Raw genomic sequence first — 132322 nt, 5'->3', positions numbered from 1 at the left:
CATTTTTTCTTTCATGCTTCAGAGGGTCTATACTGCTTGCAGTTCTAACACCAGGCAGATTTGGCAATTCTGTTTCACAAATCTTCACAATTCTCTTTTCGGCTTATTGCCCAAACCCTCAAACTTTGGAGTGTGCTGGGAAGTGTGGGTGATTAACATCTGGGGTGTCATGGTCATCAAAGTTTCAATAAAGAACATTAGCTCTTATTCTGGAAGGAAAGAAAAGCTTTAGGAGAAGCTCATTATATTGTCAGGTACAAAACAATCCTAAGAGCCTCTTGAAATCTTTCTGCCCATACTGCCTGGAGACAGGTACAAGTCTTCAAACACCACCTTTTGGTACTTGGGGTTGGTGCTTATGTTTTTGGTGGGTTTCTTTCTGGTTGTTAATGTTGTTGATGTAAGGAGCTCTATAAAAGATGTTCCACGCGGACTTGAAGACTTGGAAAGATCTCTTCAGTGATTTCTTTTATCTGGAACAAAAGCAGGCAAAACTCAGTTTTCTGTATGACTGAATGCAGCTCCTTAATTCGTGTACATGTTTTAATTTTCTTAAAAACAGGTCTCATGTGATGTTTGTGAGCTCTGGGCTTTATTACAACCATTCTTCCCCTGAATAATCCATTGTGAGGAGGTGCACAGGAGCCAGGGGGCTGGTTCAGCTGGTTTTTGAGGGTCATTTTCACAACATATCCGTAAGAAGGAATCTCCTAGTCTTAGATAAGGAACCTTAGGGAGAGTGACCTGGAGTGCAGTCCAGGGGCAAAGAGGAAGCTTGAGTTGGGCTCATCCAAAGATCTGTCACTAGCAGGAGGTGTCTCTGTCCTGAGGAGCCACCCTGGGAAGCTCAAGGGGAGATCTCTGCCCTGCAGCCCAGCAGGAAGGGCTCCCTCAGGCTCCCATATTTATGGAATGAGGTGTTTGGCCCACAGTCAAATACCATTTGAAAGGTATTCAGGGGACTCCTGTGCACTGCTCCTCCTCTGGAGGTGTCCTGGAGGAGTTTCTGGCCCAGCTGTGGGTCAGGCCTTTGCTTCCTTTGGGGCCAAACACCTCATTTTCTTTAGCAGTCAAGTGAATCTCTCACATTTCCCCCCAAAAATCACTCTTCTCATTTTGTCCATATCAGATTGATAGAATAGCAGTTAAAACTTCCAATGAAAGCCAAAGTGGAAAGAGTTAACATTATAGATATTTTTCTCCTGTTAGTCTGCCTACAGAAGTTCAAATCTTCAGACTACTATAGACCACACTTGTTAATTCAAGAAGTACTATCCATTTTGAAGAAGGGGACAGTGTGTTCTTGTCACAGACAGAAGCAGCTGTAATGGTGTATTATAGGAACAGGTCATGGATGCACTGTCTAAAACTAACTCTCTATTTATTAAGTGCCTGAGCAGCTACACTTTCAGCTTCTCAGCTGGTCAGCTTGTTTTCATTTTATTCCTTCTCCTGGCGTTTCAGCTGGTGAGAAAAAGAAAGAGGTGTGTGAAGATTTTTGTCCTTGATGTGCAAGAACTAGTGAGGACTATCTCAGATTTTCTGTCTTTGTCCGTGGGCATAAGACTAATTTGAGAGCAACACTTTGGGGAGTGGAGAAAGGTGTCTTGAGAGACAATATGCTCTCTTGTCATGGAAAAATGTGTAAGATGTTCAGAGCAGTTTAGGACGAGTCTTCAGATTGTTACAGGATTCTTTGTAAGTTAAATATTCAGTCTCTTGTATTTTTGAGCTTTGCTGTCACAGGGATGCCTTTGCAAGTTTTGTGCAGTGTTCTTTTATGTGATATCTGCAATAAAGGCAATGTAACCTTGTAAACTTTCGAACCATTTCCCCTGTTTTTTCCTCTATTTGCTGTCTACCAGTACCATTTAGAAAAATGCTCCAGTATCCACTTACTTTTTCTAAGAAAATTTTTGTTATTTGGCAGTAGTAGTGGGAGCATGAATCCACTCTTAATTGTATCACATAGAATTCTTTCCAATGGTCACTTGGATATATTATGGGATGATTCAGGCAGCATTTTTTTAACAAGTGGGGATACTTTCCAGGGAAAGTTCAAAACAAGTGTACCAAACTTTTGCTGAAATGGAAGTACAGCCAAACCTCCCAGCCAAGCAAAGCAGCCCTGCTAAGAGTGCTTGGAGAATGAGAGCATTTGCAGTGCTGAAGGCACTGCAGGCATTTTCTCAGTAGAATTAAAGCACTGAATGCAATACTAAAGTTTAAAGCTTGGAAAGAAGGTGTGTGGCCATCAGGTGAAGATTCTGCTAACCACTTCTAGTTGTTCTGAATCCTCTAATCTGCTTCTTCAAGTGCTGTTAGTGGTAGCAATTTCTCTGTTAAGACAGCTTTGGCAGCACAATCTCTGAAGTGAAGAGGCTCCAGAGAAGCCTTTCTGCACCTGCTTTGAACCATGCAGAGTGTACTGTTTGTAAGCACAGCAGGTTTGCAAAAGCATTTTCTGTGCACTGGACTTGTGGTTTATATAAAAGGGTTTTTCAGTGTTTTAGGACTATATAATTTTGCCAGTATATCAGAAAAAGTCATGAAGTATTTTGGGGCTCATCAGATTCTCATAAAGTGTTGTGTTTTTTAATTTATGCTGGTTTTGGTAAATACAACTAACAAATGATTTGAAATAGTCTACAGAGGAAAAACATACCATAACCATTAATGAATCCAACTTAAAGCTGTGTAGAATTTCAGGTGGAAAATTCTTCTTTAAGGTAATTCCTGCTGTGTTGAAAAATATTCTTTTAACCTCCTGTATTTTATGGCTCCACCTTGTAAAAGCTGCAAGTCAGTTTTGTAGAAACACGTGTTTTGTGTTTAGGCCCTCTCATGCTAGAGTTTGACAGAATATTATATTTTCATGCTACACAACACAGTGTGATAATTGCTACCATCTGCAGAGGAAGCTGTGGGCTAAATCTGAATAGTTACCTATGGCTGTGTAGCAAAACAACCAAAATTGCTCTTTGGTTGTGAGCTCAGAACTCATGACCCAGAATGTATGGTAAATGCTGTGATCTGTAAAAAAATTCTCTTTAAAGCTGTATGTAAGTATGCTTAGTCAGGTCATTTCTGATAAGCTCTGAAATGTAAACAAAGCTGAATGTATCATAACCTGTAAGAATTGCCTGTAATTATGCTTATCAGGCAGTCATACAATGAAATATTTACTTGTCCATTGCAAAATTGCTCACAGTTACTGGTGTGTGTACACAAGTACAACACAATGTATTTTCTAGAAACCTACTTGTAATGAGATAAACTCAAATGGAAGAGGCAACACTGAAATTTATTCACCTGAGGACACCTATTTGCTGAAGATTATGTCTAAGACAGCAGTATAATGGAAATGGTGCAAAATCCTCTTCAGTCTTTGGTGGAATCCAGTCAATTTTAATACTTGAAATGTTCAGAATTATTAGCAATTCTGAATTAAGCTTTTGTAAATAGCCTCCAACCAGCACTGCACAGGGCAGTACTCCACAGTAAGAGCTAAGCTAACTCTGAAGGAAATACCCTGGCAGCAGAATGGTTGTGTCACTTCAGTCTCTGCCTGTGATAATTCCCTCTGTTTCCCAGTAAATGTTCTCAGATGGAAGTTCCTCTGCTGTGCTTGGGACTGAAACCACTGGCTGGTGAGTGCAATCAAGAGGAAATCTCCTGGTCTATATTTTCTTAATGGATTTGTAATGGACTTGGATTGTATTTCTAGGCTCAGGAGAGGCCAGTAGATCTTCCATAAAATGAAATAAATAATTGATCCGAGGCTTGAGTGGTAAGCAGTAAAAATCAGGTTAGAGTGTTTTAGATTATAACAGTTTTTTAAAAAAATGAATAACCAAACCCATCATTGTGGCTTTGCTTCACATAAACATTTATGTATTAACCTTCACTCTGCTTGCCAGGCTCTGTGCATACCTGTAATAAATCCCAGTCTAATTCTGTAACACATAAATGACAATCCCCCATGTGTATGAGCATGAATTTTAAGTTAGTATCTAAATAGATGAATTAGGTGGCTTTGTGTCACTTAGCTTTGCAAGGACACTTACCAGCATTCAAATTACATCAGAAGGAGAATATTAAAACAAATTCTAGGATTAGCTCACAATCAGTCTGCATCTCATCTCTACTGAACAGTAAAATACTGTGGTGAATCACTCTAGAATAGTCAGTTTTTCTGTTTGGTGCTTTTTTTTCCCTTAGTGGCTGATCTGGCTGGGGGAATGCTGCAGCTCTTCCTCATTGCTGCAGTTCCTCTACCTCATAGCTTATGCACTGATTTCCAGCTTTCCCACCTGAAGGAACTGTATTATTGTGTTTCATTGCACTGATATTAAACCTATCCTGACATCAGTTACAAAATCTACCTGCAGATCACAAATACATTGCATACACTAAATGTTGTGCTCATCTATGCCATTATTACATCCAACCTACTCCTTACAGGAGGACCTCTGCCCCCACAGAAAGTGGGTTGAGAATGCAGTGTTACAGCATCCAGTCATTCATGTTGAAGAACCTGATAAAATGACTCTTTTCTCAAGAGTCTTTCTGACTTGATCTATTTGTTTAGAAAATTACTTCTTTTTTTGAGTTATGAGTTATGGTGTTTCTAGTCCTTTTGTGGTATCTTCAGCTCTTTCACTGTGGAGACAAGAAACACAAATTCAGACAGCACAATCTGAGAGGCTTCTTCCCAGACATGGAATGTGCCAAATGGCTGGTTGACGTGGGCTGCAGCTACAATGCCTGCAAAGGAACTGAGTATTCTGCCAGAGTGCCCCCTCCATCCTGTATTCCCAGAACAATCTGAATGTTGTGTCATAGCCATGTGCCATTTCGAGATCTGCACAGACTTGCACATTTTCTGCTCTGCAAATCAAGGCATACACAGCTCTGAAACAAGGGTGCTTGGGGGAGGGGAATGTACCCCTTCCTTTACCTGGACAAACACAAGTGCCTTCCACACTTTCTCCCTGAATAGGGCAAAATACTCAAAGTACATTTTTATGTCTGTACATTCTATTACTGTATGTGCAGCTTTTCTGAAAACTGTGCTTCCAGATAATTTATATTTAGAAAACCATATTTAAAGTCCAATCTAGTAATAAAAATGTGCATTTTTTCTCCTATTTCTTGTCTTGGTTCCCTTTTCTGTTATGTTATGACTTGAGATTATGGAGTCACTGGAATAGAGAGTCTTTTAGGAAATGTGTCTGAATAAGGTTTGTTTTAGTATCAGACTTCCCCTGAATGGTAATACTTTATGAATAGGATTTATTTTGCTTAACTCTAGACATGTAGGTCTAAACCTGTCTCCTCCTGTTAGTGGTAGAAGAAAAGCAGTTGCTTCTAGGACTGACTCCCCTTGTTCTCAGTCTGTGTCTGCTCACCGAGTTCCCAATCTGTCTGTAAGGGGTGTCAGGGAGAAGCTCATTAAAGGTTCCTCTTTACTCAATCCAGAGTATGTGATTTTAATCCTGATTTTGGGTGAGTGGATAGTTGGCAATTACTTGGTTACTGATGAAAACTATAACTCTTCTAACAGAAGAAGATCCATTTCTAGATTATTGGTTGATTTTAAAGATGAAAATGGCAGATTGATTTAAGTTGTTTTAATATAGCTGCTTTTTATGTCACTCTAATACATGGTTTTACTGTTTAATTGTCTGTCTTACCTCTCAGTGTCTTTAAAATTGCAATGGGTTTTCCTATCAGGACCTAAAAGAATATGTCCAGTGGTTTTGAGATGAGTTAGCATATAGTGCCTATAATAATCTACCTAAGACAGCCAGCAGTTTTCTTGTGGGTGTTCTGAGATCATGCTGCTGTTCTCCATTTATAAATTATCTCAGTGCAGTTAGTCCATGTATTTTTCAGCTGTGTTTGCAGCTATGACTGTGTTCAGTTTTCTGAAAGTCAAAGATACTGGAAGTAAATCCATTATTTGACATTTCTTCTTTATGACATATTAAAAAGTGCTATTATACAGTGCTATTTCTTTCAGCTTTATAAATAGTCTTACAGTGTATATTTATGGTGTGTATAGTTATATATCAAATTAATGTGTTAAAAGTGCTCAAATAGGCAAAATTATATTTAATCCTCTGTGTATCACAGTGGTAAATATGAATGACACAAAGCTGAGGGGCGAAAAATTTGGAATACTGCTTGTATTCAATGCTTCCTGATTGGGAATTACCAAGAGCTACAGAGAGTGGATTCTAACAAAGAGCTGATTAAAGCTCTGTGCAGTAGTAGGTGGTATGATGTGGAGAGAAGTTTTGGAAGCAGAGATCTATTTTTATATCCAGCTATTTAATTTCTCCCAGTCTGTTATACCTGGGCCACAGAGACATCCACTCTTGCTCCTTGGACAAACTTCTTAAAAGTGGATGGCATAAGAGAGTTCCCATAGTATGCAAACTCCAATTTTTCTCTGTGTTGTTGGAATACCTTTACCAAAAAAAGTTCTTTGTTGTTTTGTATCTCAACATGGAGATAACATAAGTTTGATGATTTGTTTGATACTGAATGTTTAATATTTAATTTCTGGCTGTGTTTCAGGGTAGTTGAGGGGTGTCATCTTCCTTTTCTTCCTTACAGAACTTCAGGATCCTCTACAAAAAGCAGGGACTGTTTGCACAGGAACTTTTCAAGTTCAGGAACACTTCATGGGATTATTTTCAGGGACTTTTCAAGGACAGCTTTCTGGATTTCTACAGTTCTTCCCATTGTTTTTGGATTTCAATGGTGGTACAAAGATGTGATAGATCTTTTAAGACATTTACTATTTGTCATATGTTTTGATCAGCTGCTTTTACTCCCATAATTTAGGTTATGAATGGGTGGTTGTAGCTATGGTGTCTGAATTGTTCTTTCTTTGCTTCTTAAGTCATCTCTGTCTATGGTGCAGCTTTGATTTTTTTCTCATGTGTGTTGGAGGAATTCTGAGCAGTTTTCTGGGAAGAAGTCTAGCTGCCAGTGCCCTGATGATGCATCTCTAAGGCATCTTCCTCCAATTCATTGAATGTTCATTCAAAGGCAATGAGACATTCTGCTGATGCCATAGAATAGTACTCTTTGTGCTGCAGCACTTGCAGATATTTATGGGTTTTATTTTGAACTTCAAACACCAACTTGGCCTACCTAGTAAGAAATGCTTTTTCACTGGGTCTTAGTTTATGATTTATAATAAGGTTGGATATTCTAAATTAACAGCTGGCATACTTTCCTCTGCATAAGTTTGCTTATTCTTGCAGCTCTGTAATAAATAGGAACTTCCTGAAATCAGAAGTAATTTTACAGGTATTTGTGGCTGATTCCTTGAGGAGCATTATATACTGGTGCCACCGAAAAGCACAGTACAAGCTTTAAGGGGTTGGGGTATTAATCCATCTTTCCCACACCTCCTCTGGTACAAAATCATGAGAATTATAGCATTGTATTTTTATTTTCATCTTCTTCCAATAATTTTTTTCCCTTGAAAAGCAAGTCTGTATCCAATATGCCATAATCTGTGTGGAATGTATGTGCAGAAACGGAGTAGGAGGCATTCTGGTGTGTGTCTCTCATAGAAGGCTGAATTAATTCTGTGGGGTGAGGTTGAACACACAACTTAGTGTGGTCTGAATCACTAAATCTGCTATTGTGGCTGACCTACAACTGCTGCAAAGACATTTCAAACCTACGTGTTCCAGTTTTTCTGAACATGAATATGCCAGGACCTAATATGAATTTCAAAATCAAGCCTCTTTTTGCATGTGGTGTTTAAATATTTCAAAGCTAATTTTTTGCTGTAGAAACAAAGTTGGTTTCAGTGCCAATATTAAAGTGCAACTGTGGCTTGGTTGGAGCAGCTCTGCAGCTGCTGATGGTTTGAGCAATAGGAGCAGGGGTGAGGAGGAAGGGCATTTACAGCTCTGACTGGGGCTTCCTTCCTGCGTGCATCCATGCTGAACACACAGCTGCAGCAGTGTCAGCTGTGGCAATGGAAAGCACAAGAAATTTACTGAAAAGCTTTAACTGTTTATCATTTTGACAGTGCAAAGAATGATCTTCCCCTTCTACTTTGTAGGTTGGGAATGTATAGTAGCTTGGGAACCGTAAAATGAATATATCAAACCTCTGGTATATTTCCTGAGAAGGAGGGAGATCCAATAAAATCTGTCACTTCTCATGGCAGGTTTGGAAAGCTTTAAAAGAATTTTTTTTTGCTTTAACTAGTTCAGGAAAAGAGATTACCTTCTTTCTGATAGCATTCATAAAGGCTATACTCTGTGTAATCTTTCCATGGCATGATCAGAGGCAGTTTGGTTAACTGTCTCATAAGAACATTGTCCTCAGCAACTTGGTCCTTCTTCCAGCATTATCTACCCAAGTGAAAATAATGTTCCAATCTCCAGTGTGCTTTATCACTGGGACAGCTGCCAAAATAGACAAGATTTTAGTAATAACAACTTCTACAAAGAAAAACAGCAGTGGGAGCATTAGTTAAGTGTGATACCATCTGAATACATTGTCAGCTTGAGAATAATTAAGGAATATTTTTTTATTATACACATTGTGAGTAATTTGGATATAAAAATATCTCTTGTGGTAAAGCTATGTTTTATTTCCTGAAAATTTGTTTCAGCTCTGCAAAGCTGGAATTCTAAAATGCACAAACATGGTGTTGCCTCTGCAGTTTGCATATTGAGAGCTTCTTTCTGGTTCCAGTATTACTTGGACAGATTTACCTGACCTTTATATGCCCTGTCAGTTATGATGCACAGTCGTGCTTTAGAGACACAGACTCTGAAATGCCAGGAAATAACTGAAGTGCTGCCTGCTGGCATTATACCTAACTGAGAAAATGATGGATCTAGGGGATAACACTTTTCTCATATGGGTTTAAATTTCTACTGAGCAAGTTTTTCTGGTTTTTGGTAAGAAAATAGTGGTAAGATTTCTGGAATTTACCAACAGCATTCCCAAGCCTCCATTCTGCTTTGCTGATCACCATTGGTTTTTATCACAGAGAAGGAGCACAGGCATTGAGCATGAAGGGCATTGAGCATGAGGGGCATTGAGCTGGTAACAAGTGCTGTATGGATAAACCAAAATCTCAGCTGTGTAACACAGTGACAGGAAATCCAGGAGTCACAGGATTATCAGGCAGTAGCAGAGGATAACATGGAGACATTTGAATGAACTGCTGTTCATGTGGGATGGGGGAACACTCAGTAGAAAGCAGGGACAGGAATGTCCACAGCCCACTCACTCAGCTGCTCCTGCCACTGGAATACCTAAAAGGACTTTCAGTGGGAACCCCTTTGCCACAAAACTGCAGTTAACTGATTCCTAGCTTTCAAAAATAGGGCAATTTCTCACCAGAGGTGTAACTGTGTGTCCTAGCAAGCCACGTGCAGGTCTTCACACCCTGCCATAAACCTCTGGTATAGGCTGGGGCCTGGGAAAGAGCTCTGCCACTGCCATCCCAGCAGGTTCTAGACTGCAGACTCAGATAGGATGTCTGCAGTGATCAAATGGCCCTTTTTTCTAATGAACAATGTTCAGTTGCTTTTTAATTGTAATGCAGAGAAAACCTTACAAGATTAGGCAGATGGGAAAGCAAGAGTGCTAAGAGTGCTGTATTGCTTTTGTTATTCTCCAAATTGTAGCTCATAATTATTATGCTCTTTTTTTACCCAATCATTACACTTTGAAATGTACAATAAAAATGAAGAATTGATGTTTGTTTTGCTGTATGGTCTCTGGGGTGCAGTTCTATTTGTTCTTGGACAGAAAGTTTTATTTTGCTGGTGTGATGGATTCTTACTCATTTTTTTATGTCTATGAATTATAAACTAAGCCTGCTTAAGATATCCTGTCTTCTGGGAATTTCTATGGAAGGTCTTATTTCTTTCTCTTCTTTCTCCTTTACAAGAGTAATACTGTAAGCAAAACTCAAATATCCACTTCTATGCTAAACTGGGACATCAGCTGCAGAGTCTCCTTTTTTTTGGCTGGGATAAAGTTATTTGTTTTCCTAGCAGCTGGTGCAGTGCTGCATTTTGGAGTTATGAGAATAATGCTGACACCTTGGCTGGTGCTGAGCAGCGCTCACCTGCACTCAGGGACTTGGCAGATTCTCGTGCTCTGGCAGTGAGCAGGTGCACAAGGAGCTGAGAGGGAGCACAGCCAGGACAGCTGACCCCAACTGAACAAGGGATTTTCCACACCCAGGAATGTCCTGCCCAGTGTGGATATATCAGGGGAGGCAATTATTCTTGTAACCCTCACTGACATCAGAAAGGCTATTCACATATATGGAGGACTTTGTGATACCTCCAGAAAAGTTTGCCAAGGTCCAAAGCCTCAAATGATTTTTCAGCAAGTTTTTGCATATTTGGTTTTGCAATTATTCCTTAGAATATATTAGAGTAGGTTTGGAGTGGATATAAGGGAGAAATATTTTACAGTAAGTGTGAAACACTGACACAGATTGTCAAGACAGGTGATAGGTGCTCCATCCCTGGTCACATTCAAGGCCAGGTTGGATGGGGCTCTCAGAAACCTGGTCTGTTTGAAAGAGGGGTTGGGTTAGGTCACTTTTATAGGTGCTTTTCCACCCAAACTATTCTTTGTTTCTGTGCTGATAAGCCTTATGCCTTTGGGTGTAGGGTGATTTTCTTCTGTCTCATCTGCTGTCATGGGATGAGATGGAATGATTGTTCCCTCTTCTTTCATCTTGTTCTACCTCTACCTGTCGTGGCAGGTTCATAAGGAAAGAGTCTCTGATGCAATGCCTGAGGACACCAGCACTTTTTGCAGTAATTTTTTATTTTGGGAAGATGAGAAATTTAATATGATGAAGTTGTTTTCCTGTCTCTGTTTCTCTACTGTGCTTAGGCAGCTGTAGCAGAAGTGAGTGTATTAAATTCAGATTTGGTTTGAGCTAAGAGTTCATCAGTCAATGTACTGTGGGATTAGCATGAATTACAGGTCAATGGAATAGTTAGAATGGAGAGAAAATGTACGTGATCAGTTTCAGCAGAGAATTGTCACTTTGACAAAGGATCAAAGCCCTGTCTTGTAGCAAACTTGGCATTCAAAATCTGGGATTTTCTTGAGGTTGATTTGAAGTGGTATCAGTGTAAGAAAGTGCATGGCTTTGATTTGAAAAGCCAGCTTTGAAAACAACATTTTTGGAAAGTATTTTGAGTTCAAGAGCTTCCACATTCTTCATGAAGTCTTGGTATTCGGTCAGGTTCTGCTATATACTGTTATTAATTTTCTTAAACTGCCTATGAGTTAACCAATAACAAAATTTGTTATATTAAAACTATGCCATGTCACAGAAGGTTTAGCAGTAGTAATTTGGGGAAGGTCTGTACTCGAAAGTCTAAAGCGACAGGTCAGTTTTAATAAGTGAATGACATATGATATTTGTAAGAGAGCAAAGTGATGGTATGACCGCAGGACCCGCGCCAGGGATCTGTGCGATGGCAGGATCTATCTAAGGAGGGATTTTTGTTATGCAGCTTGACGCCCGGAAAAAGCCGTGTACAATGTCACTGGTTTGAGAGCACGCCTGATCACGGGCCGTGCCAGGCTCCTGCCCCTCTGGCAGTGCCCGAGATGAGCTGGCCCAGCCGGGGTGCGTGCCCTGCCCTGCCCTGCCCTGCCCTGCCCCGGCCGTGTCGCAGCCGATAAAGGGCGGGCGGCGGAGCGCGGCGGGGCGATGGAGGCTGCGGGCGGGCGGGCGCTGCTGGCCGCCGTGGGGCTGCTGTCGGCGCTGAGCGCCGCGGGCACGCTGTTCCTGCTGTGCCAGTGGCGGGAGCTGGGCGCGGCGCTGCGGGAGCTGGAGCCGCCGGGGAACGGCTCCGAGCGGGGCCCGCTGCCCGCGCCCGCCGCCCGCACCAAGCGCAGCCGCCGCGGGGAGCGCGGCCGCGGCCCCGTGCGCGCCGACAGCGAGGAGATGCTGATGATGCTCACCTACTCCATGGTGCCGGTACGGGCCCCCCGGGCCCTGCGCTCGGGCCGGGGGGGCGGGAGAGCCGGGGCTGGGCCCGGCCGAGCCGCGTTCGCTGCTGCCGCGGCGGCTTCGCCCCGAGAGAACGCGAGCAGCGATCTCTGCCCGCTCCGTGCGCGCTGGGTGCCAGCCCGCTTCACAAACCAGAGTTACGCGAAGGGAGGGAAGTTGGGGGTTTAGTGAAACGCCAAAATTTCGTCGCAATAAGAAGCCTTCCCGTTTCCAACGTTTGCGGTTTTTCAAACTAACACCACTAACAGAACCCCCGTGTGTCTTGTGCTGTTCAGCATCTCAGCATGAAGCACTGGGCATCACCTGACACCTCTCTGAAACTGATAATGCTCCTCCAGTAAGTGTTACATTTGAGGTGGTATTTGATGGATCAGGAGAACTGTATGTTCTTTCTTTGGCAGAACAGCACGGTTTTTTGCACTTCAGTGAAAAGATGATCTTGCTCAGTAGGAACTAATGTCATGTAGTTGAAAAATTACACAGGTTGTATAGTTGAAAAAATTTTTAATAGTTTGGAAAGCTTTTGAGTTTTGAGCTAGAAGAAATGCAAGAAAAATATTACTGTTGAGGGAACCTTAGTGGAAACTGCCCCAGCAGGATTGCAGGTCTAGGTGCACAAAAGTTTAACTCATGTATTAATATTGCTGGTTTAAAAAAATATTTACAGAAAATACCTCTTCAGTCATATTCTGATGGCACTTTTGTTAATAAACTATTGCAGTCCTCATTTTATAGTGATAACATCTCCATTAATATTAGGACTAAGGAATGTCAAGTACAGGTGTTGAAAGCATGGAGTTTTGATAACGACATTACTTGGGGTTTAGAAATTTTTTTTTTAGTTAGGCCCTTTAAGTTGTTATGCTTTGAGTTTAAAATTTGTAGTACAAGACTTCTGCAAAAAGTAAAAATCTGTAAAATCCCATGGTTTTGTACTCAAAACTGTCTTTTAAATAACTTTTTTTAGGAAGTCATCCCTGAATTTGGCAGCTGCAGTTTGTTTTGCTCTATCTGATATGAATTGCTTCTTTGAGTCCAAAAGATCCACAAATAAAATTACTGGGGAAAGGATTCTGATCCTGACAGGGCTTGAAGGCAGTCAATGCCATTTACTGCTAGGTGCTCAGACTGGGATCATTAGCTGCAGGTGCATGTCTGGATAATTTTGACAGTGGCCTTTAAGTGTGCTACTCTGCTGTCAGTAGGAACCGTATGGATTGCATGAATTTTATTGTCCTCTCCAAATAGCACTGAGCATGTTGTGTGTATCTGAACAGCACGTGGCCAGACTTGCTGCACTTGTACCTCTAAATGTCCCCTTGTACCTCTAAATGTCCCCTTGTACCTCTAAATGTCCACTTGTACCTCTAAATGTCCCCTTGTACCTCTAAATGTCCACTTGGCCTGGGCAGGTTCTCTCTGGCAGGGGAGGCATTTCTGCAGGGCCCCTCAGGGATCAGTGTCCTGCTGCTCTGCACATCCCATATGCAACATAAGTATATTTTTTGTTCAGGGCCTCTTATTTAAGTATATGTATATTTATTTTGTAAGACAGTAAAAATAGGGAATTGGCAAATCTGCTGCTGCAGAAAGGCTGATGGGAGGGTAACAGGCCAGCAAGATTCAAAGTGTGAGTTCAGACAATGCAAGAGATGATGGCTACCAATTTTCTGAGTAATAATTAATAGTTTAGGTTTTCTCTTTTTTTATTTTTTTAAATTTTTACACCATTTCTCCATGAGAAAACTGAGATTTTAGCATTTAAATAAGATATTTTTATCTGTAGCTTTTCTTAGTGATGATGCTGGCTGTGAACAGTCTGCTCATCTTTCATAGCTAGGCTGGAGGTTCTATCACAGGCTATTTGCACTTCTTGAGGGTCCTGTTTTTTAATTGTCACCTGAGCTGCACTGACTGATAAAGCAGTGCTGCTGAGATAATTGGAGGGCCCCAAAGCAAGCTGTAACCACTTCAACAACCTCAACAGAGCTATTTAAATTAAAATGCAGTTAGAATTGGAGTGCACGTAAACAATGTGTATTTTACAAATTACAGGGCAGGAGCCGAGTGTTTTTGAGGAGTGTGAGGGGAAAGAAAACAAGCGTATTCTGATATTCAAAAGCAGTTAGCACTTCTCAGCTAATTTAAGTTGAGTCTAAAATTTTACATGTACCGTTCCAGTACAGTCTGGAATCATTCTTGGTATGTATCAGACAGGACAGGAACTCATTGTCAAATATAGTCTGGTTTTGCAGCAAATGGATATTTTCCATCAAACTAATTGTCCTCTGTTTGAGTCTGTTACATTTGGCAATTGAAACCAATGATGCATTAATTTTAAAAATAATGATTGACAGTGGCAAATAACCTTGCTAGGATTAAACTTCAATCTGCCTTTCAGATTGCCTTGCACTTGTTCCTTCTGTCTTTTGGGACTAGAACATGCCATTAATTGTAAATAGAGTAATTGTGCAAAGATCAATAAATGTGCAGCTCTGGGTAAATGGTTCATAAATTATCACACATTGCACAGCCCTGAAACAGTGACCCTTATTTTCTGGCTATAAACATTAAACTTTCCCATAGAGAGTTGAGGAACTTCCAGAGCTCATGGTCATAATATTTTTATTTCTGCTGTTTGTTTTGATGAGTTGCAAAATGTTCTAGTGTTGACTCTCCTTATGCAGGACATGTAATGTGAATGTTTGCCCAGCCAAGGACTGTGTATTTTGTAAAGATGACTCCTGTATTGGTAAATTTTAGTCTACTCTAGATTAAAAGCATCTTTATGAATATGTCTTCCAGCTTGGTTTAATAGTCTTGTCTGTTTGCTTGAATTATTTTGAGTGGATGAAGGTCCATTTCACATTTGCACATCTTGGTTATTCAAAGATAAGAAATTGCTTACTTGGAACACAGGTCATCTTTCTCCTTGGATATGCTACATTAGAAAAGTTTCCATCACTTAATACAAGTATAAAATAAAATTGAATGTGGTTTTTATTGGCTGATATTGGATTTTAATACCTTCTACTGATAGAGTCCATGCATGGACAACCACATGTGTTCCAGCAATGTATGAAATTTAATGGGTAAGTGATGTATGGAGTTGTCTGCCCAATATTTTGTTCATATTTTCAGTAAGGATTAAACTGAGGTTTATTGAGCAGAGTTCTATGAGAGAAACACTGCCCAAAGAGATGGATGGTGTCACAGTGTTAAAGCATTCTGAATAGCTTATTCTAATAAGCATAGAGGGCCCAGCTGTATCTTTGGTTTAGGAATTATTTCTGTAGGTCAAGTGAACAGATACTTTTATGAAATACATTGTTTTCAACTTTAATTTCTTTGCAATATTAGGTCCGAGTGATGGTGGATTTGTGTAACAGCACAAAAGGGATATGCTTAACAGGTATGTTTGTTGCCTTGAGCATTACACATGTTATCTCCAGGAACATAAAATCAGTGTTTTCAAAGAAGCTGATGTCAATAACTGTGTCAAAAAACTGCTATTTAGCAGAATTTTAAAAAATATTTGGGAACAAAGGGTACATCTGTACCCTCTTAATAGAAATGCTCAGTTGATGCTACTTGGGGCCACTTCTCTTTCATGTAATTTTCATAAGCAAATCTTTTAGACTTGTGTGTTTAAAATGCCAGTCGAGGTTTAGTCATAATATTTTTGTGTATGTCACACTTCAGGCCTAACACAGGAGGAACATGCAGGGGGTAGAAACTTGCTGCCATTGTTACAGCTGCAGTGGGGCAGTGGCACTTAGTGAACTCGTGTTCCTCAGCTGCAGGATGTCTCACACATCACCAGTGAGGACCTGGAGCTGCTGATGGCTGTCACCAGAAGGTGTGAAAAGTTTTGTGGGCTTTGGTGAAGAGTGTCTGGTAGCAGCGAATTTAAGAGCTATGGTCCAGCTTTGAGGTCTGCCACAGAATGAGTTATGTTCCTTTTGGAAATGAGAAGATTAGAAAGGAGCTGGTTTTTATGAGTTAAAGAAAATGCTTCACTTGCTGTCTGGTTTGAATTTGCAAATGGCAATAAGGTCCATTTGACTCAACTGATTAAACATAAATGAGAATTACCATTCTACACACAGATGTTAAATATTTCTTAAGTTGTACATCAGTTCTGATTGCAACAGTGGCTGAACCACAGACAATCTAAGTTTTGTTTTTTTGAGCTTCAGACTTGTGAACTCATGTTACTTGGTGCCTTTTGCACCTTTTTCTCTCTTAGCACCATTAAAGGAGTGGCTTTCTCTGCTGTAGACCTCAATGACATTTATTGCTTTTCAAGCACCTTTCTTATGTAGCTTACACTTGTACAAGGAGCCTCAGCTTTAGGGATGAGGGAGTAATTCAGTGTAATAATGGATGTAACATAGCGTGGAAGAAATGGCCATTTACTGAGAAACTGGCAGAGAGATGTTAGCTGATATTACTGCCTGTACTGATTAAAAGAGATGATTCCTATTATGGTATTGTAAAATGGTTTTCACTTTACTCATAATGCTTTGTAATTAATGCTGAAAATTGTCATCTTTAGGGAAATCTAGTAATTACTGTTATTTTCTGTTATAAAAAGTTTGGTTGAAATAAGAGTACTTTGGCTGGATAAAAATGTTCATAGAGTTAATTTGGTTCTTTAATTGCAACTGTCACCTTTGTATTCTCCAAGTAGTTCTCCATTTAAAAAATTTTTTTAATGTGGTTTGGGGATCACAGATGATAAATCACAAACATGTCCTGGTTAATCTTCCTTTGTTCTTGCCTGCTATGCTTGCTTCTCTTTAGGGCCCTACATCTGAGCTATGTGAGAGAATGAGACAGATTTTTCTGTATTACAAGTTGCTGAATGACTGAAGCAAGTCCAATCTCTAAATGTACCAACCAGTTTCTTTGGGAAGCTCGATCCAGACTGGAGAGCTATCACATGTGAAAAGCCTGACTGTTGATAGGAATGGCAAGATTTTTTTTGTCATATTTAAATAGTCTGAGTCCTGAACTGCAATGAAATACCAATGCAATGAAGAACACAGAGAAGTGTGGCATGTATTTTTAATCTGTATTTCCGACAGGATTTTTAATTGTGTTATTCATCAGTACTCTAAAGCCAATATTCTTCCACTAGAACAGGTTTCTGGAGAACACTTACATAAAGGAAATTTGACTGTATCTTGCATCCATAGCTTTGTGAAGGCACCAAAGCCTGTGACAGTGAGGCTGCATTGCAGAGGTTGTTGTCAAACTTTTATCAATTGCAATTTGAAAAAAGAAAAACCTGTATATGTAAATGTGTTACTTTTCTGGTAAGTCTCAGTTACTCCTAATGCTCAGCTAGTTATTTATAATACAATGCAGTTAGATATTCATTTTGAAATTTGAAGAATTTTCTTTTGCTGTTCTGATCTAGTGCTGATCAGTTCAGTTTGGAAGTATTTTGTTTTCTTGCTAGGTTAAATTAACAATTTCTTCTTTCTTGTTTTTTGTTGTTGTTGTTGTTGTTGTTGTTGTTGTTGTTGTTGTTGTTGTTGTTGTTTTTCCTCTCTTGCTATAGGCCCCCCAGGACCCCCAGGTAAGACACTTGGACAATTGCAGTAACATTTGGGGGTAATCAAAACAGTTACTGGTACAAAATACTGAAATATAGAAAGGTACCTTTCACAAAATTGTCTTCCTTTGCTAATTAGATTAAGGGAGGGTTGGACGACTGCCTGCCTTTCTAATGCTTGTATTTAAGTCATGCCCCTTCTGAGAGAGGGGAGGTTTTAGACATTTTAATTTTCTAGTGGAGGCAGTAGAACATTTGATCAAAACCAAATTACGATGTTTAAGAATATTAACCTCCAAGGAAATGGATATTATAATTTAACAGTAAAACCAGCTTTTTAAAAAACACTGGTTACTGATTACACCCTTCCACCTCCCCCATGACTTTTCTTCCTTTCTTGTTTAATTGTGCCTCAGTTCTCACTCAGGTGGTTGCAAGGCTGTGTTATGGTTACTTGTTTTCTTTCTGCGCTGCTTAACCTGTGGGTCTGCTTGGAGTAATTCTCTGTATCAGAAAAGTATGAGTTATATTTTTCTGGGGTTTAAATACATATATCTAAATATGCTGCATGTAAATATAGTAGATTTCAGGGTAACTTGCATTCAACAGTGAAAATTCAGTTGTGCTGTTTGCTTTGATCAGGGCCTCCTGGGCTTGATGGACTGCCTGGCTACAATGGATCAGATGGAATTCCAGGAACTCCAGGACAAAAGGGAGAACCAGGAATAAATGGAAAAAGAGGAAAAATAGGTACAGTTTCCCTCCATATTAGGTTGCAATGCATCTTTTAAATCCAAAGAAGTTACAGCTATCCAGCTAAATTCAGGTGAAAAATATAAATAGAGTGAATATGGTTTGTAGTAAAAATATGTATTAATGGTGCTTAATACTGGAACAGTGCTCTTGATACTGAAATGGTTTTTATTTCTAGGTTTGCCAGGACCAAAAGGTGATCAAGGACAGAAAGGAGAACCAGGAGAAATGGGTTTGCCTGGCAAGGATGGTATGCCAGGAGGAAAAGGTGCAAGAGGAGCCAAGGGAGAAAAGGGGGATGCAAACAATGATGTGATATTAGAAGGTAAGGAAAAGTGTTCTTGGGAGTTCTCTTGCAACAGTGTACTTGACAGAAAAATATATGCTCTGCTCTGCTTCTGAAGTATGAATGTGATCTGCAAAGGCAGGACCAACCTGTATAAATATGGTTTATGTATATAGTCTGAGTATTGCTATGCCCAGGAGATTGTTTGCAATGAGAGTCTTCACAAAAACCTTTCTGCTTGGCCTTTGGGTTGAGGTGTATGTGAATTCCACCCTTTCCAGAATGCTTTCATACACTTGACTTCCTCCTGCTCTTTATTTCAGTGTAGTTTTATATTTCTATTAGAAAATGAGGGCAGATTTCCACTCATGAGTACTTGAAGTAGCCAAATATAAGCTGTGTAAAATTACAGCAGTGTAGCATCTGAAATTGTGACTCTCTAATGGCCCTGTAATCCAGACAGATAAAATGTATTGATGTCCTAGTCCTTGTGAAGCTCTGTCTGGTTCATCTTCTAGCAAACAGCATTTCAGAGAGTTTATTGCACCATATTCTGTACTCAGGAACCTCTTAAAGAGAGTGGATATCCTGTGTACAGTTCTCTGCATGTTTCTGCTGCCAGGGGAAGGGCTGTGTCCTGACACTGTCCTTTGTACACAGGTGCAAAAGGTGAGCCTGGACCACCTGGGCCCCCTGGACCTCCTGGACCCCCAGGGCCTCCAGGTAAACGTAAAGGTAAAGCCAAAGTGGAGCTTCAGGAGAACATCTACAGCAGCAAAAACACAGGTTAGTGCTTTCCAGTGTTCTTTTCCAGATTATGAGCATGTTCAAGATTAAACCATTGCTTCAAGGCTCACAGAACAGAAAGCATGAGTTTAGTTTTTCTGGCATCACTAAAACTGCAGAAGCTTAAAGCTGAATATGTGCTCAGATGCTTTGCTGAAATTTGATTTGAAGAACGCAGCAGCTTACCTTCATGTTAGTCTTTTAATTGTGTTTTGCTAATGCTCAGGCAAAGGATTTACAAATGGTGTTTTTTATTAGATGGGATAAATTTGGAAAGTAAGAGAAATGCAGTTGAAATGTTTGGCTTTTCAATAATGAATTTTTAATTTTAGATGTAAATGTAAACCCCTGATTCCAGACATTGAAGTGTCAGAACAGAGCCCAGAGAGCCTCCTTACAATGGACAGGAGAGAGCTGGAGCAGAAATTTCATCTTATTTGAAATTCAGAAATGCATAAGAATGCATTTTCTGTTGTATGAGATAATTGGGCCATTTGCTCAGGTGGCCTCTTTTCAAGTGTTGAAACAAACTGAAATGCTTTGAGGATAAGCTCTCTGATGGATTCTAAATCACAGTGTGAAAATGGGAGTTACACTCAAATAACTCTGCAAAGATGACATCTTCCTCAATGAGCTTTTATGTTTTATGACTCAGCAAACCATGAGATCTTATTACCAAAATTCAATGAATAATCCAGATTTTGTAATTAAATATTCATCTCTCTTTCAAGGAAACAGAATACATATGCTGAATTACAACTGTAATTAACTTATTGCATAAGAATACAAAGCTTGACTTTTCAAATTAAATTTTTGAATCTGGTAAAACTTAATTTCTTCAAGAGTGAGAATAATTAGTTGGAAGTGCAGGTATATTTTTTCTCTCTGGTACTGTTAGTGAATTCTGAAAGAAACAAAATATCTCTGCTCCATCCTTCCCCAACAGACCAAATGAATAGTTTTAATGACTTTTAAACTCCATTAACTCTCAACCAGAATATTTTATGATAGGAATCAGCAGGATATTAATCTTGGTTTTTGATGGAAAGAAAATAGTGAAAGATTCCCATAAGAATCTCTGATTGAAAACTGTCTCTTTAATTTTAGTTGCTTTCTAATCTATGCAGCTGGAAGTATTGCAAATATTCTCAAAGGCAAATAGTGCCCTCAGCTCTGCTACAAACACTGACCTGGCCCTTGGCTATCCTATAGTTTTAGATAAACTGCTGTACAGGCACCTGCTCCTTCAGCCAACTGCATCTATTAGACTCAGCCTTAGAAAAATCAACTTGTACGTTGCAATTTATAATTTCTGTTGAGTGATTTTGTTTTATGAAATATTCTGGAAATATTTTAGGATGAGAAGCTGGAAGGGGATCTCGAGGGATTGGTAAACTCTAGCTGTAGGCATTCAGCTTACCATGGTTGGGTGGACTGTTTGTGCCTTACTTGGAGATACACTGTGCAAACTTTCAATGTCATCTCACCAAATGCCCTAGATAATGGATGGGAGAAATACATGTTGTTCTTGCTCCATCTTGGAGTAGTTTTCTTCTGCATGAACAAAAGGAGGATATGACCTAAAGGAGAAAACAATGATGCAGTATTATCTGTTCTTTCTTTCCTGAATGTCATAGTACTCTTTCAGCATTACTTTATATTTTTTTCCCATTTTTAACTATCTTTGTCATTTAACCTTCATCACAGACATATATTAGAAATATATTAGAGGGCAACAATGAAAATGAAAGTCTAAAAAATTTGCAGTGTGTCAAGCAGTGTGAAATGCTGGAGATAAAAGTTTAGAACAGAATTAGAAAACAAGGCTACAATGAAACCTCAGCAAAAAGCTGAGAACTTTTCTCCATGGTTATTCATTCTAAGCAAACTGAAATGTGTCACATTGTTTTAAGGGCAGAACAGATACTTGGCTTTATAGAAAAGGGTCCATAAATAATTTAATTCAGGCATTGTTTTAACAGTGAATGACAAGAGAAATTCCAGCCAGTTACTCCTTATATGGTTGTGGGGTTGGGACAAATATTTCCAGCTGTTTGATTCTAATGTGAACCATCTCTATGTGTATAATATAAAGTGTCATTACCCTTAGTATTTCATCCTGCTTCTTTAGTGCATGGATGTCAACCTCATGCATTATGTACTCAGTGCATGTGTTAGTGCTTTATTGCTGTCTTGGGCATTAACAACATGAGCAAAACATTCTGTGTTACCTGCAGGATGCAGCCTCTCTGCTGTTCTCTGGGGATTTGTGCAGGAAGGTTTTGACTTTAACAACTACTCCTTCCCAAGAAAATGCTTTTGGTCTTACTATTAAATCAGCCATTTCCAGCTACCTCAGCTCATAAAAAAGGCAACACTCTTTCTAAGTGGCTACTCAGAAATTCACAGCTCAGGAACTAAATCTATTGATTTAATTAGTTACTCCTCAAAGTTGACTGTCAGCCTGAACACTTCATTTCCTTAGCAGAAGTGAGAGCAAGTATTGTTTTATCACTTTTTTTGACCACACCAACCTAAACATTTGTTTTTCCAGATGAAGCAAAATCCCAGTTGTCATTCCTTTATTTTAGTGGAGTCACTGATGTGTGCCAATCTGTCATGTCAAACAGGGTAAAACGTGCCATTCTTCTCTTTCTCCCTCCACCCTAGGTGAGACAGGTGCTGTACCAAATGATGATACCCTCGCTGGAAAGACTGAAGACAGAATCCCAGGTCCTTCAAAAAAAGCTGGTAACCTGCTATGAAGTGTGACTCAAGTGCACGTTTCTCTCTTAGTGTCACAGATCATGGACATGTGCTTTTTTCCCACTAGAATGTGTCATAACGTCTGTAGGAAGTCCTGTTCACTTTGTCAATGTACAGCAAACGTTTGGAACTTGGATGAGGGAACCTGCAAACATAAGTGATGAAAGGATTTGGCTCACCATGCATTTTTCAGGTATTTTTAGTAGTAGTCACTGACCAAAAGTCTGTGGTGATCTTGACACTGCTTCCTTAATCCCTTCAGCCCAAACTCCTGCGAATGATGAGCTTTTACCGACATCTTTTTCAGAACATTTTCCATATTACCTGTGTAACACTTGACTATACATATGATTGTAGGCATTTGTAGTATCTTTAGACATTTTCAGAGTCAACAGAAGATTTTGAAAATAGCTTGATGTTTGGATTTTTTTTTTTACCAGATCCAAGTTTAAATGTCTATTGTTTGTGGCTTTTTATCCTTTTCTTTCCAGAGTTTCCATTTCCTGTGGCTTTACTTCCCTAAATTGCAGCTCAGAGTTTTGCCTTTTCATTTAGCTGGCCATGCAAATGAGACAAATGTATGAGCTACATTTAGAGCAGGAAAATGTCCAGGACCTAAGTGGGAAAAGGAAATATTTCTGTATACACATCAACTGTGTTCAGAATGAGGGCCCATTAGGTCTTTGGGAAGCAGGCTCTTGATCATCTTTTCTATAGATATTTTTTGTGTGTCTCTGGATTTTTTTTTCACATTCCAGCAAGTTGAATCTTTTGAAAACACACATACAATTGTTTGTCAGATGATAGTCCTTTTTTTCAGCATGTTATCCCCTTTGTTTAGGAAACTATATAAAAGAATATGAAAATTCCAATGCCTTGCTGAATGACAGCTACAGGATCATCAACATCACAGGATTCTTCTATGGATGTGGTCATGCAGTACAAAACAATCATCTCTACTATCAGAAGGGAGGAACCAATGTCATTCTGAAGTAAGTCAAAGATAGTTGGCCTAAGACAAGTGAAGTTGTGAAAGGAGGAGCGATGGGTTAGAGTGCCAAAGCTGAACCTCCAAAAAACAGACAATTCTCCTTGTAGCATTTTGTGTTTATTTTGGTCCTACCTAAATAGGAAGAATGGAGGAATGTTTCAGAGCTCTCTCCAGAGCAGAACAACTCATTCTTTCCAATCTGTAAATAGAATATGGGCCAACAGCTTTCCACTTTGTGTGTGCAGATGTTGTGGGAAAACTGGGAGAGTAGCTCAGGACCACTACTCTGCTGTGACAACTCTTTAAGCATTGTGCAGCCAGCCCTGTGTCTCAGGTTCACCCCTGCAGTGACCATGCCATAGAGCAATGGGTCCCCAGGGTGAACAAGATGCCATGTGCAGAGAGAACAACAGATTCTCCTCTTGGCTACCCTGGGATCCAGCAGGTTCTATCCAACATTACATTGCTGTGGGTGTTCTTCAGCTTGGATTCTTTGCTGTGTTCATAATCACAGCAAGAAATGAGGACTAAGGAATTTGGGTACCAGAAGAAAGGATTTAGAAGAATAAGCTGTGCATCTACCTGCATCTGAGTCAGAAGTGGTTCAGCTGCAGTGTAGGAGGTGTAGGTGGGTGGTTTTGTGACCATGGCCCACTCATGAAACTTGGCTTTGCAGAGCCCTTGCTGTGCTCTGCTCTGCCTGGCGGCAGCAGGGAATGCACCAAGGCACCTGCTGAGGACAGGGTGACCTGGAGAACTGCACATTCCACTGGGGAGGAGTGGCTCCAGAGTTTGATTTCCTCATAATAAGAAGTTTCTACTACTTTCCTGATACATTTCCCTGAACTGGAACTGGGAATTACATCTCTTGTTTCAGTTTCTACTGAGGACAGAGACAAACAATACAAATCAACCCCAAAATCTCACCTTGTGGGAAGAGCCAAAGACAGTCCAAGGGCAAGTGAAAGATTGCTTGTGCTTTCATGTTCTTACACGACTCTGATGTCTGAGCCAAGAACATTTACTATACTTTGATGTCTGTTCCCAAGCAGGTGTGAGTGCTGCCTTCCTATATTCATGTGGATGCCAAGGAATGTGAGCAAGCTGCAAGGATTCTATAATATTTATTCTGCCAAGCATGAGCTCCCTTTTTTGCAGCCTCCTTTAAACATCTTTCAGCTATTTCTCTGGTGGTCTGTAAAAGACCATCATTGTCTAAGCAATACACTGTGATAGGGCAGAGATTCCTCCCCTTTGCTTGCATACCATTAATCAGGAAATGCTTTCACATACAGATGAACACAAACTATCTGTGGAATCTTCAAATCCTCTCAAGGAGCTGCTGAGAAATGGCCTTTCTGTTCTGTTCTTCACTCTGAGATTACTTACCTTCAGCACAGACAGAATGATGCACTATGAATTTTGTGACAGTGAAGTCCTTGAATCTGGGCTCCATAAAAACTTCTGGGAGTTGTTGTATTAATGGAAATGTATTTTAATGGAAAGCATAGGTGAGGATCTGGTTATTCCATTTTGTAAATGTTGAAAAAAACATTCAAAAGGAATTTCTCATCATATTTAAAAGCTGGTAAAACTAGGTTTGTCTGACCTTTGGCAGATTTTCTCATGATGGTCAGACCCCCAACATCATGATAGTTTCATTCTTTTTACTTTGTTTCATAACATGCTTTACTATCTTTGTTATTTTTTATTGACTTTGTTGATATTAGTGATCAGAAATTTGTTTGTATAGCTTGAGTTCTGGTGTTTGATGAAACTATGACACTATATCATATAATTTACCCCAAGATGTCAGAAGATTAAAGAATTTCAGAACCATTTGGAATTCCAGCCTGGATTGTCCCTGACTGGGGGAGCCCAAGAGAACCTGGGAATGAAACCTCACTTTTTTTCTCCCTTCAGGATTTTCACACATAACAGGAAAAGATAGGGTGGGGTGTGCTGCAGAATTTGTGTATTTCTAATGAATTTTGAGATGCTTTCTATCTTGTTGGCTTTTTATAGAAAAGAATCCTGAAAAAAATCTACATTTCTGAGAGACTAGTCCTGTTAAGGACTGTCCTTCTAGCCCTTGCATGAGGTTATTTACACATGTGAAGCAATTAACAAGATTAACAGGGTTGACACATGTATTTCTCAAATCTCCTCCAGCCTTTAACTGTTTTGTTTTATTGCACATATGTGCTGCTGGAATATAGAGTTGCTGCAGATGTGAGTTCTACAAAAGCTGAGGGAAATTATCTAAGTTGGTTATTCCTGACTTTTCTTAGGATGATTTTTCCAATATATGCTATCAATGCTTCTTAAACATAAGAATTATTCTTCCAGTATTGTGTATTCCTGGATCTGAACTGTGATTAAGCCAGTCTTTTCAGAAAATATATTTGCAAGTATAGCAGATTTCTTTATTAACTAGCATTTTTTCTTCCTCTGTTTGAAGCATGGAGCTATACAGTGAGAGAAAAGTCATACACTGAAATGTGCTTCTTTGCAGAGGGCATTATTTAAAAAGATAAAGCCACGCTCTCCCTGCTTTTGCTGAAGCCCAGTGTTATTGGGTAATTAAATACTGACAGTGTCTTGGGAGGAGCTGATTACCCTCCTAAACCAGCAGAGGAACATGACTTAAGTGCTCACTGTTCCTGCCTTCAGATTATCAACCTATTAAGGAATTTCAAGGAATAAAAACAATTTTATACATCAGGCATAGAAGTATTCAGGCTGTCCCATTGAGGGCAGCGTAAGGTCACAATTTTGGCTCTGCAAAAGTAGAATTTTTATTCCTTTGATGTCTACTTGAGTAAATCACCACATTATCTGAACTGTTTTCATCAGAGGAGTTCTAAGTCTAGGTGAAGCTGCCCAGTATTCCTGCTGCTTTGCTCAATCACATTTTCTCTCTTTAGCTCCCACCTACTCCAAAGCAAACTTCTGTATAGATTCCATTTCCCAATTTTGGGCCTTCCCCTGCTATCCAATTCTTTTTCATACCCATTCCTTTAGTTGCTTCTTTCATCCTAGCGATAATACAACTCATAGACTAAATAAAGTGAAACTTACCAAAACAATTCCATGCTCTTGTGCACCTTTCAGATTGGTTATTACTTTCTAATTTTCTCCTGGGGTTTTGGAAGGTTCTTTGAGAGTTTAATCTTAAAAGACATCAGAATGGCCCTTGAACAAGTACTTTCAACAACACCTCTATCAGTGATTCACCACCCTGTGTGTATGGAGGTGAGCTCTGATCCCCTGTAATGAATCCTTGCTGTATCTCATTTCAGATTTGGGCTCGATAAAGCCTCGCTGGGCACGCTGCCCATCAAAAATGCCTTACACCATGGCCGGAACTACCTCTTCTCTAACTCCAAGACGTATTTCAACATAGCAGTGGATGAGAAGGGTCTTTGGATTATATATGCCTCAAGCACTGATGAAAACATAATGGTAGCGCACGTTGACGAAGAAACATTCTCAGTCCTTCGGCACATCAATACCACCTACCCAAAGTCCAAGGCTGGTAACGCGTTCATAGCGTGTGGCATTCTCTATGTTACTGACACTAAGGACATGGTAGTAAGTTTTGCTTTTGATTTACTGAAAGAGAAGCAGATTGATGCAAGGTTTGAGTTACGGTCTACACAGTCTGTTCTTGCTATGCTTTCGTACAGCCTGCGAGACAAGAATTTGTACACGTGGGAGAATGGGAGTTTAATGGTATACCCAGTCCATTTTGGGAGATGAATGTATTTTCACATGCCACCTTTAACTAAAGGATCTATTTAAAGCTCTGTGATATATACATGGGGGTCTCTTCACTTGGTATCATTTTCTGCTTCCTGATGATGGTTTGTGAGTGTGTATAAAAGGGAGATCAGGTGCCTTTGTGAAAACACACTTCAATTACATAGGCCATCCTCATCTTTTTAAAAAAATGTTGTTCACTATTATAGCTGGCACACAGCATAGACATACTTTTGTTTTCCCCGTTATTCAGCTGATAATTGCGTCTAATGTACATTGATTATTCCATGGTCGTGCTCAGCAGAGACTATTTGTAACTCTTATTTACATTCCTCTTCACTACAATAATTTCCTAGTCAGTGATGATGTTCTAATTTAAACATCTAAATAATGAACTTTCATGTACAAATACCTTTGTCACTTTCATTTAATTTCCATGGACTCTCTGTGACCATCTTTTCTGGACAAAGATTTAAAGCTGTTAAAAATAATGGGAATGGAAATACTTGTTTAAATAGGAAAAAAAAAGCAAAAAGTTTAAATTTGTCAAGTCAAATCAAGTGTTAATAATCAAAAGCAAAATCCAGCTAAAGTACAAGGAAAATGGGAATAATGACATTAAATACTGAACAAACATGAGTTATTCCTAAAATGGAGAGTTGGATGAAAAGTAGCAAGGTTTAAAATTAAAGATATAACCTTTATGATTAAAATTTCATTTTTAACAGTATTTGAGTTTCTTGTGTTGCTGCAGACCCTTCTTTGGCTTTCACTGCCATGCAAACTATACCAGTATAACTTGCTTATAACTATTTAATTACAGTAAGGCATATTTCTAAAATAAAATGTCTCCACATTCATCCATACAAATGAAATTATAAAATGAAGGGTATACTTTTTTTGCTGCTGTTTTTAGAATCATCATACTGCTTAGTGACTTAATCTGTTGTTAACCATAAGTCAGAGACTCTCAATTCACATTCAAATTTTTGAGAGTTAGAGGTGAGAAATAATAGGAACTTTTTGATTTTAATTTTGTTCTGGTATTTCAGATTTCTAAATTTAACATTGGAACAAAAATCCCTACTGTTCTTTTATGTATATAGATTCAAAATCATGCTCTTGGAAAATCTCTACCTGAATTTCTAAGCTGCCTGTGCATATTGCTAAAGTTCATGGAGTGCACCCAAATATTTAGAAGCAGAGTGTTATTTAAATCCTGAACTGCACTGAGCTGTTTAATACCTGTGTGATCCTGGCCCTGTCAAAGGGATTAATGAGTTTGGGAAAGTCTGTGCCTGCAGAACCTTGTCTAGCAAATGTGCTGGAAGAATTCCTCTGCTGCAGCTAAGCTCCAGTGCGTGACACAGGGATGGCTGGGCTCTTCTCAGGATACTTGCTGTTATCACTAAGGCCTTGCATGCTAAGGGAGAGAGATGCAGAAGGGAAAAACAAAATCATACTTAATACTTTGAACTAGTGTATGCATCAAAACTCACAGACTAACAGTTCTATCTATACCTGTATAAAGTGTGACACTTCACACTCCAGAGTTACAGTTCAGTGGGATGCTTGTGACTTTTTTGTGGGGGTGTGGGGGTTTTGGTTGGTAGTTTTTTTCATATTTGTTTGATTGTGATGTTGTTTCAAAAATTGAATTGTAGTACTAATAAAGCAAACATTTTCAGCTAAAATACCCACAAAGTCAGCAAAATACTCGGGCAAACACAGTTCAAGTCAGATGTGATATTTTCTAGATAATGTACCCATCTCAAAGCATGGTAAACTTCTGCACAACATTGTTGAAACACTTGAATCAACCTCTTGGAGAGGGAAGGCCAGGAAATTCTACCTCTTTTCTCTTCTTGCAGCTGTGGAACTTAATTCTGTTAACCTTGTACTTCTCAAGAACAGCTGAAAATAAAATGTAAACAGCTAATCTTTTTTCAGTACAGTCTGAGGTCAAGTTAAAGCTAACTCAGGAAGTATTCAGTCAATGTACTGGAGATTTAGATAAATCTGTTTAAATATAAGGAAGAGTTCTAGAATGGGCTGTTCCATGAAATAAAAGTAATTTATTTAACTTACAAAGGGAAAACTAAACAGTGACATTTACCCTTCCTTCTTTTCATACTTTTCCTACTTCACAGGCTGCAATTTAAAATCACCTTTGGAGAAAGGTGCTTTTTATTCCAGTATATCTTACAATACAACACAGACTTCAAAATTTCATTGGAGGAATAAGACAATTTGTTAACATTTAAATACACAGACATCCATTCCAGTCCTTGGAGAACTTGTTTTTTGTTTACAACAGAAAAATACATCTGACAACAGTAGCTAGTTATATTACAAGCAAACAATATTGAACTCTGCATAGTTTATACAATATACTCTGGTAATAATTTAATTACCAGTTTTATCCACTATTTACTAGCTGGCCACATAAAGCCTGACATTCATCTGAAATGTGGCATTATATGTTCCATTGTATTCTCTTAACAGCTTCATTTAATGAAGTATTTTCTGGACAAATGATTTTTGAAACTAAAAGCTGACTAGAATGCTGGATGTCTTCACTACAAACATTTAGTGCTTACAATACATTCCTAAAGTAAAGGCAGGTGTTCAATAGAAAACATAGCTCAGAAAGAAAGGAAAATACTGTGCAAATTAAACCCCATCGCATTTAAAAATATGTCGATGTGCAAGTTACAGTATCAACTGTGCAATAATACTAACTGGGAAAAAAAATCTCAGCATAAAATGGTACATCTCTCACAGTACGTCCTTGATTGCACATGTTCCACGGCATTTGCATCCATTACACTTTCTGCAGAAATCAAATACACCGAGTACCCTTAATTAAAACTAAACTATTTTACAATGAGAAGTTGTATACATGCTTCATTTAGTGGGAAAAACTGGAATAAAAGTAATCAGAATCACGTCAGAAATGCTTACTGACTTGTAGAGCCACAGTGCTTGTGAAGTGACTGACAACTGTCAGGATCTTTACAACACAAAATGCAGCTTGTGGGTTACTGAGCAATAACCCCCCCATGACCAACAATACTGGGTTGAATTCCTTGCTTTTACAATCCAGTACGTGCATTTCCACCCCAGTGATCCTTATGGGCATATTCAAAATATACCTACTGGAAAAGTGTTGGTTTTCTCCCCACACTACTTAATGCTGCAGTAACTGCTTTGATGGGAAAGTGATATGCACTTTCCACAGCGCATATCACTGTCTTGTTAGCTACTTATAGGGACATTATAGAAACCATGATTAGCTCACAGAATGCTACAGAATGTCAAAAATGCCTGAAGGTACATTGAAAGCATTGGGAAGAACCCTCATTTTCAGCGTGCCATCTGCTCCACAGGAGAAGATACGATTGCCTTGCACAGTCTCAATCTGGGTGACACCAGCACCAATATTTCTGAAAAGGGATTGCTTAGCATGTTCGTTTTTAAATGAATGAATTAAATTGTAGCCAGTCAGTCTCCACACCTGTATCAAAAGAGTGACAAAAGGAGATGAATATTAAAGGATTTGTATTGTCCCCCCTAATGTTTCAGATTCCTGGCTGTTCTAAACTCTCTTCAGCAAAGATAAAGGATTTTTTTGTTCCCTCATTGCAACAATTACTACAAGTCCAAGAGTCTTGAGAGGCTCCTGATGCAGTGTAAGACTGCCGTACTGTGGACCAGCTGTGTATTGGGCAGGGTGAAGCTACCTTGTGTTACCTGATCAGAGTCCTCCTCCCAGCTTCCCCCCGTGAAAGCTGCAGAAATGGATAGCATTTTCATCCAAGATGACTACTGTCAGCTTTCCAGCAGCTGGGAATGCTTTCCTGCTAAGGAATGCTGCAGAGACTAAGCTGCACAATTAATAAGCACGCAGAGAGGTGGGAAGCACGGCTGCCTGTTGTGTCCTAAGTAGCAGGAGCCTCATCAAGACCAGGCCATGAAAGCCCCTGTTAAGCAATCCTCCAGCTAAAAGAAAAGAAACTGTATTCACCTTCTCTTCACCATGTCATATTTCCTTCCTTTAGTATTCAGGTAAAATGCCCCTTTTTAAACTGGGACTGTATTTCTGGGGGTGTTTTGTTTTGTTTCATTTGTTTGTTTTCATGCTGGTGTTTGTTTCTTGCTACTCTTGACCTCTCAGTAACTGTCTGAGGCTACAGCATCATGAGAAAAAAATAGAACCTGGTGATACAGAAACTTCACACAATGTTGAAGTTGCTGAGCACCCTCTCTGTGTTACAACGAAATGTCCAACAGCAGAGCCAGAACAATTTTTAGTGAGAGAAAAAGCAAAGGTAAGATTTCAGAACCGTGCACTTTGTTTTATCCACTTAAAATCAGCCTCACAACCTTAAAAAGACTATTCTTTAGTGGAGGACAAATCCTACTTGCTTTAGAAGTCTACCAGTATATTTCAGTTTACATTATAAATGTAAAGCAAGCAGGCTGTACATCAAGCGTAGGTTTGGGGTTCTGGGGTTTGTTTTTGTTTTGTTACTGCATTTATCTGGCTATTTACATATGACAGTACACTACTTCAGCCAAACACCCTCCTCCAGAACCCAGCTCCTCCATCTGTCCTTACCTTCATGTTGCCTTCGGCCGAGCCCGTAACAAAATAGTCCTCGGAAGGATCCAGTGCAAGGGCCTTAACAGCTGACTCGTGTGCTTGGAAGGTGAAAAGGATTTGCCTCTGTCTGATGTCAAAGATGCAGATATATCCCTTCCTACCTCCAGAAATGAGCAGTTGATGCTTGGGTGCATACTGAAGTACTGTGGCACCATGGTCATGACAAGTGAAGGCTGAAGAAGAAGGATGTCAGAATTTAATAGATTTGAAACTGTAAGTAGCTCTCAATCTTAAAATGCATTTTTTCTATAAATTGCTACCTGAATATTTTCTAACTTTGCAGACACATTCCTTCATATAGGTAATGTCTTATCAGCTGACAGCTTATTGCTTTCATAAGAGATACTTAGATCTAATGCACAAGAAAGCATGACATTCAGTCTAAGTTACTTTAGAATACAAGGTCATACCTGAATGACCTGAATGAAAGTTTAAAATTTGAGAAAATATAAAATTCACCATATGAAGTTCAGGTAAATTCCTGATTTAAAAGAAGTATAGCTGATCTTGAGCAATCTGGTCTAGTGAAGTGTCCTTGCCCAGGGCAAGGGGAATGGGAAGAGATGATTTTTAAGGACCCTTCCAACCCAAACCATTCTGTGATGTTCTTCCTTCATACTTTTCCATATAGAGCAGATTAACATCATGCTAGAGAGCACAGAGAACCAGTTTGGTGCATGTATTAGTGTGCAACACAAACTTGAACCTGTTCCCCAGTGTAAGGTTTTCCCCTTGCACCAAATGCACACTCAAGCAGTGTTTCCTTAGTCAGAAAGAAGCAGAGGAAGAAGAGAAGAGTAAGTACTTTTCACCACAGTACTTACCATGTATAAGATTGTTTCCAGATGAAACCAAGGTGTCCCAGAGGCACACATTTCTGAGGGAGAAAAAACCAATATCATTATGGCCTACTGCTAAGTCATTCATGGGGTGAGGTGACTCCAAAAGTGTTCACATTTTATTTCAGTCCAGAAGGCAGAACTGAACACTCTGTAGTCACTGGAGAGCATTTGCAAAGAAGAGTTTTAATTATTTTCTTTGCTCTTTTATGCTTCTTAGTGGAACTATACCTTCTACCCTTAAAATGTGTACTGATCAAAGGTTGTGTCAAATAATTATAGATTTTATTCTTTTCAGAGAAAAAGAATTAACCTGCTTTGCTGAACAGATTTCTAACTCCAGCAACAGCATCATGTTAAAGTAGCTGCTTTTGGAATAAAACTTGAAAAAAACTGGTTAACTATTGACCACTCCTCACACAAACTAAACTTGGAAACAAGCAACTGAAGAAATGATAGTCAAAGAAATTATCTGGCAAGTTCAAGCTGTAACAAAACTTAGAACAATGAGCTTTAAAATGTTTGTCACACATTAATGCCCAAGAGCTTAGCAAGTTAAGGGAGATGAATAAGTAGTTTTGAAATTCTTCATTGTTTCTTTAAACACACCTGTTATCATTGGATTGTCCCGATGTAGCAACTAGACTTGAAGAGGTTATAAATGCAAAGTCACTTGTGGTTTTACTGTGGCACTGCCAACTCTATTAAAAACAAAACAAACAGAAAAGTGCAATCTTACGAGTTGTTATTTGCATCAAAAGTAGCTACTGTCAGTCTGATCTCAGTGATAGTAAAACACAAAGAGTCTTTGAAACAAAGCTTAAAAGCTGTCAGTTTGAAACTGAGAATGGAACAATGGATTAAAATCCAGTATAAAATGGAAAGATGGTACAATAAGTGCCAAAGAACAAATCTGCCATATTGTGTAAAACAACAGCCTGAGTTTTAAATTAAGCATGGTCTTCATGTTAAGAAGCAGTAAAATGTATTGAAGAGTGTATTTTTACTAAGTTTTGGGGTTATAAAGTCATGGCTCTAATTTTTAATTTAAACAAGGCTAATGTTGAAGGAGTAATTACACTGTAGTTTATGGTTATTGTGCAATTGGTTTTCCAAAGATGTATCACTGAAACTTTGCAGTTGTTTTGAAGAAGTGTGCCAATTAAAAAGCACCAAAATCAAACATGTCTCATGAAAGTCATACACTCTGGGCCTATCTCAAGTTTCAAAGACTTTGCTTTCCTCTACAATAATAATAACAATAAAAAAATTATGATTACTTACCAGGTAGGGCTTAGGATTTGAGGTGGTTTGGTTTACTTGCCAGATACTTAGAAAACCTTCACCATCAGCAACACCACACTGCAAGGAACAAACTGCATGTATTAGCATTACATGGTGGCTACTGGATGCTTCATGATTGTCAAGTCAAAAAAAAAAACAGTTTAGAAGCCAAGTGAGTTCATTTAGAAGCCAAGTGAGTTCAGTGCTGATGTTTAATGATTATTTAATGATTGATGCTCTCCTGCACACTCAGTTCTTTTCTGGAAATTGAGAGTGGAAGCTTATCTTTCAAATCCTAATGTTAGATGCTAAAGCTAACAAAGGCATGAGTACTCCATGACTGTACTTGAAAATACTTAAAAAAGTAAGATGCATGACAGCATGACATAAAAGCATGATAAGAACAATTGTGGAAAGACTGTAGTCATGAATGGTAAAATGACTGAGCTATATTAACCAAAATAAATAACATATCAATATTTTGTATACTCTATGCAGTGTGATCTGTAAGTATTTTACAAAATAATTTTAGAAATATTTAGAATTTTTTTTTATATTTTCTCTTTAGTTGAGTTTCACAAGTACTGCCTGAATGAACTTCATGTGAAGCATAGCAACAATATGTACATCTTAATTTCTGACTTAACATCAATTCCCACATAAAGGTAAGATTGCAATATCTCAAAGCACAATCAAACCACATTTTTAGAATAAGTTTAAATTACATTCTATGCCATGTGAAAATAGCTATGTTGAGATACTTTATATTTCCAGCTATTTCCCCTTTGCTGTTTTCTAGCTATGTACAGTCATGTCCAAACACCTTTAATTCACTTTTTATAGCATATAGCTTTTAACTACAATGAAGTTAAATATTTTGTCAGTAAAAATGCAGACAAGACCTGTTAAAATAATAGAATGGACTACATGAAAAACTGAAGAGGTTGGTATTCCTCCCAATGTTTGTCTTTCTTTATTTCTCCACTCTTTTTTGTGCATCTCATATCCCTCATAGAGTCACTTCTGGCCAAAGCATATATTTTTGTACTCTTTCTGCTCTCCATTCTACTGGAGTACACTTACAGCCTTCAACTCATGAGCTGAATTATCCCTCTCTTCCAGGTTCTTCTAGGTAATGCATTCTGTGAAAACTTTATCTTGGCCAGAATGCAATGTGGGAGGCACTTGAAGACCTGTGCCTATACTGATTGACATCTGGACTTGACAGTCTTGGAAGTCTTTTCCAGCCAGATTCTATTATTGATACAAGTGTGCATCTATAAAATAAGGAATCTCTGTAGTTTTAAAAAAGTCACCATACAGAAACACATTTCTGAAGAGGGAGAACAAATAGTGTGAATATGTGGCAAATAGGATATGGGATAGCAGTATGGAGCTGAGAGAAAAGAAAGGAGAATAAGGGTCAGGGTTTATTTCAAAGCTCCCACATGCAGCCAAAATGCATGACACACTGTTCTAGGGCAACCTAACAGTTCTGCATGGCAGCAGTTAAAACTACTTTAGAGGTCACAGCACAACTAAACATTTCCTTGTGAATGAAAACTCCAACCCCCACCAAAACCCTACATGTTGTACTTACCTTATTTCCCTGGGCATTGAAATACATCCTTGTCACCCTGGCATTCCCAGCCTGCTGGAAGCACACCAGCTGCTGTGGCCTTGTCCACTCAAACATTCGGACACTTCCATCTTGTGCTCCTGTAAGATCTAAGATTAAAAGATGATCATTAATACTACAGTATTTTGTAGAAAATTATTAATTCCATACTAGTGATTCACTTACAATACTGATGGACTGGATGTGAAGCCATTCTCTTGACGTTATTCAGATTTCTTTTAATCAGCTTTATATGAAACAAAGGAAAATTAAAATAATTTTGAAAAAGACATAAACACACTATTCAATTTTGTTTATACTATTATGTGGTGGGTGTCCCCTAGTTAAAAAAACATCTATTATACTAACATTATTTGAATGGTCCTATATTAATGTTCCCATAAGAAAGAAAACCACCCAGATTGTGCCATTATTTTCTATAACACAACAATTCTGTGCCACAGTATATGAGAAAATGCTTAGTTTGGCCTTCTTTTTGGCCTGGCCTTGGTTGCTGTTGTCCTCTAATGTCAATACTGGATTGACAGTATGATGACTTATGCACACAGATGATAAACAGCCCACCCTCCTGAGCTGCACACACAGAAGTACTCACCACACCAGCTCCGGTGCTGGTTTGCCCAGTGCCCAGCCAGGGCATGGATGGAGATGGCTGGATCTGACTCACTCCAAATGATGGTGCAGTTGAAGAAGCCAGTGTTGTGGTAGAACCACGGAAGTCAACGTCATCAGAACTGTAAAAGAACAGTTCTGCTTTAGACAAATGCTTCTTTGCTCCTAATGACCTTTGCTTATTTGTCAAGAGCCTAATGGCAGTGGGTAGAGGAAGCAACAATAATGAGACTATAAATTGATAATTCCTGCACTTAGGCGGTACAAATTCCTTCCACGTGCCCCAAATCTACCCATGTTTAATCTCAAAAGATGATCCCACTATAAGAACATAAGCTCCCTTGAGAAGAATATTGCTGGGCTGCTCCTGACCTGTGTGTGCAGTGTGCAGGGAGCTGGTACAGAGGAGTGCTCACTGCAGCTGATGCATTCACAGTCCTCAACACAGGAAGGGAGGGGACAGGAACAACCAGCATCAGCTGCCACAGCTGCCCTCCACACTGCACTGATGCAAGGGAGCTGCAGGGTGTCCAAGGTAGCACTTCCTTTATTTTCTTATGCACCACATGGGATTTTACTTCACTGTGCAGTGCAGGCTTGCCTAAAGACAGTAATCATTCTCTTGCCTTCCCATACTTGCAAAACAACCTGAAACCTACTGAAGAACAGTAATTAATGTTGTTTGTATGCTCTGTTTGTGCTTACACAGGTAATATAGATGCAGCCTCACAGAAAATCAATACTCTTATTAATATAACCACAAAGAAACAATCCTACCTTTTAGACTCTCTGTCATATTCTTCCCCAATCCATATAAATGACTGAGCAGCCAGTAGAGCTGAAATATCAAGTTCTTGAACATCATGTGTAGATGCCAAAACAATTTCATTGCTGTTTGCCTATGCAGCACAAACACAAAATTTATACTAACTATAATTAAGATATTTTATTACATTTCTAGTAGTATTTGAGACTTACCTTGTTAACAGCAAATGCCATTATCATATCTGATTCTTTGTGAATGATTTTTGCTTTTCCTCCAGGGTATCCAAGATCTGCTTCAACCTACAAAACATTTATAAAAAACTTCAATTAGCGTGAAAATCCATTTTGTAGTGGTACATTCAAGAGTGCAAAAATCTATAAAAATAAAATTCATGCAAGAAAAGTTCAGTGGCCTTAGCATTGTTTCAGTAGCTAAACTTTAGACTTCTCATACTCTTTGGTGTTCTAGAAGCCAAAAGTGATATTTGAGTGTGAGAAACACGAAGTTGTGTGTGCAACACTATTTACAAGGTGTTCACTCATCCCAATTATCAGGACATCTGAAGTTAGTTCATGGATTAAAAGCCTGTCACACAGACTACACAGAACATACAGCTTCTGTTAGTCACATTAGGGAAAAAAAAGCCAGTTCCACAGAACTTTTAAGAATGTGCTAGAGGTTTGGGAGAAGGGATACTACCTTGTTTTTGTGATCTTCTGCTACGCAGTTTTGTTTGACCTGCTCCACACGATCTTCTACAGACTACATAACATCACACAGTCACAAACACAAAACACATGCACAAACAAATATAAAAAAAGAATGAAACATTCCAAACTAGATTTTAAAGGCCACTCTGTCAGTAAATGATGACAAATGTATTTTTAATTATTTATAAAAGGCACAGAAACTAAGACAGGAATCTAAACAAACTCACTTAAAATGTAATGCCTCCTAGATGAACACAAAATGTATGATATACTAAATAAATGGAGGAGTAATACACACACAAACTCCATACTTACAGGAATTCTAAAAGATTTTAAATAATATACTTATTTCCCATGGTATTTATGTGTTGGCTTAAATTTTCAGTTAGAACATAGCAGTTGTAACTGGCACAATTTGTAAAGCCCCATATTATATATCACTATATAATATTACTTTTATATGTATATATTACTCATGCATATATACATATACACAAATGAATAGCACATTTAAATTTGTTTTTCAGTATGACACACACACAAAAAAAAAGAATATTCAAATTTCTTTGCTTATTACTGTTACTGCAAATGTTCTGTTTATTAGGATAGTCATAAAAGTGACATATGTCATGCTTAAAAATATTTGGTTCAGTTGATATCCCAATCAACAACGTGACAGTTACATTGATTTTGAAAAAAATCCAAACATTGTTAAATGAGAGAAACTGAAATGTCAATGAAAAATGGGAAGGCAAATTAAATACTGAAGAGACCAAGGAACAGTTATACTTGAGCTTTGTTTTTTTAAAAAAAATACATCTTTTGTTTACCTCACTCTGCTTTCTTTTCTTTGTGAATATATATCTTATGAAAGTCTCTTGAAGAAGTTCTTGCTTCACAAGAAAATGCCAGAGCCTTTTTGCTGGAAGAGCTGAGTAATCCTTTGATCTGGATAAAGCAGAAGAAGGAAAGAAAGTATCCTGAGCTGGAGGGGACCCATGAGGATCATTGAAGTCTAACTCAAGTCTAATAATTCTACTGTGTTCCTGAGAGTGTTGACCAAACACCTCTGGAACTTTGTTGGTGGTGCTGTGCCCCCTTCCCCAGGGAGTCTGTGCCCCCTTCCCCAGGGAGTCTGTTCTCCACCTTCTGGGTGAAGAACCTTTTTCTAATTACACACCTAAAGCCCCCTGACCCAGCTTCAGGCCATTCCCTTGTGTCCTGTCACTGTCACCAGAGAACAGAGATCAGAGCCTGCCCCTCCTCTTCCCCTTCCAAGGGAGCTGAACCTGCAGTGAGGTGTCCCCTCAGTCTCCCCCAGGCTGAACACACCAAGTGTCTTCAGCTGCTCCTCACACGGCTTCACCTCCAGACCCTTCACCATCGTCACTGCCCTCCTTTGGATGCTCTCTAATAGTTTAATATCCTCATTATATTGTGGTACCCAAACCTGCCTCAGCAAGCGAGGCGAGGTTGTCCCAGCCCAGAGCAGAGCGGGACAATCCCCTCCCTGCCCAGCTGAGCCTGATGCTCCTGATGCTCCCCAGGACACACTTGGCCCTCCTGGCTGCCAGGGCACTGCTGAGCCATTTTACACTGTTGACTCAGTTGTAGTTTAATATATTGAGAAAAGCAAGCTATTTTTGAGTCAAAAACACAATTCACTATCTGCATTTACAGACACCTCCAGGCATGACATTGTCTACACACAGGAGAATTAGCCTTAAAAAGACCTTAGTACAACTGTCTTTCTCCTCCTCCAGACATCTGCATGTATTATATAACTCTTCTGTTGCTGGGATAGGGTGAGAGACAACTGCTACTGAAGGAATAGTAAAACAGGTTGAATTAGGTGTTCCCAGCAGCAGCCACTGCCTTCAATTCCTACAACTTCTGCTCTTTCATCATTTTCCTTTCTTGTTGCAGCTATGAAAGGTGCAGCAGAGTAAGTAAAGGCTGCTGCAGCTGCATAAGAATGAGCAGAGGGATGTGGGAAAATGGTTTCTGTAGAATATTGCCTACTAGACCCAAGAGCTAGACAACCTTCGTTTGGCTGTTGAACAAAAAGAGGAAATGCTCTTTAGAATTTCTGTGATCAAAGAACGTGTTTTTGCTAGGAAAAAACACTTACTTGAATGGTGTGTTTTCAGGTTCAATCATTGCTTTATTGCGGAGAATAGCTGGTCCTGCCCCCACACCAAGGTCACTGGGGTAAGTATTGATGTAGTTTGGAGGTGGACCTTCAAACTGGTCCATTCTATCTTGAAGAATCTGTTCCCAGTGTTCTAAATTTTTTATTACAGCAATGCCCAATGGAGATGTTACAGGCAGATCTAAACAGAAATATTAATAAAGTATGGCTCAGAGAAAAAAATAAACTTACAATGAGTATAAATCCCCACAATAACATAACAATTAAAAAAAACTTGAAAGGAAATGTACATGTTGGCAATTGTAATAAATAATGTATTTAATTATTTGAATTTTAAAGTTAGAATTAAAACATGAAATCTGACAGAAAGCCACATATACAGAAAAATTAAATGTAAAGCAGAATTTAGCATACCAGTGAATTCCAGACCCGCGATGGGAAAGAAGTTCTTAATGTTGTGCAGAACTAATTTTACCATTGTCAGATGAAGAAGAGCCCAGCTATATAAAAAGAATAGATTTAGTCATGTTAAAAACAACATTAACATTCTCTACAGAGTATTTTTCTTCTTCAAGCAAATGCACAGGTTATAAAAACAGAAAGGTTCTATTTAACCTGTACCTCATTCAAAAACTACATGCTTGCAGTCTAAATCATTATTTTATAGCTGGCATTGTCATACCTTATGTTGACTGTTAAAAATGAAAATGGGTGTTTCTCAGTTGTTTTCCCCTCCCCAAAAACTGCAAACCACACAACTTTAACTTCCTAATCCCTTTTTTTTCTGGCAAGTAAAAGGGGAACTGTTATTGTGACAAGAATTTGTAATTTCTGTAATCCCACTGCCACAGACAAGTCTGCCCACAGTACTAAAATTGTTTAACTTATGTTGGATGGTGCAGAAGATCCGTGTCTGTTTTTATTTAATTTGGAAACAAAGGTAAGCATATGACATATTCTAAAATAGTGACATTTTCTGCTGACCTGTAAGAATTGGCATCTGTGTGCTCCTGGATCTGCACATCGGAGAGGAAAGCGTCGTCCTCCTCCTCATCACTGTGAATGCTTTCATCAGAATCGTATATAACACCACTGTCTGATAAAGGGAGAAAGGGCTGCAATGCAAAGCAAAAGTCTCTATAAAAACAATACTCTCTTCTCTTCTCTTCTCTGACTTCACTTATGATTCTCATAGAGTTTAAATGGCAGCAATTTAACCTGTAAGTCAATGGCCCTAAAAATATAAGTAATTAGCGAGGGGGAAAAGTGTTAATCACTATTATTGACAAGAGGCATGTTTTGAAAATGAAGTCATAGACTTGTAGGCTCTTTATCTTTTAATATGAGCATAATATTCTGCATCCAACTACTAAGAGTGCTCAAAATTTTCACTTTATTTTTGTCCTTTAAAACCTAATGGAATTTTCAATTACCTTTGCCATAAAATAATCCCACATGCTGAGCTCTGGAGGAATAAACTTTTCTTTATAAGAAGGTCTTTCTGCAGGTACAGGTGGTGGTACATTGCTGTCTTTTACTGGTCTTCCTGGCACCAGCATTCTCATGTTAAACCTACGGCGGTGTTTATCCATTTCTTCTGATGGAAGAGGAGGTGCTAAATTCAGGTAATTAAAAAAGCTGATATTACTATTGCATCTTTAAAATGTACGTATTTTATAACTGAAACAACTAACACCACTGTTATCGGTACTAATTTCTACTGATTTAAAGTCAAAGCCAGCCTAAATAAAGTAAGTGTAATAATAAAAAGTTTCATTTTGATAAATTCAATAACTGTGGCATTTAGGCATTGGATATATTATGAAAAGTACATTTGGCTTTACATTTACATTGTGGATTAAGTTCTTAGGAGAAGTAGCTTTTAAAAAGTTTTTAAGCTGAAAAATTTCTCAAGAAAGAAACTCAGAAACTTTGTTGAGAAATAAAGTAATATGTAAAATATTACTAAACAGTATGCTGCACAATTAGCAGTTACTCAAATATAAACAAAGGAATTCTTAGGGTAGTGATGAAAATTTGAACAGAAAGATAGGCTTTTTGACAACTGAAGTCTACTTAAAAGTGTTATGATTTAAAATGCCTTAATAGTAACCAAAATATTAATGTAGAATTTTTTTTTCAAGGTGTTATTGGCCAGGCAACATTGAAGGTCACACTTACTTTATTACAAGGGAGCTAGGTACTTAAAAACTATTCTGTTTGTCTAAAAAGCCACTACCAACACTCATCTACACTGCAAGTCTTTACAAACCTTCGTTAACATCCTCTGAAACATCAGAAACTGTAGCAGCTTGAAGGTTAAAGGAAAACAGAATACATCTCAAATAAAAACAACTTACAGAAGTTATTAATACTATCACTTTATGAAAATAACTGCCCTAAATGCGTTTAACTTATTCCATAGGACAAATACCTTTTGTGCATACTTGTAATGATGCAATGCCTTATTACTGTTTGGTTTTAAATTCTGGAGAGGGAATGTCTAATTTTTGCGTAAGTTTGAAGCCTATTGGTGATTTTAAAGTCTGTGTGATGTGATTTTCAGTACTGCTGAATTTTATCACAAATGGTTGTATCTGTCTTTGTCTTCAGAGTCTGAATTCAATCTCCAGTTTTGCTTTTCATGCAGCATATTAACACTTGCTCATCAGTCTTTGTAAAAAACCTGAGTTTAGTTGGAGTTTACATATGCATGAGCTGTTTTTCTGCCAGATGAAGTTGGTATTTCTTCTTTGTGGTCTCGTGCTAGGTGAAATCCTACCTTGCAATAGAAACTGATTTCAGAAATACTGTTCCTTAGTTACTGCAGCCATTAAATAACAATACTCATCCATACAAAAACCCATAGGTATTAACACTGATTTATATCAGCTGGGTTTTTTTTCCCCTAAAAATAATGTCTGAAAGTCCTGAAAAATGTTATAAGTAAGCACCTAATATTACTGTTATTACAATAGTAACTGTACAGTTCTTATGGCAAATTTGAAACGTGCTGGATGCCATACAAAGGACAACTGCAAAGCTATTATTTGTTTCAGCCTTTTTAGTTAATGTAACTGTTTTCTTGAGAGTAGTTTCTTAAATTCTGCTTTGGTCTTTAAAAGGAAAGAAGGCTCTCCTCCTAGGTCAGTGAGAGGTATAAAGTGCACCCCGTTTAGACAGCAGTGTACCTGGGATGTTTTCGGACTGCCTGCGGGGTTTGACGAGCAGCTTGACGCCCCCTCCAAAGACAGCAGCCCACATGCGGCTGTTGAGCGGGTGCGCCGCCAGCCGGAACAGCTCGTTACACGAGTTGGTGGCCAGGGCATGGATCAGCAGGCTCAGGTACACGGCCACAACAGCTTCACACAGCAGGATGTTCAACTTTGGCTGGTCTTCATCCTGAGCTGAGCTTAAGAGGTTGATAAGTGAACTAACACCTGCAAAGAGGAAAAATTCTGGGATTAAATGAGTAGGACAAATGGACAAAAAGAAGGCGTTTTACTCTACACGTTATGGTAAACACTAGTAGGCACATGACGCTTTTATTCAGATGAAGCATACTATTAACAGTTTTCTTAAAATCATAAGATCAAAATTTCAAAAAGCCTTCTTGGGTGTGGGACTTTTGCACTGCACTTCTCTGCAAATACTATGGGAAGTTTAGTGTGCCTATGAAATTCCTGCACCATTTCAACAGTTTATGCATCAGAATCAGCTGCTTTGATGGCTATACCAGTACAGCACACATGTAGGACAGTACTGTGGAGGCAACAGAGGCAGCCTTGCTAGGGGGTTATGCAGACTGGAGGAAATAATTTTGGGGCGGCAAATCGTCTTTAAGTTTATCCTAAAGATCATGGTTTCTTCAAGCAAGATGTTTGCCATATAAAAAGTTTATTTTTATTTGATTTGATACGTGAAAAAGTGACAGGCTGTTACTATTTTGAGAACTAAGATAGAAACATTTGTCATTGATTTCCCACTATTTCATCCCTCATACAGGACAGTGAAATAATTCTGGTACATGGAGCTCATCCAGAGGAGGTAAAAGTAACCTTATGTTAGTCTCACCAGGCCACTGAGCAGGAGATGAGTTTGGAGTTGCGTGCTCTTCAATGCTTTCTGTCCTCAGTCTGCGTCGATCACTCAAAAGCAGGCCTTGATAAACCATCCCAGTGAACTGATTTGCTTCTGTTTGACTGCTACATACAAATAAATTTTTTTTCTGATGAGAAAGTGAGTGTCTCAAGTGAGAGTGACATCATATTTTCCTCCTGTTTATTGAAAACCCTGAATGGTTGGTGTTATTTTATCTGTGTGAAATTGATTTGGCATATCAAAGTTAGCAACATTTAATGTGTACAAGTATCTTTACCCATGCACAAACATTTAATCCCTTTTAAAGTCACATGCAGGAAGAATTTTCATTCAGGATGCACAAAGTACACTGCAAATGTAGGACTGTATGAAAACTTCCCTCTTTACCTGTAGCTGTGGCTGTCACATAGTGCTTGATAAATGGATGCAGAAAGTGAAGCTGCTAAAGAATGAAGTGTGTACACCTAAAATAAAGAGAACCAATAAGCTACATGTTTTATATAAAAGTATAGAGTAAATGATATAAGAATATGAGTAAAATACATTTCTTTCTAGCAGCTATTGAAAATGTGTTCTGCGGGACTGTTCTAGTTTTAAACCAAGTGCAAGAAATAGTAACTGAATGTTACTTTAAGTTTACAGTGCAGTGCTTAGAAAATCACAACTGTTTGTTTAAGACAATTTGATGGCAGTCAACACCTTCTAATATTATGTCAATACAATTAACTTGATTCTAATACAGAACAGCCACAGTAAATGAGCATACTGAAGCAGTGTTTAAGCATGTCCTGTTATGACAATGAATTTGATGGAATGGTTCCTGGAAGCTGTACTATATAACACTGCAGTTCAATGTAGGCATAGCTACTCAATATACATAAAATACAAAGTTTGTGTAGTCATGATATAATACTTTTATCTGAAATCTCTTTTTTTTTTACCTCAGTTATGTGCTTATAAATTCCATTAGTCTCCAGGAGTAAGAAAATAACTGGTTCTGCCTCACAATGCAACAAAAACAGTCCAGTTCTTAAAAAGAGGAAATGCAAGGATTTATTGGAAAGTTCAATGAAATCTGCAGTGTGAAGAAAATGGTACTGTCCCACTGTTAAAAAAGTAAACTTTCCTAAACTCACCCTGTGCACATTCCTGTTTTTCCTACTAAAATCTTTCCATTTCATCAAACATTAGGCCTTAGATTAAAGCTATGAATTACCTTGACATCTTCAATATTAGGATGTGGTGGTGATTTCATCTGCACAATAGTGTAAAGTATATCATGGATGTGGTTGTTTAAGTACAGCACAGGATTAGCTATCACAGTTTTTGTGGATGCTATGCTTGCAGAAAGCAGTGGTAATGTTGTGGGTAGTGGAAGTGGAGACTGAAGTTGCTTTACAGTAGTTTCCTGTTTAAAAGAAAAGATTGTATTTAAAATCATTGCTTTGAAAAAAAAATTAAAATAGAGATGATTTTGCATCTTCAATATATTTCCCAGGTTATTTATCCTCTTCCACTGCTGTCTACTCAGTATAGACAAGATTTTACTGTCAAAAGCAAGTTATTATTGACTATAATAACAAGGTGTTATTAGGAAGTGTGAAGACTGTCTGCTAAGAAACACTAACTAAAAATGTATTTGCAGTAGCAAAAGTTGATACAATAGTCACTGGTCTAAGTTTAGTAACAAAGTCAAATTTGTACTTATCTGAGTTTCTCAAGGGGAAACAAACAGAACTTAAAAAAATTCTTGAATGTGAATTCTAAGCCAAGTACCACCAAAACAGCTGTCTGTTGCCCCTGAAATAGGAGAAATCTAGGACTAGAGCCTGTTGAAAGACTTCCCAGTATCAGATTATCTGCTGCAGCTCAGTGTAGTAATTAACATTTGCTGTAAAATACCTCTTTTTTTATGAAATGTAGAAAATGCCATAACAGAGTAAAGAGAGTAGTACCCTGTCTGACTTTGTACTATTTGCTGAGCCTTGAAGCCAAGACCCCTTGTAGCTCCTTTGCATGATTTGCAGAGGTCTGGGAATGAGATTTTTTTATTTTATGTGAATTTAATTTATTCTATAGGTACTTAGAAACTGTGACCAAAATTATGTCATAGTAACACATACAATGCTGCATCTACAATATAAAACAGCAACATTTATATTCCATAATCATAAGTAGCCTGATCTTCAGTGTCACATAGCAGATTCTTCAGAACCAAATAATCCGCATCAGGAAAAGCGGTACACTTAAACAGCAAGTTCTTTCTCCAAGAACATTAATGTTATCATGACCATTAGACTTTCAGAACATTAGCAGCATCTATTTAGGCACACATTCATGCACTTGACATAACTGACAGTCTAGAACTGTTCACATTCATCAAAAGAAATCAGTCAAATTTACTTTACCTGCTGTGACTCCTGCAGCAAGAACTTCAGCTCCATCCTTACAGAAGCTAAACCTCCACCCTGTGCCCCATGAAGACTACAATAACTGAGAAAAACTCTGAGAAGAGCTTGGTTCTTCTGCAGCCACCACTTCCGTCTCTCAGCGTGCTCTCGCTTTGCCTGCAACCTCCGTCTTTCGATCTGGTGCCGTTCGTACGAGCCAATGTCTGGCTTATCCATAATATCTTCGGGGTCAAGCAGATCCCCGTTTACTTTGGTATATGTTTTACAATAGTCTTTGTCCCCTGCATCGTGGTTGCATATTTCATGCATAGCAGCAATCTCTTTTTCCAGCCAGTTGTACAGCTGAAATCTGAGCTTTCCTCCATCCACTTCATAACCTGTAGCCAAAGTCCTCAGTTCAGTCATAAGGATTTTCAAACAGGCTCTGAACTTCAATTGCTCAGCAATAACATCAACCTCAGTGTCTCCTGCCTCAGCAACCTCCCCATGTGGTGTTTGAGCCACGCTGGTGTCTGACGTCCTCTCATCTTCACTCTTAGAATCGGACTTTTTCATCATTATCCCAACATCCTTGTCTTCTTCATCTGACCCATTTTTGTCTTCACCCCAATCAAGAGTAAGGGGCTCATCATCAAATTTTACTGCTGGTTGACTCCAGTCAAATTGTGCTGCAGATTCAACAGTGCTCTCCAAAGCAAAGGAAGCTGAAATGGGTTTTGACCAGTCTATATCACCACTTCCAGCACCATCCTGTAGGGCTTTGGAATCTGAAACATCAGCCTGGATTGAAGGACTGGATGAATCTTTTTCTCCAGCTACAGTAGACTTTTTTCTTATTTTTGGAATTTTGGAAAGGACTTCAAGAGCTAGTACAGGGCAGCCCACTTTAAAATGAGCATTCGCAGTAGTGAAGAATAATTTTCTTTCTATAAGATTAATCTTATCAACAAAGCTTTTCTCAGTTTTTAGACCTAAGGTGGCCAGAGTTCCTTCTGGTGAGCTGAAGTATCTCCGGATGAGCAAAGGGTGTGTCCGAAGATAGTTGTAAAAACTGAACACCACAGGATTGCAGGATTTGACAATAACTGAGGAATTAAACAGATATGAATGACATCTACTGAAAATGCCTTTTAGATGGTATTATTCTGTTTTGCAGTTAGTTCCTGCATTATAGATCTATCAAAACACACAAACAAAGACAATTTTGGGTCTAGTTACCAAAATAATATGAAATAATTTCTTATTCCCCACAAAAAGAATAAAGGTATGAGCTGGATGAGCAGAAAGATAGAAATTCTATAATTTGCCTCACAGTTACATTGCACTCAGCTAAGCTAACAGGCAGCTGAGATGATCATCCAGGCAGAGATTTCCCCAAGGAAACTCCTATAGGGAATTATATCTTACAGAGATGGGATAGAAAATCCTGCTACAATATTGCTAATTCCTAGAAGCAAGAATAAGAATTTAAGTCCACTGGAAAAAAGACCAACCATTCATTACTAGAGAAGTATTGTATGGAAGTGTCAAAGACAGCTCTCTTGAGCTTAGCTAACAGGAACTAAGTTTGGTGTTAGAGGGTTGAAAACAACCCTTGGAAAGAAAACAGATATTTATATTGCTTTAAAGCATTTCTCCCACTCTTCTTTTTGGTAATAAGTTTTCCCTATCAGATTAATAATTTTTCCCTTACCTGGGTTTTCATCATCATCTTTGGGTGTTTGTTCCAACAGTGTATCCAGTGCCCGTGTGTAATCTTTCATTATCCAGTATGCAATACTTCTCAGAAATGGATCAGAATGCAACTTAGTACAGCTGAACCCAGTTCCATCCTTCTGGCAACCCAAAATCTTTTCATAGAGAATGGAGGTGTATGTGACAGAGGTCTCAAACTCGGATTCATACAAACGAGCAATGACCATGGCCAACTGGATGTCTTCCATCTTCTCAAGGCACACCTATGATAAGCAGTGGGGAAAAGGCTGTTTTTTGAGGGAAAGAGAGCTCTATAAAATAAAGTGAATAGCAATATATGTTTACTGAACAGATATTTTTTTTCTCCTCATCTGCTCTTTGTAGTATAAATTAACCTACAGGTCAAAAATGTGGTAAGTGATATATATCCATTATATATATGTAAGTAACATTTTCCTCACTTTGGAAAGAGGTGTACTTTTCTCTGTTTTTTATGCATAGCAGTACGTAGCATTAAAAAATTAATATGGCAGAAGATAAAGATGACTATTTTTATTCTATCTAGTAGAATAATTACATCTCCAACTTTCATGTCATTACGTAATTGGTAAGATATTTTTCACACCATCTTGTGCAGAATTAAATACATAATGCAGAAAATAGATTCTCAAGTGAAGACAAACATATTGTAAATAATAGGCAGGTATTTAAAAGGTTTTCTAACTCCCATCCTCTCCTGAGAGATACTGCTTAGCTTATGATCCTTCTCACAGCTCCCACCTCCCTTGTGGCAAGCAGCACCATAACTCCACTGAAAAGGGATCCCAGAACTGCTTCAGAAGAGAAGTCTTGAATTCTTTTTTTTTTACTTCATGTTGTACCAATAGGTCATGCAGAATAGCTGGAGGCTGAACAGAGTGCTACAGCTTAATTGTGTAGTTCGAACAAAGTTTTGCCATAAGGGTCACAGCTGGTACTCCCAAGAGTGCTTCTGCTGAGGAATGGTGTATCTGAACAATTATTCTGGCCTTTAAATCAGCTTCCCAGCTGTTTTTCACAGTACTGTAGAGGTAAATGGTATGTCTGCAGGGCACAAGGGGGGGATCCTATGTGGACATACCATCCCATTTGTGCTGCCACAATCTGTGAAAACTTTGCCAGAGAACAGCTTGTAAGGATGCAGTAACATAGGTCAAATTAGAAACTGAAACTTAATTTCTCAAAAGTGGATACCTCTATAGCATCTTTTAGTGAACCTGCTAGCAAGAAAAATGCAGCTGACTGCTCAAAACGTTGTTTTCCCAACAAAGCAAAAGCATTTTTTAAAGCAGCTTTACGCCATCGGTCTTCATTGAAGTTGTGGCTGAAAAAGGCAGTCATCTTTTCATCATGCTGGGACCTGTATAAAGAAATGCAATGTATAGAGCTATTTATTATGTACCTTAGCATACTATCACTTGAACAACATTACTTGAAATTAAACTCTACTCTTGAACGAGTTCTGCTTTGCATTCCTGGCTCAATTTAGACTTAATCAAATTTCAAGTTAGCAGAACTCACCTAAACAGACCCCACACCACTGCCTTTTTCTTCATAGCAAGGTAAAAAAGTGCAGCATCTAAGGCATCATTGTTCCTCTGGAATGAAGCTTTTGCAACCTGTAGTGAACAAAGCCTACAATTATTGATGAAAATATAAAAGCTGCTTTTAGCTGAATAACCTGTGCTCTGTGTCACAGAGGATGGCCAGGTAGACAGCTCTACAAAGCAGCAAAGTAATTTCTGTGAGAATGTTTTATTCCTATGTAACAGAGCTCTACACTGTAAATGCTTTTAAGAGTCAGAAAAACAGCACTATTGCAGATAGCAACCCCTCTCAAGCACAGTGGGACATTAGGAATGTATAAATAAAAATATTTTATTTGAAATTGTTACAGTAACTCATACTATTAGGTGAAATTCCTCTGGCAATCCATTACTTAAAAATACTTAAGCTAATAACAGTAATTCTTGAATGAACCCCGGGTTTTATACAGGGCTCTCATGTAATTTGATTTGATTTAGAGTACTAGGATAATTGTTTTGCTCCTGGATTCTTTGATTAAACTGTAACATTTAAAAATGTATTTTTATGTTAGATGACTTGGAAATTTACTACAGTAGGCACATCTAACAGCATGGAGCTAGAATCTGTAACCAGTAAAATGTACCTTCTCGATGCACCTTCGAAGAGTGTTGATATTCCTGACCCACCAACCAATGCCCATGGCTCTCAGTTCAGACCACTGTGGGTCTCCCTTCTGGATAGCAGGAATCATATTGATCAACTCCTCCTCAGCCTCAGAATGGAAAGCCCATGCAAAATGGCAAGTTGACAGGCCTAAACAACAACATAAACCAATACAATTCAGAAGACTAAGAGTATCTAATAAGCAAATGGAATATGTCAGGGATGCAAAGTGGGGTCTCCCGTCCAAGAGCTGGGTACATCTGAGAGACACCAACTTCCTCAAAGGGAAGTAGAACTGTTAAAGGAACAGCAAAAATATATTTTTGCTTGTTAGAGATGTCCTCTCCTCTGTACTTCTTTCATAATTTTCCAGTACATCATTCATAAATATACAAGAATTATATGTTGAGGGACTGAAGGAAAAATATTCTATTATCACAGAAGCAGAGACCCATTTTAGGCCAGAAACCTTTCTCTCTGCTCTTTAGGTGGTAACTTTTTTCCTTTTCACTATTTCACAACAGCATTTACTCAGATTGAGAAAAAAACCCAACCTGCTGTGATGAAAATAATAAAATATTCTTTAAGATAAACCCATGCTCATGTAAGGAAATGTCTTAATTCTTCCAGCAGAAAAAATGAATTACATATACAATCTGTGTTTTATCTGGTTAGGGAATTTATTCATGCCTTGAACTGGATAGGCCAGAATCTTCTACTCTAGAGCTGTATTTTTTGCTATTTACAGTGCATGTAGGGAAGCCTACACTGAACCTTTCCAAGATAATGGCCTTAATGAAATAGAAAATTAATGCAGATAATAGAAATATGACATTATGAATGAAAGGTAAGCAGATGGTGTGAGTGAAGCCATCCCTCCTGGTGAGGGTTACCTTGGTGGAGCAGCTGCACACGGTACAGGGGAGGCAGGGATGTCAGCAGGCAGGTGTGCAAGCGCATGGCCAGCAGGTACCGGAGGCCACATTCATCTAAGGTATCTCTTCCTGTGCCATATAAAACACACTTTGAACATGCAGCTGACTACAGTAGACATAAATACAAGTTATCATAACAGTGTGTGAGGAATGTATGTTTCTAAGGCTGCTGAGAACCTGAACAACAAGTTATTTGTTATGTATGAACTACAAGTCGATATTTACATCTGTTTTTCTTTCCTACTGTATCTAACCTGAATAACTGATGGTAACTTTCAGCTTTGTTATCCCAGAATACCCAAGGACTAAGTTTACATTTGCTGAGAAGAACAAGAATGTCAATTCAATAATATGTCAGTTACTAACCTGAGTAATTCTTATCTCTGTTCTCATCCAGTTCAGTGCTTGTTGTGGCCACAGTGTCTGCCAAAGCTACAAGGAACATCTGCTCCAGTCGAGTGAGGCCTGGCAGACTTGAGTGCATCAGGTGGCTTGAAAGGACACTGGCATGTTCTCGGCCAAAGTAAGTTGGCCCATACTGTGACAGATTAATAACTTTGGATTTACTCTCCCTCTTTTCAGGCTCAAAATCTATAAAGTCTTCAGTTGTAACAGGCTGAATCTGGAACAGATCCGAGTACTGATCCTCTGTTTTTCTCTTTGCATGGTCTTCAGAGCCCTGAGGTATTTTAGAAGTTTCTTCAGCGACATAAGTGGCATCCTGATCTGCAGCAAGCAGTGCATACAGTGGCAGTGGGGGAATGGAGTCTATCTCTGTGTAGTCTCGGGTACCATCCTTCCCAGCAGTAATGGTATCCTTGGCAGTACTGCCACTCACACTGATGGTGCGAGAAAGATGGCGTTTAGGACCAGTCCCTTCTCCAGCTTCTGTGTCTTTGACTATTGCGACTTCTCCTGCAATGCATTTAACTAAATGTGACAGAATGGCTTTGGCTCGGCGAACTTTGCCCAGGTCCATCAGTTCTAACAACTGGGTTGGATGATACTGGGGTAGAGTAGGTGAAAGAACATGAGCAGCTTCAAAGAGGCCCCCATCCTGAATTACAGTTGGAGTGCCAAAAACATCATCCACAACACCTGCCCCATCAATTACACTGGTCTTCTTCACTACTGCGCTTGTTTTGAATGGATCTGGTGTTGTTGAGTCTTCAGAAGTAAAAACATCACTTTCTCCATTACCAAACTTGACTGCGTGTTTCCACTGGGCATAAACGTGCATTTCACAGTCCATTCCCACCACCAGTATTCCATCTCTCACCCAGGACAGAGACACAGGCAGGGAAGGAGTGCCATCCACGGACGAAACCAAATCAATGGACCTCAGCAACACCCACTTTGACTTCACACCTTGTTTTATGCTCCCTCCTAGTGGCAGGGTGATGACAGCTACTCCCTCTTTGCTGCTGGTTTGATCTGTTACAATCCCTGAAAGCCTTCCATACATGAAGATGTTGGCACCCACTCCAACTGTCAGTATATGTGAACCGTCTTCTTTTGAAACCCAGTCCAAATGCACCAAATGCTTGATACTGGGTACCAGGTATTTGTCTTTATTCAAAAAAGCGTCTGACTTACTGTAAACAAATAAATTACTATCCACACTGACCCTTGAGTCAAGGACACTTCCAACCTTAACTAAATCATCCAGATGAATTGTCTGTTCCAAAACCCACTCTGATCCTCCGGTAGACTCACATTCAAGTATACAAACATGCATGGAAAATTCTTTGGAAACAAACCCATTATGCTGTATGGGTTGTTTGTATGCTACTGCAAGACGTCCTGTGTAAGAACAGCTAACAGCAACCGGCCTCCCTACAATGCTCACTGTACTGCTGTTGTCTTCCCCTTCATCATTCATTAATGGCCATTTTCTCCAGTGGTACGTCTCCTTCTCTTCAGTTTTGCTGCTCAGGTCTGTCTCTACAGTGCACCTCCAGAACCGCACTCTGTTGTCTGAACAAGACGTTACTATCAAATAAGGTGCGAGGCAGACAGGGTATATTGATGAGGAACTCAAGTGACCTGAAGTCAGAACAAACATATTTCCTTTTAGTAATAGACAGTAGAATGCTTTAGTAATAGTAATAGAATTATATGATTAAGGCAGACATAACACTATCTACTGACTGCTAGAGAACTTTATAATCTGGTGTTATTTTTTAATTTGGATTTGGATAAGAGCAAATAATATCAGAGCTGGTAACAGTCTTGCAGCTTGAACATCACCTATCATCTGCATTTCTGGTCACTATTCAAAGAAGGTAAACTGGAACTGAACTAATTCAGAGAAGGGCTCTTAGAACAATGAGAGGAATATAAAACCTTAATCAAATGAGAGTAAGAAGTTAAGATTAGGCTCATATAACCCACCAAAAGGAAACCTAAGAGGGAAAGGGAAAAAAATAACAACAGGAGAGACAGAAGACAAGAAGAAGAAGAAGATGTAAGTGCATCAGGTAAAAAACCCACTGTATACCAAACACAGGAATGCTGACAAATGAGCAAGTGGGTATAAATTGTTCATTAATAGATTAAGACTAAAAGTTACATTGCCAAATATTAGAGCAGTAAGTTTAGAAACAGCTTTCCTGTGGGGACTTGATACATTTCCAGAAGAGTAACATGACATGGGCGTGATGATTTGAAAGCACTTTTCAGTCCTGTGTTTCCCATATCAGTAAATCAGAATCTTATAGGCTGGGGAGATGAAAGTCCATAAACTAGGAGATAAATCAGTGGACCAACTGTATAGAAAAAACTGTTACAGTTACCTGCTGAAGGAGTTGCTCTTACTACTTCCACACCAACAGGAAGATCCAGTGGTTGGCTATACACAAGTCTGGAGCTCAAAATGAGTTTACTAGCAGTCTGAAGATTAGCAATTGATGAAGATCGTGGTATAGGACCTATGCCAGGTGATACATCTGGAGAAGAATCCACAGTCTTCTGCTCAGGTACACTAAGCTTATTATCTGCTGAAGATGCTTCAGTTGGTTTTGCTATATTAAAAAAATGCCAGCAGGGTCAAAAATTTGTTTGTAAGGACAAGGCATGAATATCTCATAATTAAATTTATTTGTTTATACATGAGCTCAAGTTGCACACTAAATAATTATATGATGTGTGCAGGCTGTGTCAGTTTTATTGCATGCTGTGACTATTCACTTAAGACATCTGTAATATTCTGAATACTGGTAGTTTGAAATAAACCACTGCTTAAGTACATTACTCACCCCATCAACACATTTTTATATTGTTAGTAGTATAGAATGCAACCATTGTTTGTAAGGAGTTTTACTGCTTCTATTACATTGATATATTATTCTGAAGATCCTTGGTTTATAGGCTTCTGCTTGGCAAAGGTGACACAATTTGTTTTATAATAAACCACCAAAGTTTGTTTTATTCTAAGTAATATGATAGAACTGCCTCTCTAAGAAAATTACAATCACTCACCTAAACAGGCTTGCACAGATTTGAGATGAAGGTGCCACATTTGAAGAACAGAGCAGCCACTACTATCTTTTTCAATTACTACCAGGTAGAACTTCTCTGAGAAAGGTGGTGGACGATACCCTGTAATTTACATATTATATATAATATATATTCATATAGGGTCATAACATTTATTTATATTCAACATAAATATTTTTTCCATAGCAAAAGATTCTCTAAAAATTGACAATAAAAACCCCATTTTCATCTTTGAAATAAACAGATTCTAAAACAAAATATCGAAACAGTACCACTAGTAGCATGCACTGACATTTTGATTGCTCACGACAACAGAATAATTACAAAACAGATACTGACTTACAGACAATCTGAGTATTAATGGCAAATCTAATTTATTAGATATTTGCCTTCCCATTTAGTCTGAACTATTTTGCCAGATTATAGACTCTTCTACCTGCTTGCTTTCTTCCTTTTTCTTTTGAAGTTTCAAGTCTACTATCAAACTCCTTAGGGACTTTCCATTGTACTAACTTGAAAGCCAGATATATTGACATCATCACTTGCAACTACCTATTGATGCAGAAAATTTGCTTCTGTTCACATTTTTATATATAACATATGCACTTTGAAAAATGTACTTTATCATAAAAGTTGTTTCACTCTGAGCAATTAGAATGTCTTTGTTTAACACCATTTAGCAACAATTCATATGAGCAATACATAACAGCCATTTCACTGAATTTTACAGATTCTCATTTAAAAGTAAATCACCACATGCCAGCTAGATTTTAGTATTCCTGAAGAAGATATTTTGCTACCAATTTAATTCATATTAGTTATAGTTTAAGCTTTACCTTGTGATGGCTGGAAAAATATCTCAGTTTCCTTCCCTTCCACATCTTCCTTATGTGGTTTGTATCCCAAAATGAAGTCTTCTTGGAAGACATGAAGCAATTGTGTGTTTGAGCCACACTGAAACATTGAGAAATTGTTATGTTTCCAAAACAGTACAGTAAAATTTGGTATTAATGCAATTATTATTATGCAATCTGTCTACCAATGAGGAACAGTTGCTTTTATAAAGTTTAAAATTTTCATCAGAAAACCCAAATATTTTCATCTTATGAACAGCATGTTCTAGAACTCATAATTTGTATATAGAAATAATTTCACCGAGGTCTGCCAGGATAGACAAATTCTGTAATAGCACTTTTTCTGCAATTATTGACAGATTAATTAGCATTTGATTAATTTTTATTTCTTTGGTGTTGAATAAGTAACAGCAGCAAAAAGTCTCAGACTTTTATCCCACTTCAGTGGGAAGACATGTCTACAGTGAATTGCTTGGGAAATCTGAAAAAGGGAATAAATTGCAAATTTTCCTTCTCTCAGATATCTTCACATTTATCTTTTCAGACAGCAACATATTTATTTGCAGTAACTCTACCTCACTACAGAGAAGGCTGCTCATGGTGAAATCCTTCCCTGCTGATAAGGAAAATTACATCCCCAAAATACAGTGATGACAAAGTTATGCTGCAAACCACCTTTTTGTCCAGAGAAACAAGATGGTATTCCCTGTACTCATTTATTAAAATTCTAGGAAAATGTTTTGTAAATCTGAACTTAAATTTGGAGATTCTGTGCTATTGATACATGAAAGACATACAAATTTATTGACAATAGAGAATATGTCAAAACCCCATGGTTTTCAAATTAAAATTGGTAAAACTCACTGTTTTCACAGGCTGCTAACAGCAAACAGCACTGCAGCATATATCATCCAAATGACTAAGAAGGTGGTTTAATTATCCTACATGCTCATTGGTTGAGAGCTATAGGTATGTTAATAAATTTATTTTACAATATCAACACAAAAAGCTTGAAGCCATACTTGGCTATCATTCTTACATTTTGGACAGTTAGATCTAATTTTTAGGTTTGGGCTTTTAAAAGTTATTTTTGTTTGTTTGGGTTTGAGGGGATTGTAATTATTTCCTTTAAATTATGATACCTTGGAAACATTCTATAGTAAAGCTTTTTTTCTTCAATAATTATGCTTAGAAAATATTGTTTTAGTCTAAAAATGAGCTTTGAGCTCTTAGCAGCTAACAGAAAGCTGGCTTAGTAAAATATTTAAGGTATCTCAATATTCACAAAAATTCAAGGCAGTCATTGTCACCATAGAGAAATGTCATCTCTTTTATGTCTTTTCAAAAGATTAGGGTAATTAACAAACAAAGTTATTAAACACCCTTATATGATACCCTTAAAGAGTCAACCATTTATTTACTTTGTTAGTTATGACATCAAGCTCAATGATACATCCTGGTCGAGCAGTAGATTGTTGGCTTACAATATTAAACACCTCCCCAATAAGTTTCTGAAACAGAGAAAAATGGGTAGAATTAGTATATTTTTCCTTTGGACAGAAGAAAATCGCAGTTGCTTATGACAAACTGATGCTTCAATTTTTCTTGTTGGCACAAACCATAACAGAGCTCTTGCAGTTGTCACTTTGACACTCATGAATAATGTGTTTATCAAAGCATGTGCACTGTTGTGAGTCAGTAGCTCATCATGGGAATGAAACACCAGTTTTTATGGAAGCTAAATATTGCTAATTTAAAGATTAATCCTTGGATAACACTACATAATGTGTCTGTGCAATGAGAAACAATATACCATTTCACTTCTTTTTCAAGCTTCAGGTTTTGTCACAACATGTAGAAAACACCATCAGTACAGCTGAAAGTTCTATATAAGCTGAAAGTTCTATTGATTTTTGGTGGAATGTTCATAGTCATTGCTCCTAGAACAGATCCTTTAGACTGATCTGAATACTGACAGGACCTGTCTTGCAGGATGGTTTATTAAATAACAGTAGAATGGGAAAAAATTAAAGATGTGTTTCCTCATGCAGTAACAGTACAAGGTCAGGCTTTACTTTTCCTAAAGTCACAGAAATGAAAGATAAAAAGAATGAAAAAATTGGTTATTGGAGAAAAAAAAAGCTAATATGACCCTTAGCTGACTCCCTGATACCCACATCTCTGCCCCTCCTCATATATAGATGTAGCTGCACCTCAGTCTCGCTCTCCTGTTTTCATCTTCCCTCTTGCTCTTAACTCCCCTTTTCTGAGAGGACAAACTAAGAAATCCTACTTTTCCTTTTCCCACCTGCCAAAGGTTGGGGAAACTTGTATGGAACATTTTGGTTCAGTGCAGACACTTTTGGTAATAATAGCTGCAGTATTTTCTGCTAATGCTTACAGACAGGTGCAAAACATGCAACTATGCAAGGTGTAATGCATAAGATCCTACACATGGAATGGCACAAAAATCACACAGAACTAAAGACAAACCACTGGAAGGGGGAAAAAGTGAATTATGCAGTTGTACTTTAACAGTTTCAAAACAAACCACTGCTACATAAAACTTACAGATGATTCAGGGTCAGATAATTCATCCAGAAGTTTTCGAGCATCTACAACAGCTTGATAGAGCCTCAGGTTTTTGCCATCTGATGCAACAAAGCAAGCACTAGCAGAGTTGCAATAGGTACCTTATAGAAGAAACAAAAAAATTCATGATGAAAAAAATGGCAGTCAATGGTATCAGGTAGTCTGTTACAATCCTCAATATATGAAAATGCTTCAAACATAATTTTCATAAAGCATTGAAGCAAAAAACCTAAGCAAATGTGTGTGTTAATACATTATCATTTGAACTTCGAAATAATTTCATTTCTGTTCATGAGTGTAACTGGAATTCCTGAAAAAGGTTCAATAATCTAAGCTGATCCCATGTATGCTTTCAAACACTATTCACACAAGTCCCAGTCTGTATTACACCTAAGGGAACGCTGCCATTCCTTACTCTGGTGATGACTGATTCACTGTCACCTCGAGGGAATTGCTTGGAAGAGCCAACTCCAGATTCCCAAGGTTGTCACAGACAATTCAGGGTAAGGGTCTAAGGGGAAACTATTCAGCCATAGCTTTCTTCCTTGTTTCCTGACTAAGCTCTTTGCATAAAATTAACTACTATGAATATTCCCTTCTGGCCTGCAGTTGAAAGTGCAAATATAACAGTGGAGGGGAGAAATAGATCAGTCTACAGTTCTAAATAAAATATGAAAAATTTTAAGAGTGTCTTTTTGTTTCTCAACAGTATATACAAGAGGCTTGACATGAGATGTTCTTTTCTGATATACATCTTCCTCTAAACTACGAGGACACAGCTCATTATTTGTGTTTGGAACACTGTGGGATACAGACAGCCCAGAATGTTACTATGTAAACAGAGAAAATTAATTTGTTTTATTTTAAATAAAATATATTATGTATTTATAACCAGGCATTAATATAAAATTTAATTTACACCCACAGCACAAATGGCTTTTAGTACTGTGTACAAAGATGACAACTACTATAACAGCATCTTTGTGATAATTAGAAAATTAGTATCTGTGTGCCTGGATAGAATAACATTTGTATAAGTAATTTTCTTAATTGCAAAGGAAAGCCCTAAAATTAAAAGCAAAAACTGAAGAATTGGCCAAGGGCATGACACATCAGATATTGTACAGTCTGACCTCTGAAAAAATGTTGTTTGCAGTTCTCTAAAGTTAATGTAGTCTATTTATTTATAAATATCCTGGGTTCCAGCCGGGCTTTTGCAAGCTTCTGGTGGTCTGAAGAATTTCAGTATTGTTTCAGGACCTCCTAAGCAGTTTTTAGTCAGCATGTCAAAGGAATTTGATAATGGCAATTTTAGCTGGAAATCTTCCCCAGTAACTCTGATGTTCAGGTAGTCCAAATACTAGTTCTGTTCAACTGCCCCTGCAGCTGCACATGGCCAGCACCCTGAGCCATCAGCACAGCTGCATTTGCAAACCACAGCAGTGCAGAGAGCACTCAAGGAAGCTGCCTGAAGTGCTGGGGAAAGGCAGCATCTTGTTCTCTGCAGGAGCAAGGAGTGCTTACTCACACAAAGGAGTTTCTGAGTGTCAGCTGATCCACAGGGACTGCAGAAACACTCAGACCACAGCAAGTGTTTTGCAGTAGCTTAGCCACAAATGAAGTAAAAATGCTTAATTTGCATAGTAAAAGGAAATTTTTGAAAAGTTAAAGTAAATATACTCCAAATAAAACAGTACTTTTTTTTTAACAAATTAATTCTACGTGAGTTAACTCTGTATGGAAACATGCCAGGTATACTCACCAAGGCAATAGCTGGGAATTAGTGTTGGAAGCCAGGCTACGTTAGAGAAAGCAGAGGTGTGAAGAGAGTTAATTCGAGCCAACTCAGACACTCCTCCCGTGTAGGATAAAGGTCCTATGGGGTCTACTCGCCACAGAATCAGCTCACTATAGATTGCATTTGGGTCATGGAATGTACGGGTTGCTGCATTTTTAAGTTGTTGCTTAGAAGAACCTCTCTTGTGTTTAATAGGATCCATCATCCTGTTTATCCTGTCGGAGTCCCAGGAAGTGTCTGACTCAGGAGTTAACAGAGCATTGTGATGGGAAGATGTCAGCAGCAATGGTAAAACAGAATGGCAGGCAAGATCATTGAGGTGAAAGCGGTGTCCACAGTACCTAAACTTATGGGATACAGTTAGCACAGTAGTGAAAGCTGATTTATCAGCAAAAGTAACTGCCCATTGGTTTAGAGAGCCATCTATATGTTTGGAAATCATCATTACCACAGGAGAAATTATATTCACTTTTGTACTGTCCTGGGCAAAGCTTGGTCCTTTATTTGCTAGAGTATTATCTGGAAAGTCCATTGTTTTCTGCTGTGCAGCACTGCTGTTGTCTTTTACAAAGACAGGGCAGGCATACATCATAATATTTTTGCTAAGGGAACTAGCATCTCCAGATGGAAATGCAACAGGAATCCTAGAAGAAAATGAAACCTAAAAGAAAAAAAAAAAAAAGGAAAAAAATTAGAAACTATGAACTCAGCTTCAGCCTGAACAAATGCTAGCTGTTTTACAGGAAGTACTTAAAATGAAATTCCTACTGATGTTCAGCTCTAAAGCAAAGGACAATGTTTGTTAACATCAAAAAATAATAAAACCATTTTAAATATACCATACCTGAACTTGTCGAAAGATGCCTGGAGTGTATTCATCTAAATACTTCACATGCCAGACCAGAAAGGTACCATCAACAGGATGGATAGTAAAAAGCATATCTGGATTCCTGTTCCATTCCGTTAGGAGCAAGTCGATTTTCCGGTCTAACAAAACTGTTGGAAGAGGCAGGCGTGGGCCCGCTAGCAGAGATGTTTTGGGGCTTCCCTCTCTTTCTCCATCTTCATGTTCTGAAGAGCCTGTACCAGTCCCTGTCTCTGATTCTCTGTCTATAGACAAATCTGCAACAGAAATGTGCCATTTTATACAAAGATTTCCCTACCAGTTTCCATTCAAAACACAGTATTTTTTAATCTAACCAGAACTAACCAGATTACTAACCATGATCTAACTTCATATGTAAGCCCTTCTCTTTTTCTTCTGCTTCTTCCTCCTCTTCAGCTTCAATATCAAAATCTTGTTCTAGTTGTTGTTCTGAAATTTGTCTTAGATGCTGCATAAATACTTCAATAGAGGATGTAAAATGAAATTCTTTATTATTCAGCCAGTGGACAACAAAGCCTCCACTTCCTTCATCTGTATTAAAAGCGGTTCCAGCCAACACCGAAGGAATATCTGTGGACATTTTCAAGAAAAAAAGAAAGCTATGTATTAAACTATATAAAAGTATATAAAGCTAGATATTAAGCTATAGATTAACCACTCATCTTTTTATTCATATATGTATGTACAGATACATTTCACTTATTTTAGGTATGACATAATTTGTGCCTGCAAGATTAAAATAGGTAAAGATCAAGATTTTACATCCAATTGTACAAAAACCAGTAAAGATATTTTAAGGTCAATAAATTTACATGAAAATTTATTCTCAGGTGAATGGTAAATGATATTTAGTGGTTCTAACTGATCAGTTTCATATGTTGCAATATTGCCTTTCATGTATGGATTTTAGGTAAAGCATGTTAATGCTCTTTAATCTTTTCCTTCTTTAAAAATATTCTGCATTATTCTATAAAAAGCAGCTGGTTTCCCATGAAAAGACACTGATACAGCTCTTTTTCAATCACTACATTTTATAGGATGCAATTACTCTATTCACAATATACCATGGCACCCCAAACCCAAGAATCAAACACCAATCAGATTGGAAATTTATGCTTCTTTTGCCTTCTGATCTGCAAAGATGAATTTAATTTACTCATAAAGGTGCTGAAGGTATTCAGAATAAATTCAGCTTAATTTGTCTTAAAAAATCTATGCCAAATAACAGACCTCCTACAAGTTGCCTCTATTTGATTAGGCAAAGCAAAGAATGTGCATCTCAGCTGCCTTTATTTTTCATGTTATGCAAATACATTATTGCAGTCTAAGAAATGGTTGTATTTCACCTGTATTAGGGTTGATGCTTGCAGCTATGTGGAAGTGACCAAGTGCATTTGCTTGATGGGAAATGTGACGCTGAACTTCGTGAGTGCCCTGCTGATCTGGCAGTACATCCGTGTGGGTGACAAGAACTGAAGATCTCCTTTGTCCTTTTCTCATATTTTTCAAATGATGAATTGTCTGTTGCAATTATAGAAAATAAATTAATAAACACCAAAAACACTGTAAGTTGAAAAGTTACACTTATATAAAGCCTATAGCTTCTTTCTACCAAAGAAATGAAGACTAATTTCAAAATTATTATTTTGAATAGATTTCAACACAGGTTAGTAACACTTATGTACATCAGATCTGGCCAAAAGTAAAGCTCTCTTAACAGTCTTCTAAAATTCCTTTAATACATACTCAACAACACCACAAACATGCACAGGATTTCATCCAACATTCATGAACAAGATTAAAACAATCTAAAAGCAGCAACTTTACGATATAATTTTATAATGAATTATTTTTGTATGACTGAAAATTTCTGAGAGCATGTAAAGCGACAACTGATTTAAAAGCCCAAAGTGTAATTGGTCCCAAGCTTCCGTGATATTGACAGCCATGATATTTAAGAAATAAAAACTTGGTCTAATTGTAATAGTTTACAAATGGGTGGTGGGGTGTTTTTTTGTTCTCTTTCCTTGGTTTTGTACAGATAGTGTAGCAAATGAGGATAACAAACCACCACTGTCATCTAGCAGGACTGTCTTTATTTAACACACTTGAGTAATTGTATGTTCCTTCTGTGTACAAGAAGGATCAACTTTGCAGCCAGTGATTAGTCAATCACACAACTAAATGGCAGAACCAATGTTTCTTGCTCCTTTATCTCGGACACTCTGACACATCCCACACAGCTTAATTAAAACATTCTCACATAGGTATTTATGGCTGCAGACAATCATTGGTGTGCACTTTCTCATGGGAAAAAGGTGCTTGTTAAGGTGGACCAAGAGCAGCTGCTTCTACAGATAGGTTTTCTCTTACTGTAAACTTGATAGACTCACTAAGAATATAAGACGGTTACTGAAACAAAATTATCAAATGAAGTAACTAAGTTAAAGTTTTACTCTTTTCATTGTCTTTATAATTGCAGGCTTTCAGACTCAATCAGAATGAAACCACCATTATTATTCCACATTAAACATTGTCTCTTCCCATCACTGTTAGTTAACTATAGAAAAAATAAATTGAGTTTTGAAAACACAGTGCTTGGATGCAGAGTTGCAGTCTGACTTTTTCCAGTGTTTAGGTTTAGCAATAGACTTCAAAACCTGATATGAAATAATTCAGGCTATTCTGTTATGCATATAGAGACTGCACAATACACATTCTTAGAGCTTTATATCCATAAATACTTGAAGTTTTAAGAATCGTGAAATAAAAATTTAACAAACTAAGTATTTACATGTACCTCTAGTGCATGTTGTATAGTGTCCTTTTGCTTTCCAGACTGAGAGATGGTGCTGCTGATGCTGGAAGTGGTGGTTTCACAGATCTGCTCCCCCAGGAGAGTATCTTCAGGCAACAGCGTCTCTGCCCACAGCCGGCAGATGCCATCGATGCATGACGTGAGTAACACATTACAGACCAACCCCCTGATGGCAGAGACAGCAAAATGACTGCCTGGGTAACTCAATTAGCTACATAGACACGGCAGAAATTAGGGGAGCGTACAAGAATTTAGTAGTTACTGTTTTATCTAAATTCTGCTTCTCTCCTAACTGAATGTTAACATGACTACAGTTATTAAACTTGGTGATACACAAGTTTATGGGAAGATGTTGGTATGCTTTGTTTCTTGATGGCAAAACATTAAGCAGAATGTTAAAAAAACCACTTGATCAAAGGCTGGCTTGCTTTTTGAAAAAAGGCAGCTTTCAAACCTGGGCATGTACTTGCTGATGTTCCGCCAGGAAAATCCTGTCACTGCTCGGGGATGCGCCAAATAAACAAAGGAAAACTGCACATCCTCTGAGCATTTTTTCTTTTCCTCATTCTCTTGGGGCAGGAGAGATGACTTCCAGCCAGTCATAGGATACCAAACCTTTAAGAGGCAGTCATCCTAGGTAAAGCAATAAAAAGCCATGGGATTAGGTAGCTATAATTAAAAATGTAACAAAAAGATAATCTCAACTAATAAGAAAACTGCTGTTCTGGTATTGTTCGTAAAAACTTGTCTCAGAACTAAAATTCATCTCACTGTTTAACTAGCAGTAAGTGCAAGCAAAAATTGCTTACCTATTGAGACTTGTAAACCAAAAGGAAACATTCAAATGAGAGGGTGACATTAAAGAGAATTATTAATTGAAAACTTAGCTTGAATAGTGATTTAACAAAAAATATTGCAAACTGAAATAGAATTGATAACTGAACCCAAAATTCGCTAAATAAAAACCTTCTCTAATTTATCCAGACATGTGCATATTATACCAGTTTAAATGTGTATGTTCTATCATAATGATCTCATTACTTTCAACAGAAGTAGAAAAAATTGTTTATGTGTATCTGAAAATTCTTAGAAGTATACTACGTCTAAAAGAAAAAATCAAATATATACATATATAACACATACAAACAAGCCTGTATCACTGTCATTCATGTATTCAGTAAGAGTACATAGATAAATCCAATTTCTTGCTGCTGAAATTCATAGAATTACACAAAAAACACAGCATTACATGAGATCATAATTTACCTTTTCTAAGACTACAATAGAATGTATGGTCCAGGACTATTCATATTACTTACTTTGGTCAAGCAAATGAAAAATCTGCAAAAACTCCATTATATTTTTTGTCCTTACCTTCCCAGCTGTTGCAAAATATTCACCATCAGGAGACCATGACATCAAATGTACTGATGTTGCAGTCCTACAGAACACAAGAGCAAGTTAAGTAAGGCCTATTCATTCTAAAATATGATTTCATGGGTATTCAGTTGATTCAGTGTTACTGTTGATTATTTAAATTTAATATTAAATTAAGTAAAATTCAGATTAAGTATTTTATAGTTGTTCTTTAAGCACAATTTTTGAAAAGCAGGAACATAAAAGTATTTTCATACTTTATTGAAAAGATAGCTCAAAAGATTGGTTTAAGTACAGCAAGCCTAGGTTAGATCCGACAGGAGTGAGGATATTTTATTTAAAATAACTTACATTGCTTGAATTTTAGGATATTTAAAAGCACATTTTAAAATATAGGTGAGGTTGCATTGCAATTTGTCTTAAAACAAAAATTATCTCACTTGCACTGCCAGACACATTTCCAGTCATTTAGAACCGGGAGAACTTTATCATCCTTGATCTGATTGTTGGCATCATCATCTTCATCTTCCTCTAGAATATCATCAGATGGAGGGGCCCACAATTGCAAAAAGTCTGTTGCTGTCAATAACCTGTTACCTGAAAGGGAGCGATACCAAAGCTGTGGAACCAGGATGACAAAGGCGTGTTTCGAAGATTAAGCCTCTCATCATATTTTGTTGTGAATTATCCAGAACAGGTTGAAAGCTAAACTTTAGTCCATTTTAAATATGATAGGGTATTCAATCATCTCACCCAGCTGGTTTTATTAAAACTTTTTTAATTTTTAATGTCTTTTATAGCATATCTATATCTATATATATATATATGTATATATATATATTTACACATACACACACTATATATATGCTTTTATATATACACAAACTATAAAAATATATATATTTTATAGTATATATAGTATATATACACCACAGATATACTACATATATATACATTTTTATATATAAATTATAAAAATATACATATTTTATTACATATATTTATTTATTTATATTTATAGTAGCTGTCTTAGTATCTTTTAACAAAGAACACCAAGGTTTTTGGCTGATTTTGAATCATAGAATTGTATTTACCATGAAATGTTGCAAACAATAGCTATCCACATCTCAAATAAATACACAGACATCTTATAAAGATCCATGTCCAGGTAGATTGTTGACTTTAATTGTGCTAAAGTTCTATTTAAATGATCATTAGTGATAATTTAAGTCAGTTAACACTGTGATTCCCAAACTAAGATCTTACATAAGAGACTCAAGCACTTGGCAAATGTTAACTGTAGCCTCACATTTTATGCAACGCTGCCTGAGAAGAGGTAATTTAAAATCTGCGTATTCAAGCTCTCACTTTATTACATTAAAAATATTTTGTGTTCAAGTAATTCTAATTACAAATATTGACCAAGTGCTTCACAAATGATGCATTACCTTGAGGATCCCAGGCCAGGTTGTAGGTCATAGAACTGAGGAAGAATTGCCCAGTTTTTAGCCACTGACACTTCAGCTGCTGTAGCATAAAACCAGACAAGGATTAATTCTCACATCAACAGCAAAAAATAAAAATATTGGTATTTCTTTCTATATGAAATTTCTATTAAGCCTGTTGCAAAAGTATTCAGTGGTAGATTGCGGAATTTACATTTAATATGCTTTTAAATTGTTTTGTAAAATGTAAACGGATCCCAGGGTGCCCAGCAAAGCAGATCTGGACCTACCCCACATACAAATATATCTGTAGATTACTTTGAACTACTGTGACCATAGATTTAAAGGAACATAAGGGATAGCAGTATAGATGCCACAAAGATTGTGAAACTTGCTTGAGAACATCCTTAATGCTCGAGTGCTTGGCCATAGCTGCGCTGTTAAAACAAGTCTGGGTGCACAAAAAAAGTCCATGCTGTACTTCTGCACTGCACCTCTGACAACCTCTTCAAGTAAGAAATACCAGCTTGTCACCATGTCATTCTAGTATGAGACTCAACAACAAGATGTTGGGAACTTAGGAGAAGTGCAGTTCACAATTCAATTCCTTCAGTGGAAGAATCTACTCATCCAGTTTTATTATAAATGGTAGAAACTGTTTATCCATCAATCTGTTGTTTGCCAACATAATATAATAAAAATAACTTGCAGGCAGGCTTTTGCCTCTTCTAAGAGCCTAAACAGAATGAAAAATATGAAATACATACTTACACAATTTCTTTTATGAGAATTTATACCAAGTGGTTCAAAAATGCAAACAGCATTTCCATATGACGCTGCAATCTGGGGAAAGAAAAGGAAAAAAAAAAGTTGGAGACTCAAAATGTAAGGTTGGGAGGCAAGTGGAATTAGTATTCCAAAATAGCTAAAGAATTTCCAGTACTTCTTCTATGTGTCAGGGTTCTTGAAAAGTGAAATTAATACAAATATAATTAACTGCGTTATAGGTATATTTTCTTAAGGCAGTTGAGAAAAACACACTCATGAAGAAGCCCAGCTTTCAGATTTTAACTCTAAACAGGGCAGATTGTTTGTTCAGTGGCACTAACACAGTCAGATGAGATATATTCTTCTAGGGCAACTACTCTTAATGCATAAGAGAAAGCTGATGCCTTCACTGCTTCTTCTCATGTCCTGTGTACTTCACAGCTAACTAATGCATTAATTATTAGTGTCTGTGTCCCTAGATTCCATTTGTATCACTAAATCACTAATTAATAGTTACAATAAGCAGAAAGAAATGCAATTCTATTTTTAACATTCAAATACCTTTTGACACAACATAAATGGTAAACAGAAAAATTGAAGTACATATGCCATTGAACCCCTCAGTTTCTTTCACCCATTTATTTCACAGAAATCTCTAAACACAACATAGTATTTCTTAGGTATTTATCTGGGCCTGTTCCTAATACTCATATTCTTTAAGTACTTTTAACTATCTTTAAAATTCCTCTTTCTTTTTAAAAAGACTTTTAAAAGACAAAATGTCTTTTAAAAGCAAAAAAAAAATCTAAAAGAAAAAGTCCTTCCCATCCAGAATCTGGTTTCCTCAAAACAGAAATGATGCAAAAGTTTAACGAAAATGATTATGAAATCATATTTCTTCCTTAGGAGGAGGGGGAGAGAAGATTGCAACAACAGATTCAGTCCCAAAGTAAAGAACAGACTGTGAGTTCAGAATCCTGAATGCAGAACCACCCAGGGGTTTGTGGTGGTCTGGTAGGGACCATTTCTGAAGCTGGAATCTCTCTCCCACTCTGACTGGGACTGCACTGCTGAAGTTCAAGGGCTCTGCCAACTAAATCTTCCCCAATTCTAACTAGGCCTTCCTCAACACTGTACCAATTTTTACCCAGCTAATTCTAGTCAACAGTGACAACTGACAAAAAAAAATTTACTCAATGCACTACTGGACCTCCTAGAAATTTTTTCCCACTCCTCTTTCTACCCTCTCTCTCTAGCATTGTTTAGGGATTTAAAATGACACCACAAAGCAAATCAAGGGCCCATGCAGTTACAACAGCTCATAGTGTAGCACTTCTAAACATATTTAAACATGCTGCAGCCTTTCTAATTAAGTATTTTAAATTCATTACTTTGCAGGACACATAGACACATATGCATATGTGTATATATATGTTAGATAAACAGTTTATCCATTTCTTCTTTAGTTAGGTGGAAGCACACAAAATGGAGACAGTAACCACCATTTCAGAACCATTCCAGTTCTGATGCTGTACTTAACTAATGCATCTGCCCACATTTTGTGACATCTCTTATTGCAGATCCCGGAAAGGGAAAAAATCCTTTGTTATAAGATGTCTCCCGCTTCCTCTACCCTCTTCCCTCCCCTAGATTACTAATAAATTGAAAGAATAAGACTAACACAAGAGGTGTTACTCAGAAAGTCCCAGACCAGTAAACTGTGATCTTTGTTGTGAAATTAACTCTTTTATTCTTTTAATGTATTGTCATTCAATTATTCAATTTAGAGTTCTCAAATTTTAAAAATTCTATACAGATTTATTAAAATCCTTACCCTGCCTTGGCGCTGGGAGCACTCCACACAACTGACCTGGATGTTTCCATGTTTAGCACCGGGAATAATCTGTACACATTCAAAGTCATTTGCCAGAATAACAATGTCACAACCAGAGCCATATGCCTGAAACAATTTTAAAAAGAAACAAAATCAAATGCTTATTTTAAAACTAACTGAACACTTGTTAAACTTTCTGTTTAACTGGGATGGTCACAGCTGCCAAAAACATCAGTTACAATGTAGCGGATTTGTTAATAATTAATTCAATGAGCAACAATTAGAAACAAACTAGCAAGGGGTCCATAACTCTCCCGGGTTTAAATCACAGCAAACAGAAAGAGTAAAAAAAAACAAACCAAACACCCAAACTTAAACTGAGAACTTGAGCTCTCTGTTTACCTTTTACTTCGTTTGTTTTAGGTTTTAATACATTTTTTCCCCCTCCTCCAATTCTTGTTGCATCTTTGAGCAAGGCAGTCAAGCCAGGAGCATTTCTTAATTTGCATGTACGTTTCTTCAATAGGTGTGTGTTGTACCCCCTACCATTTTCTATTTTTTTTTTTTTTTAATCAAGATTGTTAAGTGATTCTTTTCTATAAGAATGTAATTTCTGGGCTTTTCTGAGTTTTAAGAAGTGCACATTACTATAAGAATGTAAAACAACAAAGATTTCTTTTGGATATATTGTTGTGCAATACACTCTGTATTCTAAAGAATTTGTTTACGTAGTAGCTATAGCACAGTGCTAGCTTGCAGCACTTTTTATTGCCAGGATAAATATATACCTGTCTGCCAACCTTTCACCTGTTCTAAAAAGTTTAATCACTCCAGATTATCTGTCCCACTGAGCTCCTGCATTCAGGCACAGAAATCTCTCCTTAAGATCAATCTCCACTAAGCCTTTTGCAGTAACCAATTAGAGCTGGAAGTCTCTTTCCTTAAAGTAACTTTTCCACTGATTCCAGTACAGTAGGTAGTATAGCAGCTGAGTTAGGCAGAGCACAAGTCCTCTACAGTGAATTTCAGATGGTACAAAATTACTTATCATTTCAACTTGTCCACTTCCAAAATACTGAGTCAGCCCTTGCCCTCTCCTTTGAGATCAATCAGTTTAAAGGCTACTTTATTGTAAATGTATGAGAACTGTATTTGTTTTGATTTACCACCAGTGCCCCTTGGTGGTCGCACTACGATAATGGTGTGAGACAACCAATGGAATTAGAACTGACAGTTTAGGTCTCATGACTTTCAATGTCTACTTCTAATTCTCCTGGGAAAGAGCAACAAGTGAGAAAGGCTGAAAAAAAGGGTTTAATTTAGTGAAAGTACGTCACTGCATGGAACAGAAAGGAATGGCAAAGCAGGCAGCAAGGCAGAAACTCAGTGCCCAGAAATTAACACACCATACAACTGTACACACAAAAATGAAAACTGCAGATAAGACAGATTGTCTAATAGATTCCCAAGGTCATCTCACAAAAATAGAGTGACACAGTGCTGTCTGAGACATAATAACCCACACTGCTGTTCTGGGAAGCTCTGAGGAACTGATACTGGGGTGATTCACAATGTAAGCAGGACTGCTAAAAGGTTGTTGGAGGGAGATTATCTGTGCAGCAGAATATCCCAGCTCCTTGAAGACTAGGCTATGTGATTATTAGACCCAGTCTGGAAGGGAGTAAGTTATCATTAAAATTGAATAGGACTATTTCCAGAATGTAAGAGAATGAAAGATGAAATTCTGAAATAAGTTCTGGCATTAAACAGAAAGTCCATTTGTTTTGTTGCTTTCCTGTTTCTATAGTGGGATTCTTTAGTAAACAATCTTCACCAGCAGTGCTGAATGCTGGACAAAACAGTATAGGCTCCTTAGTAGGAAGAAAAAAGATTGAAACCAGGATGTGAATGCCCAGAAATAGACAGGAAAATAAAAGCACATCCTCTTTCCCCATAATTTATTCAGAATTCTAATACAAGAAATTGATTCTCCTACTTAAACTTCAAAGGGTAAGCATTAAAACAGAAAAGAATTGATTCATCTTCTTTTCAACAGTCTTCCTCATAACTACTAATACAAACCTACTAAAGATGCGATTTAAATTATCTAAATAAAAAGAGGTGCTGATCCACTAAAAACAAGGACTTAAATCTTTCAAATTCCCTATTCACTGTTCGTATTCATAACTTGAGTTGCAAATTTCAAACTACATTATACATAAGTTATCATTAGTTGCAATTTTATTGGCAAGAGACATGTATGTGTGTCTCAGAAATTATAAAAGGAAAAGACTTAACACCTTCAATTTCCTTATGCTTAGTGTTCCTAAACATGCCTATTTGTATGTGTGTGTATAGCTCATAATGCATGAAACAGAAAATATTTTATACTTGGCTATGTCTGTTTATTCTGTGAAGCAAAAGAATTGAGTGTCTTTCTCTTGAAACATTTTAGTTTTTCATCTCTCCTGTCCTCCACCTGCACTTAACCCACCAACAAAGCATTAAATTTCCAGCTAATTATACTATGTAGCTTAGTTTTACAAAGTTAAGTAAAAAGGTGGTTCTAAATTAAGTGTGGTTTATAGTAGATTTATTTCTCTTGAAAGATTCATCAAGATACAGAGATCTTTTTCCTTTGTGAAATCTTATTACTGTCACTTGTAGCCATCCTAATCTTTGCCTGTGTTTACTGCTGCACCAACAAGTGACTCAGCAACCTGAGTGTCCTGTGCCAAGAGAGGGGATCCCTTGGTTAGGGGCGTAGGCAGAACCCATCACCAGCAGCAGGACACCAGCCTTCAGCTCTAGGATGTCAGAGCAATTGCTGCTATCCCTTGGTTCTGGAGTCATTTTCTGAGTGTAGATATTTATTCTGAGAATGTGCTTTATTTCTTGAAGGTACATTAAATCTTGAAATTATTTTATGAAGTAAAGTCATTAGAATACGTCTTTGAAAAAGGTCCATATACTTTTATGTACCGAAAGATACTTTCATATTTCATGTTATATGCCTAAATACAAGTTTTCCATTTGATGCTTTTAAGAAGCTTTTCTGATGTCTTCTTTATATTAACATGTTTTTACTTGAAGAGAACACTTTTCTGTTAAATCCTCTTTTCTTCTGTCCTTAAACTCATAATGCAGCACAAACACCCCACAGTGACAAAGAACAGGGAAGTGTAGTAATATTTAACATCAGTAGTTCCTTCTTAAGGATTCAGCTGACATCTTCAGAAGGTAATTTGTGGCACCACAGGTCTCTCCTGCCAGAGAAACAGCGGCCACAATGTTGGTGGTAGCAGACTGACTGCCTAACCTGATCAAAGTAATGGAAAATTGGTAAGCCATTCAGACAGGAAAGATGAAAAATAAGGCACTGAGATATTGTAATGGATGTGAGCAGCACAGAGCTCTTAAATAAATAGAATTATGAGCAGTGACTGAACAAAACAAGTGCAGTAAGAACCACCCACATGGAGTATCTGCCAGCCTCCATTTCTAATGTCACTGATAACTTCAAGGAGAAAATTAAATGGAGTTGCAAAACTGCCAGAATGCAAGGATGACTTGCAGGATCCATAATCAACTACTAAGCTGTAGTTTGCCAGTGTCTGCTCTATCTGTCAAGACCTGGGACCTCTGAAATGAACAATTACAAAGCTTTAATTGAATGCAGGAGCACCACACAGAAGTAGGACATTGTGTCCTAGTGTAAGAGTTTATGCTATATCCTCAGTTTTCAGATAATATGAAAGCAGCACATGCGTCTGTCTTTTTCACCTGCTCATGTTTTCCAGTTTGCTTCTGGAACTAAGAGACAGAGAAACAATTATTCCTTCACATTCTCATCTTGGTTTTTTTTTATACAAATATTTTTCTCTGTATTAAAAAAACAAGAAAATTCTCTTTCTATAACCTGCAACTCTTTACAATTTGGCATAAGTAATAAATGTAATAAAACACAAGTCCTCAAGCTCCTGTGTGTACTACCAGGGATGCAGAGGCATTTCAAGATGGTAAATGATGTGGAGGAAACAGAACCAGCCCACAGTGGTATTAAAAAAAATAAAATTCATGAACATCCAAAATTATATAAATTAAAACATCTATTGAAACCTGAAAGTCTGTATTGGGCTTAAAGGACTCCTCTAGTAAAACAACACCCATCTTTAAGTTTCTGGCTGCAGACAGTAAACATAAGATGCAGAAATTCCTCCACCTTCTGCTTAGCAATGAAGACACCTGAATTCTGAACCGTTTCCAAACTTTCATCAATGGACACAGCACTTACACTTCCTCCCCCTCCTCCTTCAAAGTACTACTAGAATTACATACACTTAATGCAAACTAACAAAATAACTGAGAAACAACTACTAACCTACTGCTAGCCCATGGCCTGTAAAACAGGCTTTCCTAAATTGACATTTCAGACAAATTCATGATTAAATACTTTACAACATGCTTAAACATACTGAGATAAAGTAACTTAGTAAGGATTTGGATATGAAGCATCTCTAATCCAGTTTACATAAAAACAGTGTAGAACATATAGATATATAAAAATAGTAATAAATAACTGAGAGGGATTTGCAAATAAGAAGGATGAAGTAGTGAAAAAGTAGGAGAACCCTACACAGAAGAGAAAACCTATTCTCAGTTGCTGTATCTTGTGGACATCTGTGTGAATGAAGATTTTACTGGTTTCAATGAGATGAAAAAATTTACAGGAGTGTGGAAGACTCATCTGCAACAGCTTCTGAAATTCACCACACACAGCTCCAGGCTAAGTGTCAGTACTGGCATGAAATATGTTAAAAAACTTGTCCTTTTCAAAAATGAAAAATAATAAATGGATTTTTTCTCACTTTTATCAGCAAAGTTCTTAGATAGCTGACCTGATTTTTAATTAAGAATGTTTATAGTTTTGTATTTTGTGCAATTAGTGCGGGAGTAAATATTATTTCCTGTTCCTCTGACACTTCAAATTTTTATACTTACAGAATCCAGCCTCTAGGTAAATGACATAGCTATTTTTATCTATTTATTTTTAAGCCCAGACTAACCTTAGAAACAGTTACATTCTGTTGTAGCTGCTTAACCAGCTCTTTCTGAACAAAAGCTAAGTGAAATCAGCTGTGATTTGAAAAATGCATTTTACTACCTTTAAAAGGTTATTAGCTGCCAGTTAGACTGTGAGGTACAAATACCTCTTCTGTCAATGAGGGTGTGTGCTGTAAGGCCTTTCTGCTAAAAGCTCAACCCTCAACCAGAAGGTTATAAGTTCTGTAAACTCACTTGTGGAACACAGTTAACAATATTGCTAAAATGAGAGCATGAACTAACAGCAAGCTGAAAACTGCACAGAATTATTCCCAGAACTTCCCTCACTCAGTACTTCAACCCTTTGCTTGAGCAGTGTCTTTTCCAGAGCTCAGACCAAGGAGGCTGAGGAGCCTGTCTGGTACAAAACAGCATTATGCAGCTATTTTGCTCCTAATCACCCTTCCAACACTTGTTCCTGTATCACCCCCTCTACCACACCGGCCACAACACAGCTCCAGCATCCACCAGGCACACCACTCATCTCTGTGCCTCATCCTTCCTTGGGAAAGGCTGGATACATGTTAGGAGTGCTGCAGGCAGATGTGGGAGCTGAGGGAGGAAAGGATCCTGCACATTTCAGAATAAGCACTGACAAAACCTTTGTAGCCAACCTACAGACACCTGTCTCTATTTTTTTTTGGATCTCTATAGTTTTATGGAGTTGCTAATACTTGTTTTAGCAGGCAGAGAAAAAAATAGTGGAAAAATTCCTTTCCCTGTCTCATTCTCAGAATAACTAGATTACTTTTACCAAAGCTTTAAAAAAGTTGACTGTGTTATCATCCTACCTCTAGCTACACTTAAAAGCTTACCTTTATCCCCAGCAAGGAGTCATGTAAACAAGCCAAGGAAAAACCACAAAAGAAAGGAAGAATGCAAGAACCTGAGAATTGCAATGTCCCTAATCAGGTTAGAAGAAAAGGTGTTTCTTCTCTCAGAATCCTAAGATTGCATCTAAAACACATTTATTTCAAGAGGAAGTTTCTTCTACTCCTCTTCAAAAAAAAAAAAAATGGGAAATGGTTCCAAAACTATTAACTACTGGGTACATATATATGTGTACCCAAGCCATTATTCTGCTGTTAAGTGGAGTATTTTTAACAGAAATGATTCATTTCTTCACAGAAAAAACTGTATTTTCAAGTGCCTGTGATGAATCAGTTGTAGCAATTTTGAACCATTCTCACGCATTTTCAATGCCCAAACATCAACCAAAATGTGAGTGGGCACACATGCACACAAACAGCAGCTCCTGTACCACAGCCCTATGGATTCCCACAGACACCAATGCATTCCCAGTGTGCTGTGCACATCTCCCTTGCCCTCTCCCTGCTCTGCTGGTGCTGTGTGCCAGTGCCTGACAGGTGCTGGGGCTTCAGAGCACGTCTGCAGAGTCAGGCTCCGTCACCTGAACTGCAAAACCTGCCCCAGGATCTGAGCTGAAGTTATGGCTCCAAACAGATCAGTGGTTTGCGGGCACGAAGCTACATCCTTACAGGTGATGCTGAATGACAGAATTCGAGGTTAGGTGCTAATGAACCACCTGCAGTCAATGGTAGATTATAACTCTACTAAGTCACACAGGCAAGCCATTTCCTAAGAATCTGGATATAAGACCCCAGACTATTTGCAGAAGTTTTTAGCAGTACAATTTACTCTAGGATAAAGGCCTAAACGAGCAGGAAATAATACTATCAATACAGAGAATGAAGAAAAAGCAAAGAAGAAAGTTACAGCTATGGAAGTCCAGAAAACACATTTATTAAAACATACTTGTCTCTTTAGTTCCTTGTTTACTGTATTATAAAAAATTGGATACAGCAGCCAGAGAACAGAGCATGGTCTGCTATACATAGTTCCATAATTAACATCCTACCAAGCAATCCTGCACTGTTTTGGAAGATGCTACTTTTGCTCTTGGAAAATTCTTGTATAAACCACAGTACACCCTATGATTCATGACTGATGTTATCAAAACTGATGAGAATTAGCATAAAGTTGTGTTGCATAATACAATTTGATTGACTTTTCAAATTGTTATAGTAAAAAGAAGCACTTTAGAATGGGAATATGAGTAAATGACTTCTTATATAAATATCAAAAGTAACAGAGGCCCCTTTAATAGCAGTATGGCTGCATAGCAGCAGAACCAGGAAAATAAAGACAAACATGGCACCTTTTATTTCCTAAGACTCTCCAGCATTCATTACTGAAATAATACATCTGTGATAATCCATTGTAAGCTTTAAATGTTTCACGAGTCGGCTGACATTTATCTTATACCAAAAAGGATGCTCTGCATAATACTGCTTGGAACTGGTTTGTGCCTGGGATATAATCTTGTTAATATAAAATGCAGTAAGACAATTGATTCCCAAAGAATAAGATACTGATTAGATGGCAGCAGGAAAACACTGCAGAAGCTGGTCAGTCACTAAAATCAAAGCATACCAAGCATTCATAACCTAACGGAGTGAAATCGACATTAGAAATTGACAATAAACAAACATAGCCTGTGAATGAGAAACAGATTGTTTTATAAACTACGGGCCTCTTGAAATTCATTTAGTGTATTTCTTTATCATCTCTTTCTGTTTCTTTTCCAGTTTGAGAGGAGAATTTCACAAATTTGTGTTTTATCAACCTCAGTAATGGAGGCAGACGCTCATCAATAGCGGGCAGGCTTCGTCAGAACCCCAGTGCAACTGATTGTGTGCGCTTTGCAGGTGAGATATAAACACACACAAATACATTAAAAAAAATTTATAAAATAAGGGAAGACAGACAGAAGTACCCAGCGAAATCCGAGGACACACACCCGGGGTTTCCCGGTTGATACAGAGGACGGAGCGCTGGCCAGGGGTGGCAGGCGCTCTCCGCACGCCCCCAGGCCCGCCGGCTCCCGCTCGGCCCGCAGCGCCCCCCGCCCGCCGGGCTCCCCCTCCCTCCGCTGTCCCCGGGCCTACGGCCGCGGCGCCCGTTACCGTGAAGGGGGTGTCCTGCACGCTGCCCACGGAGTACCCGTTGTCGCCGGGGTTCACGGCGCCGGTCAGCACCTGGTGCAGATGCATCGCGGCCCCGGCCCCGGCCCCGCCGCGCCACCGGGACCCGGATGGCTCCGCGGGGGCGCGCGCGAGTGGCGGGCGGGAGCGCGCGCGCGGTGGCGCACGCGCCGGGCAGCGCCCGGATCGGGTGAGGCGCGCGCGCGCGGGCACCGCCCTCTGCGCGCGGGGGGGCGGGCCTGGCTGTGCGCGCGCCCGCGGGCGGGGGGAGGGGCGTGTGAAGGGCGCGCGCGGGGCTGGGGGGCAGGAGTCGGTGCCGTGAGGGGGCAGGGCCGGCCGGGAGAGGGGATGGACGTGGCGGCGCCGGGAGGTGAGCGGGCGGGAGTCGCCTCTCGGGCGGCACTGCCGGGAGCACGGCTGCGGGCTCCGGCTGCCGCGGCAGCGGCGCTCCGGCCGGCCGCGGTGGGGAGGTGGGGAGGCGTGTCCCGGGAGCGCGGCGGGCGGGGCGCTGAGGGGCAGCGGTGCCCTCAGGCCGGCAGGTCCGGGGGCGGTGCCGCCCGGCCCGCACGTCTGCCTCTCGGTAGTTAGACATGCATGCATACATAAATACATATATCTACATATATATAGGTACACACATCTATCTATCTATCTATCTATCTATCTATCTATCTATCTATCTATCTATCTATCTATCTATCTATCTATCTATCTATCTATCTATCTATCTATCTATCTATCTATCTATCTATCTATCTATCGCTCTATCGCTCTATCGCTTCTGAGGGCGGCTTGTCTTGTTTCCGTAAGGATCCTCTCCCTTGCTCATATCCCAGGGAGCTTGGGATGCACCAGCGTGGTTCCAGCAGTGCCCGCAGCGGGGGCAGGGAGCTGCCTGCAGTGAGGGGACTTTGGTTAGGGTGTCCAGTTGAATTTCACGCACAGTAAGTGACCTCACAGAAAATACCGCCAGGCTTTTGCTGCTTTATTTGTAATAACAATCAAACACTCTTGAAACCTAAAGTCTTTAAGTCTGTCTGCCCTCTCTGTCTCAGAGGCATAGAGAAGACTGGATCCTAAAAATTGTTTGGAAGAGATTCTAAGCTCTGAGTGGGGGAATAAAAATACTCTGTGTGCTGTGTGTCATGAGATAAAGAAAATTCTCCATTTTTCTGTCCTAGGTCAATACAGTAGTCTCACTGTTGCTAATAATTGAAGCTGCAAAGCTCCCACTCCTTTAAAGCCTATGGGAGTATTGCCTGTGTCAAGACTACAAGATTCATCTTACCCTGTACTGCTTCTTAAAAGTGTACATCCCTTACTGTGTAAATGAAATGCTACCCAAAGTGTAGAGGTAAACAAACACAAAGTCAAATTATATTGGAATGGAAAAAACATTGTCATGAAAACACTTCATATTCTGTCTACTCTCATGCTAGTTAGAGGCAATCCCTTTATAAAGGCAACGGTATCTCCGGCAAAATGGAAAAGGAAAAAACCATTTAGATCTTCAGATGACTTGGTTACACATGAAAGCACCATGTAAAGTTCATGTGCTTCAACTCACTATTCCCTAACTTTTCTGATTAAAGGCTCTTCCTCATACGATGTGTAATAAGTTATGACTGATTTTTGCTTTGAGTAAGATTTTTAAAAAAAAAAAATGCCTGCAACAAGACTTAAAGCCAAAAAAGAGCTTGGTGGGACTTTTTTGGCTTTGGTTGGGATGTTTGTTTGTTTGTTTGTTTGTTTGTTTGTTTGTTTGTTTGTTTGTTTGTTTGAAGGAGTGGAATGAAGCCCAGCTAATGCCTGTAGAGGGAAGCTGGCTTTTGGATTGGCAGCTGTAATGAGAATGAACAGCATGATCTAAAGGAAAGGGTTTCCTGGTTGTGGTGGCACAAAGTCTTCAGAGAAAGCTGAGTACCTGCAGGATTGGTTCAGTCTTGCTGGGTACAGACATGAAGAAGAAGAGTTTTAGTTTTCAGCTCAGTGTTCTGTCACCTGATGAGAATAAGACTGGCTGTAGCTCTTGTGGCTGTGGAAACCTATAGATGTGGCTAGCTCTGTGCACAGAACTTTGAGCGAGAGTCATTCTGCAAGTATCTGCAGATAAGGCCTCCACATTCTTCCTGAAAGCAAATATTTTCACCTGAGTTTTGCTGACAGATTGTTTTACCCACCAGAAATCATTCTTCCTTATTCCTTATTACTTATTAATTTTTAGTCCATGTGACTGTGATTTCTATACCTGAGACCATGAAACAATCTCTTCTGTGTGTGTATATGTATATATTTACATATATATATATAAAATGTAAAATAATAGTAAAAATATGTAAGGGGCCTTCAGTCTTTTAATTTCCCCTTTAATTCTTGACCATCTTGTTGCTTTATTCTATTACTTTATTTTCTTTTTAACTCTAAAGAAAAGTTCCTGCAGTCCCTCTGTTTGCCCAGGAATTCCCTGTTTTGGTGTGGCTTTGTGAGGAGGGAACCTCCTGCACCACAGGACAGTGTCAGCTGAATAGAATTAAAAACTGTTTAATTTATACTCATAATTTATGCTAATAAGCGACAGCTTATTAAGACTTATTAGTTTTGCTTAGGGATAAGAGACAGGAGAAATGTTTTGCTTTTGGCAAAAGGTGGAGTGTTTAATGGGAAGGAAGAAAATTCAAAAGGTTTTACAGTGAGATCAGCCTAGGGAAAGAGACACTCATAAGAGGTATTGTGCCAGATAAATATGTATGCTGGACTGCCTTTTATTTCAAAGGTGAAATGCTGCCTTGGTATTTTGAAACTTGAAGAACATCCCATGTTTCAGCGACTTGGTTGGGTTTGTCCTTCTGAAAGCCTTTACCATTCCACAAGAAAGCAAGCTTCTGAACACCATGTTTTTATGATTTTTTGGAATATCATCCTCATGTTTCTTAAGAGTTGTCTCAATTCTTCACTGGGTACACTTGAACAAAGTGTATTTTTCCCTCTGGAAAAGCTTGTCTGTTTTTCTCTAGAACTCAAATTCAGCTGTTAACCTGGAGAAAATAATGTTCTTCAATCCACAAGATGCAACATCTGTTCTCTGCTATTAATTTTTGAACGGTAATGTGTTTTTTTCCTCTACCTTTGTTATTACTGTTTGAACAAGATTGTGTCCAGAATGATCTTAATTTGTAAACTGTTATTTATTTCTGTTGTTCATTCTCTGTGTGCTTCTCTAGAAGGCCTTAAAGGCATTCATTCAACTGTAAGAGATGGTCACTTCTACTGTACTGGAAAGACCTTGCTACAACACAGCTTTTGTTTCTTTTTTTGGAAGTTCATGGTAACTGATAGTCTCGCTTCCCTGGGGGTATCTAACTGCTGAACACTTTTGGCAGTGCATAGGTGTCTAAATATTTCTCTGTCTGAATCCTTTTTGTGCACAATTCCCAGAATCACTTACAAATACAATTTTAAAGAACAAAAAATTAGGATTTAGTTGTTTGGCAAGTGTCCAGTTGTAACTACTTAGATGTTAAGAAAACAGAGACAGTAAACATAAATTACTTGTAATACTGATATGAGGCATGACATTGGACTTTAATGACAGGATTAAGCGTTAACTAGTTTTGTTGCCTGAATTTATTTGTGTGTTCTCTGTTAAATGCTTATCCTATAGAGATATTTAATGAGTCTTTTACTGAACAAATGTGCTCTGAATAATTTTCAGAGCATTGGGATCCCAATATATAGTAGGAGGCACTGTTATTCTAATGTAAATGTTTTTCTTCAGGTAGAATAATTAGTGCTCTGTACTCTTTCATTTCTGATCATTTGTGTATCCTGCGTTTCTGTGCATCTTCCAAACAACTGGAAATCAGAATCCCTCCAATGAAGTCACAAAGGACTGCATGCAATTCATTCAAGTGCATTAGTTCATGCACCATGTTCTTCAGCCTCCACTCAGATGACTTAATAGAATGACAAATTATATTGTCAATTTCATACCAATAACTTTCCTAATATATAAGCAAGCATTCAGACTGGGTCTTCTGATGGCACTAGGTGTATATAAAAGATGTTTGGGGAATTTCCCTCGGCCCTTTAATTTGGGGGGGTTAAAAAAAAAAACTAAAACAAAGCCCAGATGCATTCTGAGTCATATTCTATTCAGGATTTCAATTCCTCATTTTAGAGGCAGATGTTCCTGTCCTTAAGGAGGTAATGGAAGATGTTACATGAATTTACAGAGCAAATACCTATCCAGAAACTAGAGGAATTTAGAAGAAGATTCCAGTCATAAACTTCTCATGACTGTTTTAAAGCACATCCAGGTCTTCAACATCAACAGTTTCACAAGCACCGCTGGAACAATGCTGCAGTGAAGGCTGAGAAGGGCTTGAATTTAAAACCCCTTCTGTGAAAATTTAGCCAAAATATTTTGGACTGCCATTTAAAAAGGTTCTTATGAGTTTAGGTTTGTGTTGCTTTCTTGGTAGCTCTTGTAATGGATATTTCTTCAACTTCAAGGTGCCTTGTTGCTAATACATCCTCACTTTAAAAGAGTTATTAAGAATCTGTAAGGGAGGAATTTTTCTCTTGTGCTGTTTTCTTTTAGCTTTCCATATGGTACCATTCTTGAATTTTCCTGGCACCTGTGCAGGCTGTTTTTGAAACAATATGCAGATCTGTATGTTACATGCTGTGGGCTTTTTGTGTAACATTTTCTGCAGGTATCTGAATGCATCCTAATCCAACATTTTCAATACTCACTTGCTTTTGTGAGCAAGCCATTACCTTGAGGCTGTTGTAGTATTATCCATACTTCCAAATACTCTAGTATGGGTTTTTAAGTTGGAAGTAAAAGCAACCAAGCTTGTAACATTATAACTGTCAGTTTTGCTTCTTCTGAACTGCCGATGCAAATAACGTGTGCAATCGTGTGCATTTAGCTGCTGAAAGTCAGTGTGAACATCTTATTATATTCTTCTGTTTGCAATACTGAAACACCATAAACACTGTGTTTTAATCTAAAGGTATGTTTGCCTTTGGTGAGGAAGAAGAGTGGAAAGATAATCCACCCTGTTTATCTGTTTTGCTCTGTAGATGCTCATCAGAGGCTTTGGAAAGCAGCACTTCATGTAGAGTACTTAGCAAGGTCTTCCAAAGTGTCCCCTGGAACATCTCACAGTTTTCTTGTCTGTACAGGAAATGCATTATAAAAGAAGTGTGCAAAGTAAGACTGAATTTGCCCCCTGTGCAACATGTCACAGATGTAACTGAAGCACCATGTGCCAGTTGTTGGGGTTTAGTTTGGTTTTTTTAGGCTTTAATGATTAACTCTTAAGTACTCCTGTGTCTTGCATAGGCACTCAAGCTGACCATTGCTAATTAACCCAACTGCCTTTTCTTGTGCTGAGCTCAACGGCAATTTATCTCTAAGGGTTGTGGCTTGGGCAGTATGAATGTGTTTGCTGTGGGTAATTTGGCGACCACAAGTATTTTATTTGCTTTATGCATTTCCAGGGAGCCTGTCAGGACAGATATGAATCACTTGAAATAAAGTAGTTATCAATATTCCATCTCACTATCATAACTCTGAGGCATCTCCTCAACTCTGTTTAGTGTGGAAATTTATTTTGAGATGTTGAGAGTTTCTTATGTCTAATTGACTTTTAAGAAGCTGAGGTTATAAACCATACCACACAGTTAATAATAACTGGGGCTGTATGAAAGTCTGATATTCTCTTCCATATCCTTCACCTCTCAATCAGAGTAAAAAGTTGAAAATACGAAATCTTCTGGAAAATGGAAAATTAAAATAAAAAACTTTTTAAAATTCCATAAATCCCCCACTTCAATTTGGCTGCCTTGCAGCAGATCTTGGTTTAATACCTGCTCATAACTTGTGTCCATAGAAAAGCCTTTGAAAGTTTCTTGCAATAATACATAAAGAGCATTAATATTTAAGGTATATGCAGTATTCTAAAAGTGGCATCTATGAAGGGTATCTTGAGAACAAAGTGCTATCTATGTACTCAGTTACTAAAATAAATAATGAATCATGTAAGGTTTCTAAGTTTCTAAGAGGTAGCAGTAAGTTTGACAGGTGATATGCAAAGCTCTATGGACTTCATGGTTTCAAACTGGTGACTGAATTATTTGGGATTTGTATTACTTGTAATAAATAATGAAAAGCAAGTAACTGTTGACAATAAATATTTTCCAAAGAGGATTATATGTGCAACAACTCAGTTCTTTGTACCTTCTCTCCAGGGAATGTGAGAAGTCTCTAGAGTTTTCTAACTGGAGCTTCTCAATGCAGAGACAGTTGAGGATTGCTGGTTCCTGTGTCAATGCATTGGTGAGGAACATGTGGATTTTCTCTGCTCTTCAAACTGATTTTCAGGTAGCTGCAGTACAGGTAAAAGTGAAATTTGCTTGACTCCTCATATTATATAATACTGAGAATCTCTAGGGTTATTTTGGGATGTGAACTGTGTATTCTGATCATGCAGACAATGCTGAGATTGTAATAAAGATGTATGCTTGTGAAAGACGTCCTCTTCATCCTACAGCTGCACACAGGATATGAGAAATGAATGCAATGTTGGCCATGGTTAATTATGTTCTGCAACAAATACACTGAAAGTGCACTCTGGCTATCCAGTTGTAAATACCTTAGGGCAAGATAAAGGATGAAATCTGGGCCTAAATAAGCAAATAATTTTGCTAGGGTAGTGGTTGCTGGGAAGAATGCAGATTTTCTTTAATTTGTGTATATTTCCTTGAGATTTTGTTGTGCTTCCCTAGTTCATGTCCCACCCTCCATCCCTTTTTCCCTCTCTGTCTTCCTAAACTCCTGAATTCCTTAACTCATTTTAAACAAATGCTGAAGTCCCTTGTATGTATTGTGGAAATTCTGGACAGCATAGAGAAGAGACTTTAATTAGGCCCTCACTGTTGGAAAAGCTGTGGTGAAAGTCTGGCACAGGAGACAAATGGATGTGAGTACCTTCAGTTAGTGGAAGTGATGCTGTTAAAGAGAAGGTTGATGTCACAAGGGCTGTGGCAGGGCAGCAAGAAGGGGACTGAGGAGGTGGCAGCCATGGACAGGCTTTATTCCCTGTACTCCTCATGTAATGCCTCATCTCACAAAAGGGATTCCTCGTGTTACCAGCCTAAAGCGCAGACCAGCTGATTTTTTGACCTCAGGTTTTTTTGTCTAAACTAGAGTGGTTGAATTTGGGTTATCTGCTTTTTCCTGAAAAGCAGAGGGCAATGTTAATTTTGCAGTTGTTGGAGTGATGAAAAGACTGGCTGTTCATCAGGTACAATACAGGGAGAAGCCAGACCTGAGCACCAATTATTGTCAAGTGGTAGGTGCTGAGCACCTCTGACAGGTAGCAATGTGTCCATGTGCTGTGAGGGTGTGCACAGGAATAAATGAGCTAAATGGTGGTGATATTTGCCAGCAGCGTGATATGGAAATGCTGCCCACTGCATCACACAGATCTGCTGCCATCTGTTCACAAAGGTTTGCTACATTAAGAGAAGCAGAAAATGGTATCATTTTACTTATGTTAAAACTTGTTTTTGTTTTTTTCTCTGGATGTTTATTATCTCTGAATTCAGGTAAAATGTTTTAGTTCCCAATACTTTGAAACTCCATGGATATTGCAAATTTAGGTAAAGAGGCCTCAGCTGAATAAATAATGGTTTTTTTTTTCTATATCTCATCAACATAGTTTTTTTTTTTGTTTTTTCCCCTCAATTACAGTAAATACATAATTGCAGTAATTAAGGCAGCAGGACAAGCAGTTTGTTATGTGGATGGTATTTTTTATATCTTATTGATGAAGTAACCACAGGGGATCATTTCAGAATAACCTTGTAGTCATCCTTATCAGATAGTCCATATTTTGAGCTTTAGTGTTAAACAGCTCAAGTAGAATAATTGCAGTTGCTGCCATGTTTGTTATTGATGGGTGTTTGCCATTTTTCTTGGCCAAATAACCTATCTAAAACATTTTTATTTGCAGTACTGGCTGCGCAACCCAAGTCTGTGAGGTGGTCTGTTTGTAGAGGGTCTCAGACTACTTAGTGTCAGACACTCTATTGCAAAGAGCTGTTTGGGCACCAGCTGTGCTAAAAGATCTCATGCACAGCATGAGAATATCTGTAAGAATTATATTCTGATATTCAAATGCTTCTGATTTTCTCTATCCTAACACTTCTTTGTGCCCCATTAATTTGTTTTGGAGTCATCAGCTTTCACTTAGCTAAAGAATCTGTCAGTATTTTGCTAGTCATAAGAAGAGCAGCTGGTACATCTTACCTTCTGCCTGTTCTTTCTGGGGATCCATGGAGCAGGAGACATCCAGGATGAACTTCTGTCTGTTCCAACAGTTTTTTACTGGTAGCACAATGGTACAACTTTACAAACTGACTGTTCCTGAAAGCAGTGGATTAGGTAGTCCTTGAATTTGGCCTGCTTTGTATCTAAGAGTCAAAGTAATGCTCACAAGCTCAAAAGCAGCAAAGAGGATTCCATTTGGGTCTTGTACTGGGCCCAGTTCCAGCACAAAGATTAATTATTTCCATTATGTCTTGGTACTAAATAAATGCATACAAAGTCGAAAAGGAGAGATGCTTAGGAGAGTTGGATCAGCACTGCAAATGATTGGGTTGTTTGGTCTTGCCATCCCCAAGAAATGCAATAGATATAAATAATCTACTTTGCAGTCTATTTATTATGTTTTGTACAGCTTAATTTGATGCTTGGGTGCTTAGACCTCTAGCACCAGTGTAAATTCTCCATCTGTGCAGTTGTACTAATGTAAAGAACCCAGATAAATTTACAGACCTGGCTGTTGAGCAGAATCTCTGTTCTGAAGAAAAAATGAAACATTTTATTGAAAAATAAATCAGAACAACTACTGAACAGGAATTCAAAAATTCAAAGAAATGTGAAATAATAATATTTTTTATTATTTTGAGTACTAGACACTGAACTGAAATATAGTTTCCTCCCACCCCCAAAGGGGGGTAACTTAGTAAACCTGTGAGCTAATGCTGGAAAAGCACTAGGAATCCTTTCATTTCCAATTGCAGAGACTAAAATGAACTCTGATATTTTTTTGAATTCATGAAATATGTTTATGGGTTTATATGTTTTGCATTATAGAGCCCAAAGGCCTAAGGGAATTTAGGTGTTATCTGCATTTTTGTTCAGTCCTTTTACAGTCTTGTTCACCTGGCCATACAGTTTGTAATATTTTTGGTGGTAAAAGACCTATTTCCAATATATGTGTAATTTGTCAATGCATTTTAAAAAACATATCTACAATGTAAGTTCATTTTAGAAACTCCAGTCTTTTGACTGCTCCAGCTCCCAAGGAAAAGAGTGATTGAATGTTGCTGGCTTTTTCTCTTGTTTCCAGCTGAGTGAAACTGAACAGATGGGAGTGGGAGAAAAAATGACGAGCCAGTGCAGACAGTGTGAATAATTTGTTGGGTTTTGGTGTTTTTGATTTTTTTTTTCTTTTAATTTGTGAGGACAGTGCATTTACTGCAAAAATACAGCAAAAATATGCAGGTGTGTTTGGAGTGTTGTTTTTCCATGCCTCAGAAATTTCTTCAGTTGCTGAAGTTGCTATCTGGATGTAGTGGAAGGGAAATAATCTTTGCTACTGTATTTAGCAAGGGTTGTATCCACAGGGTAGTACAACCACCAGTTTCAGCGCTCTGCCAGATGGCGTTAGCTGTGAGCAAGTTCTGTGATTCATTTGGTAAAATATTTGTCATGGCAACTGAGGAGCCTCTGACTCATTGGTCCAGTCAGTGGTAGAAACCACCACTGGTCTCACCAGATGTGAGGCTGGACATAAGAAATGTCTCACGATGCTTTTCAGACTGGTTACTTTGCCCAGTGAGACGTAATTGAAAATTATTTTTACTTGTATTTCCATCTCAGGGTTCAGCAGACCTTACATTTTCTGTTTCAAAAATCTGTCCTAAAATGTGTTCAAAAATGTGTCCTAAAAAAATACCAAAACATTCACTAAATTTTTCTTTATCTTGTGATTACAGTAACTGATCAAAGGAGAATTTAACTTCCATTAAATCCTCTCCTCCACATATTTGATCAAGCAGTAGGAAGATCAGCCCAGGAATGGCACATCTAGAAGAAGAATTAAAATGAAGGGGTGTAGGCTGGAAAAAATGCTGTATTCTTTTCCTCTAGTAACTCTTAGGGGACAAGATGTGCAAGGTGATATTCTGACAATCTATGCTAGCCAAAAAAACCATAAACCATCCTTTTTGTATTTAGTTCTCCGTTATTCTGTTCTCAAACATTTATTCTTCAGTTTCTAGGCTAGTGTCCTAAAGTTCTTATCTGTCCCTCCTTGCTAGTAATTAGTAAGTAGCAATCTTGCAAAATAGATCACAATAATTTCCCAAGGAATGCTTTGGTAGCTGCCTTGAAAAAAATGACTAAGCATCCTCAGAGGCAGCCTCACATAACATGTTATGTTTCAGGAAGGACACTTGCTGACAGAATGAATGTCTAGAGAGATACAGCAGAAGCCTTTGAGACATTTTATAAGTTTTTTTAAGTTAAAGGAAATATCTAGGGAGATAGATGACTACAAATCCTCTCCCCTCCCATCCATAAAAGTGAAAGAGTAAAAAACCTTTAGAATATACAAGGGTCTTGCAACTTAAATAGTCAGAATTACTGTTAAGGAGCAGGGCTTCCTATGTTGAGAACTTAATATTCTTAAGAGGGAGACAAGATCTTCTCTGTTAGTACCAGTCTGGCTTGTAGCTCTCTTTCTTTCCACAACTACTTGGTTTTTGCTCTTTGGGAATGGGCTGATGTCAGAGAACCTTCAGTTATGAAGTCTTTTCTTCTGATCCCATAAAAAAGAGAAAAGAAAGTGTTTAAACTGCAATGATAAAATTGATCTTGGTAGTTTTATATTTGAAGTGATGTGTTCACAGCTGATCCTTCCAATACAGAATTAAAGGAACTATTTAGTATTGCACTTGGAAAACTAAATGTTTTTAACTGTATTTAACAATTCTACTCTGGCAGAAACAATATCCTTTTTTTATAGCAAAAACACTTTAAAAAGGTTGACTTTTGTCCACAGTGATTTATTATTTCTTAAGAGATTAGAAATCTGACAACCTGACACTTGAAAAAGCCTTTTCCTAAACCTGATGAAAGGAAATCCTTTTAATTAATTTGCTTTATTCAGGCTAAAATAGAGCTTTGCTAGTGGAAAGCTAATTTACTGCCACCAAAAAGAGAACTAGTTTATAGAACTTCACCTCTAAACCTTGCTTACAGATCAACCCCACAGACATACAAAGCACAATGAATAGTTCTTGTCAGTGCTGCATTTTAGTATCAGTTGATAAAAAATGATAACAAAGGATCTCTTGATTTTTACCCTAGGAGCACATTGGCTTCATTACTCTATTTGACATCAATTAATTAGGTTGTTCTGTTCTCAGAATGACTGCATAGAAACAGTTGCTTTCGTGTATTGTTCTGTGGCAGGATTTTGTCGCTCGCTAAATTGAATCCTATTCAGTCAGAGCTGAGGCAGAGATAGTATTGATTCTAAGGAAAACACAGACCTCCTGAGAGTCTGTACTCCCACTTAGTCATCTGTTTAAGTTTGATGCTGGTCCTAAATACGTGGGTATTTTATGAAGGCTCGGGGATTGCCAAAGCATGTGGCGGTAATCCCACCAGAAAATACGTGGGACAGGCAATTACGCGCTGCTTTTTTTTTTTTATAGAGCATTAGTGACACCCAGTGGTTATATTCAGTCATGGACTAATAGACATGAAAAAGTTTAGAATAAACTTATAAAATATTCCGAAAACTGGAGCTCAGAGAACCCATGAAAAAATTGTTTGAGTCTGTGGGTCTTTGTCAGGTATATATGCTGTCTGGTATATATACTTCAGGATCCAAAGTTTAAGTAAGCTTAAATAATAGGAATGATGGAGGGGAAAATGCACTTCAAGCTTGTTATGAAATGGTTCTCATTTATCACGGACTTAATGGAGAAAGTAAAAATTTTGTTCTGTGAGGAAGGCACTCCTTTTCATTCTCCTTTATTTCTCTTTTCTATCTCCCCGGTTTATCTGACATTACTTTAAAATAGTACACTGTATTATTGTATGATTTTCTTTTCTTCAATGCCTTGGGTAGCTCTTTACAGAACATGGGCTTGCTGTTTTAGTCTACTTTCATTCTCCTTTTTCATTCCCCCCTTGATTGGTTTACTAGGACTTGACTGGTTTTTTTTGCAAATACATTTAGCCACTGATTAAAGTTTGCAAGGTGTTTTGAAATTATAGGTCATGAATTATTTGTCTTCTTGTGTCAACTCTTGCCTTATTCACAAGAAAAACCTGTTCCTGAAGCCAGTCCTACTAAGTTCCTTAGGATTAATTGTTTTTATTCAACCTGTAGCAGGAGGTCTGAGCATTTGTAGAAAACCTTGAAATTACTCTCCTAAATACAGGTGGTCACAAGGACAGTTATTCCAACAGAGGATACAGAAAGGCCAGACAGCAGGATTTGTACTTTAGTGACACAAAGATGACACATTCTTAGCAGTACCTTTTTGGGTTTTAGAGAGTTGAAAGAAAGGAAAGGATGATTTGGGGTGACGGTGTGAGGTGGAAGGTAACATAATTCATACTGACATTTAGCTTCTGAGCCTATCCTATGTACAGCTAGGGGATGATGGAAACTTTAGGCTTTATGAGGGAAATTTGGATTCAATTTCTTACTTTTAAATGCAACCTGTATAGTTCTAAATATGACTGGTCATAATGTGTAAAATGGTGATATCAGTGTTTCCCAGGTTTTGAGAATAAATATATTAAAGCCTGGAGACCGTATGGAGCCAGACCAGTTCAGTGTGCACATGCTTAATTTGGTGGACCCAAACTGTGCCTTTTCTCTCTCTGAGAAAGGAAAAGAAATCTTTTACTGATAGGGGATAAGGAGTGGCTTTATGATAGAGAATGTTTTCATTGATTTTCATCAGGATAAAATCCTACTATTGTTAGGGAAGGCTTGCCTAGCAGTGTGCTTGTCCCTTTTTAGGAGATGCTAAGGGCAATCTCATGGCTGCATTTTTCAGTATCTGTTTCACAAGAGATGTTGTTATGAAGGGGCTGATTTTCAGTCTTGGAATGGGCAGCAAAATGCACTGACCACAAACTAGAAGGCTACTCAGAGCTCAAAGTTTGTCTTCTCAAGCACATAGTATCTATATGCCCTTACTGTCCATTTCTGTACAGCATTGATCTATTTAGAACAGGTAATGTTTCCATTCAGACATGCTACTACTCTGCTTTATGATTGCAGAGGAGAACCCATGAAATTGAAATGAAAGCAGTGGTGAATTGATTTTTCTTATATCTGTCTAGCTTTATCAAGACTTGAGCTGAAATATTCAAATATAATGTTTTTTCCAGATTCATACCTTTAAGTACAGAATATATTTATCATGTCTCCCAGAGAAATGAATAATACCATGAGGAGCTATTTAATCATGAGCATGGAGATTGCTCTGCAGATTGCAGTACTCTGACAGTGCCAGTCAACATGGAATAAGAAAAATTATACTGGGAAACAAGGTGTCAGAGTCATAGTTACTTAAAAGGCAGTAAATATAGCCCATACTTTCCAAAGAACACAAACAAAGATATGAATAGAAAAGCAACACCGTCTGTTCTTATTAACTAAATTTAGAAATACAAAACTAAAATTTAACTTAGAGTTATTTGTGGTATCTGATACAGCTCACATATTATCAGTACTGGGATCCAGCCTTGTCAGGGTAACTGGAATTAAGAATATTCTGAAGGTGACTGAGTTATTTAATCCTCTTTCACTTTGAAAGAGCATCTCTTCAGTTAGGCTATGAAAGCTGATAGATAGTCAGAATCAATCAGCTCCAAACCTCTAAAACTTCTCAATCTTAAACGCATTCTGTGTTTTAGCAGTTCTTGGTATAGTTGCACAATGTGTTCTGTTTTGCTATCATGTAAAATCAAGCTGGTATCAGCCACAATTGTGAAGGTGTGACTTGTGTCTGTGTGTTCCATCCTGGCATCATTCACGCAGGTGTGGTGGAGTCTTTCTTTCACACAGACACAGCCTTAGGCTATCAGCCTGGAGATTGCAAATGTGAGGACTCCAATGCACAACAGGAATTTTAGTGAAAAAGATGGTGCTGTGTGGGAGATGGCTTAACGGCAAGAGATGAGGGAATGGAAAATCAAGTGCAACAACATGGCTGTGCACCTCAGCAGGATGAAGCAACAATGCTTTGCAGTGACAGCTGCAGGACTTTGTTGCTCAGTATGACATTTCTTGGTGTTTTAAGGACAGTCGGTGCTCTGGTTGTGAACAAATTTCATCTGATTGCCAGATCTTTCAAGGGAGACCTTTCTATGAAATAGAAATGAAATTGATCACTGTTGGTCACTGCTGTTGATCACCTGATGTCACCAGAAGAGTGTATGGATATGTGGAGGCCCACTGGTTTTGTAGGATTAAATGTTTTTGCCTTATCCAATGGCTGAGTGCAGGTTTTTGCTGACAGAGATCAGCTGCAAGGCAGAGCTTGGACTGGGACACAGGTCTCAGCTCAGGCAGCACAAACTTATTGCCATTAATGAAATAACATGGTTGCTCTGGCTGATTGTGTGTGCACTTTCTAAGTTTAAATTGGATTTTAATGCCTCTAAGTAAGAGCCTTTCTCTTCTCAAAACATGACTGATAAGAAAAATTTAAATAAACTGACAAGGGAATTTCTTCTTCTTTTGCTGAGGAGATGTATTTAAAATGCTTGGCTAGTTTCAGCTATTTGGAAGAATGGAATGTGGTTAAGAGACTTTTGGCGTCTGAATCCACACTCACAGAAGCCAACGGTAAGAAATACAGGAACATGAGTGTGAAGAGGAACAACTGTGAGGAGGAGCAGACATCTTCAACAGCACCTCTGTAGCAACCACTTTCTATTTAAAATAGAAACACATCTGAGTGGTGTGGTCTGAATAACTTTTTATAGGGAGCTTGTGGGTTATTTAAAGAATTTTTTAGGCTCTACCAATATTTTAAGTCTTAACTAATGAGCACTCAGAACATTGTTTTTAAGTGTTGTTACTTTTTTTGGAGTCCAAATTGGACATAGGCATCAGCCAGCAGAGATGATGAAGTTGGTACTGAGGATCCAATTTTCAAGAAGTGACATCTTTCTGTAGGGAAGTGTTTACATTTCTTGGCACTAGCAGACAAAGAAAATGGCTGAGGCAGTGAGGTGGGTTTTTTGTGGCCAGATTTCATTTTTGGATATAAGAGAATGTCTGAAAAATTTCAGCCCCATGCTTAAAAAAATTTTGCATATAAGAAATGTGGTATGTAAATCACATGGGCAGAGTTGTTCTGCTGGATTGGAACCAATGCAACAGAGTCTTTTCAATTTGAATTCTAAATGGCTGCTTGGTCTTGCATAGGACACTTCCATTTGTTATTTCTGCCTTCAGACACACCAGATTCCAGTCCTTATTGTATGAAGAAGAAACACACATGTGCATGGAACATGTATTGGTTACCTTTATTTGAAATTATTTTTCTTACCATTCTGAACTCAGAAGAATAAATTATACTGTCAAGGGGCAAGTTAGGTAACAATTACACCATATTGAAGGGAGAGGAATGAGAAGCACACAATTCTTGATCAATCTTTAGGCTCACATATATTCATTATTCACAATTAATAGTTACTCAATAATATTCAATGGGAACAATTAAGGAAAAAATGGTTTAAACTTAGAAAAGTATTTCTTTATTACAAATAATAGTAATTTCTGATGTATAGAAACTGTTTCACAACATAACAGTCACTGCTAGAGATTTCTGAAGCATTTATTTACATTTAATACGTATTTCTCAAAGTGAATCAGCATGCTAAGTTTCAAAATTACAGGTTTAAATATTTCTTAAATAAGTATTAGCATTTATAAAACACAGCAGTCAATTCAAACTAAATATGCAGTGATGAAATTAAAAATAAAAATCAACCTCGAGATTTAGATGTGAAGTAGTCCTTAAAAAAAAAGAATTCCAAAGCTCTTCATGCATACACAATCTCCTACTGGCACTAACAATTATGCAATAAGCCCTACTGCTTGTTCTGAATTTCTTCTGTGCATGTTATGAAAGGAAAATATATGAGATTTAGACAAGTGTATAGTCACAGATTTACCCAGCCCAGGAGTAGGAGCTGAGTGCACAGGTACTTTTATGGAGAAAAATATTTCCAGATTTGAAGATTTGAATATGTAACATAGAAACCAAAATAATGGAACTTAAAATTAAGGTAACTAATAGATATTCTGCTATTATAGAATAGGAATAATGAAATTATTCAGCAAATAATTTGTCTTGTTTGTATTGTATTTTAAAATATTTACTGAAACTCTTGAAAAGTGCTTATTGTGAGAACAAATCCATTAATGTGATGTGTTTTTATGGCACATTCCATCACATCTTACAGTGATATTAGGAAAAAGCTCAGCAGCTTTTTTTTATATCACACCTTTATCCAAAGACTACTTAAATAAAAAAGATTGATTAGTCATTTGATAAATTTCTTTTATACTTTAATGTTTGGCATCACCCCAGAAATTTGTAAAAGCTCTAAAAATATTGTTTCACAAAAGCTGTAACTGAAATGCACATTTGAATTATTACTTCTCTGAATCGCAGGGCAGCCACTATAACATTCCCTTGAGAAGAATCATGCTTGCAATAGACAGCTTATATAGGTCTGCTAAATGGATTAACCTTCTAATAACTGATGGCTAATTTATGTCCTCCAAAAGAGAATCCTTAGAAAAAAGAGCTCGAGTTGAAGTGACCATTCCTTTTTAATTTGGAAGTCACCTGGCCATGCTTTAAGGTAAAGCCCTTTAAAAAATGGTTGTCTACAGGAAATATTCAGATTACTTGGGTGGACATCTGTTCTATTTATGCAATCTGAAAAAGATTGGTTTAAAGGAAAATTGATGTTATTTTTAAAAATGACAAAATTTGGAAGCAATATAGGGGAACAAGCTGAGGAATAACAAAGAAATGAAAATCATCAGTGTAGTTCATTTGAAGAAGTAGCTTGTTGGGTTTTGGTTTGTTCTTGTGTAAACTGTTAGGTCAGTGTAGCTGACAGACCTTGTGTGGTGACTTATAGGGAAATGTAGGCAGTGCTTAGAACATTCCTGTTTTCCAGGTACTGCTTTAAGTACCCTTTTGGTCTTGGGTTTGTTCCCATTTTTGTCAAAGACACGTGGCAGTTTTGCCAAAGCACTTATATTGTTTAATGAGTTTTGATTCCTGGTCTAATACCTTGAGCAAATCTGAGGTGATTTGAAAAAGGAGACTGCCCTGAAGAGCAGCTATGGAAAAAACTTCTTTTGTGATCACATTTTAAAGTGTCAGAAAATACTGTATTTTCTTATATTCTTTAAATTAAATCTGTAAAATTCTAACCCCAAAATGCTGCATTTCAGAGCTGTGACTTGCTCTGAAACAGCTCTGCAGAAGTAATCTCTGCTCAGAGGTGTCAGCTTTTAACATTGTGCAGCTGTGTGTGAAACTTGCAGGGTAATTTGTTTCCTATTCCTCTCTGGTTTGGTTAACTTTGCATGTTTCTGTTGATGTTATCTCAGTTTTTGGATCTCCTTCATTAATTTTTAAGTTCCCCTACCTATATTTATTCTGAGTTGAATAAGTCTGTTAATACTTTTTAATTTGGTTTTGTTTCCTGTTTCCAGTCTATCATACATCCCAAATAAACCAGTTTGAAACTCATACTTAAGAGCCATTTTCTGGACTGAAAAAGTACTAATTGCAAAAGTGCCAATATTCTTGGATGTTCTCAGGGACTTCTATAGTTTTCACCGTGTTTATTCTGATGGAGCTTGTTTGCCAGTCTTCAGAACTGGCAAACTTCAAACTTCAGAACGTTTAAAATGTAATTTTGTAGTGCTTAATGGTTATTGCTACAACGGAAGCTTTTTCTTTTTAAGGCTTCTGGAGCAGAGATGAGATGTTTTACCTGGCTTCAGATGAACGGGGTTTCTACACAAAATACTGGCTGTCACTCCCCATGGCTCCCTGTAGTCTGCTATAGAAAGCTGTCAGGGTGGGCTGGAGCACCCAGTTAGTCCCTCCTGCCGGGCTGCTCCATGCCATGGCCCGTGGCAGCTGAAGCCAGCCCTGTCAGGGGACAGCACTGCAAGGATGGACACGGGCTGAGCCGTGCTGAACAGCACAGCCACAGCACAGCCACAGCACAGCCACAGCACAGCACCGCACAGCACAGCACCCTGTACGTGCTGAATGCTTCCAGACTGAGCAATGCTCGGGAACGCAAAGAGATTTGGGCCCCCAAAGTATGACAGTTTAATCTTATGCATGGTTTTCAGGTTTATCCCCAGACCAGGGACTTGGCGGTTATCACAAGACTTGTGTTGATCCAGACTGAATTTGTGTCTGGCTTTTTTGTTTTTTAGTGAACAGCGGACAATATTGAGACTAGAGAAAAATGATTGTCTCAGAGCTGAAGTCCTACCCTTTTAACCTCTCAGCAAGAGACCTGGTAGAAGGTGGGCTTTGTCTCAGTTGGCTACATCCCAGTGACCCATGGCTGCTAACCAAAGAATTTAAAGGACTGGAGAGCTAGAATGATAATAATTTTTTTTTTCTTAGACTTTTTTTTTCCCTCCCCCACAAGAGACATAGCATAGGAGGGTGCCTGAATAATTGAAAGCAATTCTCAGGATTTCATGGGGGACTACTCTTCCATTTAATAAGATCTTATCTTTTTGACTTGCAAGTAGGCTACTCTTTTGTGAAGCTCATTGCAATTTGTTCTTTTCAGAAAATGGGTTCAATCATGATGCAATTTAGATAACTAAGTTGAAGACTGTCATCCTAAAGTATGTTATGTAGCTATTAAACAAAATAAGTGCACATTTAAGGAATTGCTTTTTGATGTGTTGTTTTTTTCCTTCTCTGATTGCTCTTCTGATGAGTTGAGTGAACTTTTGTGGTTGTTTTTTTGGAAGCAGTGGAATACTTGGAAATCTGGATGCATATCCAACTCAAATTCATCAATATCTGGATTTTGGCAGCAGATACTTCCAGCAACATAGATGGGTCTTAAAAAAATTAACGTATACATGTACATTTCCTCCATTAAGAGATTTGCTTACAAATGCTTACCTGGAACCTCTGTACTTTAATAAGTCAGGAAAGCCACTTTGCATTGTTAAATAGTTAAATGAGTTATGCTAGTTGTGAAATATTTCCACAGACCAACTAATTCCACCTCTCCTTCATCTTAGTAAACAGTTTTCCCCAAATTAGTTTATTACTTGCTGCACTTGTTACTTGCTCCAAACATCATCTGGCACCTAAGCATTGGTTTCAGCATCTGTAGAAGCTAAAACTGACTTATTCCAGTATGTGTCTATGTGTGGAAGTTCTTAGAAAGTAATTGCATACCAACTCATTTTATTCACCACTATGAGTAAAAATACAGGCTTATAGAACTTTGCTGAAATACAGCATTCCTCCCTGTCTTTCTGAAAAAAGTCTGTCTGGAAGGAGGCAATTTAACCATGAGAATTCCAGCATGATAATTTTTAAAGTTGTCATCAAGAAAGAGTTTGAGTAGTAACAGTTACAATCCCTTGCAAGTCATTCACCAAAATGAAGCACTTACCCAAATAAACAAATTATTGAGGCAATGCAGCATTCATTATAAAATCAACGAGCTGTGTTTATATTAAAGTCTTTACCTCTCCCAGCAGGAGGAGTCAGAGAAGTATGTTATAATAATACTTCATCTTTATTCGGTTTTGGATTGTGTAGTAGGATGGATTTTCCAGCAGAGGGAGAAGTATACTGTATTATTGGGAACTGAGCTATAATTTTGCAACCTCTAGCTAAAAGAAAATTCCTAATACTTTGCTTAGAAAACATACTTATTTGTTCTGACTGCTGTTATTTTGAAATGTCAATATATCTTTCTGCCAAATTTGTTATCAGTGATTTTTATATAATCATAATTTTGGTATTTTTTAAAACATAGTTGAATAGCTACATGCCTGTTTTATAAGGATTTTTTCCACATCCATAATTGTCTGGTCTAATGAGTTGTACTTCTCACTGACTGCAGTGATAGCTGTTTCTTAATTCTTAATTGAACTATGTTAAAATACGCATTAAGGGACATATGTGTGATAGCATTGTTTGTCTAGTCATTATCAGTATAATCTATGGATAACAGCTGTAAAAAACCCGATCCACCAAAACCCAGAGCTGTGTTGGAACAGTGTGTTATTGGAAATGTGGATGAAGAGTACAGTATGTTCCAGATGAAAAGCAAGGCCCTGGATGTGCCAGACTTGATGTAAATGTTTTGCCATCACTGCTTCCTTTAGTAGCCTCAGATCTGTTCTTTTCCATGCTCCTTGCTCAGTGAAACACTTTAGCCATATGCTGTTACTGGTGGTTGGTGATTTGTTGGCAGTGTGTGGTTTAAAGGATGTGTTTTAGTCTGTAGAGCAACTGTATGAAGCATTTTAGGTGCTATTTTATGAAAGAGTAGTGTCATCCCCAAAGACTTTTCAGCAATAGAACATTCTGTTGCAGAACATGATAAATTTTGATCACTGCTGTCTCAGCAGTTTCAGCTTTGTTTTAAGAGACTGAGAGAGAGGGGCTGATGGAGGCAATTGAAGCTTCAGTGAGGCCACTTTTACTCTCTGTAACAAAATTAACCAATATGGAAATAATTATTCTGCAATAACTACATGCTCTGTCCTTCTTGTGGAAGTGGCCATGTTCAGCAGTGAAACTAACGGCACTGGGAATATTACTGGATAACTCGTCCTCGGAGAGCAATTCATGTAACACTGTCAAATTACACAATGTCAGTGCAAGGTATTGAAGAACACATTACAATGACAAATTAGAAGTGCAAGGTCCTTTGAATAATGTAGTTCCTGTGAAGGTGGAAACTCATTTCAGAGTAGCTCTTGGGATTCATAGGCTATCTGCGATTTATGAATATGGCAGATATTTTGCTTTTTGAGTCGGGGGGAGGGGGCAGGACTGTAGCTCTGTAGTAAGGTTCTTGTTTATGCAAGATGAACCTGCCTGTTCATACGAAATAGCAATATATCCCACTGCCTCCCTTCTACAGGGAATTTGCCTGTAACAACTGTTAAGGTAATTTCAGGCCTTTGCGGGGATGTAGCCTGCTTTGGCAGATACTGAATATAGCACCACTGAGCAGGTATTGGGTCTCTGTTAGAAGACACTGAAAACTTTCCCAAAATCATACTGGGGGCTGGGATGGAGCAAAATAAGGTAAAAATCTGGATACATAAAAGGATTTAGGAGTCCAGTCCTAAACTGTAATACCTAAAAAAAAATTAAAAATCTCATTTGCTTCCCAAGCTCATAACAGTCTACTTGAAACCCAGACAAAAACCATTTTTGTCAGTAATATTTTTCAGGCATCCTTGGTCATGTTTTAGTTCAGTGTTCTTGATAAAGCAAAACAGTCTGGTGCCTACCTCTAGTGGCATGCCCTTTGAGGCTTATTTCAAGATATATTCTCAGACTAGACCTAACATATCATGCTTCTCAGTGTTTCAGAAATATTTTCCTGGATAGTAATTCCTCTAGTGAGTAAGCATTTGCAACGCACACCAAACTAGGAAGAAGCTATAGTGCGGGACTTCAACAATAATCTTGATTTTCAGAAGGTCCTACTAAGCTCAAGGCCTCTTCATATTGTCTTGTCATCCATGGATTACTGTTGTAACTATTTGTGCAGAAAAGCTGCTGTGACACCCTTTAGCAAATGGGAACAATGCTCAGAGTAAGTGTAGGTAAAAGTAGAAGCTTTTAATTCTTTGGGCTGCATTTATTTTCACTTGAAGTAGTTAGGTACTAGCTTGAAGATTCTCTTGGCCCAGACCATGACCTTCAAAAATTAAAGCAAAGTGCCCATGTTGTACATGTTATTGAGGTGTAATTGTAGGAAACATTGGTTATTAATCTCAAAGAAACTCTATTTAGGTAGAAATGATAGGAAGATCAAACTTGTAATAAGATCAGGAAAAGGTAGGGAAACATAAGAGTTTATTTTAGTGTAGCACCAGACCAGCAATATCTAAAGTTCCGCTGGAGGATGTGTACAGTACCAAAATCCCCTTCTCTTTGAATTCTTGCTAGTATTTACCAACTTTCAGAAAAAAACCCCTGTATTGTTTTATATAATGAGACAGCTGACTGAATTTTAATGACAACATCACCCTCAGTGTATGGGTAGCTCATATGATAGATAAAATAAATTGTACAGTTTTTTGGGTTCTGTGTTCTGTATTCCAACAGTGGCTTGCAGTGCTCACTTGTGGGAAGTGGAGGTCTTTGTTAGTGGACAAGTATAAAACTGAAAGATTTAAAATTGCTTTAGTCAACAACAGTATTTTGTTTTATTTAATTAAACTTTGGAACCTTGTTTAAAATACCAGATCAATTTAAATATTTGACATAGTATTTTCATTTTTAGTCCATGCAGAATGTTTTTCTTTATTTGTCCAAAAATATTTGCTCTATTCATGAATAGTTTTGATTGACTTGAAACTGGTCTTATCAGTGATTCTCTTTCTTTATGCAATGAGTATTTTTTCTAATTTTACTCAGCCTTCTTATCAAGAGGATAGACTCATGCTGAGTCAAGATGTGCCTAAATGCTCTTTGGCAAGGCAGTTCCCTTTAGAACCAGTCTGCACTACTGTAAATTTAAAGGAAAAGTAAAAGAAAAGGTGAAAAGAATGAAATAGCAGTCATTTGAGGGAAAACAGAAGGAAAGGAAGGAAGTAAAGGGTAAATGTACTTCTTAGCATCCTTAGTGCTTCTTTAAATATTTGGTAGTCTTTGCCAGGAAGCAGAAGTGGCCTGAATGCCTTGGTAGTACTTGAAGAAGATGGATAGCCCTGCCTCTCTGAGCTCCTTCTCTTTTCTTCTATGACCTCCAAGCTTTTATTTAAGCCCAGGAACTCATGCCAGGGCATGCTGAGCTCATCATTTGATCTCACAATCTCTCTCTTTCCTTACACACAACTCCACTAAACCTAGAGTAAAATCGTGGCTGCACTGCAAACATTGGCATGCATGGCAGGAAACTGTGTGTAAAGGTGTGACTGCATTGTCACTCTTACCCTAGTGTGCTATATGAGGGAAAAATATTGAGGTCAGGGTAAGGTTTTGTTCTTCTTTGTCAGAGCATTACCTGCTCTCCTCTAAATTTTCAGTACATTGTCATTATTTGTATTAAAATTCTTATTCTGTTTATTTCTTTACTGTTACTAATAAATTACTGTATCCAGATTTACAGTTGTGGCTGGGAATGTTGCTGCACTTTCATTTTGTAAATCTGCTTTTACATATTTGGTTTTGCTGCTTTCATTTCTTGCACAATATAGAACAATCTGCAGCTATTTCTGCCTAGAGTCACACTGACTGCCAACCAATTAAACTCTGGCAGTTTTGCTCTAGTTAGCATCTGCATGTGTTTTCATGTTTTGTGTGCTTCATCTGTACATAAAAATCTGCACTGTAGCCTGATCTAGATTTTTTTCTGTATTTTGGCTGTTTAATACATGGAAAGATACAATTTCCAGCTTGATCTGCTGTGAGATACAGTACCTGGCATTTGCATTTTGATGTCTTGGCTAAAATGGCATAATGAACATTTAGCCAAATGTCCACCAGTCACATCAAATAGTGCTCCAGAGAGGTTACATGTAGCCCTGGCTGTCTCTGTTATCAGGAGACTCGAAGACTTCTGACATTGCCAGGCTGTCTGACTGCCACCTGGCCGTGCAAACCCATCACCTGAGTTCAAGTGAACTTCAGTGTGCTTTATTAATGCTTTGTGCCTTCCCTGCTCCTTGAGTTTCTGTTATGTAACTGATTGCTCATCCTGCACCCACAGGCATGTCCTTTTAAAAATGTATGTGATATAGTAATTCTGTAAATAATCCCAGGAACAATTTTCCCCTCTTAGTCTCTATTCCTGCTCTCCCAGAGGGGAAGTGAAGGGAAGGGCTGCAGAATGGGGAAATGTGAATGGTTCTTGTGGCCAACATGGCTGGACAGAAGGGGCTGCCACACCACCACCCAAGGCAATGGAGTGAGAAAAGGCATTTTGTGGACTGTCCTTGGCTAGAACAGATGCTCCCTTTTTCTCTCTGGGAAAGATGAAGGATGAAGGCAGTAAGGTCATGCTGGTCAAGCTAGAAGACTTCATGAAGTCCATATTTTTATATTTAGACCTCATCCTCTGCTCTTGTATGCTGAGTGATTCTTGACAGGACCACATATGAACTGGAAAGGGCTCATGCCATGTGCTAGTCTAGATTGACTTCTGAACAATTAAACAGCTCCTGACTTGACACAGTTGTGTGTGCTTGGGATCAAAAGGATCCCATTTGTATATGTGTAGCTGTGGTGACTTCAATGTGTATTAATTTATCTGAATTCTCAGTTACAGCTGTGTGGCAGCACAGAGCTCCAGGCAGACTACACACTCTGTAACCAGTTTAACAGCCCATTTTCTTGCACTAATTTCGCCCTTGCACTGATGGTCTTGGCAGCTTCAGAAACTGTACTCCAGGTATCTCCCAAGCTACTGCATGTGCTGGTGGTACAAGGAGCTCTATGCCAGCCAGGGTTTTCCTCTGTGCTTCAGGAATGCTCAGGGTTGAGAAGGTTGAGCACATTTCTAGCTGCTTTTTGCCATTTTGTGTAGGGTAAAACTCTTGGAACAGATTGAGTTTTGTTCTCGTGGGCTCTCATTGCTATATCGTTGTGAGCAGAGTGATTTTTCTTAGCTTAAATTCAGACTAGACAAGATTTTTACAGTGAGGTCGATGTAAGGTTTTCAGTAGAATTTCTTGATCATATTTTTAATGGGGTATTTCACTCTTGCATATGGCTGAATAGATATTAAAAGCTGGGAGGAACTAAAGTATGAATAAAATAGTTTTAACTGCAAGAGCTATGTTAGAGGCAGGGTATCAAATTGTATTCCACAAGAAAAGGATTAACTTTGTGAGAAAATCTAGGCATGATCTCAATGATAAAAATGTTTGCTGGTGCAAAACCTTCTGTATCAGTTACTCTTGCAAGTTTTCTCTCCCTTAGCGTGCTGGATTACCTCTGCAACAGTCTCTTTCTGCAGCTTCTTCGTACAAGCTGTGACTATATTATAAACATGGAATAGAAGGAAAGATATTTCAGATAAGTTTAAAGATATGAGAAACTTTTCTTGTGGTATTTCCCTCACAGATCTAACACTTTTTGTTAGTGACTAAATTAGTACTAACCAGTATTCTAGCTCACTAGTTACCATGTAAAGTTTTCTACACTTTACATATAACAAAAGAAAGAAATTTATGTCTGAAATAGCAGCTGTCAGGATTTAGCTTTAATTACCTCTGGAGTAATAATTTATTCCTTTGTAGTTGCTGCAAAATGAACTCATATAGTTCCTACTTTTGTGAATGCCCACTTGTTTCTCTCAGGGGGAATACCTCTAAATCGAACTGGATTGCTCTTTCTTATGCTACTAGGTGAGCATCTAAAGAAGAGAAGAGAAACAAATTATGAGTGAAGGGAAAATGTGTGATAGAGGTGAATAAAGATGAAAAACAAAGTTTGATTATGACAAATGGACTGCTTCAGTTCATTTCTCACTGGCATCTCAGAAAGAACAGATCTCCTGGGATCTTGATTTTTCTCTTGGGCTTATATAGCATTCACAGACTGGATGCTTAACTAGTGTAAATCAGCATAGTGCTGCTGAAGATGAGAGATGTGGCTGAGGAACTGCTCTGGGAGGAAACAGTCTGGTGCGTTTGTGGTATAAGCAAGATGAAAATGATGTGTGCCTTTATTTAGATCAGGTGCTTGAACAAAGGGCTGGACAACAGATAAATAATGTTCTTAGTCATGCCTTCAACACAATGCAAGTGATCAAAAGAGCAGAAACACGGAAATAGAAGCAGGCAATGAATAGGGTAGAATCACTAAGCAAGAAACACTTTGGTGAAGGCAATCAATAGCTTAAGGTAAATCACAGTTAATGTAAAGGAGCTGGAACTGCAGGGAATACCTGGCAGTGTTCTTAGTCTGATGGTCTGGTGTCTCTGAAGCAGCTGGTCTTTTGCTCATCCCAGAGCCTGTAATGTGACCTGCCTCTGTTGAAAAAAGGTTCCCTATACAATTATGTATCACAAACCAATTTTCATATAACAAGATCCTCATTTCAAGTACATCTGAAGGGCTAACTGTGCTGTTTGAATGTATTTAAATGATCCTTCATCTATAATTTATGTACATTGCTTGTGTCAGGTATGTATTGATTACCATTCTATCGGGTGTCAGTTCACTCTCTCCAGAGATGCATGGAGCAAAGCAGAGAGCTGCTCCTTCCCTTAGAGCTCCATTAAGCTGTAATGATTTGCAGTCATCCATACCACAGTTGCTGTGTAAGGCCATGGAACTTGGAACTGGAGCAGGCTGACCTGTGTGGTCTGGAGCTCAGCTTCTCTGTGGAAATGCTTTGCTGCTGCTTTTCACATATCAAGGACACTCAAACATCGGGGGCAACTTTTCTCCAAAAGTTCAGTTGTTGTACATACCTGTGTTAGTCAAAGATTTTAAATGTGGGCAGCTGTTCCTTGAAGTTATGGAGTGCAGTATATTCCCATATCTGGCTATGCAGGTTTATGGCCTGGATCATGTTTTTTAAAGAATCCTAGCATGCATATCCTTTCCACTTCCTTTCCCTGGTTAGTCACAAGATATGAAGTCTTATGTTGGGAGTTTTTCCTTCATTTTACTTCATGAGCAGGAAAGGTTAAATGTCTTCAAGATAATTTTTCAAGAAAACATTTTTCAAAGTTTCTGTGTCTTTAGTTGTTATTACTGGTCCTTATTATATGTAGTAGCACTGAGAGTTCAAATGAAGTCCGAGATCGAATATGCAAAATTATGTATAAATACAAAGCAAACCTCAGCTGATTAGCATTAAAGAGTTTATTATCTGGATAGAGTGAAGGGCTGGCATTGTAGAGGCTCTCCCTGAAATGCCACAAACCAGTCTGTTGCCAGCCACATATGATAAATTCTATATAATCCATAGCTGCAGTGAGCAACTGCAGGTACAGCTTTCCCTGTGTTGTTCTGAGTATCCGTCACCTAAGGAACCAAGCTGATCTTTCTGTGGTCATGTGCCATAACTGAAAGGGCATTATGATCAAAATTCCAGAGGGTGCAGTAGTTTACCATATCCCATGAAACCCAGGACACAACACTTTTGGATGGCTTTTTTACACTTTTTAGCCAAGCTAGGTAAATATCTCTTGACTGTGTGAAGCAGGTTTCCCTTGCAGTGTGGAGCTGTGCAGGTGATGCATCTTGCAGAGCTTAGCAGGACCTGTTACCCTGGGTGCAGCTCTGCACTGGTGCTCCCCTGTGGGCTGGGACTGTGCCACACTGCCTAGAAGTGCTGCTTGGATCTGCTCCCATACCAGTGTATCCTTAACTCCCTGTTCTCACTGCTATGAATCCATTAAGAGTTTTCAGACTCAGCTTGTCAAGTAAGAAAAGCAGGTATTTTCAGGCATTTGGGAGCACTTTGTCCTTTTGCATGGATGAATTTTTAGTATCTGAAGTGCTGAGTCATGCAACTTGGTATATCAAGTACAATTAGAGTTAATTTTGTTTTGCCTGCAGTCCTGACTTCAATCCTGAAAAGAAAGCTTGGATTAAAAGAGTTTTTCAAAACCATATCCAGAGGGAACAAATACCACTGATTAACTTAATAGGTGAATAAGCATCATTGCACTACAGAAATATACCTCTAAAGTGGATTCTCGGTGCTAGAAATCCAAGGGTAGGAGCTTGACAATGACAGATATTTTCTCTGTGTGGTTTATTCGTAGACAATGAAGCAGTTGTATGTTCTGGGTTTTTAGTTGTTTTTTTTTTTTTTATGGGATTGTTGGTTGGTTTTGGTTTTTTTGGGTTTTTTTTGTAGGGCTTTTTAAATTTTTATTAAGCCTTTTTTAAAAATAAGGAAAGCCTGTGTATTTTTATTAATTTCTTATGCAGTTATTTATGCTTTATATATTCAAAATCAGGAAAACTGTTATTTAAAATGAAACAGAATCAGTGTAAGAAGCAGGGTGTAGGAAAAGTGGGGAAAATGCCAATTTTTGTTTGGTGCCATTTTTGATGTTTCTGAGACCCACATCATTCTCTGCAGTGTGCCAGCAAGGGCTGGTTGTGTGTTAAAGTTCCTCTTCTGGCTGTTGTCTCTGTGTTTTCACAGCAGAACTCACACTTGGACTTCCCTGGGCCTATTTGGGAACCCAGCTAAGGATGCCACACTCAGGTTTGCCAGTGTCAGCTTGTGCTGTGCATGGGGAACATGAACACTGAGATTGTGCTTCTGGTGATAAATGTCATGAAACCTCCAAAGAAAAAGAGCTCTAACTTCCTAAATTTGTTCACTTGGTGTCTTCTTAAGACAAAGGGATGCTTAATTTCTGTGTTTCAGAAAGCTTCTCAGCATCTAGCCTTCCATCTCCTGCAAACAGTATATTACATGCACTGGGACGTGTCACAATTTCTTAATTTTCAATACCTTTTACCTTGACTTAGAGACTACTGAATTATTCTCTCTCCATCAAATATCTGTTGGTTGGGTTTTTTTTCCCCAGATATGACAGTAAATATCTGAATGATATAGAAATTTTGGTTTCTGGTGCCCTGTAATGAAGTATCACTTCTTGTTACCGTGCTCAACAAACCCTTTATTTCATGCCTGAACAGCGCCTGGGACAACTCACATGAGAAATGCTAACACAGTTCTAACTTGTTCGAGATTTGCCCTTGACTTTTTGTTGTACATCTACAGGCATTTTTCTCTGCTTCAGGGAACCCAAGCAAGTGACTTTTAGAAAACAAAGTTATTTTTTTTCTCTTTCACACTAAGCTTTTGGGATAATATACCTTGTACTTGTAGAAATCCAGTGAAGAATTTCCTTTTTTGCCTTATAAATTTTATTTGCAGCCTACCTGTGAAAAGATGTATGCTGATAATTTCTGGTATTTCTGCACCAGTAAACACCCTAGTTAATGTTGCAAAGAGTCTTTTATTAAAGCCCTCTTTTTATCCCATCAACTACATTTTAAAAAAATTCGTCTGTCTCAAAACTGCCATCATTAGTCTCAGCTCAAAAGTTTTAAAGATGTTTTCAATTAAATGCAGTCACCTATTATGCAAGTGGGAGGAGAATAGAAAATTTCTGTTACTTTTGTTTTGCACACAATCTGTTGGAACTTGTTACTTATGTACTTAAACTGTGGTGAGGGTAGGATTTACACATGCAGAGCCATTCATCCTGTCAAAGCTTATAGTTGGATTTTCTTTCTTCCTAGCACAATTATTAAAAACTAAACTAATCTGAAATACTATCAAGTTGCTTTCCTCTATTTTAGAAACATTGCTGTGGAATGGGAAATGTGTTCTTTCTATTGTATGGATGGACCAGAAATGCATTCTGGTGAATATCAATTTATTTTTTTCAAGGTATCCTACTAAGTTAGTATTATTGGGAAAGGACATCATATACCTTATGTTTTCCATGATTTCCTGACATGTCAGTAATACTGGTACAGGAGAAGATAAACCTGGGATATTGCACTGGGATATATTATGTCCTTTTGCTGACATTTCCTGACAAAGAAGAAGACAAGCTATTGTATTTTTAAGTTTTATTTAATTTTTTTTTTCTGGTATCCACATCTTAGCACTCACTGCAACATCCTGTTATTAAAATCAAAATCTCACATTTGTATTTGTAATGACAAAATCTCATATTTTGACATTTGACAAAAAAATAGAAACTGAAAGAGAGGAAAAGCTGTCTTCAAAACCTTTGTGTTAGCTCATAATATTCTAATTTTTTGGAAAAATGTTGGGTATTTTTTATTTTTCTGAAAAGACTATGATTAACATTAAGCTTTGAGTTTTTTTTGAAGTGGCTTTTATTTTTTCCAGACTTTAGTTTTCTGTCTTCTTTTGGTGGGGAAGCAAAATTAGCATGTTTTGATGAACTTTTTTTGTAGCACTGATCTGCAGATAATAGGTATTCTGTAGGTTGTTTTAATTACTTTATCCATAATGCAACTACAGAATCCTTGAACTTTATAAAGGTCACAAGAGTATTTAAACTCTTTCAGTGGTATATTGGGAAGACAACAGGTGAAAGGTTGATTAACTTAATGACTTCCTTAACATGCTTTCCCTTCGTTTTTAATATGAGATCAATGTTGATGATGGTAGTGGGGTATTCTGTTTATCTGCTTTAAAACTAATGCTATTTACATTATCTGCTTTAAAACTAATGCTATTTACATTATTGTAAGTGTTAGGGGCTTTTAAGAAAGTGAGCTTGCTGTAAACTTTAAAACCTTTAGTTAATTTTGAACATTTTTTGATGCTTTCAATATACTATGTATACCTGTATAACAAATACACTTGCTTTTAAATCTGGCAATGTTTTCTATGTGCCCAAATTTTTTTCTGCAGAAATAGCCTGGTATTCAAGAGAGTGAAGGAACCTATGTGAATCTCTGCAACATATGACACGTACCTTGTTCTGGATAGTGATAAACTCAGGTGCCTCCTTCAGATGCTGAATGTTTGACCTGTCTGCAGAGCAGATTTTTCCCCTTTTCAGCACCTGTCTGCCTCTTTCTTTATTTTATGTCATGGTCAGTCAGTGTCTTTTGTGATGGCAATTTTTCTTACTAATCTGAGCATGGTCCTGCATTTGATTTTCCGTGCCTTAAACTCTCAAAACTCTTTTAATTAGTAGTTGTCCTTGGGCTGGTAAATGACAGCAAATATTTCCTCTGTGTCCTTTCCTGAGTGCCAGCAGTGTGTTTGGCCCAGACTGGCTGGGGGAATCTGCCAAGTGGCCCAAGCAGTCGGTCCCGGCCGTGCAGAGCCTCAGCCGGGGCTCTGAGGGAGCAGGACTTTTCCTGCCCCGGTGCTGCTGCAGCCCTGAGTGACACACAGACCACGGGGTGCTTGACTGGCAAGGCACATCTCAGTGCCCAATCCATCCACCTGCCCAATGGTACAGACAAACACAGGGCCCTGCCTGCATAATGAAAGCGTGGCCTTGGTGCCCTTCTCATTTAAAAGGGAGCCATTCCCTTGTCACTGCTGGGCCTTGAGCTTCAGCTCATAGAAATAACAGTTCTCTTGGTTCAGTTTACACGTGTTTCTTCTTTTGCTTCAGAACTATGAGGAGCAATGCTGCTGGCACTTTTGTATGTGATTCCTGCTCTTCCTGTCTTTTAAGATTTCCTGATAAAATTTGACTCACAAAAGTAAAATTACTTTACTATTTACTGTACTTTATTAATCTATGACCTTCCAAAAAATCCCCATTTCAAGTACACCTGAACAGAAAGTGTTTTCCAGATGCAGTACATTTCTACAGTCAGAGTCCACAGCTCTAGAGCTGAAATAGCTGCCCCTTGCTGGCATTGGAGCAGGTGTTTCTCTCATCACTCAAAGCCACCCACTTGACATCTGATTTCCAGATGCTCTTAAATGGTACCTTGTAATAGGCTATTTTGTGCAGTCCTGCTTATGTTCTTAACTTTTATTCACTGTTTTCACGACATATATTCATTTCCTCTCAGAAAAAAATAAAGAAAAAGGTTGGATGTGAAATGAACTCATACCACTTTTTAGGATGTTATAGGATGAATATGATAATTACATCAGGCTGCAACTTCTGAAGTTTATTTCTGTGGCTACATATGATTATACTCATGGGGTGGGCAACTCAGCAGTGTTTATCTGCAAGCCTTTAATTTCATCTGTCTGATTAGCGCTGTTTATTTTTTCACCTGGCACCCTGTTACTTTTCAAGCTTTCACCTGTGTTTGTCCTCTTAGATGTCCCTAATTTCTCTCAATTTTCTTGACATCTACAGCAGGTGTCTTTGGCCTGAATGCTCCTCAACACCTGCTACCTTCTTGCTGATTCCCTTTTAATACATACCTCAACTGCTACATGGGGGGAGGTAAGGTAATAGTTTTTATGTTGTGTGAAAATTTGTTGTGATTTTTTTTAACAGGTAAGTTAATCTTCCAGTGGAAAAAGAATGGATTCCCTCCCCACCTAATTTTTGCTGTTTGTTTCACATTTTGGTTTTTTTTTATTTTCTTTCCTGTCTGTATGTGAATAAAAGCTAACACTTTTCAATTTTATCCTAGTAAATAAATGGGAAATGACCAATGAGAAATAAGATAAGATGCTGAGAAAGACTCTTTTACTTTCTTCTGCAGGAATGAAATGTCAGTATTACTTTGTTTTGCCTTTTCGTAAGAGATAAGGTGTAAAATATACAGGTTTTTGAAATGCCTTTTTCCTTGTATAGCAGCAGGTGAGGAAACAAAACCTCGAGGCTTTGGTATTCTATCTGCATCACTAAAAATAAACAATACAGTTGTGTAACATTGGGAGAGTTATACTACCCTGAGATTCTGAATATATAGTTGTTCCTCTGTGAAACAATATGATATCAAAAGAAAGTTGCTTCAGGTTCTAGACACAATGGTAAGGTTGTGTCAATGGTGGACTGGGATTTTAGAATTGCAATGTTCACAAGGACAGGTAAAGTCTGTTGTGTTCTGGGGCTGCAGGATCCTGTCCAGGCAGGCTGCAGTTACCAGTGACCCACATGGGACTCCAACGAGATGGGCTTCTGCTCAGGAAACCATGTATTCAGCACAGGGACAAACTCAGATCCAGAGACAGCTCCGAACGGAGGCAGGGCGATGGATTTTATGGGACAGAACCAGGGCGGAGCCCAAGGTTGGGGACTAATAGGGACACAGCAAGGGAGAAACCCCAGGGGCTCAAACCCAATCAGAACCCCTGGGCTGCCACCCCAGGAGGGGTCTGGGGTGGGGCAACTCTTCTTGGGCTCACAGGGCACATCCCCCGAGGCACAGCAACGGAATTCACACCTCCCGGGCTTTAAAGCCACGCCTCTCACTTTAAAAAGCTTATCTGAAACTAAATCTTTGTCTCCCTGGGTGGGGGCACCTCACAAAAGTATTTTATGAGATCAGCTAGAATATTCTCCATTCCAGCATCTTATGACAGATTTGTAATAAAAGATAGCTTGCTATTACAAATCTGTAGACTTAGGTATTTTTCCATTTTTTTTTTCATCAGCCTCTGTCATTCAACATGTGTAATGAACCCTTTCTCTCTGAGCAGTGATGACTTCCATGGATTTCAGTGAAAACTCTCTGTGTCCAACACCTGATCAGCCCTTCTGTCCCAGGCTGATCACATGGAAGCCCAGAGCTCAATCTCCTCAGTTTGGGAGGAATCAAGGCATTCCTTTCTATTGGAAAGCTTCTGTCTCAGCAGAATTTCACACATCATCCCACCTTCCCACCCCCTGTGATACCCTCAAGTTATTAATCTGCTTTTCTCATATAGAGAATGGGTTCAATAATTTCCCAGGTAAACTAGATCTGAAGTTAACTGTAATGATAGATTTATACAAATAATTACATCTATTTTCAGTTTATTTACTTACAGAGTTCTGACTTCTGGCTCCTTTGGCTTTGGGGGCTGTGTGGCTTGTTTGAAGAGAATGCAAAAATAGCTGTAATCACAAAAAAATAATTCTTCTTTGCTAAAATAAAATTGCTTTTGCGTTCTAATAATTTGGGGGGTTTTTTGGCTGGGTTTTTTTTCCCTCGCTGAAGCAGGCAAAAATCCTTTGAATAGTAAATCTATAATTTGTGCCCATTTTTTGTCTTTCAAAGTTAGCAGACATATGAGTTAGTAGTTTAAACAATCTATGATGAAGGAGAATCGTATTAAAGGTCTGTTCCTAAAAAAATAATTTCATGGTATGTAAACTTTTTACTAAAACAAAAAGAAAATTAAAAACAAGCAAAAAAAAAAAAAAAAAAGAGAAAATCAATAGTTTCAGAACAAGCCAACCTTTTCTCCCCAAACTGAAGTTGGCATGGGGGAGATGGGCATCTTTTATTTTTATCTGACACAACCAGCTCTGTGTAAACCTTGCTACAGAGTTTTCTGAGCCTTCTGTTTTCTCACAGGGAATATTTTGATTCACAACAATAAATGTTCTACTAGTATGGTAGTAGAGAGAAATAAAGGGGAAAAGTATGGGAAATATCTGCTTCATAACAGTGTTGTAGTTTGAGCAACATGTCTGACTGGTATCCATGTGTTAAATAAACAATTTGTCTCCTGAATGTTTACAGAGAAGTAACGTGGCTGATTTATTTTGTGAAGCCACCATGGCTGCTCTACCTTGTCATCAGAATCTTCATGACATGCAATGCTAGGTCAAAAATGAGGAGTGTTTTCTGATGGGTCTGTAAGGAAAACATAACAAACAAAAAACCCAAGTGTGTGATTTGCACTCTTGGAAGTTCTAAACTGTGAGAGATGTCATTTAAAAATATTTCCTGTTTTCTCTTACTTAGTCTCAACGCGTCAGGCTCAGCTAAACGAAGAACTAAATTAAAACTGTCATTTCAGCTCATAAATAACAGATGTCTCACCCATTTAATTATTTATAGTCTTGAATATTTTAAAAATGAAAATGGCTATACACATTTTTAATGTAGTTCTTGGTAATTTGCTGCATCAATGATAAGATTCCAGATAATCCCAGCACACAAACATGAAAAATAAAACTTTGACTGACTCGCTTATCTTATGTGACTGCTTCTTCAATCCCCTGTGACTTTTTTAAAATTAAAATTTAAGTGAAATCTAATCACAACAAAATGATGTTCATACACTTGCATTAATAATTTATCTGCTAGAGATCACAGTGAAGGTAGCATGGACATCAGAGATTCATTTGCTGCCTGAAAATCAATGCTTTCTCTTTTTGCTAGGATTTATCTTTTCATCTCTGTGAACTGTGTTTGGATGGATCACAAGTCTGAAATAACAATGGTGAAAGAAATTAAGACTGTGCCAACATTAAAAAACCAATACCCTACCCCCAGGAAAACCACCAAACCCCACTCTCCTGCATTCCTTGGCTGATGATAAAATTATGTCACTTGCCTTAATGACTTCTACTCTTTTTATGAACACAGCTAATCTAGTGAAAGATGAAGTCTGTGGGTTAACAAGGATCCCCTGGCAGAGCACAGTGTGCTGTGTGTGAGCTGAAAGAGGAAACATACGGGTGTGGAGTGATTACAGAAAACGTAACCTGAGTGCTCTGGGGAAGGTGGGATTGCCAAGGACAGGAGAAAGATGTCAATGACCTGAGGAGGGCTGCTGGGCCTGGCTTGTGGATGTAAAAGCCAGCTTAGGTTTTGAATGTGAGTGACTGGAATATCCACATAAAATGATTAAGACTTCTTTGGTGCTTAATCAGCTGAACAAATATTGCTGAATAAATGTATAAAAGCATTTTTATGCATGCCAGGTGACAGAGCCAGGAAAATCAATCTTTTGCAAACACCACCCATCCAAACTTGGCTTCCAGCTCAGTGGGTTTTGTAAATATTATGTCAACATGATGCTGCATAACAAAGGAAAAATAATATACTGGCATCCATTTTCTCAGCTGTAGAGAAATCTATCTGGTTATTGTAATTGAAGAATGACAAATCAGGATTACAAACAGATTTTTGTTTTCAGAAATGTTTGTGTAAGGATTGACACAGGTAAGTAAAATAATGATTTAAAAAATCTGATTCAATTTGTGGCAGTATCCCTTTAATGATGTTTTGCACTAGTGCAGAATTACATATTGCAGCTTCTTACTAGAAACTGCCCTTTGCAACTTTCTAGAAAATATTTTCCATCATTTTGACATTTCATTTAAAATGAAATATAGAAGATATTAGAAATTCATGTTCATGACAGGTATTATTTGTTTGACTTTGAAATATACAGAGAACACACATTAATGCACAGTGACTGAAGTGTTACAGGGGTGTGCGTCTGCATATTCATGGGACTCTTCTTTACTCCACAAGAAAGCGTTGTGGAATCAGGAGAAGACTGACCTTTTGTAGAACTAAAAATATGTGTGTGCAACACTGAATAATTTAAAAAAGGGCCAGCTGAAATGCCTTCCTTCCCTATATATGTATGTATAACCAAGAAAGAATTTTTTTTTCTTGCAAAGGTGCATAATTTCACTATGTTTTCTAAGTTGCTTCTGTTTACACATTCGGCACAGAAATTCTTATTCAAACTGTTTTGCTGTTTTGCCATACAGTTATATCTGCTCTTTCTGGAGCTCCACTTGGGGAATATGAAGGTATTATACATCTGGGCCATTTTAAGTTTAGTCTGAAGTATAAGCTGAGGGTTACTAAAGTGGAAATTTCTGTTGACTTTTGTACTTTTTAATTCTTTGAGAAAGATTATTTGTTTGGAGCCCTTTTAACATGGAGAAAATTCTATTTCTTTTGTACTAGAGAGAAAATAGGGACACTGTTCTTACTGAAATGCACACATGTACATATATGATCAGAGCGGAGTGTGAGTTGGTTGAAACTGTTATGAGTGTGAAGGGGTTTTGAATGATGGCCAGATGTTGACCAGATGAAGAAAAAGTTTATTTGAATTTGAACTGACAGTTGCCTTTCTTTTTGGATTAACTGCTCTGTGAACAGCTACTCTTCTCAGTTTTCGATGACCTGATCAACTCTTTTACAAATCCAATACATTGCAGGGTGGTAAGTGAGACATTTTCATCTTTCCCTTCCTTTGTATCAAGCATTTTATAATGACTATATTGTTAGTGAGGAAAGTTATTTTGATTTATGCATCTTTTTCTCTATTTGTCAACAATTTGTATTGAACCTTGAGCTTAGCCACGTTCCACATTTAACATGGTCACAAAATTTAGTGTGCAAATGTAAAGCTTTCATAATTCTGATCTTGAATTTATGCCTGTGAGTGTTGAACTGTGTGGCATTGCGTCTGTAGTCTTTGTAAAACTTAAGAGTGGGAAGTTTGTTTATACAGCTGAAAGAATCACAGGCTTGCATCCTTACCTGAGGTGTTACTATTTTTCCTCCGGAAACTCTTGTCTGTTGAAGGGGAAGTTCTAATTGTAACCAATTAGCACAAAAACAAAACAAAACAAAAAAACCCCAACAAAAATGTGTTTTTCTTTAACTATTAATGCTGGAACTTTGTTAGTTGCCATAAAAGGTGCAAGACTTTATTGTTTGTATTGGGAATTGTCTCAACCTGGTGACACTTCTTGTTCTAAAAATGTCTGTTTAACCATAGTGAATGCCATATTATTAATAAGGGCATTCTACTCTGTGTATCCCTTTGCAGTTATTGCAAATGCACATGAATATCAAAAAATGACCTTAGTCAATTATTAACAGCTTATGTGCAACCCCTGAATTTACATGTGCAATTGTAAAGATTGGCAATACCCTGATTTTGGTAATGTAGTTAACATTTAATGATATGCATCATAGGAGAGACTGCATGAACTAATGCAGAACAACTGACTAGATCATTACAAGGATGTAAAATCAAACAGGATTAAGAGTTAGATATATTTATAACTGGAATATACTTTTTCCCAGCCTGACTTTTACCATCTGGAACTGATGTCTGTCTTTAGCTTCGACATATTTGTAGGGTCCCCAGGAACTGCTGAATAAAACAAAGAGTTGGTAGGGAAGGGACTGCATCTGTCTGATATGTTGGTAGAAGTCAAAGATGATAAATCTATTCTGCAAATTTGCAACAAACACCCATAGACCAAACCACTGGATTAAGTCAATAATCTCTTCTCAGTCTGAAGTTTATAAACCTTGTGTTTTTAAACCTTGTCTAAATTCAAATAGTATAATTTTCCAACTTTCCTTTGCTATTTTCCCCATAACTTTAGTTTCCAGTTGCAATTGTCACAGACAATTCTTGAATTGTCACACACTCTTGAAAGCCAGTGCTGCATTTTTTCTTAGGCAAAATGGTCTGTGATCAAGAGCAACTGATTATGTACTGTCCCTGCATGCATCAGCATGTTGATTATGTGAAATCTCATGAAGAATTACAGTCAATGCCAATCATTGTCTAGCTGAAGGTCAAATTTTACATTCCTCTACTGATGTCATAATTTTTTTTCCTATAGTAATCTATAAAGCATGTAAGGAAACCTTTGAATAGATGTTCTTAACAAAATGTGTTTATGCTTTCAACTAGTGTTTTGGCATGCAAAACCAGAGTTCTGTTCTTGTTCAGCATGCTATTTCTCTAATGTTTATTGATACCCGAGAAATGAAACACTAGGAAGAGCCCCAGGGCAAGGAGTGTTTAAAGCTGAAGAGTGATGCTCAGCTATTAGGCCTGTTTTGTGCAAGGCCTGCATTGGGTACTGCAGAGGGATCTATCCCTGTTCAGTGCCACTCCCATGGCATTATTCACATGTTGAATCTGCTTCTGCTTGAGCATCTGGATTGTGTCACCACTGCAGATGATGCTTTGAAGGATTAGTGCCATGTTTGTGCCCTAAAAGTCCCAGGAGCTCAGCTCACTGGCTCAAAAGAGATTGGCCAAGTAAAGTGTATTTTTCAAATATTTCAAATATCCTTACTCAGTGCCGTATGTTTTCTGATTTATTTAATTTATATTTAACATGACTAATTAATTGCTACCTAGTGATTGCTTTGTTTTGGGCACCCACACGAGGCAGTAATGTACCAGGCAGTCTACAAACACTTTAATAAGCTTGATCAATAGAAGGGTATCTTTGTGGCAATAGCCACACGGTGTAGTGAGGCACTGTTAACTCATGAAGTGTTTGCCTAGCTAAGCTTGTAGGAGATTTGGAAAGTCAAAAAATGTAGAATAATACCTCCTCCATTCCCAAAAGGAAAAGATCCTAGAGTATTCATTTCATGTCAATTCCCTGCACTTGAGGTGTCAAGGCTAGAAATTTTGAGAAGGCAGTTAAGCTGTATCATGTATGTGATATCTTCATGTTAATTGCAAATAGGTTATATTACATTAATATTGTTTAATATGGAGACTATAAATGTAGCATAGGAAAATTTCCCCCTGATACTTTATTTCTATTAATTTGAAATAAAAGGCTGCTCTGCCCCCCAGCCCCATTCCCAGTTATCACCTGCTTAAGGACTAAACTTTCCCTTCCAGTTTCTAATATAATAATATCCACCACTGTTCTGAATACAAAGTAAGTAGTAAATCAATTTTGCATTCTTTTTCATAATGTTATAGTAACCCCTCTGTGTTTACAAGGTGGAAGTGAAACATTTTCCCTGGCAAAATGGATATGCTTTAATTTTGCTTCCTGTCCTCAAGTACAGCTGTATACAATGAGGAGCTCACTTAAAGGGCTGGCTGGAAACGTTGTCCTAATGAGATTACATAAAGAGATTGGTACTCTGAATCATGTCTCTGCACGTACAGGGACGTACACACTGAAGGAACTGCAGTCAAAGCTAACGATCAGTTTTTGCAGTGGGATATGGCTAATTCAGGAACTTGGAGAGTAGAGGTGAATAAAGATTGCTATGCAACGTCTCAGTCAGAAATGGAATTTTATTTCAGCTTTTGTCTTCTCTTAGATGAGATATGGATAAAGGAGACTGTAATGACCAATATTTCTCTAGCAGATCATGGACATATATTTTTGTGATAGATGCCTTAATGTTGCTAATAAGGAAGAAGCTGGAAGTATTTGAAATATCTGCTTTGAAATCACTCTTAATGGATGAATGGAGTTTTATTATTTTCTACTTTTAGATAATTTTCAGCATGTGAAATGAATTCCCAGAAATATGTTGTACCTAGCCCCACTATCCTGGCTTCATGATTTGAAAAATTAGATTTGAATTCTTAATCTTTGTATGGAGACAGTATTGTTGAAATAATTGTTTTCTTAACTTGGGGAAGTTCCCCAGGTCCCAACTGGAGGTACTCATATCTTTAAGATAAGCATAACAAAAAAAAAAATAGTTAAAAAAATTACTAGATATGTGAAAATGTTCACCATGTGTTTAAATTTTAACCTGAATTTTGCATACAATGTTTTGTAGTGAATTTGAACATGATAAAATCTAGTGCCCCCTCTTGGCCAGAACAGACAAATATATTTTGCTGGATGAGATCAGGGAATATTTTTTTACATATGATTTTCATTTTTCAATGAATTTAATAATGTTTGTAGGAAACTCTCTTATTTTTTGAGATTTGAAAACATTTTTTAACCTTTGTAAAGAGTCTGCCTGGCTCATGAAGTTGATCTGAGCCAGTCTGACTCAAGGTACCTCTGCAGCCAGGCCTGGGAAAGCTCTGCAGCAGGAGTCTGCAGCCTCACCCTGAATTAATCTTCTCTGAGTCTCCACCCTTAGAAAAATCACAGATTTTCAAGCAGCTCTACATTATTCACTTAGTTCCATGTCTAACATGATCACACTCTTTTGTGTCCTGGCACAGGTAATTTTGTTTTTAAGCAATAACCTGTGCAAACCTGCTTTACAGTGGGCCAGACTTTACTATGTAAAATTCATTTTGCTTATGTAAGTTTTCTTGGGTCCTTTACGATGTTTTGATTCATAATAAATAGACCTTTGGTTTCATGTGGGGTTTTTTCCTCCCCTCTTTATTAAAGGGAATTGTCTCGTCAGGGTATATCAATAAACCATTTTGTATAAACTTCTGGAAAAATCAAATTGTGAATATGCAATGAACAGACTTTTTTTCAGGATTAAGCAAGTAGCAATAAAAATATTGACTGTTAGGAAAAAAGATGGAAATATAGAAGGAGGAACAGTCTATGCATAGTTCTCCTTTAAGCAACTCAATAAGTGTTGAATTGTTTAGCATGTTATTTCATCAAAAATTATTTTTTTGTTAGAATATAAAATTACTGCTTCTTACTGTAATTGAGCATGCATATACTTTGTGGCTTTATAAGTACTCTCATCAATTCAACATAAAACAAAGTGATTATGGCAGATGGCAAATGAAAGGCTCTCAATGACATTCCACATATACTCACAGAAGATGGGTAAGATGAGAAAAATATCACTAGATCACACCAAAATTCTATCTAGTCCAGCAGCTGATTCTCACAGAAAACTATTGGAAGACCCTTTTGAGAAAAGGGTCATTTTATATTCTTACAGTTTATGGCAATCAATAGTTTAAGGACTTCTAAGTCAAAAGTTATATCTGAACTGTCATATTAAATATCCAGTGATAGACCTATCCTTCAGGAGTTTGTCTAAACCTTTTTCAAGACATTTATAGTTTAGCCCTTACGACACCTGTGGCACAGATGCAATTTTTCCCAGTTCAGGTGTATATTGTGTGAAGAAATATTTCTCTTGGTATGTTCTGTGCTTAATACCTGGAAATGCAGCTTCATAGTCCTGTTCATCCTCTCTGTGCCCATTTCCTTGCCCTGCTCCAGCGTGGGCCAGCCTGGCACTTGGCAGGGGATATGTGCTTTTAGCTGCTCAACCAACAACGGTGAACATTTGAGCTTAGCTTTCGTCCTGTTCTCTGTCATAGATTTACCTGTTGTTACTGGGCTGTGACACTGGTCCTCATTGGGATTATTAATGATGAAGGTCTGAACATTCTGAGATTGTGAAAACAGTGCTTTTGATTTGCATATTGTTGAATATGAAGATTCTACTGCACTAAAGACACTAACTGCATATTTGCACCATAAACACTCTGTGAGATTGTCCCTTGGGTCACTTCATCCCCACAGCCCAGCAGATCATTCTTGACTAGACAAGTTTTCCCCTTAAGCATTTCTTTTGCAGATATGCAAGCCTTGCCTCCTAAGGCATTGTTTCCCTCGAGGTTGCTTTCCCTCATAGAGGAAATTATTTATGGCTGCAGTAGCTTTGATGATTGTTAATGGCATATAGTACTTTCATAAAATGCTTTTTCCCCCCTTCCAAAGCATTTCAGGATATAGTATTCAGAGCTCCAAAACTCCCTACCATCCTTCCTGTGTCAGGAAGACTCAGAGAAGAGTCAGTGTTTCTCAATAGCAGCTTTGTGTGAAGCTGAGGATGAAAGAGAGGATAATGTGCCTCTTTCTAGTTCAGCACTTCTGGGCCACCATACAGATTTAAGAATCTGCACAAAATCCCCACTCAATCCACTTTGGGTTTGACTCAAATCCTTCTAGAGAATGATTTCACAATTTAGAAGATATGCACTGTCATCCTTGCTCTTCCTTATTTCATTACATATTTGGTTTGGTTCAGTATTTCTCCCTCCAGACGGGTTCATTCCAGGAAAATGCTGTCTCCCAAATGAAAGCACCCAGCACAGCCCAAGAGTATTGATATTGCAATGAGTTGCTATCTCAATATTTAGCCAGAGGAGGATTATCCATTGAAGTGTAGATTGGTTTTTACTGCTGGCTGCAGCAGGAATGCTTCTGCTCTGCAGTTTTATTCCTTTCTAGAGTATTAAAAGGGAGCTGTAAGTATGAGTCTGTCACAATAATTCCACGTAAGGAATATGTAATAGTAAATACCTGAGTACGCAAAACTGTGTTTATCTTAATAGTTCAAAACTTCCATCATAATTTTTCCATTTTATTGTTTCATATTATATGCCCCTACTTCTAATTAAAAATGTTTCATTTCTAGTACTAGGGATAATATCTGAGATGTAAACAGCCACTGACTTTTGGTACATCTTGTTTAGAATTTCAATTTCAGTTTCATTGGATTTATCTTTGTGTGTAGTTTGGGGTCTTTTTTTTTTGTTGTTTTGTTGTTGATCATTGCATAAATATCTTCATTCCATAAATTCATAATCCAATCAATGTGAGAGACAGTTAAAGTTAACACAATATTTAGAGTTTGGAAAATTGCAGATAAAAAGTGTATAATACAATTGTGGCAGCATGGAATAAGGACTGAATTAGGAAACCTGAATTTAAAATAAGCAAATTGCTCAGTATCTGTGCTTTGCTAGTAGGTAATTTGAAACATTACTTATTTATTGCCATAATAATTTATTAATAAAAATGTTATTTATTTATGACATATCCATGCATTTGCTAGGCAATTCATAAAATAAGACTGATATTTACCAAGAAGTGCTTATGTGCTTAGATTGCATAACATTTCATGTTGATAAATGGCAAAATATCATCTGTAAATCCAGGATTTTGGTGATGGAAGACTGTTGTAAAGTGTAGAAAAAATGCAAACTTTTTCTTAGTAGTGGAACTCTATTAATGCAGTTTTGAATTTCTGCTTCATCACTCTTGTTGTCTAGTTCTTATTTGATCTCTTTGGACATTTTTCCTAATTCAATGCTTGATTTTCATCTTTATGCTGTACATTGTGGGAGGCATATAAAGAAGGACAGTAATTTTTGTATTTGAAGCTAGAAATGCCTTAAAAATTGCTACATATTTTAATGAAAATGATTAAAATGATACAGTTCAAATGATACTATATGCAATAGTACTTAATCTTAGAATTTTGAGAACAAATTTGAGACAAAAATAAAGTTAAAAAGCCATCAGGTAAGGGTTTTTTTGTTTGGTGCTGGTTTTTATTGTTTTTGTTTGCTTTTTTATTTTTTGGGGGGCATTCTCTAATGTTTATTTTGGGCCAAGGACTAGAAAAGTGGAAGTAAATGCATGTAGCGATGATCTGTTTGTATTTCAGTAAACGCAGGGTTTTTTTGTTAAGACAGCTTTGTTCTTAATAACTTAAGAAGTTTGATCTTTAATAACTTAAAATGAATGCTGTGAGATTTTACTCCCCTTTACATGTCCATTTTTCAACTGATAAGAACACTGGGACTGCTAAAATCAGACTTCCTCTCCTGTGGCTCAAAAAAATCATGTAACAACAGATCTCTGCCTTGATATTTAGATGACTTTTTTATATTTCAAAAATCACAGTAGAAACGTTGTTTGTTTTAAACTAAGGTTTATAGTAAGAATCTGTTTTTCAGAAGCATGTCTTAAAGGCACGGTTCAAGTGTTGGTGAGAAGCAGAGGGAAATGGTAGCTTGCAGGTCAGGCTACCCTGTAGTTTTCAGTCGGGATGATCATTTACAGGCTCTGGAACCAAACCATATTATTTCTGCCTTGTTCAAAAATCTTTAACACAAATCTTTGCATTTCAGACAAATCCTTCAAATCTAATCAGTTTCTGTGTTTATAGATACAGTGAAGGAATGTTCCATCTGAGCTACTCTTAAATGTTTACTTTAGGATGAAATAAATTACTGAACTCCATTGACTTTTAACTAGATTTCTATTTATTTTGAAGGATGCCCAGGGTGAGAAAAAACTACAACCTGTTTACAGAATGCTAAAGCTATGCTTAAATGATCTTATTGGTGATCTGTCTCAGACTGTGAGTTTTATTGTGTTATCATGTATTTTCAGTTGTATAAATCTCCAATTTCCTTCAGATTGGTAACCATGTAAAAATCTAAAATCTAGCACTTTTAATTCACGTGTGGCCACCTGAGGATCTACTGACTGAATCAAATCTTCCTGTTTGATGACATGGACAGCCTTTCATGTTGGTGAGACAGCTGGGAGGCCTGGGGACCTTCAGCTGGGAGTGACCCAGTGCTTGCTCATATCCCACAGCTTGAACTGCCTCATTTGGTCACGGAATAACCTGGTCAGCTGGCAGGGACCTTCACTTCAGTCAGTGCAGTTAATGGAAAACTTTGTGCCTGGCCCTGGTGGGGCAACAGCAGACATTATTCTGATTTTTGGAAAAGATCGAATCAGTATTGGACTGTCCTTTAGTAAATTTGTATTCATGATATGGCAATTGTTTGTACTGTTTTTTATTTGCCGTGATTGCCAATAGCTTTTAATTTTTTATTTTATTCAAATTAAATGATAGAACTAATTTAAATCCACAGAACCTACCCCTGCTCTTTTTCTTTCCTAAAGTTAAATTGATCAAGAACCAAAGAGATACACAGTTAAATGCAATCTTATTCTAAATGCTTTTGCAAATAGGTATTTGTTTCCATGACCAAAGTGGTTGCCTGAAGCCCAGGATAATCATAATCTGAAATGAAAGAGTAGTTAGCTCCTTTCTTGCTGAGATGGGAATTCATTAACACTGTTAACAGACTTTGCTGCCTACTAATATTACTCTAAAATTATAAAGTCTTTTAATTGCCTTCCTTAACCCATGAATGCATGACACAATCTGATGTTAAAGGCATTCTAGTGAAAGAGTTTTATCTTGTGAACAAGTGACTACAACAAATTGTTGTGTTGATTGATATTGCATGGCTTTAAATATTGTAGCAGTATGAAATAAGTTGGAACTTGAATGAAGGAGAAGATAGAAATGATATAAAAAGAATAGATTCACCCATGTCAGAGAAGGAATGTGCATTCTGTGTAGCTTTCTTAAAAATTGACAGATTTTTATTTTTTTCTGACTTTTTGCAGCTTCTAGCTAACTCACATTATTTATAATATAGCATTTGATAGAGAATTTATTTAATAAATGAAATTAATTTAATCATTGACTGTGCTAATGCTAAAAAGAACCTTACAACTCTGAATCACCAAACCCACTGGGATATATCAGTCTATCTCCGTCACAAAAGCTCACAGAAAAAATGGCCTTTGCAAAGTGCCTTGAATATTAATGAATCCGGCCCTAAATTTTACAAAGCCTGTGTGGTTGGAAATGAACATCATCCTTGACTGACATAATTCTGTTCAGGCTGAGAAGTCAGTTCTCACCAAATGAGAATTTGACTAACATAATGTTAGGTTTGTGAGCTAACATCTCATCTGCTGCATTAAAAATGTTTACATGCTTGCCCTTCTGATGCTAGGATCTACCCATGTATCTTTTCCTGGTATAATTCCAGTCTTCAAATACTTATATACAGACTCAAATAATCCCATTTTTTTTTTTTCCCTAAAGTCATTGTGGAATCCTCCCTTGGCAATTTGCAAAATCAGTACTTGTTCTGGTCTTAAACAACACTGGGGAAGTTAAATAGAACAAAAGGGATCCCCATGTCTGATGTGCTGGGCTTGATGTGCTGCTCCAGTGTTTGCCTGGAAGAGTTTAATGGAGAAGAGGGGAAGAAATGCAGTGAGTCTTTGAAGATATCAAAGAACTGCAGATAGAAAATAATGTAAGAGATTTCTACCCCATCCTCTTAAGATGTAAAAGTCATTAAGTGCAGCATGATTCAATGTTCTATGTTTTCAAAGCATGTTTCACTTTGATGTTGCTTCTGTGAACAGAATTGTTCCTCACTGCTAAAATCACAAAGGTACTTCAGCCGTGGCAGCGCTGCCTGATGAGCTTGACCAAAGTATGCCCAGGATGAGGGAACCTACATCCCTCATTACACACTGAATTTCACCCTGCAGAATTGTTTCCTGGTGGTTTTCAATCTTCCTTCCTACAATCAATATAGGGTCAGAAAGTTGTTTTTAGAGGTGGTAGTTTGTGAGGGGGTTTCATCAAAGCCTTACAATAATTTTTGTGCATTTAAAAACTGCTATCTTAATAATAGTGTATACTTCATTGGAGTTTTTGAAGCCATTCTTTTTTCTTCCTTGATTGTTCATTTTTGTGTTAAAATGACAGCCCTGTCTGAGATGTAAATTAGATGCAGAGGAAGCAGAGCATAATTTCTGAATTCCTGACTGGCAAGCAGAGTGATAATGCAGAGGGTAGAAAACTTTCAAGGGCCATGACATTGAAAGTCTTCTGGGCCATCTGTCAGTACTTCGTCGTGTCAGCTGACGAAACTGCAAATCTGAATGTCTTAGCTTTTGGTCCTGGACCTGGACAGAATTAGGTGGTACAGGGGAGTAAAATTAGCCAGCTTCTCTATGGTAGTCATGGTAGGATTAAAAAATCTTTGGTCTTCCTGCTGTATGTAAGGTTTTCTGTTGCATTCATCCCTGTTCAGTGTGAGTACAGAGCAGATGTGCTCATGGAGATCATACACTCTGCTTATGGGTGACAAAAGTGCCTGATGAGAATGTGTGCTATTAAATGCAAGATGTAATTAAAACAAATCTGCTCTCACTGAAGTCATACAAAATGCAAAATAAAAGCTACTAATGAAAATATTTTATCTTTATAATTGCTCATTCATAGCCACAGGCTAAAGTAGCAGAGCCAGGTACAAGGGGCAGGATACCGGAAGATGGGTTGATAACAAAAGTATTGCAAAGCATTTTCTTCCCCCCTTCATTTCTGCACAAACACCACAAGGCTGGGCCTTGTTTATAGGCAGGAAGTAAGATATTTTGCATCGGAGCATAAACATGTTCAATTTCCCAGTTATCATAAAATTCCTGATTGTTCTTTTTGGAAATTGTCTGCTTGTTTTTATCTGCAAGATATGCATTTTGAATGTTTCTGTCTGTGGTCATGCTGTGGTAAGGAGATGCTTCCACCTCAAGGCACTCAATAACAAATACCAGCATAATTAGCCTGAAGACACTTAGAGCTTCCTCCTTTTTAGGCCCTACACAAGGACAGAAAGGTGAGCTAAGCACTGCTTATCTCTGCTTTCTCACACAAATGAATGACATCTCTAACGTGAGCAACAAAGGCAATGCTAAAATTATTGCAATTAATCAGTCATTCAATCTGTGCTGAAGGAGTGAAGGTAATTCAGAGGAAAAGGGAGAAAGCAGGAAGGGTGGTTGTCAAGAACTGAGGACACAGATTTATTGAATGAACTCAGCTAAGAATCACATGTGTAGTGGAAATGTACCCTGCTGCATGACAGGCAGTATCTAAAGTTTTCCTGATCAGGAGTTACTGTATATGGAAGCTGCCACTGTTACTGGTTTTTGTCTTATCCATGCAGCTTTGTTATTGATCATTAATCATATGTCTTATAAAGAGGCCTGAATCAGGACACAGTTTTAGTGCACACTTATACAAACGTGCACCATCATCCTGCTTTTTTGCGGGAAGAGTTTACCATTACAGTGAAATACAAAAGGGCTGGAAGGAGTAGCCTGTAAGGAGCAGTTAGGGACTTGGGGACTATCTAGTTTAGAGAAATTAAGACTGAGGGGTGACTTCATTGCTCTCTACAGCTTCCTGGGGAGGGAAGATAGAAAGGGAGATGCTGAGCATTTCTTGATATCCAGGGGCAGGATGTTTCGGAATTGTTCAAATCTGTGCTGGGGAAGGTTTAGACTGGACATTAGGAAGAATTTCTTTACCAAGAGGGTGGTCAAACACTGGAATAGGTTTTCTAGGGAAAGGTTTCCCAAGCTGGACAGTGTCAGAGAGACACTTGGACAATGGCCTCAAGCACATGGCCAGAGAGCAGCGCTAGATGGTGGCTTCAGGTCCCTCCAAGTGAAACAGTCTGGTCTATATGAGCCAGCAGAGTGGAGGCCTCAAACACAAGAGATGAGAGCAGCCACTCTGTGAGGATGCTCCTCTGTTCACCCTTTGCCTCATCATCACCTGCATCATCCTGCAGCCTTCTGAGCAGGTGAGGTGTTTAGGAAGGGATTAGGGGGAAAACAGTGATATTGTTTTCTGTGGAGTTTGTGAAGATTCTCATCCGCCAGAGAAGGGCAAAGCCAAATTTGATTATGACTTTATTGGAGGAAGAGAAAGAAAATGAGTGTTTTATTAGTTTACAAAGAATAACCTAGGGTCTACCAGATTAATAATGTGATTTCTGGACATCCATAAAAAAGTAAAAAACTGAATGATATCTCAGATTTTCCTAGATTTTTTCAGTGGGTCAATGTAATCTTCAGTCACCGATTGCAGGGAAAATGCCAGATGCCCAGCTAGTAAATAATTTAGCTCAGGCTGTGATTGTTAATTGCAATCAGTACTAAAGAATTTGGTAAATATGATGATCTCTTCAACCCATGAGGAAAAAATAAATAAAGGGATTAGACAAAAAATGTTCAGAAAAAGAGAATAAAAAAAAAAAAAATCCAAAACCTTTCATCTGTGAAAAATTATTGCAATGAACTTTTTATTATAAAGTACTGAAGGACAAATGTTAAGGGGTAATCTCCTGAAGGACTGTTCCAAAACTCTAAATTCTTTATGCAAAAGAAAGTGCTGAAAGGTAATAATTAATCATTCCCATTCAAATCTTCCAGGCATTGCATGAACAAGATTTAGCTGCATGAGACCTGTGGCTAAATCCCATGCCCTGCTGAAATGGTATATGGTATTATCTCCATCAAAAAACCTAGTGCCATGGCAGAAATATTGGAGCCAATTCCTGTGGGAAAATGGTAGTGATCTAAGGGCTGTCAACTGCTCTAAGATATCATTCTCACTTTTGTGTCTTCATATTACTGTCAGATTTTGGATACAGCACAATGTGGTTCATGTTTTCTGTTTGCTGTGCAGCATTTGATCACACAGGAAAAGGAAGGGACCAGTAAATATATGATGGACCCTTTCATGTATAGACTGTTAGTTATAGGGTAATCACATTAAGAATTATTATATCATCATGTGACTGCCTGAAAGGTTGATGTCACATGGCCTCAGAAATTACTGTGATTCTACTACAACTCTGTAACATTGAAGTGTTTGTGCCCTGACTTTTTTAGAGTTTTTATTTTATTTTTTTTTACATTCTAAGGCAAATTTGCAATATAATATTGTGATTAAAATACCTATAAGTTGTGTTCCTGACATGTTATTGGCATGTTACTGTAGAACTACCACAGTAAAATTATGTAATGCTACTTTTGTTTGTCAAAATATGTTATTCTTTTAGCAAAAGAAAAACCTATTCTTTCCTGCTGCTGGAACTTCCCTATCCCCACAGACCCATGTGGAAGGTGGTAGTGTTTCATGAGAGGAAAGTTAGAGGTTTCTGTCCTGTTTCAGTCTCTCTCACTTGTTCTCACAAAAAACGTTTTTGGATGCTTTGTAGTTTGAATTAACATGGGGAAGGAGTAATTGTACATTGCTACCATGCATGCAGGTGTTGTGGGAATGCATACTTGGTTAGCACCACCAAGGCACTTCCTAATCTGGTTTTATTAGAAAGGATCCTTTGAAAAGTGTTCTAGTGAATCTGACATGTTTCTGTCAGGAGATGGGGACAATCCTCTGTAGATGATATGTTTACTCTTTTAAAATTGTGGTTTTACATCACCAAACTAGGCAGGAAAGGTTGTACTATTTGAAAAAATAATGTAGAGTTAATGGATATACAGGCTGAACTTTGGGCCCAGAGGATCTGAAAATCCCTGTGAAATGTCAGTTGATATAAGTGTCTGACTGTTAATTGCTTCTTTAGTATTGAAGTATAACATTGATTATAGCTTTCAATACTTAAATGACATAAATACAAGAAAATTAATAACAAGGCTAGTAATGGTGAACAGGCCAGATAACTTAGCAAGGATAGACACCTCATCTTGTTGAGGTATTTAAAATGAGAACAAATTTTCTCACTGTACTTAAACCATTCTTCCATCTTTAAATAAATTATTAGCTTTCTTTCCAGTTGTTATTGTGTTTTTATATACTGTACTACGCTGTCTCTTATTTGACATAATGTAACTCCTTTTTTTAAAGGAAATACATAATACAGGTTATTTTTGCATGGTCTCTAACTACGCTGATCTGTTTGACCTTAGTGTATTCCTGTGCCCAGGCAGGACTAACTTCACTTGCAGTGTGTTTGAGCTTGAGTGACAGAGAGCTCTGGTTTGAGCTGAATGTGGTTGTAGAGCAATGACTTCATTCCATGTGTTGCTGTCCTTACCGTGCATGGACAGGTGAGAGTGAACTTAAACAATAACTGCATCAGTGATGTTGCATGGTTCCTGAACCGCCTTCAAACAAAGCTTCCCATCCCATGAAGACTGAGTGGCTTCGTGTCTGTGTGTCCTCTTCTGCCTGGGACTCTGAGCATCCCCTTTTTTGCTGCTCAGAAGCTGGTGGGCAGCCAGAACTGGTCCCTTTGCCATTGTGCCCTTGGAGGTGGCACCAGCTGACAGTGCTTCATAAATGGTACTCTGGGTTTAACAGCCACCCATGGTCTGCTGGGGCTCTGGGAGGTTTTGAAGTGAAGGATTGAAGGGCTTTTCTTGAGGCTTTTGCAAGAGATGAATGAATAGTGAACAGTACTGGTGGGGCTAGGATTCTTGTATAAAGAAGCAAAGCTGGATCTGTAGCAGTCAAAAACTCAGATAATTGGTGACAGTGCATCCTGTCCCTCATCTGCTTCTGCTGAAGTGCAGCTTGTGTTGTCATCTACTCGAAGCAGGTTGCAGTGTCCGGGAAGTTTGACCAAGCTTCAAAGATTTGACTGTCACAGAGGAGAGTGTTGCCCTCAGCAGACATCCATTTGCTTATAATGTGGAATACACAGTCTGAAAAGTTTGTTTTTTTCTACAGAGTTCTGGTCTGCAGGCATGTTCTCTAAAGAAGTGCCATGAAGTATGATGATAGCTGCTGGCACAGTAAGAGAAGAGAGAATTCAGACTAAACTCATCAAATAAAACAATTCAGTAGAAAACCTTTAATGGTGCTTTTTAATTCATTAGAAGGAAAACTCTGGGTCAGCCCTTTTAAAATTGTATGTTCAAAAGAGTGGCAAAACACAGTATAGTATTTTTTCTGCAAGTTCTTTCAGAGCTGACTCCTTTGAGAAGATAACGAAATGTATCTCCATTGTTTAAGTGTTGTTAAAATATGAGGCTGAATCAATTTCTTACGCAGTTCTTTGAATGGGTGAGAAAGCATCCTAGGGCACTGTGATAGGTTATGGCTTCAAACCTTGAGGACCTGAAAAACTGGCTAAATATTCCTCTGGAGTTCTGTCCTAAGATTCTATCTGTCCTTTTGGTACCTCCTGTCTTCTTTCTTTTAAAGAATATCAGCTTAATCTGTATTTCTGAATTATTTAAAACCACACAATTATGTAGGGAAGGAAAAGACTTCAGTCTGAATGTTCGTTTCAGGAAAGTTCTGTTAGATTGCCTGTTTGACACTTTTTCATACTCCGTTTCAAGAGAGAGTATGTATGAGAAGGGATCCACCTCAGAACCTGCTTTAGTGAGATGCTGTTCCAGAAAGGAAGTCCTGGTTTTGAAGCCTTTATGACTCCACAAGTTCCATGAACCTCAGCTTCTGCTGCTGTGTTTGAGGTCCAAATCTGTATTTGGGCCAGGAAAATGCTGTAAAGCCATGTGAATTGCTGTTAAACCCTGGCACAATTGAAAGCCAGAATTTACTGCTTGCATTAGCCATGCCACATCTGTTTCTTACTGCCACCTTCACCGGCTTTATTGGCATAAATAAAATAAGAAAAATCTCACTTTATTGCTTAACCATGGCAAATTGAGGCTTTCTGAAAACTCAGACTTGTGGTTTTCTATTGCTAGATGGGTAGCTAGGTCTCATTTATGCCTCTGTGAACCTAAGAAGACCATAGAGTATTTAATTAGACTTTCCAATATGTTACTTCTATTTAAAGGAGAAGATTTGGGTAATGAAGGCTGTAAATCTGTGCAGGGATGCATAATGGTAAATTTCAACATACCCACTGGTCCTTTGAGATTGCTTTTATCTTTATCTGTGTTCTAAGTTTCTTTATTTTCTTTCTTTATTTTTTTAAATGAGACCTGCAGATTCTCAATTTCCAATAACTTCAATAACCAGTTTATGTAAACTAAAAAAAAATCCAAAATCAAACAATAATTTCATTGGTAATCACTTAGCTGAAGATTATTAGTTGTCAATCCTTTTTCAGCACAAGTTTATTGTACCTCAAAGACTTAATACAATTTAGACTTGTGAATCACAGGTTCTTTTGGAAAGTTGAACTAAAAATCAGTCTATGGATTTGCAAAAAATCTTTGAGTTATTCATAGAATCCTGATGTTACTAACATTCAAAAGTACTGAGGACATTATTGATTAAAATTCATATCCAACAGAGTGGGACTTTCTGATGTGACTGAGTGGTTTTTATTACACTGGGATTTTTGTAAGCATATCTTTCCTGTAGACAAGTACCTCGATAAAATGCATGATATCAGCAGGGCAAATGTCAAGAAGTTTCTGTACTTTTCAGAGCGGTGATTTCAGTCTAAATGGCCAAGAGCATTTCCATTGCACTCTGTGTATTTTTGTTTCTGGATTTCATTGTCCTACATTGAGAATGCCTGGAATTACAAAGATAATGGCATTGAAGTAAATGTTGTTAAAGCACTTTAAGAGCTTCTGGTAAACTGATTTATATGCAGTAGCTGTGGGGTAAACTGAAACAGTAATTGACCCCATTACCCTTTTCTGGTTGTTCAAGGTAGAGTAATCTCAGGGGGCCCTGTTCATCTCTGCCCCACAGTGCAAGATGACTTCAGAGTCATTGCAAGGAATTTGGGTTTAGGCTTATAAAGATTTGTGACTAGCCACTGGATATCGTTGAGCTCAATAAAATCAACAAGCTTATAATTAGTCTGAACTATCTAACAGTAACCTAATTTAAAAATGCAAATAATAAAAACATCTACCATAATATTAAAAATGTCTTAAAATATTACAGATTCAAGTCACAGGAAGGAAGGCTGATCTTGAAAAGCTTGATGCCAATTATGTGCTTCACTGAATTAAAATGTACTCATATTGTTAATAAAGACTCAAATGATCTAGTCTGCTAGTCCAACCTTTCATCACCTCATATTTTCATTAGTAATGAACTTTTCAATTACAAGCTGTCTTCCAAAACTTAGTACTGAGTTCCAAAATTAAGTTTTCCAGATTGTGATTCAGTCGCATGAACTTAATACAGAACAATCTTGCAGAATTTGACACTGTTACATGTCCTTCTCTCTTGCTGCTTCATGGGTCTTCTCACATTAAGTGATCATCTTGTTCAGGCCACTGACAGTGAAAACTAAATTCAACTGTGCAGGGACTTTTAGAAGAATAAGGCTCAGAAATAATCCAGATATATACAAAGAATAACATCGATCAAAGATAATATTGAAATCTGAAAATTGAAATGCAGCTGTCAGCTCTTCTGAGGACTTCCAGAAGCAATGGATGGAATGAAAAATATTTGAGGAAGCTTTCTGCCTTTTTTTTTATAGTTCAAAGAACATTTTCTTATTGGAATATTTTATTCTAATAATCCTACAGGAAATCCTGTTGATTTAGTGTAGAACATTTCACATGTGAGCCAACCTGCAACAGTCCTCATTACTTTTAATGCCTATTTTTTATCAGAGTACTTTAATATTACACACCAAAGTTGATGGGATTTGTCTCAGGTGGTCAGATACTGTTAATGTGGGAGTTTAGTTATAGCCGAACTACAGAAAATAAAAATTTAGAAGGGTTCTCAACTAGTTTCACATACATTTACACCCATACATGCTATGATGCTTAAGGAATCATAAAAAAAGAATGGAAATGTTGGACTGTTTTGCGAAGAACTTCTCTGTATTTAGTCGCTCTGCAGAAGCAGTTGCATTTTCTCTCCCAACGCAGCTCAAACACTGCTTTTGAGCTAAATAGATTTACTGTAAAATTAATGGTGATCTATAAAAGAGAAAACAAAAAAGGTTAATTTGGTGTGCTCCTGGAATTTCTTTTGACCTGAGTTCATATACACTCATGGAAGTCAAAATTTTTATTGAAAGCTTATTTTTTAATTTGAATGTTGCATTTTGATTTTAAAAAATAGAAAAAAAATTGTCAAGAAACAGTAAAACACCTTGGAAAACATTGAAATATCTATATCCTTAAAAGGCAAGTCAAAAATATAAATGCTGTTTGCCTCAGAGGAAAGTAGTAAGATTATATAAATAATGAATGTGATTGGAAGTTAGGAAGAAAAAAAGCCCCCTTAGAACAAAAGCTTTAGCATTATATAACGATATTAGGTTGCAGGAGGTTTTGGTGGGGGGTGGAGAGGTACTGTGGGAGACATGGCTTTTGTGTCTCTTACTCCTGCAGCCTCATTCCCAGATATCTCTTCTAGCTGGGAGCTGTTCTTCCACAGAGTTTTGCCTTCCTTCTCCTGGGTGTTACTCTAGTCTCTCTGTCCAGCAGTCTAGCTGCTCACCATTTGTTCTCTTCCTT

At 37.9% G+C, this 132322-nt stretch overlaps 2 protein-coding genes across 5 annotated transcripts; one reads left to right on the top strand and one right to left on the bottom strand.

Moving 5' to 3' along the window:
- Nucleotides 1-11743: 11743 nt before the first annotated feature.
- GLDN (gliomedin) lies at nucleotides 11744-28997 on the top strand. Its single transcript, XM_058846676.1, has 10 exons — nucleotides 11744-12013; nucleotides 15407-15458; nucleotides 17616-17633; nucleotides 18252-18359; nucleotides 18541-18687; nucleotides 19309-19434; nucleotides 22105-22185; nucleotides 22268-22393; nucleotides 23042-23192; nucleotides 26494-28997. Exons 1-10 carry the CDS (start codon nucleotides 11744-11746, stop codon nucleotides 26951-26953), a joined length of 1539 nt encoding a protein of 512 aa, XP_058702659.1. The 3' UTR covers nucleotides 26954-28997.
- Nucleotides 28998-29108: 111 nt separating this feature from the next.
- DMXL2 (Dmx like 2) lies at nucleotides 29109-77086 on the bottom strand. Of its 4 annotated transcripts, none has more exons than XM_058846672.1 (44): nucleotides 76953-77086; nucleotides 68863-68988; nucleotides 67032-67103; nucleotides 66264-66342; nucleotides 65256-65412; nucleotides 64813-64879; nucleotides 63893-64071; nucleotides 63421-63604; nucleotides 61967-62141; nucleotides 60957-61190; nucleotides 60579-60856; nucleotides 59699-60395; nucleotides 57916-58037; nucleotides 56766-56855; nucleotides 55327-55444; nucleotides 54473-54592; nucleotides 53788-54015; nucleotides 51359-53038; nucleotides 50951-51061; nucleotides 50038-50207; nucleotides 49389-49486; nucleotides 49062-49227; nucleotides 47827-48091; nucleotides 46131-47218; nucleotides 44939-45130; nucleotides 44110-44186; nucleotides 43696-43826; nucleotides 42813-43061; nucleotides 41055-41236; nucleotides 40606-40736; nucleotides 40036-40121; nucleotides 39601-39802; nucleotides 38300-38417; nucleotides 37459-37521; nucleotides 36972-37058; nucleotides 36771-36892; nucleotides 35977-36115; nucleotides 35547-35607; nucleotides 35343-35470; nucleotides 33743-33820; nucleotides 33068-33159; nucleotides 32444-32496; nucleotides 31575-31792; nucleotides 29109-30470 (listed from the first exon to the last, which is right to left on the bottom strand). In XM_058846672.1, the coding sequence occupies exons 1-44, from the start codon at nucleotides 77037-77039 to the stop codon at nucleotides 30261-30263; spliced, it is 9210 nt and encodes a 3069-aa protein (XP_058702655.1). In that variant the 5' UTR covers nucleotides 77040-77086; the 3' UTR covers nucleotides 29109-30260. The 4 variants fall into 4 exon arrangements, with proteins under 4 accessions (XP_058702655.1, XP_058702656.1, XP_058702657.1 ...); XM_058846673.1 differs by having other exon boundaries at nucleotides 43696-43823; XM_058846674.1 differs by lacking the exon at nucleotides 37459-37521.
- Between the last annotated feature and the right edge of the window lie 55236 nt (nucleotides 77087-132322).

This window comes from Poecile atricapillus, chromosome 11 (genome assembly GCF_030490865.1).
Source record: "Poecile atricapillus isolate bPoeAtr1 chromosome 11, bPoeAtr1.hap1, whole genome shotgun sequence".
In the NCBI taxonomy this organism is placed as follows: domain Eukaryota; kingdom Metazoa; phylum Chordata; class Aves; order Passeriformes; family Paridae; genus Poecile; species Poecile atricapillus.
The sequence above is the reverse complement of the archived record's forward strand: the minus strand, read 5'-3'. Positions and strand labels throughout refer to the sequence as shown.

What these genes read in the sequence shown, in the direction of transcription:
- GLDN (XM_058846676.1), top strand. Translation starts at nt 11,744, where the DNA reads ATGGAGGCTGCGGGCGGGCGGGCGCTGCTGGCCGCCGTGGGGCTGCTG. An exon ending in TGGAAAAAGAGGAAAAATAG is followed by an intron (nt 18,360 to 18,540) that starts GTACAGTTTCCC and finishes TTTTATTTCTAG; the next exon opens with GTTTGCCAGGACCAAAAGGT. An exon ending in GGAACCAATGTCATTCTGAA is followed by an intron (nt 23,193 to 26,493) that starts GTAAGTCAAAGA and finishes ATCTCATTTCAG; the next exon opens with ATTTGGGCTCGATAAAGCCT.
- DMXL2 (XM_058846672.1), bottom strand. Translation starts at nt 77,039, where the DNA reads ATGCATCTGCACCAGGTGCTGACCGGCGCCGTGAACCCCGGCGACAAC. An exon ending in ATCTGTGCAAGCCTGTTTAG is followed by an intron (nt 54,016 to 54,472) that starts GTGAGTGATTGT and finishes TTTTTAATATAG; the next exon opens with CAAAACCAACTGAAGCATCT. An exon ending in CGCGGGTCTGGAATTCACTG is followed by an intron (nt 39,803 to 40,035) that starts GTATGCTAAATT and finishes ATTTCTGTTTAG; the next exon opens with ATCTGCCTGTAACATCTCCA.